At 44.6% G+C, this 121513-nt stretch overlaps 3 protein-coding genes across 7 annotated transcripts; 2 read left to right on the forward strand and 1 right to left on the reverse strand.

Annotated features, from left to right (window-relative positions):
* Positions 1-212: 212 nt before the first annotated feature.
* On the reverse strand, positions 213-45506 carry NMNAT1 (nicotinamide nucleotide adenylyltransferase 1). Its single transcript, XM_037828573.1, has 6 exons — positions 45354-45506; positions 44897-44979; positions 21918-22088; positions 17558-17741; positions 3880-4022; positions 213-3555 (listed from the first exon to the last, which is right to left on the reverse strand). Exons 3-6 carry the CDS (start codon positions 22030-22032, stop codon positions 3155-3157), a joined length of 843 nt encoding a protein of 280 aa, XP_037684501.1. The 5' UTR covers positions 22033-22088; positions 44897-44979; positions 45354-45506; the 3' UTR covers positions 213-3154.
* On the forward strand, positions 45395-60773 carry LZIC (leucine zipper and CTNNBIP1 domain containing). Of its 4 annotated transcripts, none has more exons than XM_037828572.1 (8): positions 45395-45534; positions 46086-46245; positions 48795-48903; positions 49976-50111; positions 50484-50582; positions 53405-53500; positions 53674-53755; positions 59584-60773. In XM_037828572.1, the coding sequence occupies exons 3-8, from the start codon at positions 48803-48805 to the stop codon at positions 59589-59591; spliced, it is 522 nt and encodes a 173-aa protein (XP_037684500.1). In that variant the 5' UTR covers positions 45395-45534; positions 46086-46245; positions 48795-48802; the 3' UTR covers positions 59592-60773. The 4 variants fall into 4 exon arrangements, with proteins under 4 accessions (XP_037684500.1, XP_037684497.1, XP_037684499.1 ...); XM_037828569.1 differs by lacking the exon at positions 59584-60773 and adding an exon at positions 54241-56183 and having other exon boundaries at positions 45396-45534; XM_037828571.1 differs by lacking the exons at positions 45395-45534; positions 59584-60773 and adding exons at positions 45701-45719; positions 54241-56183.
* A 9214-nt stretch (positions 60774-69987) lies between these two features.
* CTNNBIP1 (catenin beta interacting protein 1) lies at positions 69988-119982 on the forward strand. 2 transcript variants are annotated; one of them, XM_037828574.1, is made up of 5 exons: positions 69988-70189; positions 96321-96408; positions 100933-101051; positions 101667-101757; positions 117727-119982. In XM_037828574.1, exons 3-5 carry the CDS (start codon positions 100956-100958, stop codon positions 117783-117785), a joined length of 246 nt encoding a protein of 81 aa, XP_037684502.1. In that variant the 5' UTR covers positions 69988-70189; positions 96321-96408; positions 100933-100955; the 3' UTR covers positions 117786-119982. The 2 variants fall into 2 exon arrangements, with proteins under 2 accessions (XP_037684502.1, XP_037684503.1); XM_037828575.1 differs by lacking the exon at positions 69988-70189 and having other exon boundaries at positions 95396-96408.
* Positions 119983-121513: the final 1531 nt, after the last annotated feature.

Consider the following 121513-nt stretch of genomic DNA (forward strand, 5'->3'; position numbering starts at 1 on the left):
CAGTCTCAAAGGCAGTATTGCCACAGCGTTGCAATGTGAAAGCAATTTTTTTCTTTCTTTTTTTGCTGGTCAGAGTGAATTATGGTTCATATCACCTCCTCTTTCTGTTGGGCATTTGTTGTCCTAATTCCAAGGAATTGCTAATATTGGGCAAGTTCAAGTCCATCCTTCTGTATGGACTGAACACATCAGACACCACCATTAGACTATCATACTGCTGAAAGTTGTATTTATTTATATAGGGTGTTTTAATAAAAGAAAACTTGTAAAGCATTATTATTAGGGTGGAGGTCAAGATTTGGCTGAAACTTCACTGAAAAGAAGAATTTGACATAAGGAGTAGAGAGGTTAAGTGCACAGGTTCCAAAGACAAAATGCTTGCCTCCAGCTCTCAGCTCTGTCATTGACACCTGTCACCTATCCGTGCTCACTCTTCTTATCACATAAGGCACTAGTTAGCACACGCCAGCACACAGTGAGTGCTCAGAAAGTGACAGGCATTACTAAGTTCAAGTAGTACCACTAGTAAACTAAACTACAGATTTCAGAGATGGAGAGCATTTCATGACATAGCAATTTCTGAGCTCCCAGAGGAGTGAATCAGAGAGGCTGAGAAGGAAGATGCTTCCTTCCACTCTGTGGTTAGGTCTTCAGGAGGGCAGAAAAAGAAAGAGCATCCTATGATGCAAGGAAATAAACTTAAATTACTCATTTGGCTCAATCTCTACACCTTGGTCACCAAGGAGAACTCACTCCTTTTATTTAAAAGGCTCACACTTGTCCACTAAACAGGTAAACAACAATGATGACAAAAAGCTCTCATGCTAGGGGTGTCTGAATGAATCTGCCAGTAAAGAAAGGACTTTTACTGCAGGTTAGTTTACTGCATTCAAACAACATGAGGGGTGGAAGAGTACAACACCAGCGTCACACATTTCCCAGATTCTAAATAAATTAACATTATAAAAGCAAACTATAAAAAGGATGTGGTAGGGAATAAACAATGGCATATTCTGCCTCAGAGGAAGTGACAACAGTCATTAATTTTTATTCCCTTGTGAAGCTCATTGTTATAATTTCCATTATCCATTGTCCTCAAGGACAACCCAAACTACGCTATTATGTTGTGGCACTGGCAGCATGCTCGGTAGCGAGACAAAAAGTGAAGCGGCTCATTCTGTGTACAAAGCTCTGGATCCATAAACAGTACAAGAAGATCTTTCACCATTGCCGGGTCTCCTGGGAGGGTCCTCACATGCCTTTCCCAGTGAGTCCTGAGGTCAACACACACAGCTGAGTGGGGTCTGGGCACTATTAGCGTAGGAAGGCCCTAGACTGAGAGAAGTTTCCAGCATTAGAACCTTTCTGCAGGTCACACACTTCAGATGAACTTGATGGCTTTCTCTAGGGGGGAGGAATCAAAGTTAAATTCTGACAGCTTTATCTGTTATCGGTGCCGCTCCAGCTCTTAAACTCCAAAAGGCTAAGGAGAGGAAAAATGACTGTCATCTTTATGAGCTGAGAGTCTAAACTTTCTTTCATTCAGCAGATAAATCCTGAACCCTACTGGGTGCCAGGCTTTGCACCCCTCCCATGTTTGGGAAGTTGGCCTAGTGGCTTTAGTGAGAATAAGTTGGGAGCTGTAGAATACACTTTTGCCAACTTTAAGTAACATTTTCCTTTTTTTTAACTACAGATTCAGATCTGACACTCACATGTAAGTTTTTTGTTTGTTTTTTGTTTTTTTTGTCTCCTGCAGAATCAGAAACCCTTCATCTGGAGTGGTGTATATTTGAACTAGAAATTGCAAAAAGGTAATTAATTATTCTACTATTTTCATTAGAAATTTAACTTTAGCCCTGTTTCTATCACAGAGCTATTTTATAAAAAGCTATTTCTGGTCTCTTTGCTTTACCAATTAGTAAACCGCCACAAAATTTTAATCAGTAGCAAACCATAAAAGAAGCTTATGTTTTTAACATAAAGCTTTGACTTAATTATAATTTGAAAGTTCTACTTTGAATAAAATTGATACAAAAGAACAAAAGTGTAAGAAAACAGACACTTTTCCTGCTTAAATCCACAAACGACAGATTCACAGTGGATGAGAGTCAGGGCTCTTGAGAAACTCAAGTGAGTCTGAGACTGAGGTCACAGAGTGCTTCCACAAGACGTTCATCAGTACCCAAAATTCTGGGCTGGAGGAAGTGCTGGCTGACCCAGTGAGGCACTTCTCAGGTTCTTAGGGCATCCTGTTCATTTGTTTGTTTTATTATTAAGCTAACAATAAAGACTCAGATCATTCATACTTAATATCATCCTGAATGAGACCCCTCATTCTCTGTGGTTCTCGCTGTTCTAAAGAGCCTGATGTTGTCTCTGACGTTGTTCCTGAAGAGAAAAAGACTGCAGATGGCCAAGACCAGAACATGACTGATGACAAGGCTGCACTAAGAAAACATGTTAACCTGTGTAAGGCAGAGGTTCTCTGCTTCTGATGGGATCCAAACCACTTGTGCACCTTTCCAAACATTCAAGTCCCTGGACCCCACCTCCCACTGCTCCAGGCAGGTGTGTCTTGGCAAAGCTTAACTGGCCATTTGGTTGTGTGCCAGGCACATTCATAAACTTTCTTTGGCATAGCTGAAGACGGTGGATCAGTGTGCATTTCACAAGATCACCAATTTAGGAATTCCTTTCTTTGTTTACTCTGGGTGAAGACTGCCCAGCAGCAGGTATGCACGAAGGACAGTTCTCACATGACAGAGTTGGGATTTTAAATGAACTCTTGCTTTGCACACTTGGCTTCTCTTATGTGTGAAAGCTAGGATGTCCTTTTTTATTTCTTATTTGTAGTTAGTTTGAGCAACTATCTTCTGATTTTTAGTGCTGCTAATCTTGTTTTGAAGATAAAGGGATTCATAAATTCTAAAAAATAAAAGGACCATACCGAAAGCATTCATCTTAGTGACTTCAGATAAAAAAAAAAACCAAAAACAAAAAAAAAAGCTGATTTTCATTTACTCCTGATTTTTACCAAAATTTTAAGCTTTTGTGTATGAATCAGAATCACAACTCCTTTCCCCAGTTACTAACATGCAGATTGTTTCAAATTCCCACAAGGGAGGTCCAAAATATCATGCTGTAGAATTCCCTATGACTTAGCTTCTGCAGTGTTTTTCTGCAAAGGAGCCAGGACAATCCCAGCATTCCTGTCTTCACTCTCTGAGCTATACAAACTATGCTTTTCAATGTATTCTTGGACAAGGTCTGGTACCAAGTAGCGAATGCTCTGGCCCCTTCTGAGGGCTCGCCTGATTTTCGTGGAAGAGATGTCGTTGGTGATCCATTCGTTCACCAGGTGAATGTTGCTCCGATGTTTCCACAGCACATCAGATTCATAAATGAATTTCTGAGCATCATTTCCAGCCCGAGTAATACACACGAGCCCACAGCCCCCCACAATTTGGGAGATATCCTCAGTCTTCCACAAATTGGGAACACCAAAGGACTCCAATAAATCTGCTCCACAGAGTAACTTTACTTCTGGCACACCTGGGAAGAATAAAACAGAGCATCAGGGTTTGCTTTCTTAATAGCTCCCTGACTCAAACGGAATGGGGTCTTCTGGAAAGAAGGTCCAGAGCTTCAATCTGATTCAGATTCGCAAAAGAGCTCTAGGACATCTCAAAAGTTAAGAACTACTCTAGGAGAAGCAAGCTCAGAGTGCCTTTTACTCTCTCTTCCTGCATAAAACTAACAAGGGGCATTTTCCAGGCATCCATACGTATTGAATATGGAATGAAAAGGCAAAGGGGGTATAATCAGATCCAGTATTTTATAAACTCTCGTCTATAAATCCTGGTGAAGCATACAAACCTTTCGCTTTTGACTGCAAGGATTTATTTTGACTAAAATCTTGTCTTTGTTCAGTCCACTTCCTCTTGCGTCCAGGCTTTTCCAGAGTAGGTGACTCCCGCTGGTTGTCACAGTTACTAGCCTCCAGTTTCTCTTGATGATGTCTGCCAAACAACAAAACAACAGAACAATTCTCTTTCTCATGGTGCTCAGCTACAATAGCATCCCTCTGGAAATGCCTAAGAGCCTCTAACCCAAAATTAAAGGCAGGTGATATTCCAAATGCCTATCACTGGTACCTGTGGTGCCAGCTAGCACACTGTACCACTGGGTACTGGCCAATGGGAATGGAGCACAACAAATGGCAGCTGTTATTATCCTAAGTTTTATGAAGGGAGGGTCTGTGTCAGTGTTACATGCCAAGCACTACACTAAACCCTTTACCTGGATTATCTAACTCCTCGCAACATCCAGTGTCAGGAATATTATTATCATCTCCACAATGGAGGGAAAAATAGAAGCTTAGACTTGTTAACTCCAACTCCTACCATAGTTTCAGGAACCTAGTGCACATTCAATTCAAATGTGATTGAACGAATGTTTTCTTTATTACAAAGCAACTGTATTACTGCCACAATTATGTCAGAATTGTTTATTACCCCACACAGGAGGGCAAGGATTGGGTAAGGCTGGAAGCCAGGAGCCTGGTCTTTGAGGGGAGAATATTTGAACATTGACACGGGGAGATGCTCTTCCCCCTGCCAAGTGCAAAGACATGGTACTAGATCTTGTCTACTGGCTCAATATCCAATCCTGCCCTAAACATGTTTCCTGGAGGTCCGTACAGGAAGGTTTTGGATGTGACTGAGATTCTGACAATGAGATGTGATCACTCAACTGTGGGCGAGATCTTTCACTGGATAATTTCCATGGACGGGTGGCTCCGCCCATTCAGCATGGGCCTTGATTAGTTTACTGTAGCACTATATAAGCTCAGACAGAAGGAGCAAGCCTGCTGCAGCCAAGATGGACACTTTGAAAAATGCACAGAAGCTGAGAGTAGCTGCAGATAAGAAACAGTTTGAAGGCAGCTGTTGAAAGCAGACTGTTGCTCTGGAGAAGCTAAGAGAGGACAAACGCCCCAAGAGCAACTGAGAGTGACATTTTGAAGAGGAGCTGTGGCCTAGAGAGGAACATTCTGGGAGAAAGCCATTTTGAAACACAACCTGGGAGCAAGCAGATGCCAGGCACATGCCTTCCCAGCTAAGAGAGTATTTCCAGATGCCATTGGCCATCCTCCAGTGAAGGTATCCAATTGTCGATGCGTTACCTTGGACACTTTATGGCCTTAAGACTGTAACTGTGTAACCAAATAAACCCCCTTTTGTAAAAACCAATCCATTTCTGGTGTTTCGCAATCTGGCAGCATTAGCAACTAGAACACACCTCATCCCCAACTTCATGGCAGGCAGCAGTGGAGACTCCATCCTGGGCCCCTGGTGCAGCTTGCTGGTGCCAGGGTGAGCTTTAAAGACCCAGATATGCAAAATCTGGTGTGTGTGTTCTCGTTGATGATCACTGCTTTACATCAGTTACTTCAGATCACTGGGGGTCCGCTTTCAGGACAGCAATGTTCCAACCAACCTCAGGTAAGAGTGGTAGAGGAGTTTTAAAGTCTCCCCTCTTTTCTCTCTCCATTCTCCATTTGGGAACAAAAATAGTTTGGAAAAGTCACAAATTGATGCTCCAGCCCTCAAAGACAACAACAAAACAACCAAAAAACTAGCATCACAGAGGAGTGGGAAAACTAAGATATCCAGAGTTATAACAACATAATATATAGACTGTCTAGCGCCCAACAATAAATTACATAATATACAAAGAAATAGGAAAGTATGGCCCATTCATGGGAAAAAAACAATTTGCTAGAAACCATCCCTAAGGAAGCTCATATATTGGAACTGTTAGTCAAATACGTTAATTTAAATGTCTTGAATATGTTCAATCAGCTATAAGAATCCATACAGAAAGAACCAAAGGAAAGTAGGAAAATGTTACCTGAACAAAATAAAGAAGTAGAAATTATACAAGGAAACTAAACAAATTTTGGAGCTGTAAAATACAGTAATTGAAATGAAAAACTCATTAGACAGATTCAACAGAAGATTTGAACAGGCAGGAGAAAGGAACAGCAAACCTGAAGACAAGACAATTTAAATTATCCAATGTCAGTAGTAGAAATAAAAAGCAACAAAGAGAAATGAACGAAGTTGAGGGACCTGTGGAACACCACCAAGCATAAAAACATACATATCATTGGAGTCCCAGAAAGACAAGAGAGAGAGAAAGGTGCTGAAAAGCATTTGATGAAATAATGGCTGAAAACTTCCCAAATCTGTTGAAAGACATGAATATATACATCCAGGAAGCTCAAGGAACTCCAAGCAGATAGACTCTATGAGAGCTACACCAAATCACATTATAGTGAAATTGTCAAAATCCAAAGACAGATAAGATTTTGAAAGCAGCAAGAGAGAAATGACTTTTCACATACAAAGGACTCCAAGTCAGATTAACAAAGGATTTCTCATCAGAAGCCATGGAGGCTGAAGACAGTGGAATGGCATATGTAAAGTCCTTATAGACAAAAACTGTCAACCAAGAATTCTACATCCAGCAAAATCATCTTTCAAAAATGAAGAAGAAATTAAGATAGCTATAGACAAACAAAAGCTGAAAGAGTTCATTACCAGAAGACCTGCACAACAAAAAATGCTAAAGGGAATCTTTTAAGCTGAAATAAAAGGACACTAGACAGTAACTCAAAGCCATAAGAAGAAATAAAGAACCCTGGTAAAGGTAACTACATAGGTAAATATAAAATCCTATACAATTGTACTTCTGGTTTGTAACTGCTTTTTGTCCCCATATATGACTCAACAGGCAAATGTGTAAAGTGATATTTTAAATCAATGTTAATGGGCATACAGTATATAAAGACATAATCTGAGACAATAACAATATAAAGAGGGAGGGCCAGAGATATTTAAAAGTAGACAATTTGTATACTACTGAAACTAGTTTGGTACCGGTTGATATTAAGTTGTTATTAGTTTAAGATAGTAATTATAAAAGTAACCACTAAGAAAATAACTAAAAACTATAGAGGAAAGGAAAGAAGGGAATTGTGCCAGCTTGGATGTATTATGTCTCCCAAAAAGCCATGTTCTTTAGTAAAATATTGTGGGGACAGATGTATTAGTGTTGATTAGGTTGGAATTCTTTGATTGAGTGTTTCCATGGAGATGTGACACAATCAACTGTGAGTGAAATGTTTAATTGGATTTTTTCATGGAGCTATGGACCCCGCCCATTCACGGTGGGTCTTGATTTAATCACTGGAGTCCTATAAAAGAGCTCACAAACAGAAGGACCTAAGAGCAGTTGAGAGTGACATTTTGGAAAGCAGCTGAGAGTGACATTTGGAAAGCAGCTGACGGAGACATTTTGAAGACAGCCATTGAAAGCAGACTTTTACTGATGTTTTGGAAATGCTAGCCCAGAGTTTGCTCCAGAGAAGCTAAGAGAGGACAAAACACCCCAAGAGCAACATTTTGAAGAACGCACAGAAGCTGGAACACAACCTGGGATCAGCAGACACCAGCCATGTGCTTTCTCAGCTAACAGAGGTTTCCAGATGCATTGGCCTTCCTTCAGTGAAGGTATACTCATGTTGATGCCTTAATTTGGACATTTTCATGGCCTTTAGACAGTGAATTTGTAACCAAATAAACCCCCTTTATAAAAGCCAGTCCATTTCTGGTATTTTGCACGACGGCAGCATTAGCAAACCAGAACAGGAATCAAAATGGTACACTACAAAAAAGCAACTAAGTATTTTAAAAATCAGTAGTGGAGTGACTGAAGGAAAAAACACATACAAAACATACAGAAAAATAACTAAATGGAAGAAGTAAGTCATTCCTTCTCAGATATTACCTTAAATATCAATGGATTAAACTCCCCTATTAAAAGGCTGAGACTGGTAGAATGGATGAAAAAGCACGATCCTTCTACCTACAATCTACAAGAAAATCACTTTACATACAAAGACATAAAGATGTTGAAAATAAAAGGGTAGAAAAAGACATTCCATGCAAACAGGTATCAAAACAGGGTAAGACTGGCTATATTATTTGTGCCAGTTTGAATGTATTATGTCCCCTAAAATGCCATTATCTCTGATGCAATCTTGTGTGGGCAGATATAGTAACGTTCATTAGATGGTAATTTTTTGATTGAATGTTTCTATGGAGATGTGACCCACCCAACTGTAGGTGATGACTCTGATTAAATAATTTCCCTGGAAGTGTGGACCCCACCCATTCAGGGTGGCTCTTAATTAAATCACTGGAGTCCTATAAGAGAACGTACAGGAGCTTAGAGAGTAGCTGTAGCTGAGACAGACATTTTAAAGATAGCCCTTGGAAGCTGACGCTGACATTTTGGAGAACGCCATTTTGAAATGCAACCTGGGAGCAAGCAGACACCAGCCAAGTGTCTTCCCAGCTAACAGAGGTTTTCCGGATGCCAAAGGCCTGTCTCCAGTGAAAGGACCCTTTGTTGATGGACACTTTATGGCCTTAAGATCGTAACTGTGTAACCAAATAAACCCCCTTTTATAAAAGCCAATCCATTTCTGGCGTTTTGCATTCCAGCACCATTAGCAAACTAGGAACATTATTGTCAAACAAAATGGAGTTCAAGTCAAAAAAAAAGATTACAAGAGATGATGATACTACATATTGATAAAAAGTTTCAATCCAGCAAGATATAATGATTATAACACACATGTATCTCACAATAGAGCCCCCCAAATTGACAAAATTGAAGGGAGAAATAGACAGTTCTACAATAATAGTTGGAGATTTCAATACACCACTTTCAATAATTGACAGAGCATCTAAACAGAAGATAATTAAGGAAATAAAGGACTTGAACAACATCACTAACCAAGCAGACCTAATTGACATAGACAGAACACTCCACCCAACAACAGCAGAACCACATTCTTCTCTGGTGCATATGGAACATTTTCCAGGATAGATCATATGTTTGGCCACAAATGAAATCTTAATAAAGTTTAAAATATTGAAATCATACAAAGTATCTTCTTGGACTACAATGTAACAAAACTAGAAATCAATAACAGAAGGAAAATTGGGAAATTTACAAAAATGTGGAAATTAACAACACAATATAAAATAACCAATGGATCAAAGAAGAAATCAGAGGAGAAGTTAGGAAATATCCTGAGATGAATGAAAACAAAAACACAACATACCAAAACTTATGGGATGCAGAGAAGGCAATACTAAGTGGAAAATTTATAGCTCTAAATTCCTAAATTAAAAAAGAAGAAAGATCACAAATCAATAATCTAACTACTAACCTAAAGAAACTAAAAGAAGAGCAAACTAAACCCAAAGTTAATAGAAGGAAATAGTAAAGATTAGAGCAGAGATAATGAAATATAGAACAGAAAGACAACAGAGAGAATCAACAAAACCAAAAGTTGGTTTTTGAAAAGATCAATAAAATTGACAAAACTTTAGCCTGACTGACAAAGAAAAAGAGAGAAAGGACATCAGTAACTAAAATCAGAAACTGCAATAGGGGCATTACTACCAAACTTCTAGAAATAAAAAGGATTATAAGAAGATACTATGAACAATTATATGCCAACAAATTAGAAAAACCAGATGAAATGGACAAATTCCCTGAAACATACAAATTACCTAATCCAAAAGAAGAAGAAATAGAAAATCTCAGCATATCTATAACAAAGAGAGAATTGAGTCAGTAAGAAAAAATTTTCCAACAAAAGAGAGACCAGTATCGGATGGTTTCACTGTTGAATTCTACCAAATATTTAAAGATTTAATATCAATCCTTCTTAAACTCTTCAAAAAATGAGGCCAGCATTACCCTGATATTAAAGCCAGATGAAGGAGAACCTAAGATGGCGGCCAGGAGAGACAGGGCAAAAGAACACCTCCATGAAAAATACTAGATAAAAGCCAGAAAGTGCCCCAGAACACCAGTTCCAGAGATGCACCAGCTGGACAAGGTCTGCTAAATCCACAGGGACCGTGCACTGTGGGTTGGTGTCTGGAGGTGGACTAGCTCTCTTTTAAAAAACCCAAAAGCGGCTGCAGATACGGCAGCGAGAACCGCACAGTGAAGTACGGCAGGAACAGGCTGTGAGAACGCCTCAATATCTGGTGTGGAAGACAGCCTTTCGCACACCTGCTGCTAACTGTCTCGGAGCAAGGAAGGCAGAGGTGAGCCAAAAGGGGAAAATAACCACGTTCCTTGCAGCCATCTTCCCAGCGGGCTGGGAACGCTCCTGCCTGGCACCGGCGCCACAGCCCAGAGCCGCGCCAAAAAACCCAGTGTGACAGGAACTGTTTCCAGCAACACGCGCACATGCCACAATGTGCAGCAGAGACAAACTGTGGCGAGACTGAAATGAAGGTTTAGACTCTTGCAACAGCCTTAAATCTCCAGGAACACCTGGGAGGTTTGTTTATTAAAGCCGCCCTCCCTCCCTATCCACTCAGACACACGCCCCACATTCACAGCAGACAGCACCAACAACACACCCAAACTTGGTGCATGAATTGGACCCCACAAGAACCAGACCCCCACACACCACAAAGACAAAGTTGAAGAGAACTGAATTGAGGGAATAGGTGACTCGCGGACGCCACCTGCTGGTTAGTAAGAGAAAGTGTACACCACCAAGCTGTAGATCTGACAAATCAGAGATTAGTCTTTGAATGATCCTACATATCCTAAAAGAACCCTATCAAGTAAAGCAAATGCCAAGAGGCCAAAAACAACAGAAAATTTTAAAGCATATGAGAAAACCAGACGATATGGATAACCCAAACCCAAACACACAAATCAAAAGATCAGAGGGGACACAGTACTTGGAGCAATTAATCAAAGAACTAAAGACAAGCAACAAGAGCATGGCACAGGATATAAAGGACATGAAGAAGAGCATGGCACAGGATATAAAGGACAAGAAGAAGACCCTAGAAGAGCCTAAAGAAGAAATTGCAAGAATAAATAAAAAAATAGATAATCTTATGGAAATAAAAGAAACTGTTGCCCAAATTAGAAGATTCTGGATACTCATAGTACAAGACTAGAGGAAGCTGAACTACATAATCAGCGACCTCGAGGACCACAGAACAGAAAATGAAAGAACAAAAGAATGGGGAAAAAAATCAAAGAAATAGAAATGGACCTCAGGGATATGACAGATAAAATAAAACATCCAAATATGAGACTCATTGGTGTCCCAGAAGGGGAAGAGAAGGGTAAAGGTCTAGAAAGAGTATTCAGAGAAATTGCTGGGGAAAACTTCCCAAACCTTCTACACAATATAAATACACAAAGCATAAATGCCCAGCGAACTCCAAATAGAATAAATACAAATAAACCCACTCCAAGACATATTCTGATCAGACTGTCAAATACTGAAGAGAAGGAGCAAGTTCTGAAAGCAGCAAGAGAAAAGCAATTCACCACATACAAAGGAAACAACATAAGACTAAGTAGTGACTACTCAGCGGCCACCATGGAGGCGAGCAGGCAGTGGCATGACATATTTAAAATTCTGAGGGAGAAAAATTTCCAAACAAGAATACTTTATCCAGCAAAGCTCTCCTTCAAATTTGAGGGAGAGCTTAAATTTTTCACAGACAAACAAATGCTGAGAGATTTTGCTAATAAAAGACCTGCCCTACTTCAGATACTAAAGGGAGCCTACTGACAGAGAAACAAAGAAAGGAGAGAGAGATATAGAGAAAGGTTCAGTACTAAAGAGATTCAATATTGGTTCATTAAAGGACAATAAGAGAGAGGGGGAAAATATATCTGACAAACATAAACCAAAGGATAGGATGGCTGATTCAAGAAATGCCCTCACAGTAATAACGTTGAATGTAAATGGATTAAACTCCCCAATTGAAAGATATAGATTGGCAGAATGGATCAAAAAATATGAACCATCAACATGTTGCATGCAAGAGTCTCATCTTAGACACAGGGATACAAAGAAATTGAAAGTGAAAGGATGGAAAAAATATTTCATGCACGCTAAGCCAAAAGAAAGCAGGAGTAGCAATATTAATCTCAGATAAAATAGACTTTAAATGCAAAGATGTTATGAGAGACAAAGAAGGCCACTATATACTAATAAAAGGGGCAATTCAACAAGAAGAAATAACAATCATAAATGTTTATGCACCCAATCATGGTGCCACAAAATACATGAGACAAACACTGGCAAAACTAAAGGAAGCAATGGATGTTTCCACAACAATTGTGGGAGACTTCAACATATCACTCTCTCCTATAGACAGATCAACCAGACAGAAGACCAATAAGGAAACTGAAAACCTGAACCATCTGATAAATGAATTGGATTTAACAGACACATATAGAACATTACATCCCAAATCACCAGCATACACATACTTCTCTAATAATCACGGAACCTTCTCCAGAATAAACCATATGCTGGGACATAAAACAAGCCTCAATACATTTAAAAAAAAAAATTGGAATTATTCAAAGCACATTCTCTGACCACAATGGAATACAATTAGAAGTCAATAACCATCAGAAACTTAGAAAATTCACAAACACTGGGAGGTTAAACAACACACTCCTAAAATAAATGGCTTATAATGTAGAATGTAGGGGAAACTAGAGATAGAGAGCAATTAATGAAGGGGGAAGGATAACCCAATAAGAACAGATAAGCTATTGTGGGTAAATTTAATGTTCTGGGAATGCCCAGGAATGACTATGGTTTGTTAATTTCTGATGGGTATGGTAGGAACAAGTTCACAGAAACGTTGCTATATTAGGTTACTTTCTTGGGGTAGAGCAGGAACATGTTGGAAGTAAAGTAGTTATTTTAGGTTAGTTGTCTTTTTCTTACTCCCTTGTTATGGTTTGTTTGAAGTGTTTTTTTATTGCACATCTTTTTAAAAAAATTTTTTTTGATATAGTTAATTAAAAAAAAAAAAGAGTTAATTTAAAAAAAAAATGAAAAAAATATGCAGAGCCCCATTGAGGAGCTGGTGGAGAATGCAGAGGTGTTGGGCTTCCCCACCTTGATGGTTGCTGATGTGCTCACAGACACAGGTGACTGGTGGTTTGATGGGCTGAGCCCTCTACCATGGGACTTGCCCTTGGCAAGACTGTTGCTGCAAAGGAGAGGCTAGGCCTGACTATAATTCTGCTTAAGAGCCTCCTCCCAAATGCCTCTTTGTAGCTCAGATGTGGCCTTCTCTCCCTAGCTAAGCCAACTTGGCAGGTGAAATCACTGCCATCCCTGCTATGTGGGATTTGACACCCAGGGGTGTAAATCTCCCTGGCAACATGGATTATGACTCCTGGGGAGGAATCTAGACCCGGCATCATGGGATGGAGAACATCTTCTTGACCAAAAGGGGATGTGAAAGGAAATGAAATAAGCTGTAGTGGCAGAGAGATTCCAAAAGGAGCCAAGAGGTCACTCTGGTGGGCACTCTTACGCACAATATAGACAACCCTTTTTAGGTTCTAATGAATTGGAATAGCTAGCAGTAAATACCTGAAACTATCAAACTACAACCCAGAACCCATGAATCTTGTAGACAATTGTATAAAAATGTAGTATATGAGGGGTGACAGTGTGATTGGGAAAGCCATATGGACCACACTCCCCTTTGTCCAGTTTATGGATGGAGGAGTAGAAAAATGGGGGGGGGGGAGGCACCCAGTGTTCTTTTTTACTTTGGTTGTTCTTTTTCACTTTGGTTTTTCTTCTTATTGTTTTTGTGTGTGTGGTAATGAAAATGTCAAAAATTAATTTTGGTGATGAATGCACAACTATATAATGGTATTGTAAACAACTGAATATATGCTTTGTTTTGTATGACTGCATGGTATGTGAATATATCTCAATAAAAATGAACTAAAAAGAAAAAAGAAAAAAAAGAAAAAGCCAGATGAACACAGCATAAGAAAATTATAGACCAATACACATTATGAATATAGATGTAAAAATCTTCAACAAAATACTGGCAAACCAAATCAAAAAGTATATTAAAATGAGCAAGAGTAATTTATTCCAGGAATGAGAGGATGGTTCAACATAAGAAAATCAATCAATGTATTACACCACATTAATAGAATGAAGGAAAAAAAATGCATGACCATCTCAACTGAAACAGAAAAGACATTTGACAAAATCCAACATCCTTTCATAATAAAAACACTGAGAAAACCCGGAATAGCAAATATCATACTCAATGGTGAAAGACTGAAAGCTTCCCCCTAAGATCAGAAACAAGACCAGGATGAGACCAGGATGCCCAGTCCCCGCTGTTATCCACCACTGTGCTGGAAGTTCTAGCCGGAGCAATCAGGTGAGAGAAAAAAAGAAAAGGTGTGCAAATCAGAAAGGAAGAAGTCAATTAACCATATTCGCAGATGAGATGATCCTAGATATATGGAGAATTACAAGAATGCTACCATAACTAATAAACAAATTCTATAAAGTTTCAGGATACAAGATAAACATACAGAAGTCAGTTGGGTTTCTATACACCCATAATGAACAATCTGAAAAGGAAACCAAGAAAACAATTCCATTTATAATAGCACCTAAAAGAATAAAATGCCAGGAATAATTTGACCAAGGAGGTAAAAGACTTGTGCACCGAAAACTATAAAACACTGCTTAAAGAAATTAAAGGAGACCTAAATAAATGGAAAGATATCTGTGGTGGTTTGGAACTGTATGTACCCCCAGAAAAACACGTACTTAAACTTAACCTGTTCCTGTGGGTGTGAACTCATTGTAAGGAGGACTTTTTGATGAGGTTACTTCAGTCAAGATATGGCCCACTTCAATCAAGATGGGTCTTAATCCTATTACTGGAGTCCTTTGTAAGTGGAATGAAATTTAGTCAGGAAGAAAAAAAGCCACAGGAAGCAAAAAGCTGAAATTCAATCAGCTTTTGTACGAGAATGGAGAGGCCATGTGGCATCCTGCCATTTGACAGAGAAACCCAAGGCCAAGGATCACTGGCAGCCAGTCCCAGAAAGCCAGTCTTTGGGAAGAAAGCATCACCTCAATGACACCTTGATTTTGACTTTCTCTTGGCCTCAGAACTGTGAGCTAATAAATTCCCATTTAAGCCAATCAATTGCATGATATTTATCTGAGCAGCCAAGGAAACAAACATTCCATGTTCATGAACTGGAAGACTCAATATTATTAAGTTGTCAGTACTGCCTAAAATGATATATAAATTCAATGCAATTCCAATCAAAATTCTAGCAGCCTTTTCTGCATAAACGGAAAAAGCTAATCCTCAAATTCATAAGCAGTATAGATTGTTCTGAATAGCCAGAACAATCTTGGAAAAAAAGAACAAAGTTGGAGAACTCACATTTATTGATTTCAAAACTTACTACAAAGTTACAATAATTAAAATACTGTGGTACTGGAATAATCATAGACATACAGACCAATGGAATGAAGTTCAGAGTCCAGAGATAAATCCATACTTCTATGGCCAGTTGATTTTTGACAAGAGTGCCAACTCCATTCAATGGAGAAAGAATAGTCTTTTCAACAAATGGTTCTGGGACAACTGGAAATCCACATGCAAAAGAATGAATGTGGATCCCTACCTTTAACCATGTACAAAAATTTAATTCAAAATGGACCAATGACCTTAATATGAGGGCTAATACTATCAAACTCTTACAAGAAAACATAGGGAAATATCTTCAGGACCTTATAGTAGGCAATGGATTTTAAATTTTACACCAAAAGCATGAGCAACCAAAGAAAAAAATAGATAAAATTGACTCCATCAAAGTTAAAAATGTTTGTACATCAAAGGACATTTCAAGAAAGTGAAAAGATATCTTCCAAAATGGGAGAAAATATTTGGAAACCAAATATCTGATAAGGGATTAATATCCAGAATATAAAAAAGAACTCCTACAACTCAACAACAAAAAGCAAATGAACCCAATTAAAAAATGGACCAAGGATTTGAATAGACATTTCTGCAAAGAAGATATTCAAAGGGTCAATAGGTTACAAAAACATGTCTACATTATTAGCCATTAAATAAATGAAAATTAGTACTATAATGAGATACCACTTAACACTCATTAGGATGGCTATTAAGAAAAAAAACGAAAATAAAAGTGTTAGCAAGGAGGCAGAGAAATAGGAACCCTCTGTACATTGTTGGTGGGGATGTAAAATGGTGAGGCCACTTGGAAAACATTTTGGCAGTTCTTCAGAAAGTTAAACATAGAATTACTGTATGATCTGGCGATTCCAATCCCAAAACAACTGAAAGCAGGGACCCAGACAGATAATTGTACACCAATGTTCATCACAACATTATTCACGATAGCCAAAAGGTGGAAGCAAGCCTGTGTCCATCAACACATGAATGAATAAACAAAATGTAGTATATCCGTATATAATGGAAAATTTATTATTCAGCCATAAAAAGAAGTGAAGTGTTTGTACATGCTGTAACATGGATCAACCTTGAAGATATCATGTTGAGTGAAATAAGCCAGACACAAAGGACAAATATTATATGATTTCCCTCATATGAAATACTTAGAATAAATAAATTCTTAGATGTTGAAAGCAAAATTGTGGTTACCAGGGGGTGGGGAAAGGGAATAATGGGGAGTGTGTCGATTTGAATGTATTATGTCCCCCAGAAAAAGTCATATTCTTTGATGCAGTCTTGTGGGGCAGATGTTTTGGCGCTGATTAGATTTGCATGGAAATGCACCCCACCCAACTGTAGGTGACACCTCTGATGAGATATTTCCATGGAGGCATGGCCCCACCCATTTAGGGTAGGCCTTGATCAGTGGAGCCATATAAATGAGCTGATGGACAGAGGGAACTCAGTGCAGCTGCAGCTGTGAGTGACATTTTGAAGAGGAGGTGCAGCCAATAGGGACACTTTGAAGAAAGCACAGGAGCTACAGAAGAGAGACAGTTTGAAGACGGCCATTGAAAGCAGATTCTTGCTCCGGAGAAGCTGAGAGTGTGTTACCTTAGACACTTTATGGCCTTAAGACTGGTAACTGTGTAACCAAATAAACCCCCTTTATAAAAGCCAGTCCATTTCTGGTGTTTTGCATTCCAGCAGCATTAGCAAACTAGAACAGGGAGTTAATGCTAAATGAGTATGAGTTTTGGTTTGAGATGACGAAAATATTCTGGAAATAAGTAGTCGTGAAAGTTATACAGCATTGCCAATGTACTTAATGTAAACAATTGTCCACATAAAATGGTTAAAGCGATTTTTGTTATGTATATTTTATCACAATTAAAACTAAATTATTAAAACATGAAAAGGAAGGCATAAAGGCTTAGGCACACCCCACGCTCTACTACTGTGTTCGGCAGCCTTGTAATGACCTTACATTGGAACAGCCTAAGCCTTCCCAGTACTTGTGAAAGTTGTGCAAATCTGTATGTTTACAGATGCAGGTAGCATTGAAACATGGTAAAAGTCAAGAAAGACCCCAATCCACTTCCACAGAACTTACAAAGTCGATTCCCCATAAATACCTGAGCACTTTAGCAGTTTCTATCCACTCATTCTGAAGACTTTCCCACGTATCAACTTCCACCCATTTTGAATTCTTGGTAGCAAGCTCTGCCATAATAACTCGGTGATGGGCAGGGATCAGTCCTTTCTTCTTATATGCATCACCAACAGGGGAAATTATGCCTTTGATCACTCTATATTTTCCTGCATGAAGAGTTAAATTTGGGATTACGTATAACAAATTAGATTTTATGCACATTGAATATTACAATCAAGATTGTTTTTATAATCACAGATCCCCTTTCCTGACCTTTTAATACTCTAAAAGTAATTTCCATTACAGTTAAAAAGAACCAGTAATAAATCTGTTTGTTTTTCATAAATCTTAGTTCAAATAATATTAGAACGTATAAAATGATAAGTGAAATGATGATACTGCTAATATTGCTTCAAAACTACTGACACCACTCTCTCTGCTAATCTTGAGGTTTCCCCAAGTCTTCCTTTTTAAGTACAGTATTTTTGGTGCCATGAAGACCCTCGTAATCTCCCAGCGTGAATAGTGTATTGAAGATTTGTTTCCCACTCTGTGCTCCAAGAACAGGCATCTTGGCCAGGGGCATTCCTGCAATAACTATAATGGCAAGGACTTAGTTATCCAAAGGGAAGCTTCCCTCCAGGCCCTCTCCCTTGGTCTTTCATCCGGAAGCTCTAGGTGGGTTCTTAGGGCTAAGTCTTAATCACCCCCAAATGCCAGATATGCATGCAAATGAACACAGATATTCACTGTCCCTCACGTGTGCATTGACACAGAGCTCTATGCAACCTACACACCCAGTTATGCTGCAAAGACACACAGATGGCTACTTAAAACAGTGTCCACCCTCTAACAGAGTGTTACATGCTTTAGGATCTCCAGGTAAAGATCCTTTCTGCAAATGTCTGAGTTTCTACTCAAAGATAGGGAAACTTGGACTTGTAGTTCTTATCTATTTAAAGAGGTATTAATATTCTGGACTTGTAGGAACCCATAAGGAAAGTGCCAAGTGTTCAGGATGACAAACATTATACATACATTAATTCTTTGGCATGGCTAGAATATAAAGTAGGGGGCTGATATGAAAGATGAGATGAGAAGGTTAATTGAAGGATAATATGGTAAATTAAGTTACATGAATCAATCTTCCCACTGAAACCAACTAAAAAAGCCAATGAACTATAAGCATCATCTTATTAAGCAGTGAAGCATTGACAAGATAATAAGGAATTAACTGAAATACCTGGCCAAAATTTAAGAGACACTGGGAACTGAGAGAAGTAAGCAAATCACCAAATCTGCTTTTTCTTTAAAACTTCAATTTTATTGAGATATATTCACACACCTTACAGTCATCCAAAGTGTATAATTAATTGTTCACAGTACCATTATATAGTTGTGCATTCATCCCCACAATCAATTCTTGAACATTTTCATTACCCCTGCCAAAAATAAAAATAAGAATAAAAATTAAAGTTAAAAAGAACACCCAAAACATCCTATATATTCATTTACTTTATGTCCTCTTTTTTCTACTCATCTGTTCATACACTGGATAAAGGGAGTGTGAGTCACAAGGTTTTCTACAATCACACGGTCATGCTGTGTAAGCTATGTAGTTATATAACTCTCTTCAAGAATCAAGGCTACTGGCTTATAGTTCAACAGTTGCAGGTATTTCCTTCTAGCTATTCCAATACACTAGAAACTAGAAGAATATCCATATAATGCATAAGAATAACCTCCACAACATCCTCCCAACACCATTTGAAATCTCTCAGCCACTTAAAATGTATTTTCACCAAATCTGCTTTTGACCTAAGTTCATTTTCTGAACTCAGGAAGTTAGGCTTTGGTTTTGACTGCATTGTGAAACATGGGGAATTGAAAGCTCAAGACCCACCTAGGTAGGAGTCTAATAGGACAGCTGTCCTCATAAAACTAAAGCCCTAAAGGATAATATCCTGAGGGTAAGGGTAAACCAGAGGAATGGAGGGAAAGTTGCCTTGTTGCTAAGCAGAATAGGGAAAAACAAACCGAATAACCTGTTTCTGAGAATTTGTGGCCTTAGGCGGGCTCTAGCATGGATTTACGTCCAAAGTCACCTCATCTGGATGAACTCAAACCCTTGAGTCATAAGTTGACAGTGGTCCTAGACAAGTTGTCCCTAGGTGCCCAGCAGAGGCAAGTAATTTTCTAAGGAAAACAAGCTGCTCAAAATAAAAAATAAGTAAGCACGCAAGAAACAAGGCATCATAAGCAAGATTAAGAGGAAAAATAGGCAGCGGAATCAGACCACTAAGACATTAGATACTGAAATTATCATAGATTATAAAATAACTATGTTGAAAGAAATAAAACACAAGCTTGAAAATATCTACTAGTACAGGAAGCCATTAAAAATGACAAAGCCATGTTATGCTGAGCCCTCTGTCTTGGGGCTGGCCCCTGTGAAGCTTGTTGCTGCAAGGAGAGGCTAAACCTGCTTATAATTGTGCCTAAGAGTCTCTCCCTGAGTACCTCTTTGTTGCTCAGATGTGGCCCTTTCTCTCTAACTAAGCCACCTTGGCAGGTGATCTTGCTGCCCTCCCCCCTATGTGGGACCTGACCCCCAGGGGTGTAAATCTCCCTGGGAACGCAGAATATGACTCCCGGGGATGAATCTGGACCCAGCATCATGGGATTGAGAACATCTTCTTGACCAAAGGGATGAGAAATGAAATGAAATAAAGCTTCAGTGTTGAGAGATTTCAAATGGAGTTGAGAGGTCACTCTGGTGGACATTCTTACGCACTATATAGATAACACTTTTTAGGTTTTAATGTACTGGAATAGCTAGAAGTAAATACCTGAAACTACCAAACTCCAACCCAGTAGCCTTGACTCTTGAAGACGACTGTATAACAATGTAGCTTAAAAGAGTGACAGTGTGATTGTGAAAACCCTGTGGATTGCACTCCCTTTATCCAGTGTATGGATGGATGAGTAGAAAAATGGGGACAAAACCTAAATGAAAAATAGGGTGGAATGGGGGTGTATGTGATTTGGGTGTTCTTTTTTTATTTTTTATTCTGATTCTGATTCTTTCTGGTGTAAGGAAAACAGATTGGGGTGATGAATGCACAACTATAAGATGGTACTGTGAACAGTTGATTGTACACCATGAATGAGTATATGGTATATGAATATATCTCAATAAAACTGAATTAAAAAAAAATGACCAAGCCAAATAGAACCTCCAGAAATGAAAAATACAATAACTGAAATTAAAAACCAGGCAGTCAGAATTAATAACAGATTGGATCATATAGCATGATTCCATTTATGGAACAAAACAAAACCAATCTGTGAGTATATATAAAGATTTGCATTGTAAATCCATAGAAAAAGGACTGGAAGGATACATTTTAAGCTGTGAACAGTGACTGCCTCCAGTGTGAGGAATGAGAGGTGGGAATTTTATTGTATATAAATATTTACTTTTATACATAATTAATCTTTTATAATGAGCATATTGTCCATAAAGAGTGGAAATAATAGGTGAATATACATAATAAATTATTCATTGATATTATATTACAATACATGCAAAATACCATGCTTCCAAAATTTATGGCCACTCTTTATTCATGTAATGTTTATGAAGAACTAAAATTGCCATAAAGGTAATGCAGGCTGTGACCTGATCTGAAAGGTCTCATGTTTGCTCAACTAAAAGTTTTAGCTTTCTGCCTTAAGTAGTGGGAGGCTCCTGAAATAGTTTAATCATGGCAATGACAGAATCAAATTTCTATTTTAGAAAATTCATTCAGGAATAATGTGGAAGAAAACCTAGTGGACACAGGGCAGACAAGCAGGATACAGTTCCAACAGTCTAACTAGATATGGACTTACCACCAAGCAGCAAAATGCCTACTTTGTTCGGACTTCCCCTGAACAACTCACACCCTCTCGCTTCATATACACAAAGATGACTGAGAAAAAGAAACAGTATTTATTTAAATGCACACATATAAACCTGTCATATAAGAGAATCCTTGGATAAAGTGGAATTACATAAATGCAATGAAGACAAATCCTTGTGACACAAGACACTACAGAGTTTTGAAGATTCGAAAATCATTATTGTTCCTTCCACAGTACTCTAAATGTAAACCTAACACACCATAGGCCATTAGCCTGATGCTCAATTCCTCACTGGATGCATCTACCTTCTTTGTTGGCTAAGTCTGCACAAGAAAGTAGGACACCATGTTTTTGCCTGGTTTATCCAACATGAACACTGAAACAGGCCGACGATACTGGCTCTCTCGTCTTGGGTTGCTTTCGGTTACTCTGCTCACCTGTTCCATGCATGTAGTCCTTGGCCAGCTCAAACAACCTGAGGTGCATGTTGGTGATAGGATTAAAGGAACCACAAGCAAGCAGAACCACCTCTGTCTTCTCTGAAGTTTCCATTGTAAGAATTTGAAGTTGCTGATCTAAATGGAAAATGGCAGCACGTCCTTCATTGTCTATAAAAAAAGGAAAAAGAAAATAAGTCAGTCCCAGATTTTTTGATGTCCTTCTATGACCTCACTGCAAAGAGATGGGTAAAAATATTCGGCTTCAATGACTGTGCGAGAACAATCACAAAAATGCCCCCAATTCTCAATGTCAGTATTTTAGGTCTTTCCCCTCAGACTGGTCAGAGTCCACAAAAAAGTGTCGTCCAACTCCTTCCTGTAAAGCATAAGAGTTAAGAACGTGTATCTGAAATCACTCTGCCTGGGTTCAAATCACAGCATCAAAACGTACACGTGCTGGATGATCTTGGGCAAGTTACCTGACCTTCCTTTTATCCCAGTTTCCCTCAATCTTAAAACGGAGAATAACAGTACCTGCCTGTGCTGGTCTGTATCTATCGTGTCCCCCAGAAAAAGCCATATTCTTTAATGCAATCTTGTGGGGCAGACGTATTAGTGTGGATTAGGTTGGAACCTACTGGTTCAGTATTTCCATAGAGGTGTGGTCACACACATTCAGCGTGGGCCTTAATTAGTTTACTAGAGCCTTATATAAGCTCACACATAAGAAGCTCACTGCTGCAGCTGAGACAGACATTTTGAAAACAGCCGTTGGAAGCTGATGCAGACATTTTGGAGAATGCCATTTTGAAACGCGACCTGGGAGCAAGCAAGCGCCAGCCACGCGCCTCCCCAGCTAACAGGTTTTCCAGACACCATTGGCCATCCTCCAGTGAAGGTACCTGATTGTCAATGCATTACCTTGGACACTCTATGACCTTAAGACTGTAACTGTGTAACTAAATAAATCCCCTTTTATAAAGGCCAATCCATTTCTGGTGTTTTACATTCCAGCAGCATTAGCAAACTGGAACACTGCCTCACAGGACTGTTGTGAAGACTAAATGAGATGATACATGTACAGAACATAACACTGCTTTTGGCATGTGTGATGGTTAGGTTCATGTGTCAACTTGGCCAAGTGATGGCACCCAGCTGTCTGGTCAAGCAAGCACTGGCCTAACTGTTGCTGCGAGGACGTTTGTGGCTGGTTAATAAACCAACAGGCAGATTTATTAAATCATCAGTCAGTTGGCTGCAGCTGTGACTGATGACGTCAATGAAGGGAATGTCTTCCACAATGAGAGAATACAGTTGGCTGGATTTAATCCAATCAATCAGTTGAAGACTTTTAAGCGAGACAGATAGAGGACCTTCACTTCTTCAGCTGCCCAGTGAAGCGTTTCCTGAGGAGTTCGTCGAAGTTGCCAGTTCATTTCCTGAGGAGTTCATCAAACATCTCCATTGGAGTTGCTAGTTTGCTGCCTGCCCTATGGAATTTGGACTCATGCATACCGACAGTTGCAAGACACTTTTATAAATCTTATATTCACAGATATCTCTCATTGATTTTGTTTCCCTAGAGAACCCTAACTAATACAGCATGCAGTGCACCTGATGAATGCAACTATTATGAATGTTGCATATCATGATCCTACAATTCAGCTGTTTTTCAGCTATTTAAAAACAACAATTTCAAGTGGTTCAACTTATGATTATTACTATATTGAATCTGTTTTTACCTGGAGGGTTTTTTTCCTCCTGGAATGCTCTTTCTCTAATCTGAGCTGCAAATCTCTAATCCTTTTGTGCAGCTGTCATTCACACTTGTCAAATCAATTTTACCACTATCCTGAGTTTGATACCCTATTTCTTAGCTCTACACGCCTTGTTGCGTGTCTTGCTTTAGCTCCTCATTCTTCTGGAGCATTTCCTCAAGTTGTTTCATGATGAAGGGTACATGGGAGATAAGTTCTTGTATATCTGTTTTTATTCTTCCCTCAGTGACTGACAGCTTAACACAGATAACTCAAGGTTGAAATGACTGTACTTTCTTTTTAAATTATGAGGGCATTTCCCCATTGTTTTCTAGCAACTAGCACTGCTGTTGAATGTCTGAAGCCATCCTAGTTCTTGTTCCTTTGTATATAACCTGCTTTCTCTCTTTTGAAGATTTTTAGAATGTTCTATTCATCTCCAGAGCTCTGAAATGCCATAGTAATATTTCTTGATGGGGATACTTTTCATTCATTTCGCAGGCACTCACTGGGCCTTGCAATCTAACATTTGTATCACTCAGTTCTGAATTATTTATTTGATAAATGCTCCCTACTAGTAACTCAATAAATAAAACACTTGCTATTTTGAAGTTTTGTTAAACAAATATTCTTATATATCCAAATTATGTTTCAAAAGAATCATCCTGAGAGCCAGTAAATATAATTCCAATAATGCCATCATTGCTCAAAGCATTTTGGGAACTTTGGGGGAATTATCTATAGAGCTTGAAGCATTTTTATAATAAATATAGAAATATAACAAATGACAATAACAAAATCAACAGTCATTTAATACTTTTCAGCTTTAAAACACTTTCATATACATGACCATTTAACCCTCACCACAAGAAATAATTTGGCCAAAGCATTTAGCTTGTTCCAAATGATGATCTATTGTTAGATATTAATTTTTCCAATTAGTCTTTACCGACATTTAGGTTTTATGTAATTTTTCCCTAATACAAACATCTCAAAGAAGAAATAATTGGTTGCGAATAAATAGGGAATTAAGAAAAGAAAGGAGGAAAAACACTTAGAAAATGAAAAAAAGAATACTTGAGGACAGTGCATTAAGGCTATAAAATGCCTCACTGTGCACTTCTAAGAGATGCCAACACTCAAAAGACAAATGGCAGAGGTTTGTGCCCCATTTGTGCTCAGACTCAACTGCTGGGTTGACTAACTTGCTTTTATTTGGATTGTCAGCTCTCAGCCCCAAGGACCAAAGCCAATGAGTGGTAGTACCAGGGCTAGACTCAGTTTTCTGACTCCTAGGTTCTCTTCCTACAAGAAGAAAAATAGGAGAAAAGCTGGAGCAGCACAGATTGGAAGTGAGCCCTCATGGCTAAGGAGTTGAGGAATGTGAACTTTAATCCCTTAAGCAATGGGAACTTTTGAAGGTTTCTGAGCAATGGAGTGAAAATAGGATTCTAGAAAAATAGTGTTTTAGAAAAATAACATGATCTAGATATTCAAATCTCTTACTTGGCTGTGTGAGCTTGGCTAATCACTTAACTCTGTGCTTTTAGTTTCCTCATCTGTAAAATGGGGATAATGATAGAACCAACCTCAGTTATTTTGAGGATAATGCATGCAAAGTGCTTAGCATATTGCCTGGCACAGTGTAAGTACTACAATAAATGGTAAATGTTATTTATAAGAAAAGTGACAAAATGGATGATGGTGATGATTTGGATTGTTTGGAAGGCACAAAACAAGATCAGGAAGGCAGGTACAAAGCAATGAGGGCCTCAGTTTAAGTAGAGTCAGTGGGAATGGAAGTAAGAAACATTTACTTAGGGCCAGCAGCCCAGCTTCGTGAAGGTTCTCAGCATGCCATGGCCCTCAATACCAGGCACCTGCCTTACCTACTGCCAAGATGCCCAAAGGGACAGTCAGCTCCGCCGAAGGGACAGTGAAGGGGGAACCCAAAAGAGATTGGTGAGGTTGTCGGTTAAACCTGCTCCTGGAAAGCAGAAACAAAGCCAAAAAAGACAGCAGGAAAGGCTAAATCTTCAGACAAAAATGTGCAACAAGAGGGAAAAGGGGTGTAACGGAAAAACAGGTTGAAGTGCCTAACTAAGAAACTAAAGATTTACCTGCAGAAAATGGAGAAACTAAAAATGAGGAGAGTTCAGCCTCTGATGAAGCACAAGAGAAGGCAGCCGAGTCTGATTAATATCATATACCAGGTCTTATCAGTGGTCCTTTAATCTCCCTTCTTGTACAATCCGGAGGAATAGTTTTATCAACTACTGCAAGTTTTTTAGTAGCTCTAAAGGAAATATTTTAAAAGGAGACTGGAATCCCACCTCATCCCATTTTTTAAGTATAAATTTTTTAATAATGAAATCATTTGTTGGTTATTTATTTTTTTTTGTTATAAACAGAAAACAGTGGAATATGGGATTATGGAAGGCTTTGATTGTCTTTGATGTCAACTTAACATTCCATGGCGGGGAGGGGGATAGTTTTGAAATCCTTTAAAACAACATACCCTAAATGGCGATTTGGAATCCAAGTCACACATTTATATGTCTCAAAACTCTAACTCCCTGAAGATCGGGAAAGTGACTGAACTAGAGGAAGGGGCAGCAACAGACAAGATGGAATTTAACAAAGGATTATGAATACTGAATCTTTATACAATTTTCTTTTTCTTAGTTGCTAGGGTATTAAAATAGCTAGAAGGAAAGAATTGAAATAGTGGAACTGTAACCCACAGCATCCTTTGAAATTTGTTCTATAGCTACCTTTAAATGGTAATTTGAAATCTGTATCATTTTGTATATATGTTGTATTTCACAATAAGGAAATAACTGAAACTATGGTACTATAATGTATAACTTTGGAAATTTCCATTATATCTACTTGTTAAATCATACTTTGAAAGGTAATACCTTTTTGTATATTATATTCCATAATAAGGAAATAACTGAAACTGTGGAATTATAACCTATAATATTCTTTGAAATTTGCTCTCTAACTACTCGTTAAATTGTACTTGGAAAGTTGTCACTTTTATGTATATATATTATATTCTACAATAAAAAAGAAAAGAAAAAAACAACAAAAACCTCTTTAACTTATTTCCACTCCCATGCTGTTTTTTAGTAGAACTGTCTTCTAAAAAAAACTCTCCTGATATTGGTTCTCCCTGTCAGAACCCTGTGCACCCTGTAACATCTTTGCTCGTGGCAGTCTGGTTTTCCTAATAACTTTATGTGCTGTGAAAGATTGGAAATGTGAGTATGTAGTGTGGATGATGTGAATCAGTGGGACTTACAATGTAATAGCTTACGACATTTAAGGATATCAATACTTGATATCCTATTAAGGAAAATTTGCCTCCAAATTTTAAGCTAGAAAGTCATGGGAATAACTTTAGAAAAGAATTACAACCACATAACTTTTCAGATTTTCACATTAAGAATTGTGGACAAATTGAACATAATGTCTATGTGCTGATCTTCAAAACCACTGATAAAAATCTCAATCATGAGAAAAAAAAAAAAAAAGCATTTATTCAGTAAATATTGGGGCCTTCTCCAAACCAGGCATGGTGGTAGGATCCCAGGGCACTGCTAATTTCTGAAAGATTAGGGACAGAGGAATTGATAACACTTAACATGGCATTAAAAAAAATTACTTCACGGGTAAGAAAGATTCAAACATCATCCCATGGATGGTACCAGGGTTTCCTTGGGTCAGCCTCCACCTCTCCCATCCTTCTCCTCCTGCTCCCAATCAAAGTACCTGAGGTATTATGGGTTGTGGTGACTATTGGGCCTTACAGGGAAATCCTGCCAGCCACTGAGCACGCTCTCAAGGACTGCAGTGGAGGGCCCCGGCCCACTCCCGGGGGAGCTGCAAGCTCCCAGAAACAGAGCTCAGGGAAAGAATGGAACAAAGAGCTTCAAGCTCCAATCTTCCCCTGGGGATGAGCAGCGCCTCAGGTTTCCAGGCTCTTCCCAGGGACTGGGGGAAGTAGACCTCTCAGCATAAAGGAAGCCTTTCTCCCTTGTAACATTTATGACCTGTCTCAAATATCCAGCTCAGTCCCATTAATGCACTGTGAACACAGCCACCTTGTGCTCGGTCTAGACTCTAGACCCTTAAGGCTACAGGAGTTAAGCTGCAGGGCATTCCTATCTCAGGCCAGGGTGGATTTAAAAGAACAAGGGTCTGTCCCTCTCTAAGGGATGTGTGTGGAGGGAGGGGGGCATGGCAGGTGACACTTGGAAGCTCTAACGGGACTGTCGCCCTGCTTCAGGGTCTCAGGAAGGACCAGCTCAGCCATGATTCACTTTTGCTTGGCCCATTCCACCTACTGCCTGCGCTGCTGGCTGCCCAGATCTCTTTGGCTCAGGCTGTAAGTGTCTCACCCCAGCCTGGGGAAACAAAAAGGAGCTCATTTTTCCAGAGGTGGTTCTTGATGTTTAACTAAAATTTACTTTCAAAATCACTGAGCTTAATAGGTTTTAAAAACACTGAGATTTAAACATTAGTGTAACATTACGTAAACGTTAAGCCAGTTTTTAAAACACTGTTTTTCCAAGAGAAGAGTAATTCTGTTTGTTTGATGCTCAGTATAATTAAATTTGTGTTGGCTGCCTGTTGAATAATTTGACTGACTTGATCACCTCTCAGAATTGACACCTCCAAAAGGATGCTATTCCTTTCAAAATAGTAACTTTATCATTAAAGTTATTCTTACTCAAACAATGCTGCCATTGCTTTAAATACTTTGAGGGCATATTTTGAAATTGCCTATTCTTCTGAGTATCTTCACTGGGGAGAAATCTTTGTCTTTGGGTTTGCGTGCAAAACCCAATTAATAAAAGAAATAATCAAGGTGAATAATACAGTTCATGGTGGAAGAGATTTAAATATTAGTTACTAAGGAAGATTTTTTTATATGCCATGGAAACTCTCGACATGTATGTAATCTAAAAAGAACAATTTCGAAAATGTTTTGAGTGGTAACAGCAATCTTCATTTTGCCATGAAAGTTCGGGTAAGTGGATTAGCTCAGTTCACTGGTTATACTCAGTGTAAAGCACCTGACTGGAGGTACAACTAGCTCAGCCTGGGGCTTGGCTAAGAACCCTCAGACCTGGGTTCAAATTCTAGCTCTACCACCTATGAGGTGTTTGTCCGTGGACAAGACACTTAATCTTTCTGAATCTTTTTCCTCATTTATAAAATGTCTGACACATAATAGGAGCTCAATAAATGGCATCTATTACAATTATGTTATTGAAGATTATTAGACATAATAGGCTGGATCGCAATTTGTCTTCATAACTTTTAACTGCGGTTTAACGCAACATCATTGTGAAACAGAATCTGAATTTGGTCACTTTGAAGCTATTTTAACACTAAACAGGTAAGGTAAAATGAAACTCACTGTGTCCCCCACAGCCAGGTGACAGTGCTCCTGTTTGGGATCACCACTCTGGCTCTCCAGTTCTACGTTCTGCTGAGGTAGGTTCTCACTGCCAAGCCCAAGCCTGGCTGGCTGCGCGTATCTCACCTGGGGAGATGGTTTGCGTGCTCTCTGCGACTCCTGTTACCCGTTGAATTGCTGCCTGCCCCATTGCTTCTGCCTCCTGTTACCAACAGGAGCCTCCTGGTGCACTTCTTTGACAAGTCAAAAGTCTCAAAACAGTGGGAACAGCTCAGATTTGGGCAGATTGAATTTTAGCTTAATTTTAAATCCATATTTATTTCTTCCAGTGTAAGAAACCATTAAATGAGAGCCAGTGACGGCACCAGTGTTTCAATTTATGGGTTCCCTAGAGACCAGCCTGACAGCCTGGCATCAGCTGTCTGCGGGGCTGAGGGCAACAAGCACCTGACCAAATCATGCCTTGATAATTTATTTCAGATTCTATGTTGGAAATGAGTCCTGGGCCAGAAAAACCCAGTCAGTTAGTAACTTTGTCATTGAGCAAATGAAGCAAATGCAGTTTGATACATTCCAAATTAAAAATTGGAGTTCTAAAAAACTGGGAATTCTAAAATATCTGAACACAGACTGTGTCTAAAGTCGGATGGAGGGGGTAAGGATAAGGGTGGGGGTAGAGATCATCACTTTTATACTTAGGAGCTGTGCACTAATTATAATTTGCTTACCCCAAACATGCTGGCTTCTACTGTAGATGACCCGTGCAGTATTTCCTTAGGAATATATTTCCTTACTCCAGAAATTCCACAAAATATTTTTTCACCAAAATATCAAATTAACATGAATTTAAAAAATGGTAAACATTATATGTCCATCAATTACGACTATCACTAACTCTTCATATTACTTGTGGGCTGTCTGACAGCATTAATCAGTCAGCCACGGTAAAGAAAAGTAGTTGCCTGGAGCCAAGATGAATTAGGATTAGAGTTCAAGGGTTAGAGCCTTCTGGTGTTGTAGTGATACCACAGATTTCTTGTAACAAGTATAAAATAAGGTATTAATTTTTTCTTTTTTTTGTATTGACTTTTAGGCCCAAATCTTCTCTCTACTGCAGCCAGCCGCTGCTTACCAACTTGGTTGGTAATATCATCTTTACTTTCTTCACAATTGGTAAGTGTGCAGTTATTCTGTCAAAGGCATAATAAAGTCTACCATCTGCTAGATACTGCTAGAACAGAGAAGGACAAGATGGGGCTTCCTGTTCTTCAGGAACTCATGAGACTGGACCTTGAGAAAAAAATTCAAATTTAAAATTCAGGTTAAAGGACTTTTTTTAAGGTTTCCTAATAACCCTTTTAGTTGACCTATAATTTGAATATGAAACCAAATTAAATTGAATATAAATGCTTTATGTTTTAAAATTCTTTACAGTTATAGTATTAAAGTACCAAATTTATTCATTCATTCATTAAGTAGCTAACAAGCAGGAAATGATACTGGGTAGAAAAACAAGGACATTACATCCAAAAGTGACACAGAAGAGGTAGAGTCAGAAATTTGAAAACGTTTTTAGGAATATCTTAACTAATGCATTTTAACATTTTGATTGTATTTTCCTTTGTGTGTGCTTATAAGAATGATGCATGATTTAAATAATGACTGTATCTAAATTTTTAAACATGGAAAAATAGTTACTGAGTGCCTTAGCTACTATTCTAGGCCTAAGAAAGAGTCTCTCACTAAATCAGAAATGCACAAAGAGGCAAGATAGTGTAATAGTGAAGAGCTCTGGCTTTAGAGACAGGAGGAGACAGTTCAAATCTTCTTCCCATAACTGTGTGACCTCAGGTGAGTTATTTAACCCTTCTGAGCTTCCCTTTCCTCATTTATAAAATGGGGATTAAAAACACTTGCTTCACAGTTTTGCTGTAAGGTTCAAATGAGAGAATGTACAAGAAGTCCCTGGCATGTCGGAATCATTCAAAAAACAGTCACCACTGGGACCACCAGCACTGCCAACAGTAAAAACACGGCCTATGTTAAGGGAAAAACCGAGTTTGGATAGGGTTTAAGCATTGTTGTTCCATAAAAAGAAAGCCAGGAAACACACTGTGTTTAGGTTCATATCCAAGAATATATTTCTGTTAAAAAAAAAAAAGAAATATAAAGAATTTATTTCTGAGACAATTAACTGCAGTAACCTGATACTGTTCCCTGTCCTTTCAGGTTTTACTGTACTGCTTATTCAGATGGAACCGCTCCCACAGGCACTGAAGTGGATGTTTTCTGCATTTGGTGTGGGATCCTTCAGTGAGGGAGTCTGCACCGTGGGGTTAACAGTTTTGGCAACAGACTGTGTATGCTTTTAATATTGAATTTCTAAAGGCTCATTTTAATCTATACACTTGGCTGTATACAATATACCTTTAGTCTTCCATATGTATTTTCTATTTATATCAAAAATGGATATATTGAGAAGGAATTTCTAATTACACACGTCACAGCTAAAACATTTCACTGGGGAAAAGTTGAAGAAATTCCACAAAGAATTTTTCCTTTTTGTGGGTGTTACCACTTTACTCGAAAAAAAAAAAGTTATGATAATCAACAGTGGACCTGTTGGATTGGGTTTGGCACAGTAAGCAGCAAACCTTCCATTTCTTACAAAGTTAGTACCTTTGTTTAAATCCTTGCAGCAAAAGCATTTTTAATGTGTGTTCTAATTAAAGGGAAATGTATTCCTCATTATGCTTTTTCCTCCCAAATATAGCAAAAAACAACCCCTGAACTTTATTACTTGTCTGTGCTACTGTCACTGAGCAGCTTGGTTTCTACAGGTAAGCACAACACCTTCCCAGGTAACCTATTCTTGTTGAGGGGCCTCAAGTCCTTCAAAGAAAGCAAATGCTCAACTAGGATTGTTATATTGCAAGGTAAAGCCCTGGTTCCTCTTAAATCAAGAACTCCAAGAAGCTAAGGAGTGTGAAAAGAAAAGAAGGAGGAGGGAAGGTTCGAATATGCTCTAAAAAGCCATCCTTTTTACATTATTTCTACTCCATTTACCTAGATCCCATTTCTTCCCCCTGTAGTGCTGTTCTCAGTCCTGGGGCTGATTCGGCTGGGCAGTGTGGCCTGTCCAAGGCCAGATGCCAAACCAACAGTCTAAAGCCAGCATATGGGCCTGCTCGTCTCCTGCTGCAGACATATGTCTCTGGTAGGCTGAAGCGCCAAAGTCTCTGACAGCAAGCACACGACCACCTCTCACTAGATGACAAGGTTCAGCTGAACCTTAGGGTCACGACAACAGGAAGCATGTCAAAACCAGCTGTTTGGAAGAAACCTGTCTTTCTTGACTTCATAACCAAAGTCACTCTGAATAAGAACTTCTTATTAAATACTTTCAAGATCATTACTCTGACTTTCTGAACATCCTTTTTGGTTTCAATGAAGTTAGTAGCATCAGTTGGATGATTATAGGTATAAATGCTAAAAAGGAGGGAGGAAATATGTAAACCTTGGTAATGAACAAAAGTTTAGTATCAAAAGAATATGGTGATTCATATGGTATATTTGAAAAAGGCCAATTTATTCTTCTAAAAAAATACAGTAGGAAAAAAATGCAATGGGAAATACTGGAGTAAAAAGAATCACAATTTCCTCCATATGGGCTAAGACAATTGTTTGCATCATGGCAGACTGTTGTCTAATCATGTTTTGTCAAGTCATGTTTTGTTTTACACTCTATCATCTGTGTGTTCACAGATTCTGAGGTATTAAGTAGGAGCTAGTTACTCACAGATGCTTTCAATGGCTTTAGGAACTGGAGACAACTCCATTTCTTGAGGAAAAGAATACTATCTATCGGCAAAAGGAACACATTTAGTATAAACATATCCCACTACATCTATGATGCGTGCAGCACCTGAAAGGTGGAAACAATTGTTGTCCATCTGTTTCACTGTTCAGGTGGTTTCTGAGCACGGCCCCAGCACAGACACAGCACTAAAAGTTAGGAATTAGAAACCTGAGTAATGGATCCATTAAAAATGAAATCCCCTGACATAATTTCATGAGGATGATTAACAAAGGATTACGAATACTGAATCTTTATATACATATTTTTAGATGCTCGAATATTAGAACTGAAGGAAATAACAACTGAAGGAAATAAATATGGAACTGTAACCCATAACATTCTTTGAAATTTGCTCTATAGCTACTTATTAAACTGTACTTTGAAAGTTATCACCTTTCTGTATATATATTTCACAATAAGGAAATAACTGAAACTGTGGAACTATAACCCATAACATTCTTTGAAATTACCTACATTACTATTTGTTAAAGTGTACTTTGAAACTTATTACCTTTCTGTATATATTTTTCACAATAAGGAAACAACTGAAATTGTGGAACTGTAACTCATAGCATTCTTTGAAATTTGCTCTCTACTTGTTAAATTGTACTTTGAAAGTTATCACTGTTATGTATATAGGTTAAATTTCACAATAAAAAATGTATTTTAAAAAGTTAATACAACAATAAATTTTTCAAGAAAATTATTTCCCCATTTCTTTAGTCAGACTGGAGTGAAGGGTCTGGGTAGGAAAGCATTAGGAGACAAAGTGGGTCAGATGGAGTGAGGCCCAATCATGGAGGCTTCATATGTCATATTTGAGAATTTGGATTTTATCCTGTAGGGAATGGGAAGATGTTGGAGAGTTTAAACAGGGAGTGATGTCACTAGAGCACCTTAGAAACATTTGTTTGTTCATTATCATTTGGTAAATATTTCCTGAGTAATTACTGTTTTATAGATGCTGGGAATAAAGCAGTAAGCAAAACTGTCAAAACTCATGTGTGGTATATCCATACAAAATAAAACTATTCAGCAACTAAAAATGAGAAGAAACTACTAATACAAACAACATGGATGAATCTCACAGACATTATTCTGAGTGAAAGAAGCCAGGTGCAAAAGGATACATACTCTAGGATTCCATTTATATGAAACTATAGAAAGGTAATCTAATCTACAATGACATAAGGCAGATCAGTGGTTGCCTGTGGATGCAAGTGGGGGTACAGAATTGAAATAGAGGGCAGAAGGCTTCAGGGTTCCTGTTTGTGGAATCCTCATTTTATTTCATGGGCCCTTGGCTGAATGGCAATCCATGCTCTGGCTGGGCCTTTTTTGCAAAAATATATCCAACTTTGTTTATTTTACAATAATGATAGTAGTAATAATGGCAACATTCACTGAGTTCTTCCTATTACCAAGTTGTATGCTAAATACTCATATAATACTTACCAGAACCCAGTGAGGTAGGGACTATTATTATCCCTTTTGTAAAGATGAGGACACTGAGTTAGGGAGGTTGAAGAACTTGCTCCTGTTAGAACTTGCAGCTAGTGTAAGATACTTATTTGACTCTAAAAGTTCATGCTTATAACCAATAGGCAAGATTTGCAGTGGCACAAACTACATACCTTTAAAAGAGGTCCAGAAGTTCAGAGAGCCTTCGGTTCATGATACCTCTGGTTAGTCACTCAAGTCTCATGCTCCCAGCATTTTCCCTACCTACCTGGAGCAACTGTATTCTCTGGGGCTCCCATCCCAATTACAAGCTAAAGGGTCCTAAACTGCTCCAGTGGCCAAGCAACATCTATCTGGCTTCCAAGTTATGACTTCCACTACCAAGGTCTTTCCCCAATGTTCTCTCCTGTGACTATCCACCTACGATGTCGTTCCTCTTTATCTAAATTCTTTTCTGTCTCCCATCTGAAGGCTTGGATTCTATTTTTGTTTGAAAATTGAAATCCACACCAATTTCTCTTACTTATATACTAGGAATACGTTTTCTTTATCCATTATCTCTAAACAAGAACCCAAGGGTACATAAGAAATCCCTCAGCACAGAACCACTGAGTCAGATGACAAATAAAAGTGTGCACTGAGAAGTCTTTCCTCCAGAGCTTCTAAGGTTGCATACACAAAACCCAGCACAACTGCCTGAATGGAACACTGTAACATCATCATCAAAATTAGGGGAAGTACAATGAAAAGATGAACATCCCAATTAAAAAATGGGCAAAGGACTTGAACAGACATTTCTCCAAAGAAGATATACAACTGGCCAATAAGCATGTGAAAAGACACTCAACATCACTAGCCATTTGGGAAATGCCAATCAAAACCACAATGAGATACTACTCACATCCACTAGAATGGATATTATTTTAAATAAATATATAATAAGGAAAATAACAAGTACTGGCAAGATGTAGAGATAGGAACCCTTGTGTCTTTTTGGTGACAATGTAAAATGGGCAGCTGCTGTGGAAAACAGTTTGGTGGTTCCTCAAAAAGCTAAACATAGAGCTACCATGTGACTCAGCAATCCCACTTCTAGGTATATACCCGAAATAATTAAAAACAGGGACTTGAACAGATACTTGTACACCAATGTTCACAGCAGCATTATTCACAATAGTCAAAAGGTGGGAGCAACCCAAATGTCCACCAACAGATGAATGGATAAAAAAATGTGTATATACACACAATGGAGTATTACTCAGCCTTAAAAAGGAATGAAGTTCTGATATATGCCATTAACATGGATAAACCTTGAAGACATCATGTTGAGTGAAATAAGTCAGACAAAAAGGGACAGACACTGTATAATACCACTAATATGAAATAGCTAGAATATGAAAACACATGAGGACAAAAAGTAGAGTATAGGTTACCAGGGGCAGGCGACCAGGGTGGAGAGGAGGGAGAATGGACAGTTAATGCATAATGGGTGTAGGGTTTCTGTTTAGGGTGATGGGAAAGTTCTGGTAATGGATGGTGGTAAGGCTACTGAAATATTATGAATATGATTAATCCCATGCGTAGGGGTGGCTAAGATTGGAAATTTTATGTTGCATATACATTTCCACAATTAAAAAACAGCTATTAAAGAGACAATGACGAGAGGCGGGGCAAGATGGCGGACTGGTGAGCTGTATGTTTTAGTTACTCCTCCAGGAAAGTAGGTAGAAAGCCAGGAACTGCGTGGACTGGACACCACAGAGCAATCTGACTTTGGGCATACTTCATACAACACTCATGAAAACGTGGAACTGCTGAGATCAGCGAAATCTGTAAGTTTTTGTGGCCAGGGGACCCACACCCTTCCCTGCCAGGTTCAGTCCCGTGGAACGAGGAGCTGGCAGCTCCGGAAAGGAGAAGGGAGAACTGCAGTGGCAGCCCTTATCGGAAACTCATTCTACTGATCCAAACTCCAACCATAGATAGACTGAGACCAGACACCAGAGAATCTGAGAGCAGCCAGCCCAGCAGAGAGGAGACAGGCATAGAAAAAACAACACGAAAAACTCCAAAATAAAAGCGGAGGATTTTTGGAGTTCTGGTGAACATAGAAAGGGGAAGGGCAGAGCTCAGGCCCTGAGGCTCATATGCAAATCCTGAAGAAAAGCTGATCTCTCTGCCCTGTGGACCTTTCCTTAATGGCCCTAATTGCTTTGTCTCTTAGCATTTCAATAGCCCATTAGATCTCTGAGGAGGGCCCTTTTTTTTTCTTTAATCCTTTTTTCTTTTTCTAAAACAATTACTCTAAGAAGCCCAATACAGAAAGCTTCAAAGACTTGCAATTTGGGCAGGTCAAGACAAGAGCAGAAGTAAGAGAGCTCTGAGACAAAAGGCAATAATCCAGTGGCTGAGAAAATTCACTAAACACCACAACTTCCCAAGAAAAGGGGGGTGTCCGCTCACAGCCATCATCCTGGTGGACAGGAAACACTCCTGCCCATCGCCAGCCCCATAGCCCAGAGCTGCCCCAGACAACCAAGTGTGACGGAAGTGTTTCAAATAACAGGCACACACTACAAAACTGGGCATGGACATTAGCCTTCCCTGCAACCTCAGCTGATTGTCCCAGAGTTGCGAAGGCAGAGCAGTGTAAATTAACAAAGCCGCATTCAGTCATCATTTCAGCAGACTGGGAGCCTCCCTACACAGCCCAGCAGCCCAGAACTGCCCTGAGGGGACTGCACTCACCTGTGACATAGTACACTCATCCCTCAACAGAGGACCTGGGGTGCACGGCCTGGAAGAGGGGCCCACTTGCAAGTCTCAGGAGCCATATGCCAATACCAAGCACTTGTGGGTCAGGGGCAGAGACAAACTGTGGCAGGACTGAACTGAAGGATTAGACTATTGCAGCAGCTTTAAACTCTAGGATAACCAGGGAGATTTGATTGTTAGAGCCACCCCCCTCCCTGACTGCCCAGAAACACGCCCCATATATAGGGCGGGCAACACCAACTACACACGCAAGCTTGGTACACCAATTGGACCCCACAAGACTCACTCCCCCACTCACCAAAAAGGCTAAGCAGGGGAGAACTGCCTTGTGGAGAACAGGTGGCTCGTGGACGCCACCTGCTGGTTAGTTAGAGAAAGTGTACTCCACGAAGCTGTAGATCTGATAAATTAGAGATAAGGACTTCAATTGGTCTACAAATCCTAAAAGAACCCTATCAAGTTCAGCAAATGCCAAGAGGCCAAAAACAACAGAAAATTATAAAGCATATGAAAAAACCAGACGATATGGATAACCCAAGCCCAAGCACCCAAATCAAAAGATCAGAAGAGACACAGCACCTAGAGCAGCTACTCAAAGAACTAAAGATGAACAATGAGACCATAGTACGGGATACAAAGGAGATCAAGAAGACCCTAGAAGAGCATAAAGAAGACATTGCAAGACTAAATAAAAAAATGGATGATCTTATGGAAATTAAAGAAACTGTTGACCAAATTAAAAAGATTCTGGACACTCACAGTACAAGACTAGAGGAAGTTGAACAACGAATCAGTGACCTGGAAGATGACAGAATGGAAAATGAAAGCATAAAAGAAAGAATGGGGAAAAAAACTGAAAAAATCGAAATGGACCTCAGGGATATGATAGATAATATGAAACGTCCAAATATAAGACTCATTGGTGTTCCAGAAGGGGAAGAAAAGGGTAAAGGTCTAGGAAGAGTATTCAAAGAAATTGTTGGGGAAAACTTCCCAAATCTTCTAAACAACATAAATACACAAATCATAAATGCTCAGCGAACTCCAAATAGAATAAATCCAAATAAACCCACTCCGAGACATATTCTGATCACACTGTCAAACACGGAAGACAAGGAGCAAGTTCTGAAAGCAGCAAGAGAAAAGCAATTCACCACATACAAAGGAAACAGCATAAGACTAAGTAGTGACTACTCAGCAGCCACCATGGAGGCCAGAAGGCAGTGGCACGATATATTTAAAATTCTGAGTGAGAAAAATTTCCAGCCAAGAATACTTTATCCAGCAAAGCTCTCCTTCAAATTTGAGGGAGAGCTTAAATTTTTCACAGACAAACAAATGCTGAGAGAATTTGCTAACAAGAGACCTGCCCTACTGGAGATACTAAAGGGAGCCCTACAGACAGAGAAACAAAGAACGGACAGAGAGACTTGGAGAAAGGTTCAGTACTAAAGAGATTCAGTATGGGTACAATAAAGGATATTAATAGAGAGAGGGGAAAAATATGACAAACATAAACCAAAGGATAAGATGGCTGATTCAAGAAATGCCTTCACGGTTATAACATTGAATGTAAATGGATTAAACTCCCCAATTAAAAGATATAGATTTGCAGAATGGATCAAAAAAAAATGAACCATCAATATGTTGCATACAAGAGACTCATCTTAGACACAGGGACACAAAGAAACTGAAAGTGAAAGGATGGAAAAAAATATTTCATGCAAGCTACAGCCAAAAGAAAGCAGGTGTAGCAATATTAATCTCAGATAAAATAGACTTTAAATGCAGGGATGTTTTGAGAGACAAAGAAGGCCACTACATACTAATAAAAGGGGCAATTCAACAAGAAGAAATAACAATCATAAATGTCTATGCACCCAATCAAGGTGCCACAAAATACATGAGAGAAACACTGGCAAAACTAAAGGAAGCAATTGATGTTTCCACAATAATTGTGGGAGACTTCAACACATTACTCTCTCCTATAGATAGATCAACCAGACAGAGAACCAATAAGGAAACTGAAAACCTAAACAATCTGATAAATGAATTAGATTTAACAGACATATACAGGACATTACATCCCAAATCACCAGGATACACATACTTTTCTAGCACTCATGGAACTTTCTCCAGAATAGATCATATGCTGGGACATAAAACAAGCCTCAATAAATTTAAAAAGATTGAAATTATTCAAAGCACATTCTCTGACCACAATGGAAGACAATTAGAAGTCAATAACCATCAGAGACTTAGAAAATTCACAAATACCTGGAGGTTAAACAACACACTCCTAAACAATCAGTGGGTTAATGAAGAAATAGCAAGAGAAATTGCTAAATACATAGAGATGAATGAAAATGAGAACACAACATACCAAAACCTATGGGATGCAGCAAAAGCAGTGCTAAGGGGGAAATTTATAGCACTAAACGCATATATTAAAAAGGAAGAAAGAGCCAAAATCAAAGAACTAATGGATCAACTGAAGAAGCTAGAAAATGAACAGCAAACCAATCCTAAACCAAGTAGAAGAAAAGAAATAACAAGGATTAAAGCAGAAATAAATGATATAGAGAACAAAAAAACAATAGAGAGGATAAATATCACCAAAAGTTGGTTCTTTGAGAAGATCAACAAGATTGACAAGCCCCTAGCTAGACTGACAAAATCAAAAAGAGAGAAGACCCATATAAACAAAATAATGAATGAAAAAGGTGACATAACTGCAGATCTTGAAGAAATTAAAAAAATTATAAGAGGATATTATGAACAACTGTATGGCAACAAACTGGACAATGTCGAAGAAATGGACAATTTCCTGGAAACATATGAACAACCTAGACTGACCAGAGAAGAAATAGAAGACCTCAACCAACCCATCACAAGCAAAGAGATCCAATCAGTCATCAAAAATCTTCCCACAAATAAATGCCCAGGGCCAGATGGCTTCACAGGGGAATTCTACCAAACTTTCCAGAAAGAACTGACACCAATCTTACTCAAACTCTTTCAAAACATTGAAGAAAATGGAACACTACCTAACTCATTTTATGAAGCTAACATCAATCTAATACCCAAACCAGGCAAAGATGCTACAAAAAAGGAAAACTACCGGCCAATCTCCCTAATGAATATAGATGCAAAAATCCTCAACAAAATACTTGCAAATCGAATCCAAAGACACATTAAAAAAATCATACACCATGACCAAGTGGGGTTCATTCCAGGCATGCAAGGATGGTTCAACATAAGAAAAACAATCAATGTATTACAACACATTAACAAGTCAAAAGGGAAAAATCAATTGATCATCTCAATAGATGCTGAAAAAGCATTTGACAAAATCCAACATCCCTTTTTGATAAAAACACTTCAAAAGGTAGGAATTGAAGGAAACTTCCTCAACATGATAAAGAGCATATATGAAAAACCCACAGACAGCATAGTACTCAATGGTGAGAGACTGAAAGCCTTCCCTCTAAGATCAGGAACAAGACAAGGATGCCCGCTGTCACCACTGTTATTCAACATTGTGCTGGAAGTGCTAGCCAGGGCAATCTGGCAAGACAAAGAAATAAAAGGCATCCAAATTGGAAAAGAAGAAGTAAAACTGTCATTGTTTGCAGATGATATGATCTTATATCTAGAAAACCCTGAGAAATCGACGATACAGCTACTAGAGCTAATAAACAAATTTAGCAAAGTAGTGGGATACAAGATTAATGCACATAAGTCAGTAATGTTTTTATATGCTAGAAATGAACAAACTGAAGAGACACTCAAGAAAAAGATACCATTTTCAATAGCAACTAAAAAAATCAAGTACCTAGGAATAAACTTAACCAAAGATGTAAAAGACCTATACAAAGAAAACTACGTAACTCTACTAAAAGAAATAGAAGGGGACCTTAAAAGATGGAAAAATATTCCATGTTCATGGATAGGAAGGCTAAATGTCATTAAGATGTCAATTCTACCCAAACTCATCTACAGATTCAATGCAATCCCAATCAAAATTCCAACAACCTACTTTGCAGACTTGGAAAAGCTAGTTATCAAATTTATTTGGAAAGGGAAGATGCCTCGAATTGCTAAAGACACTCTAAAAAAGAAAAACGAAGTGGGAGGACTTACACTCCCTGACTTTGAAGCTTATTATAAAGCCGCAGCTGCCAAAACAGCATGGTACTGGCACAAACATAGACATATAGATCAATGGAATAGAATTGAGAATTCAGAGATAGACCCTCAGATCTATGGCCGACTGATCTTTGATAAGGCCCCCAAAGTCACTGAACTGAGTCATAATGGTCTTTTCAACAAATGGGGCTGGGAGAGTTGGATATCCATATCCAAAGAATGAAAGAGGACCCCTACCTCACCCCCTACACGAAAATTAACTCAAAATGGACCAAAGATCTCAATATAAAAGAAAGTACCATAAAACTCCTAGAAGATAATGTAGGAAAACATCTTCAAGACCTTGTATTAGGCGGCCACTTCCTAGACTTTACACCTAAAGCACAAGCAACAAAAGAGAAAATAGATAAAAACTCCTCAAGCTTAGAAGTTTCTGCACCTCAAAGGAATTTCTCAAAAAGGTAAAGAGGCAGCCAACTCAATGGGAAAAAATTTTTGGAAACCATGTATCTGACAAAAGACTGATATCTTGCATATATAAAGAAATCCTACAACTCAATGACAATAGTACAGACAGCCCAATTATAAAATGGGCAAAAGATATGAAAAGACAGTTCTCTGAAGAGGAAATACAAATGGCCAAGAAACACATGAAAAAATGTTCAGCTTCACTAGCTATTAGAGAGATGCAAATTAAGACCACAATGAGATACCATCTAACACCAATTAGAATGGCTGCCATTAAACAAACAGGAAACTACAAATGCTGGAGGGGATGTGGAGAAATTGGAACTCTTATTCATTGTTGGTGGGACTGTATAATGGTTCAGCCACTCTGGAAGTCAGTCTGGCAGTTCCTTAGAAAACGAGATATAGAGTTACCATTCGATCCAGCGATTGCACTTCTCGGTATATACCCGGAAGGTCGGAAAGCAGTGACACGAACAGATATCTGCACGCCAATGTTCATAGCAGCATTATTCACAATTGCCAAGAGATGGAAACAACCCAAATGTCCTTCAACAGATGAGTGGATAAATAAAATGTGGTATATACACACGATGGAATACTACGCGGCAGTAAGAAGGAACGATCTCGTGAAACATATGACAACATGGATGAACCTTGAAGACATAATGCTGAGCGAAATAAGCCAGGCACAAAAAGAGAAATATTATATGCTACCACTAATGTGAACTTTGAAAAATGTAAAACAAATGGTTTATAATGTAGAATGTAGGGGAACTAGCAGTAGAGAGCAATTAAGGAAAGGGGAACAATAATCCAAGAAGAACAAATAAGCTATTTAACGTTCTGGGGATGCCCAGGAATGACTATGGTCTGTTAATTTCTGATGGATATAGTAGGAGCAAGCTCACAGAAATGTTGCTATATTAGGTAACTTTCTTGGGGTAAAGTAGGAACATGTTGGAAGTTAAGCAGTTATCTTAGGTTGTCTTTTTCTTACTCCCTTGTTATGGTCTCTTTGAAATGTTCTTTTATTGTATGTTTGTTTTCTTTTTAACTTTTTTTCATACAGTTGATTTAAAAAAGAAGGGAAAGGTAAAAAAAGAAAAGAAAAACAAGGAAAAAAAGATGTAGTGCCCCCTTGAGGAGCCTGTTGAGAATGCAGGGGTATTCGCCTACCCCACCTCGATGGTTGCTAACATGACCACAGACATAGGGGACTGGTGGTTTGATGGGTTGAGCCCTCTACCATAGGTTTACCCTTGGGAAGACGGTTGCTGCAAAGGAGAGGCTAGGCCTCCCTATGGTTGTGCCTAAGAGCCTCCTCCCGAATGCCTCTTTGTTGCTCAGATGTGGCCCTCTCTCTCTGGCTAAGCCAACTTGAAAGGTGAAATCACTGCCCTCCCCCCTACGTGGGATCAGACACCCAGGGGAGTGAATCTCCCTGGCAATGTGGAATATGACTCCCGGGGAGGAATGTAGACCCGGCATTGTGGGACGGAGAACATCTTCTCGACCAAAAGGGGGATGTGAAAGGAAATGAAATAAGCTTCAGTAGGAGAGAGATTCAAAAAGGAGCCGAGAGGTCACTCTGGTGGGCAGTCTTACGCACAATTTAGACAACCCTTTTTAGGTTCTAAAGAATTGGGGTAGCTGGTGGTGGATACCTGAAACTATCAAACTACAACCCAGAACCCATGAATCTCGAAGACAGTTGTATAAAAATGTAGCTTATGAGGGGTGACAATGGGATTGGGAAAGCCATAAGGACCACACTCCACTTTGTCTAGTTTATGGATGGATGAGTAGAAAAATAGGGGAAGGAAACAAACAGACAAAGGTACCCAGTGTTCTTTTTTACTTCAATTGCTCTTTTTCACTCTAATTATTATTCTTGTTATTTTTGTGTGTGTGCTAATGAAGGTGTCAGGGATTGATTTAGGTGATGAATGTACAACTATGTAACGGTACTGTGAACAATCGAAAGTACGATTTGTTTTGTATGACTGCGTGGTATGTGAATATATCTCAATAAAATGAAGATAAAAAAAAAGAGACAATGACAATTAAAAACTATCCATGATCTGGACTAGATTTAATAATGAAGGAGAAAAGGCTCAAAAGGACATTATTAGGACATATGAAAAAGTTGAAATATAGACTGTAACCTTTATATCAATGTTAAATTTCTTAAGCTTGATAACTATACTTAAGGTGGGATACATAAGCAAACATTCTTGTTCTTAGGAAATGTACGTGGAAGTATTGTGTTTGAGGAGCATGAAGGATACAACCTAATCTCAAATGTTTCAGAAAACAGATAGATAGATGATTGATAGACGGATGGATAGATAGAATGATGCAGTAAATGTTACAGAATGTTAAAATCGTTAGATCTGGGTATCTGGGGAGCGGGCATGTTGGAGTTCTCTGTATAGGTTTTGTATTATTTTTGCAATTGTCCGGTAAGTATGAAAGTATTTCAAAATAAGTTTAAGGAAAAAGGTTGGGGGAAGTACACTGTGTTCATTCAGAAAGTTCTTCAAATGGTTAAAAAAGGAAGTATATATGTCAGTTATGTTTTTGTTTGGCACTGACCGTATTTGTCAATGACAGTTTGATTTTACTCAAAACGTTGACATTTCCAAACATATCCACCATGAAAAATTAAAAGTAATTGCATCAACATAAATCATTTCTTTTTACCAAAAAAAAGAAAAAAAAATCTCTGAAACTAAAGCATTTTGCAAGGTAGGCTATTCCAACCTATTCAGGCAGTGTATCTAGTCTTCTCTGAGGTGGAGCTGGAAATGTGATTCATACCCAAATTTTAACTCTGAGAAACGATTTATGGTAGTAAGGAATTCTACGCTCAGAACCGACAGAAACAATCCATTCTGAGAGTTCGATGGTAATCTTAGTTGGAAGTCTGTCCGGAGGCTGAAATATAACTCACTTTAAAGACAACACCTCTGAAACAATTTTGCTCATGTCCTGTGGACTACTGACTGTTCGGGGAGACGGGCTGAGGACCCCAGAAAATGGTTTCTGCCCAATTTCTTTTTAAAAAGCCTACCTTTTAAAGTGATGCCCAGCAGAAAGCTGCCTCCTCCTCGAGATGCGTGAGAGTCGACCCGCCTCCAGGAAGGTGGATCCAGCCTTTACAGATTTGGATAGATTTAGGAAGAAAGAAAAGTCGTTCAGAACAGAGCACTTATCCCCTACTCCTCCTCAAGCCAGAGGCGTGACATCCTCAAGGAGCCTCTCGAAAGGGATTTTTTTAGTCCTCTACTTAAGCACAGGGTGGATTCAGAACCAAGTTTACGTTTTCGATTCCACAGCGAGATCTTAGGAATTACGGAGAAAGAGCCCTTAGCCCAAACGCGAATATGACCTTGCCTCGGGGACCGTTGTGTTCGACCCTCAAAGACCCCCACTAGCTTGGTCTCCCCTGGGCCTGCGACAAAAAGGAATCCCGGGACGATTCCCCCAGGAACCCGGTTTCTCCGCGGCTCCCCGGGTGGGGGGCTTACCACGCCCTCACAGCGAACGGGCCCGAGCGCTCCCGGAGACGTCCCGCGGCGGGGACAGCAGCTCCGGGAACACCAGCTCCGGGAACCGCCGCAGCCACACCCCCATTGGTTCGAGGAGACCGGAAGTTCACGCGTCCGGAAGTGCTCCTCCCGCCTGCGTCCTCCAGGCCCGAATCCGCAGGTAGGCGGGGCCCTGGCTCCGAACCCTGGGACCGAGGGGCGGGCGGAGGAGGAGAGGGGTCTGGGGGCTTTGAGGAGATTGTCTGGGCTCTAGCCAGGGAGGACAGCGAGGAGTTTGGGGGGCCGCGGGTTCACGGCGACGACTGGCGGCAAACGAGGCCTAGTTGAGCCCGGCCGCCGCGGGATGTGAGTGCAGGAACTTCAGGTTCTCCCGTGGAGATGGGATTTGGGACCCTGGCCGGAGTTGCTCCCTGACCCCAAGCAGACGGTTGTGATCCAAAACGCTGCTAGATAATAGCCTGGAGAAGGTGTGCTCCCCACCCTTCCCTTTTCTGCGCTCCTGGTTGTAACAGCTACCCTCGAGGCCCCTCCGGGTGCGGGATTTTCCTTAGTGACTTCTGTGGCCTTACTACGAAAAACCTGAGAAAAGCTTTCGGAGGGAAGGAGAGGGGTATAGTTCAACTGCAGGCTGCTCAAGTGGAAATTATCTGCTTTAAGCCAAGTTTGTGTCTGATAAATAAAACTGCTTGTTAATGGTTTCCCTTCTCCCAGCCAACTTCACCCCCAGGTGGTTTGAACCTTGAGCCTGCTGTAGTCCTGATGAACAATTTCGTTTTCCTCAAGTTCATGACAGTCGGAACTTCAGGAATTGAAGGTTTATCCAATTTGAGACTGGTCATCAGTGTGCAGAGTTCAGAGTACTAAGAAGCAGGTGAGCCATTCAAATTACCCATTCCTGCAGCTTGGGTAAAAGTTGCACCATCTTTATTGAATACTAGGTGGTGCCAGCGAGTTAATCTTTGCGGGATAAATCTCCCCAGGTTGTGTTCAAGTGCCCACATCTTTGCTAAATTTTATTCAGAATAGCTTTAACCCCTCAAAATATGTTGAGCCTTTACATGCTTCATCTAATTATCAAACGCCTATTCTGTATTAGATACTGAGGAGGCTAAGAGGGAAATCAGACTCATTTTCTGTTTTCAAAGAGTTTACAGTCTGGAAGGGTCAAGCAAACAACTTGCTATAGTGAGATCCGCCTATAATCCAAGGCAGAAATAAGTGCTAAATAAAGTAAGATATGGAATGCAGAGGACAAACAATTAATTCTCATTGTTCTTTTACCAGTTATTTATTTAGTACTTTTTATCTGCCCAGCATTGTGCTAGATGCTGAATGAAAAAGAAAAGGCAAATTCTCAATTCTCAAATAACTCACAATCTAATAATTGGCAGGGCATCAAGGAAAGCATTGTGGAGAAGGTGACTTGAGCTAGACCAGAAAGAATGCATGGTCTGGGCTTGAGAGGTAGAAAAACACAGGCTCAAAAGGAAGAGACAAAAATACGTGGCATGTTTTGGAACAATAAGTAGTCCCAAGGAAATTCAGCCTGAAAAGACACTTTAACTTTTATCTTGGGTTTGCCTTGACTTTTACTGGAAAATTCAACAGATTTCAAATAAATATTTAAATATGTATTTCCAGGAGAAACCCACTAACCTATTAATGAATGAAATATAGCTATGATAAATTATACTTAGCTCATTTGTATTTACATATCATTTATGATCTTAGATTGTTTAAGTCAATTTTAAAAGAAAGACTAGTAAGAATAGGTTTTTACAGATTGCATTTTATTTTGAATATAATGTAAGGAAGCCTGTTCATTGAAGTTTACATATAAAATCATCTGGTAATGACTACTTTAAGTGTAGGAAATATAAAATGCTTTAATAAGTTTCCTAGAATTTAGGTTTTGATGAGTGGTTATACCTAATGTTATATAAACTGTGTTTCCTGAAATGAATCTAAATTTAATATTTGTAAATAGAAAAACTTAATTCTATAAGGTTAAGTGGATTCAATATCAATACACTAAAATCAGTAGCTTTCCTCTACAGCAGCAATAATTGGTTGGAAATTTTAATAACAAAAAACCCTGATCCTGATATTAACAAAAAATACAAAATATCTAGGAATAGCCAATGTTCATGTTTATGTAAATAAAAAATACTTCTTTTTAAAACTAAGGGTCATAAAAGAGAACCTTGATATGAAGGTTGATATTGCAGAGATACAGATTTTCTCCATATTAGTGTCTAAATTCAATATAATCCTTGTAAAATTTCAATTGGATTTTTAGTGGAATTTGACAAGCTGATTCTCAGATACATCTGAAAGAGAAAAATGTGCAAGAATAGCTGAGATTTTCTGAAAAAGAACAATAATTAAAGACAAGCCCTTTCAATTAATGTACACTACCCATAAAGCTGTAATAATTAAAAATAGGACCAGAAAATGGTCAATGAAACATTTGCATCTGGGAGTTTGGTTTACAATAAAGGTGGCATTTTAGAACAATGAATTAAATGATGTTGGTGGTTGGCTATCCATTTGAAAGAAAAAGTTAGACCCCTTCATAGCATAAGCAAAAAAAATTGCAAATAGCTTAAAGAGTTAAATGTTAAAAAATTTATAAAACGATTAGAATACAAAGAAATATATTTTTATAAATCTTAGGATAAGTTTCATGAGACACAAAACTCAGAAAACCTAAAAAGGGAGCTAGATTTGGCATTTAAAAAAATAATAAATTTATCAGTGACAAAAAAAAATACCGTAAGTGAAACTTAAAATCAGAAGTCAAGAGATAATATTTACAGCATAATTATAAAGGCTTCATATTTTCTAATTCAGTGAGAGAAAGATAATCCAATAGAAAAATGATCACCTTTCCAAAAACACATATCAAAGGATGTTTATTCTCACAAATCGTTAAGTAAATGCATGTGAGAAAAATAAGGTAACACTAGGAGTGTTCTGAGCCCTGGAGTTGCTCCAGTATTTTCAGTTTGTGAAAATTTATTTGTACATCTATGTATACTTTTCTATAAATGTTATACTTCAATAAAGCATTTTTAAAAAGTGGTACTTATTAAAAACAAAAAAGACTGCTATAATGAATCTTTTTATAAATCAGAGTCACACAATCTATTTCTTTATGTGTCTGCATTTTCATCTATCAAGTCTGTTTAAAGTAAAATAGACCAATAGCGAAGTCCTGTAAGAAGACTATCAAGCATTTTTATGGGGTGTTACTATATGAGTTTAAACTTCTATATGGATATTGAAATTTTCTTTGCATAACTATCTGTCCCTCACCTGTAGCTCAGAGTATAACCTATTTTAACTCGCGTTAATATGTTGAATTACTTCAAATAATCAAATATGATATACTATAAATAGTTTTATTGTTCTACACAGAGATTAAAATGGCTTCCAGAGGAAAGACAGAGACAAGCAAATTAAAGCAGAATTTAGAAGAACAATTGGATAGACTAATGCAGCAATTACAAGATCTGGAGGAATGCAGGTAATAGTATAATTGTACATTGTTATGCCGTAAAATAGCTTTTTTTCTGCAACTAGATTACAAGCTCCAAGGGTGCATGCCCAGTGTGATTTTGGTTTCCCCTGGGGTGTTCTTCACAGTGCTTTGTCTGTTGGAGGAATAAACTTACTACAGCCTTAGTCATAAAGGCTGGGATGTGAAAGTCTCAATTACTAACTGCGTGTGAACTTGTGCAAAATACTTAACCTCTTTAAGTTTCCATTTCGTCACTTGAAGTGGAAATAATAACACCTAACTTGCCTTTATTTAAAACAACGCAGACCAGTATCACCTATGGAGGTACTACTTGACCTTCTGGCAATGGCTTTCAGCCTTAACTATTCAGAGCATCAAGACTGTTAATTGCAGTTTTTAACAACCTTGCAAGGTTGTTTTCAATATTACAAGCAACACAACACTTCACCCGGAGTAGGTGCCCAATAAATGGTAGCTATTGTTATTTGCAGTAAATGTTTAATAAATAGCTTATTAGACTAGTGAATGAAAATATCCTCTTCTTCAGATGACAGATAAGTGCTGCATGCTGTTGTATTTCAGGGTACACAAAATTTTTCCTTCCATTAATAGTGGTGATAAAAAATAACAGCTATTCATCAAGAACCTGTTATGTGACAAGCACTTTCCATATCTCACTTAATGCTCATAACAACCCTCTAAGATAGGTACTCTCGTTATCCACAGCTTGAAGATAAAGAAACTGAGGTTTGACTATGTTGATTATCTTTCCCAAGGTTATACTGTTGGTTCATAGATTGCTTAAATGAAATATTTATGTGGTTTGTTAAACACGCTTCATTTTGGTAAAATGAAAATCTTTATGTTAATTAAAGTAACCACATTGCTGGAACTACCACTATTACTACTACGATGACCTGCACACATCTGTCATTAGCATTTTGAGATTTCCCTCAACTTTTCCACCCAAGATATTTTTTATAAATATGTATATCTGTAGTCTTAGTGTCCAAATACTAAGTTTGCATTTTTCACTTGGAACTTTGTGTTTTTCTATATTCTGTTCAATGTGCTTCAGAGAGGAACTTGATACAGAGGAATATGAAGAAACCAAAAAGGAAACTCTGGAGCAGCTAAGTGAATTTCATGACTCATTGAAGAAAATTATGTCTGGAAATATGACTTTGGTAGATGAACTAAGTGGCATGCAACTGGTAAAGCATACTTTACTTACATTGGTGACAGATTTTGTTAATTTTTTCTCTTTCTTTTTTTGTCAGTATATTTAAGATTAAAAAAAGTACCCCTTTTCTTCAGAATAACTCCTGATGTGTGTCTACTTATGCCTAAAACAGCATATGCTCCTAGATCTTCATTTAGTTGTGTATTTGGCTCCAGTGGGACAAGCACAGAAATAGCAAATGGGAACTAAAATTGTAACATGATCAAATGTTTCATGATCAAATACCTATCAATAACTGAGTAAATAAATAAATGGTCTCAGTGGTTTTCATTATATGGAAACTCCCTATTACATGCAATTCATTGGAATGTTTTGGTTAGTTTTTGCCTTCTTGTATTTCTAGGCTATTCAGGCAGCTATCAGCCAGGCCTTTAAAACTCCAGAGGTCATCAGATTGTTTGCAAAGAAACAACCTGGTCAACTTCGGACAAGATTAGCAGAGGTAAAGTTTCTTGAAATTGATCTGATTGCTTGTGTGTTTCTTTTCCCAACCCTAGAGTTTGCTCAATATGATATTCCAAGGTTTGAAATTTTTAGTTGATTTTTTAGAGCCACAAATCCACAATTCTCAGACTAAATTAGTCCTTTGAGCAATTATGATTGAAAACTAATGTAGCAGTTTAAGCAACTTTGTGGCAGCTTAAATTCCCACTGATCACTTCTACTTGGACCCTACTTTTAAGGTTTTACCATTTACTTCTGGAGCTCCAAGTTTAAAGCCCATTTAGAATTCATTAGCAGCATTGCTTTTTGCTTTTGAGACATCTCATGTAGGACCTCTGTAAACCTGTAAAGACCTTTATAAACCTGATACTTCAGGAATTCTCCTTATAGACTTGAATATAATTGAGGCAGTAATAAGTTATTTGCAACTACAGGTAATTCAGTAGCAGTGTGGTTAAGAGCATAGACTTGGGTCATATTGGTTGGATTTGAATCTGCTCTGCTACTGAAATATGTAACCTTGGGCAAGTTATTCAACTTCTTTGTACCTCCGTTTTCCCATCTGTAAAATGGTGATAATAGTAGACCCTATCCCATTATGACCATTATAAGGATTAAATGAATTAACACATGTAAAGCACTTATAAGCATAGTACACACTATCATGTTTGTGGTGGTAAAGATACTTAACATGGATTCCAAGAGATCTGATACCGCTTGTCCCATTCAAGCCTACAGACCATATATCGGTTTAATGAAATGAGTTCTTAGGGGAGAGCTCCTCTCTAAAGACACTATTAACCTACTTTTTCCTCAGTAGAGTTTATAACTAAAATAATGGTTGTCATTGGCATTAAAACTTTTAGAATCACGTGAAAGCATTTCTTAATGTTTGCCTTGAGATTTTTTTTCTATTTTTTTACATTTCTTGTTGTGAAATATGACATACATACAGAAAAGTGATACCTTTCAAAATATGATTTAGCAAGTAGTTATAGAGCAAATTTCAGAGAATGTTGTCAGTTACAGTTCCACCATTTCAGTTATTTCCTTCTAGCTGTTCTAATACTCTAGAGACTAAAAAAATATATATTTATATAAAGATTCAGTATTTGTAATCCTTTGTTAAATCCCATTTTGTCTGTTGCTACTCCTCCCTCTCGTTTGATCACTGTCTCATTCTTCAGGGATATCTGGGCAGTGACCACCCTAACTTATTCATATTGAAAAGGGTTGTTGACATTATGGGGAATGGGGATGCATCTGGTTGATGTTCTTGAAGAGGCTCTTGCCTCTGGGTTTTGGGACTTATGTGGCATAGGAACACTCTGGAGGATTTAAGTTTCTGAAAAATAAACTTAGTGAGTGAAAACATTATAGAGTCTCAGATAGGGACCTGAGTATTCTTTAGGATTTTTTGGGACTATTATTGATTTGGGCTTGGCATACTGAGACCATTTGGAATATCTAGCTGAAGCTTGCATAAGAGTAACCTCCAGGATAGCCTCCCTACTCTATTTGAAATCTCTTAGCCACTGAAACCTTGTTTGTTACCTGTCTTTTCCCCTTTTTGGTCAAGAAGACATTCTCAATCCCCCAGTGCCCGGGCCAGGCTCATTCCTGGGAGTCATGTCCATGTAGCCAGGGAGACTCACTCTCCCATGTCCCACATAGGGGAGAGGGTAATGAATTTGTTTGCAGAGTTGGGCTTAGAGAGAGAAAGGCCACATCTAAGCAAAAAAGAGGTTCTCTGGAAGTGACTCTTAGGCGTAATTATAGGTAGGCTTAGACTCCCATTTACAGCCCTAATTTCACAAGAGCAAGCCTCAAGATCAAGGGCTTGACTTATTAAGTAGGGTGTTCCTAATTTCACTTAATATATTTTCTATCCCAAGATAAATGGTCAGTTTATAGCTTATATTCTGTCCAAGATAAACAATCATTGTTTCACATTATCTTCGCTTATTTGCACCGTCACCATCACTCTCAATTTTAAACAATTATCATAAACCAGAACACCCCAACGCTCTTATCAGCCCCTAATTATTTATCCCTAGTGTTATTGTGGTACTAGTAAGGTATTCCTATTAAGTATAGTCCATAGTATGCAATAGGTAGTTTCTCCCATATACCACTGTGTTGTTAACTCTTTGTATTAGTGTCATACCTTAGAAGTAGATCATGCAAGCACTTGTTTATATCTGTGGGATACATGCCTTTAAACAACCCCTTTCAATCATATTCGCCTTCAATACAGCACTGATATTTATAATCCTGTTAATGAACTATCATCACCTCTGTCCATTCCCATACCTGTAAGTTCAACCTCGTTAACAAGTCTGTACGTATTATCATTCCCCCTTCTCTAGCGTATGTCCTTCTCTAGGTCTCCTATATTCTACATTTTAAGACACTGATTTTACATTGTTTAGGGAGTTCATACTCGTGATAACATACAATATCTCTTCTTTTGGGTCTGACTTATTTCACTCAGCATTATGTCCTCAAGGTTCATCCATGTTGTCACATGTTTCAGGACCTCATTCCTTCTTACTAGTGCATTCTTTGGTTGATGGACACTTGGATTGTTTTTGTCTTTTGGCAATAATAATGCTTCTATGAACATCGGTGTGCAAATGTCCATTCATATCACTGCTTTCAGATCTTCTGGGTATAGATTTGAATTTTTCTGTAGTTCTTCATAAAGTTAATCAGCTCGAGGATTTTTTTTCTTTGTAAGAACTAGGTTTGAAAAGCTGGATTTTATGCCCATAATTTTTTTCACTCAAATTCTGTATGCTTTGCATTCGTCCATTATAGATGGATAGAGATCTGATGGTAGGAAAGCTGGAAAGAGACCTATACACACAGCAGAAAGTGGAGATACTAACAGCTCTCAGGAAACTTGGAGAGAAGGTACCAGTATTTTATTTAATATATTAGGTATAAAGAAAAAAGATGAAGTATTTGGTACAGAACTTCTTGATGTGTGATCTAGTTTGTGGTCCTAAGACATTCTTAACCGTGGTTCCCAGAACCACTTGTAACATTTGAACCCAACAGACCGGGGTTTGTTTTGTTTTGTTTAGCTGACTGCAGATGATGAGGCCTTCTTGTCAACAAATGCAGGTGCTATCCTTAGCCAGTTTGAGAAAGTCTCTACAGACCTTGGTGAGTACTTTCATATTTCTAAAACCTGGTGCATGTATTACTGCTTCAGATAGAAGGGCTGAGACAAAATAAATAGTGTTTTCTTGGGGTTAACAGTAAAAGCAGAATTATTTTCTTTATAAAACCATTTTATTGATTTTATTTACCAATACTTTTTAATTAAAAATAATTAAATTAATACAGCTTAATTTTTTTAAATATTTATCAGCTAAGTGAAACTATAAAATTAAACTAAAATTTTGCGTATTTTTTTCCATACCTCGAGCTAGAGTAAGGATTTGTGACTGATTTCACCAGATGTAGCTGGGTTGTTTGTGCAGAGAGGAGTTTGGACTGGTAGCTGGAAGGTGTAGGGATTAATACCCTGATAATGGAACTAATTCTATTTTCTGTTTCAATATCTATATGATAGATTTTTCCTTCTTTACCTGGACCTATGAATGCATATGAAATAACCTTTCTGTATTGTGTATCTTCCTCCTTAGGCTCTGGAGACAAAGTCCTTGCTTTGGCAAGTTTTGAGGTTGAAAAAACAAAAAAATGACATGGTGTGGAATCTTGTGATGTTGATCACATTGTTGTATAAATGGCATTTTTCTTCTGGGGATTTTGAGTCATTGCAAAGAAATCAGGAGATTCTCAGAATGCATTAATAACCTAACAAGAGATGACCTAGAAACATACTAGTGGCTTCTTTTTATTCTGTTCATCGTTGTACTTTGTGAAGGGTGACCTGTTTGAGTAATCCTGGCCTTGTTGGGTGGCAGGGAGTCACAGGACCTTATTCATCATGATTTGTCTGTTTTGTCTATTTAAGAGAAAAAGAAGAAAATGGAGTTTCTCTGCCTGTTCTTATTAAGGCTCTGTGTATGTAAGTGCCGATAGTGAATGAAGACATGTGAACTAATGATTCTTTTCTGCTCATTATTTGTCTCTACTCGTAATGAATAGTGTATGCAATGTCAATAGATGTCTTATGTGTTCAAAGAATTTTAGAGTTCTAAATGACCTTAGAAATAATTTTCATTTTACAAACAAGGAATCTGAGGCTCAGAAAGAACAAGTGACTTGCCTCAAGTCACATTAGAGACAGCTTGGGAGGTAAGACTAAGGTGCCTTGACTTCCAATTTAGTGACTTTCTTAGTTTGCCAGGTCTGCTATGACAAATACCAGAGAACTGATTGACTTAAATAGCAGGAATTTATTGGCTCACAGTTTTGGAGATCAGAAGTCCAAAATCAAGTTACCGGCAGGCCACACCTTCTCTGAAGTGCGTAGCTTTCTTGTGGTGGCTTGCTGACAACCCGTCCAGCCTCTGTTACATGGCAATCTGTCTCTGACAGTCTCCTTCTGTGGCTTCTACTCCTTCTCCTCAGTTGTCTCTGTCTATGTCTAGATTTCCCCACCTTATAAGGTTTACAGTCATGTGGATTAAGGCCCTCCCTGATTCAATTTGACATCATCTAATTCAAAGATCCTATTCACAAATGGGTCCACACCCACAGGACAGGGGTTACAACTTGAAGATCCCATTTACAAATGAGTTCATACCCACAGAACTTGCACATGCCTTTGTGGGGGACATAATTCAATCTTCCACTGTGCCCATTGAGTTTTATTTCTTTATTCTGGACTGTTTAAAAAAAATAACATTTATTTGTGTAAGTCAGTGTTTATGACAAGTCAGTGTCCCAACAAAAAGTTAACTCCACACTTAGGCCATTCCCTAGCCTGTATGCTCTCTGTGGGAATGAGGCCCATTGTGTCTCTGAATTTGGAGCTTGAATAATGGGGGCCCTGTTGAGAGTCTCCTGAAGTAAGATAACACCCTGCATTGTCTCGCCAGGGAAGCAATAGGAAATGGCAGCTAGACACCCTTTCTGTGTGGGACCTCCTGCTGAAGCCCATAGGATGGTGACTGTAAGCTACTGTTTACTCTTCTGTTTTTGGAGAAACATTAAATAAGTTGTGAGTCAAAGCAACTCTCTCCTGAGTGCTTATGTCTGTTTCCATGCTCAGATGTAGACATGTACATGTGCGTGTGCATGTGGCGTACTACCTGGGCTCTGACCATTTGATATTCTTTCATGTGTTTCTCAATATTCTTTTTATTTGCACTTTTTGAAAATTAAAAACATTTTTAAAGCTTCCTGTATACTGTGAACTATACTCGGTGCTCTGCCAACCGGACAAATTGGCACACAATAATGCCTCAACCACAATAATGCCTTATTTGGAACTTTTTTTCCTTTTTTAATGCAATTTTATTGAGATATATTCACACACCATAAATCTATCCAAAGCATACGATCAGTGGCGCACAGTATCATCACATAGTTGTGCATGCATCACAACAATCAATTTTAGAACAGTTTCATTACTCCAAAAAAAAAAAAGAGAGAAAAAAAAACCTAAAACATCCCATACCCTTTATCCTCCCCATCCTTGATCCCTAGGATTGGTGTGGTACATTTGTTACTGTTGATGAAAGAATATTAAGATATTAGTGTTAACTATAGTCCATAGTTTGCAATAGGTGTGTTCTTTCCCATATACCACTCTATTCTTATTTGGAACTTTTAATGGGTAATTTTTTATATATTGGTTTATGACACTCAAAAACTTAACTCATTGAAATTGACAAAACCAAGAAAAAGCAAATTACCTGCTGTTAATCTAGGGCTTTATGGTCAATCATCGTTTTTCTGTGTGTATGGTTTTTTAAAAATTGAGGTGAAATTTATGTAACATAAAACTCACCCTTTTAAAGTGTATAATCCAGTGGAATTTATTACATCTCAATGTTGATGTGCAACTATCACCTCTGTCCAGTTCCAAAACATTTTTGTCAGACCCGAAGGAAATCCTCAACCCATTAAGCAGTCACTCCACATTCTCCTTTCCCCACAGTCCTTGGCAACCGCTAATCTATTTTCTGTCTCTGTGGATTTACCTAGTCTGGGTACTCCATATAAATGGAATCATATGTGACCTTTTGTGTCTGATTTTTTCACTTTGCATAATGTTTCCAAGGTTCATCTACATTGTAGCACATATCAGAACTTCATTCCATTCTATGGCTGAATAATATTCCATTGTATGGATAGACCAGTTTTGTTTATCCGTTCATCAGTTGATGGACATTTGGGTTTGTTCCACCTTTTGGTTATTGTGATTGTGCTGCTGTGAACATTTGTGTACAAGTATTTGTTTAAATATCTGTTTTCAGTTCTTTGGGGTATATACCTAGGAGTGGAATTGCTGTGTTTTTTTTTAAGCTGTAGCAAGCCCCACCCCTCCAACCCCCCAGTAGTAGATCAGGAAAATTAGGAATATTTTGTATTTGAAAAGGGCCTGTATGTATCCAGAGTCATTAGTCCTGATTTCACTTAAACTTCATTAAGATTGACATCAGTGAAATATTTTGTCGTTAATCATATTAATGTATTCATTTTGTACGTATTGATAAATACTCAATTTAAAGTTATCTTCCTTTGAAAGTAGCCAAGTTTTCAGTGGCTAGCAAGACTGTCAGTTATGGCCGTGTGACCTTTGGTAGGTTACTTAATCTTTTTGAGCCTCATTTCCCTAGTATTGTGATAATAAGACCTACCTCATAGGATTTTTGTTCATTCCCCTCTCTTCCTTAATGGAGAAAGGAAGTTTGTCATTGGAGCTAATCCACCATTTAACAACTTTCAGGTGTCATATGATAGATTTTGTTTCACAAATTTGGTATTTCATTGAGAAAAATAATTTGAAAAATGAGTTAATTCTATGCAACTGTAGTTATTAAATGACTTGCAAACTATGTTTCCATTGTTTCCATAGTTTTCCAGTTCATATTTTGCTACATTTAATCTCTTGGGAGGTTGCAGACTACAATAATACTAAGGAAAATAATTTTTTGACGTTCTTGGGTCAGGCTAATATTTAGTGAAAAGAATTCCTACATTTTTCAAAGAACCGGGGCTGATGCAGGCATAAATTCCAATGAGCAATGTCCAAATTGGCTATGTTTAATGAAATCTAATAATTTTAAGCAATTCCTTCATTTCGTTGTTTTGGATTTTTTTTTATCCTGTGACGTAAGATAAGTTTTCGAGGTGGGTGGTGAAGGAAGAAACTGAGCAATAGTATGAGGAGTTGTTCCTAGGAAAGAGTTGGAGTTGGGACAGATAGGTGGTTAACTTTGATTGTTAGACCTTTTATTGAAGACACTCAGCCAAGGAATGGTCATCTTATTTTTATTTTAGTAACTTACGTACAAGCTTAAATTCCCCCCTTTAACCATGTTCAGGAATGGTTATCTTTACAAAATAAAAGTGTACAACTCCACCATTGACACAGTATCTTATTACAGTGAATGATAAGTAATTTGAAATTATTTCAGAAATAATAAACCAATTTGCTTAGAGACTTGCAACCACCTTACTCTCCATTTTTTTTCTCATTCTATTCATTACTGAGACCAAAGAATACTCTTCTTTGCCTCTCAAAATGTTTTCCAGCATTAATATGTAAATTAAAACTGTCAGCATGCCCACAGATCCCCGTGAACAAGCTGTAAATAATTGCTTCCAGTCTGTCTGGCGCTGAAATGAAAAAGATTTTAGAAACTAGAGAAACTAGTATTTAATGTTTTCATCAGGTTGCAAAAAGCAAGGTTAAAAATACAGCTCTTCTAGATATTCTCCTAAAATATGGCCTTTTGATTTCCTAACTCACTTTATTTTTGAAATTCCTCTCCCTGCTCACACTGATATCAAAGCAGAAAGATTATAAGGTTGAAAGGGCCTCAAACACAGGAGGTCAGTGATGTTCTCAAGAGTTCACAATGGAGAGCTGATGCTGTTCCAAGCTGAGAGCCAGAAAAGTTGAGAGGTTTGAGACTGTCAGTTGGAAGCTTCAGAATGCTGGGTTGTTTTCCTTTGAGAAGACTACATTCCTTACAGCCTCAGACGTTTGACTACAATTAAAAGTAACTACAAGCAAAAATTATTTTCTATAAAGGAGGTCAAGGAGAGCCACAGATGTTCTTTTGAGTTAAAGAAAAAGAAGATAATTTTGGCAAGGGTTATTTCTAAGATTACGTGTCAGCCACAGATCCTCTGCCTGAACCTCTGGCCACTATGATCATGAACTTTTGAAGCCTTTCTGCAAAAAAAACTCTGATGGGACTGTGTTACTGTTATAATTTCAATTCATGGTTCATAGCTTAAGTTATTTTAATTATGTCTGTTTACTCTGAAGAGCTTTAGCAGGTCAGTGTTACTGTTTAATTGTCATATTACATGGGAGCTATTATTTCCTATAAGAAGAATCTGCTTTAATGATTTTTTGTTTTGTTTTTTTTTTGCTCATATGAGAAAACTGACATTTGTTCCTTTAGGCCTGTCATTATTCCTCCAGTACTCATAAACCAGGCCAAGTTGAAAACTGAGGCAGTTACCCTCAATGATAATCAAAGAGACAGGTAATTTAGGTAAAAGCGAATGTTTGGCCTGACTTAGATTGTAGCTGATTGCCTTCACTCCCTCATTTGGCCATGATCTTAGAAAATTTAGTGCTTTTATTACTTCATCTTAAAAAAAAAACAAAAAACATAACTTTGTTAACATCTCAAATTTTACATCAAGTTTATTCTATCTAAACCAAATTATACTTTAGATTTGGTTTATAAAGCTTTGAACTTATACTAATATATTTAAATATTTTGTTTCATATTTACTCATGAAAGCAGCCTTTGTACTTTTGGGGCAAACATAATAAAATCTCAGTTGCTCTGCCACAGCTCTGCAGCATTTCTTTTCTTACTGTCTTTCAGAAATGTGAGTGGTTTGTTCCTCCGCAAGAAGATTCCATGACCAATACTCCACGTAAAGGGGTACAAGTAGACATACCTAAATTTACTTGCTAACTTAGAAGGAAAAATGTGGACTCTGTCCTTAATTTGTGAGAGTGGAGAAAATATGAGCGTGTGTTCATCCACTTATATACAGGGTCCTTTTGGGAGTCTGACTGAACCAGTGACATGCCTGCCACCCACAAGGCACTTTTGACCTCACAAGGTGCTGCTTTGCCAGAGTGGAGGTTAGTTGTACCAGGTTAACTTTGTTACAAGGCAAAGCACTGGATAAATTGTATATGCTGTCCCCTTTGGTTTGAAAGTCTCAAAAGTGTGTGTTTCTCCCAGTGGGTGTTAAATCTTGAAATTGAAAAATATAGATGTTTTGGGAAAATATTATATTAATCACTATGGTGGGAGGAGTTGTATCCACCTCCTCCTCTGATTGTGATGTCATTTATTCTTTCATCAGACATTTACTGAGTGTTGATATATGCCAGACATTTTCCTTGGCTCCTTTTTTTGCCTTTTGGTATTCTAAAATGGATATTGGATACTATTGTTTTAAGTTTTTAAGTGCTTTATAATTAATACAGATTTAGATATCCAGCTGAATCACCATTACAGATTTACTTCATAGTGACAGAATTTGGTTTTAAATAGACCTAACAATAATAATAATAATAATAAAAGATAGCTAGACTCTATCATAGTTAGCCAGCTCCTTAGAAACATTATTTCTGTATATTACAGCATACCCATATATTGTAAAGAATAGTATTACCCTTGGAAATAATCATAATCTATACAACTTGATCTAAATAAACTGTTTCATCTTTAATTTTTTATTTCATCTTTAATCAACTTTGGAAAGTACGTATCTCATTAAAAACACTTGTTTTATTAAGTTATTTTGGAGAATATTAAATGGAGAAAAAATTGGAATACTGCATTCCCAATTCTAATTCTGCCACTCTTTTATACCTAATTTGTGTCCTACTTTCTCAGGTGGCCTTCCACTTATCCGTATAATATTATGTGAAGAATAGTTAATGTATAAATTGCTAAATTACAGTATAAGGGACTATATAAAAATTAATGCCATTTTCATTAAAATATTTAAAATCTTAAAATGTATATCTTAAGAAGGAACTATTAAAAATTCCAAATAAAATGGAGGCATTGTTTTCATTTTTGTTTTGTTTTTTGACTTAGGGAAACTTGTGTGTTCATAATGCAGATACTGGAAATAATGGGGAAGGAAGATAAAATAAAATTAACTGGGAGAACTTAATGTGGGGAAGGGCTTACAATTCTGTTTCTCCTGTCTTTTCCTTTTGTGGAGGTGTTCCAGTTTGTTAATGCTGCCATTTTGCAATACACAAGAAATGGATTGGCTTTTATAAAAGGGGGTTTATTTGGTTACAAAGTTACAGTCTTAAGGCCATAAAGTGTCCAAGGTAAGGCATCAACAATGGAGTACCATCACAGAAGGACGCCAATGGCGTCTGGAAAACCTCTGTTACCTGGGAAGGCATGTAGCTGGCATCTGCTCTGGAGTTCTGGTTTCAAAATGGCTTCCTCCAAAATGTGAGTGTCCACTTCCAATGGCCATCTTCAAAATGTGTTTCTCAGCTGCAGCTCCTCCAAAATGTCATTCACAGCTGCTCTGCATCTGGGCCTGTGCAGCTCTTTTTAAAGTACTCGAGTGATCCAGTAAAAACCCACCCTGAATGGGTGGGGCAACACCTCCACAGAGATAATCCAATGAAAGGTCTTACCCACAGTTGATTGAGTCACATCTCCATGGAAACACTGAACCAATAGGTTCTAACCCAGTCAACACCAGTACCTTTGCCCCCACAAGATTGCATCAAAGAACATAGAGTTTTGGGGGATATAATACATCCAAACCAGCACAGGAGGTGAGATAAGTTACTTTTTCTGTTATGTTTCCTTTTAGTGATATGAGTTGTGCTAAAGAGATCTTGTAATAGCTTAACCTAACTGAAAGAATGTTACAGGGTTTGTGGGGATTTGTGTGTTAATGTTATAGTCTGTCTCAGCAGGATGTCATTAGCAGCAGCAATGGAAGCCAAATTAAAAGTGGTCCTTTTATTTTTCCCAGACACTGCAGCCCCTTTAGCATACTGCTTCTATATGTCTCCTACTCTGAAAAGAAATTAAATGGGAATTGCCCACTCAAAGTTGTTTTAAAAAGTCACAAGTGTCACCTGGATGCTTGCTTGAGGACTCCCTGCCTCCTCATCTCTGTAAGCCTGTCTTCCTCTCTCCTAAGAAAGCTTTTCTGCTTATTAGTGAAATAAATGCCTTTTTCTGTTCTCTCTGTACTTAGCCACCAATTAGTAAGATGAGCAGAAGTGCTCCCATGCTGAGCACTGTGCTAGGGGCCTGGAAGAAGCTGACACTACTTCATGGTGCAAGCTATGTAAGTGCCTTTTTATCTCCCAGGAGAGGCCCTCAATAGGTTTGGCTACCCCCTGGAGCCTGTAGCTATTTGAGCCTAACTTCTCATTAAATCCAATCTAAGATATTGCTAAAGACTTCGGATTATTTAAGTGAATTGCCTCCACTTGAATTCAGCTAAAAATAGTTCACTTTCACTCCCGAATGTTGCCCCCAAATTACATGAACTCTCCTCTTAGCCTCATGCCTCAGCAAAAAGATGTCCCCAGCAAAACTAGCTGTTTATTAAAGACCCATGATTATTAGTGTGAATATAGTCCTATCTGCAAGAATGGAAGCACAAGATGGACCCAACGTAAAGCTGAGCCCAAGAATGTGAGACAGGAAATCAGGACTTCGGGAAAAGGCAGAGATTTTCTTTTCCCTCCAAATATTAATCTATGTATAAAAATTAATGAGCGCACATACCCCTGTGCCAGAACTATAGTGGGTTCATCATAAATTGGGTTCCCATTACACCTTCCTCTTCTTACGGTTTGGAAACCATTGTGGAATTGGTAGCTGTGGAGCAACTGGCAGAAGAGTGAGCATTCCTGGGCAAGGTGCAGCCAGCCCATAACAGGAAGAAACTCACCTCAAGTTTACATAGAAATAAGTGAAAATAGGGGACAATTTGTTTCTGAAAAATATGGTAACATCATTTCATTGTTACAGCAAGTGCTTCTGGCCATCTAGAAATCATACACATACTACATCCTTAGACAAAATGAAAAGATTGGGCGCTCAGAGTTTCCTAAGCTGTTTCGTAAATGATTACAGTAATCCTAAACTGACAGTATTATACTGATTTTACCCTGTAAGTTAAAGTCTTTGGGAAAAGTTAAAGCAGGTTGTTTGGGAGTGAAAGCAAGGTAGCTTAGGATGAGGAGAACAATAGTCTCCACCATTTACTTGGTGTCCATCAGGACAGAAAATGCCTTGATCATAGCTTCTTTGATATATTGGAATATAGCTCAGCAAATATTTACTCACACTTCTTTCCCTTGGGGTGGCGTGTATTTTCTTGCCCCACGCTTTGGGCTTCACCTTGAGACTTGATATGGCCAATAGAATGTTACTGGCTTTGACTCCAGGGGAGGCCTTAAATACACTTCCGATGAGCCTCACACCCCAGGAGCCCTCGCTCTTCTGCCATTCATTTTAGGAGTATGTGCACAGCAGCCCAAGAGTATGCGCAGGGCAGTCCAAGAAGAATGAGGAGACAGGGAACCGACTTCATCTGATCTGCAGCTAAGCCCTGCTGATCCCAGCTCAACCCGGCAGAGGTATAGCCAGCCCACAGCCCCAGGCAGACCCCCACCAGGCAGTTCACAATCCCAGGAGCCAAAAAAACAAAATGTTTGTTTAAGCCTCTTGAGTTTTGAGTTGGTTTACTATGCAGCATTATTGCAGCATTAGCCGACTAATATACTATTTCCTTCCATTTTAGTCTGTTCTCCTTGCTATGGCCATTTAAATGCAAATTTGACTGTCATGTTCTTGTTTAAACCTTTCAGTAGTTCTCATTACTCTTGGAATAAATACCAAAATGTTTAGCATGACCTGTGAAGTCCTGTATGATCTGGCCTCTTGTGCCAACCTCACTGGGGTCTCTTTCCCCACCATTCTGCACTCCAGCCACTTCAGCCTTCCCAGTTGCTTGATCTCACCATCTACTGTTATCTCCTCTTGGCCTTTTATGGACTGGTCTCACTATGCTCTCTGCATCTTTGCTTCGTTAATTCCTGCTTAACCTCAAATGTTAGCTTAAATATCACTTTACCAAGGAATCTCTCCTTGACCATGTGACAAAGTTAGATTTCCAATGACATTGGTTTCACAGCCCCTTGTAGTTTAACTTTGTAACACTTAACTATAGTTGCTATGACTTATTCAGTTGTTTGACTCACTGGTGTCTGTATTACCTACTATAATGTAAGTTCCGAGAGGCAAGGACAATAGTTTGATTTGCTGCTTTATCCCCTGGCTAATAATATAGAGCTGTTCACCTGGGAAGCAGTCAATAGCTATTCTTGAATGAATCGTTACTGGATATGCTTAAACAAAAGCCAGGTGATACATAATAGGTTATATGTTAATAAAGAATAGGAACTAGTGCATTTGAAAAGCACTGTAAGAACTTTAGTGTAAGGTAGTATGAATATTGGAACAAGGCCAAAAAAAGACACCTGCAGGGGAAACACAGACTCTTGTTAGTCACAGACTCTACTCTAATTAGTCTGCTTACTAATAGCACCAATGAGATTTAGATTTCTAAATGCTGCTGAAATGGAAGTAAAAACAGATAACATGAGGAAATGTTACTAGCTGCAGAGGGTTTGACTGTGTGGAAAAGCTGGGCCAGAAATGAGTTTCAAACAAGTGAAGATGGCCCCAGAATTTGAAAATAAGATCAAAACTGACTTTTTTGGGTTCTTAACTTTTTAAATAGCATCACAGATTAATAGAAGTTGTTCTAGGAATCATGATACCAAGTAAAAAGGTAAATCCTAGCAAGAATGACACAGGGGTTGGGATTTGAAGTGAAAAATCTCATTAAGATTTCAATTCAAAGTGCAAAAAATAGAAAATCAAGGTGGAGGGAGCTGCAACTTTGGCTTTCAACATCCTTATCACATACAAACAAGAAAGACATCTCGTGGGGAGACGGGATTCACAGCCTCAGGATTCACTAGAACCTATGAAAATCTGATTAAGCCTCCTTCTGTCACCCTATTTCTTTGATATGGTATCACAGAAGGGAGTCTATGGAAGCATTTCATTTTCAAATTCCATTTTGGCAGCAGGCATACAAATAAAACCTCTCTCTCTCTCTCTCTCTCTCTCTTTTTTAAAGGAATAAAGTACTAGAGAATTTTAAAAAAAAATATTTTGCTATTAAGTATCTTGGGTTATTTCCCTTGGCTCCATAGTTTGCGCTAATTAAAATTATTTCAATAGAAAGATCCTGGAGAGCAGCTTCCTTTTCTTTTTCTGCTGCCTGTGTTGGTGCTCATGTTCTTTGCTTAAATAATTAATAAACATTACTGTGTTATGCAGTGGGTGGGAGAAGAGTGAGTAAGCTTGGATCCCAGGGTATTTTCACCATGCTTGTCTCCCTTTGCATAAGCTTTCATGTCAGGCTCCTCATTAGCTGGCATCAGGGTGTAGATTGGCCGCCCTCAGCCTTTAGTGTTTATTAACTATAAAAAAGAACCCCCTTTGATTCACCAGCTGGGGGCAAATACTGCTGATGGAAGTAATTTCCCTGAAGAACGAAGAACGGTAACGAAGAAAGTGAGATGGTGGTACGGCGGTGTGGAGGAAACAAAACCACCAAGTTCATTTGGATTGCACAATCTTTGCCAGACTGAAAGGCAAAATTGAAGTGTCACGTTGCAACAAAGTCAGATCTCAGTCTTAAAGGTAGCAAAGGATTGATTTAAAAAATGAACAACAAAAAACCTAGTATAGGTATAAATGTGAAACAGGAGCATTTATATTCTCATGTAGGTTTGAAAATTGCTACTATCTTACAATGGTGATGAGTAGGAGTAAAGTAAAATAAAACAAGTAGTTTGCAACTGGACAGACTGCACCTCAGGAAGGTGAGGAAGGTATTGCTTGTCAGGAACAATCTTTCTCAGTCTCACCTGAATACACTGATAACATTGCAACATCTACAGGTATGAAATGCAATGATACGTGGTTGGGGAAAAGCCAATTGTTTAATCACTTCTTCCCAGAAAATACAGGCTATTTGCTTTTAAGGATGGTAATTTTTTTGTACTTAATTGGACAATAACCAGCAGGAAAAAAAGGTGATAAACAGAACTACTGTGCTTAAAGCATAATAGGCTGAGTATCTGAATACAAATTGAGGTCCTCTATTGCTCTGTCTTTACTAGGTGATTAGAATGTTGGAGGCTGCACAGACAAAATACACTTACAAGAAACGCTGGTCTATCAAAACAGTCAGCCAAAGAGAATAATAATTATTTCTTTATACTGTTTCCATGCACAGTGCAAGCAGGGTTCTGTGATATAGGAAGGAGCCACCTATCACGTGCTGCTGAGACCAACACCCTGGGGACAGGTTGGCAGAGATCCAGATGTTCACAGCTGCGTATCTCCCACGCAGGACACAAAATACTTGTATTCACTGATTGACAAAATGCTTTCATCGTTGTGTTTAATAATTCTTTATTATCTCCAAAGTAACATTAGATCACAAGTATTTGCCAAGGCAAAACACTGGAGAATGGAACACTGCTGCGGCCCTCTTTGCTGTGCACTCAGCCTCCCGCTCACGGCCTGTCCTTGGAGAAGTTAGAACTGTACCAAATGCAAACAGGATGACAAACATATGAACCAAAGCAAGAGATAATTTCTTTCTTTTTATATTACTGGAAAATTATTAATTAGTGTTTAAAAATTTGGTTCTCATTCTTCGCTAAAAAAAAAAAAAACTTTTTTTTATTTAGTACACAGTCTTTTCCTTTCTCACCCATTTTCACCTTGTACTTGCTCTACTTGTATGCAGAAATGCCCTTTTATGGGGTAAAAAATTTGAGGACCACTGTTGCCATAAGGCAGTAACTGCTTCAAAATAGCTCTCTTTTCCTGCTACCTGCTGTGGTGTCTCTGTTGCTTCATTCTTGGCCCGGAAATTTTACTGTTATAGCCATCCTGTTGGTGTAGGCAATAAAAATTTTTGCTCCAGAAAGCGGCTAATTAAAGACATAGATAGATAGCGTGTGTTTGTGTGTGTATGTGTGTGTGTGTGTATTTATATAAATGTTCTGGGACCACAGAATGCTGAAGGGAGAAAGTACAGAATCATAAATTTAGTAAGAGAAGAGGAAAGAGAAAGACAGGGTTGCTAGCCAGTGCATGACTGGCCAATGGAAGAAAAAGTCCTGGGTGGGGTATTTACATATTTATTTATTCATGCAATAACATTTGTTGAGCATCTTCCATATGTCAGGCACTGCGCTAGATGGGAGTGGACCACAGTGACATGGTCCTTGCCCTCCCAGAATTTATGGGCTATGCTGAGACTGGGGCATGTACAGGTTTAGGAAAGTCTCCTTGAAGAAGACCAATGAAGACCAACTATTCAGCCAGATAAGGTGGAAAGTGGGGGAAGAGTCACAGAGGCAAAGGGAACTGCACACTCAGAAGTCCTGGACCTCAAAAAAGCACCATGAGTAAGGACTAAGGAGAAGGCCTGTATGTGGCTGGAACCCAGTCAGCAAAAGTGTTCAAGATCAGGCTTCATAGTGGAAACAGAGAGAAATCATTGACTAACAGAGGCCTGACATAATCAGAGCATTTTACAAAATTCCCTCTAGTTGCCCTTTGGGCAATGGATTGGGGGTGGAAGGGAGAGCCTGGATAAACCCAAATGAGAAGCCTGTTGGAAGATTCCTGGGGTCAAGGTGAGAGATGGTGGATTGAACTGGGAGAGGGGAATAGGGATGGAAGTGAGGAGATTTGAGATACAGTTTGGGCTGGATATGAGGAAAGAGCAGCATCAAAGATGCTCTTTAAGTTTCTAGCGTAAGCAACTGGGTAGATGGTGGTGCCAGTTACTGAATGGGGGAGCACCGGAGGAGAGACAGATTTGGGGACCCAGTGTCAGATGGTGTGAGCAGAGCTGGTGCAAGGTCCCCTTGGGAGCCAGGGAGACCACATACTATGGAAACATGGGAAACCAGGGGACACATGCTGTGCTAGGACAGTGCTATCTCCCTGTCTCTCTCTCTCTCCCCTCCTCTTTCTTTCCCTCCAAGCCTCTTCTCTGTTTTTGTCATCAGAATTGCCTCATTCTCTCAGGATTTTCCATGGGGTGGGGGAAAAACGAGGCTAAGAAATTTTTTGAGGTCACACCCTTATGGTTCTTAAAATTTAAGAGTTTCCCTTCCATTTTCAATTCAGAAAGTTTCAGATTGGCCCAGCTTGGGTCACTTCCCTACTTAACCAACAGTCAAGAGAATGCAGCACTTGAATTGGTTCAGCTTGGGTACATCCTCCCCTTTGTGTTGTTTTCTAGGGAGGGGGGATAGGATACTGTAATATCTCTTCAGCACCTCTTGGGGCATGATGAAGCACAGTTTCCCCAAGGGAGAGGTGGTGCTGGGCTGTCAGAAGTAACAGATGTTTGCTACCTCCTAAGCAAATAGGAAAAGTCTTCAAATGTCTTATTCTAAGAAGACCATACAGATGGATGGAGCCTGAGTTAATCCTGAAGTAATGAGGATACCTGGAAATGCAGAATTTTCCAAATCTGAGCTGATGGGGCAGATGGGGGACTGGTAAGATGATTCACTCAGTGTTTTGAACTATAAAAACTATATAGTATTTATGAAATGTTTGCAGAAGGAAAGCTCCCATTATTTTACAATGACATTCTCATTTTATCATTCCTTTTCCACCCTCACCCTTGAGCATATGTTTTTAAACACTGTCTGTACATTGTGTTGTATCAAGTGAAATGTTCGGTTTCAACTTACTTGTTTTATGTAAAATTATTTACATAAAAAATTTGAATGTGTAGTTTATCTTATTGTGCTCACTCTGGGAAACCTGAAGGACCAGCTGGCCCATTCTTGGTAAATATTTACAGAGCTCTTGCTGTGGGCACGGCAGTGTTCTGGACACTGTGGGGTGGGGGTGTGACACTAGTAAGCCACATTCCTGGCTTTTAAGAGTTCACAATCATGACTGGTGATAAAAAATTAATCAAATTGTAACCAATTGTAACCTCAATTGTAAACTCAATTGTAGCCAAGTAAAATACATTTGTTAAAGTAGTAGAGAGTAATATGGACCTTACAGAATATAAACACAGTCAAGTTAAAAAAAAAAAGTATTCCGTATTCTTCCTACATATGGAAGGGGAAAAAATGTAGAGGCAAGTGGAAAAGAAAGGGGGGAATGGGACAGAAAAGGAGTAAAAAAAAGTTGGGGAACGAGAGGCAGGAGGGCTTCTGATTGGGGTTAGTGTCACACCACGTAACCAGTAAGTTAATGTTGAAAAAGAGACCATATTTAAAGATTTGTTTCTCTTTAAAAGGAAGGTGGGTGCCAAAGCAATTCGCTGTTTGCCTAAAATGGGCTGTTTGTCCCAGTTCTTTTTTTTCCAGATAGAGCCAAACTCTAGAAAGGACTCCTGCTCAGAAAAATGTATGCACAACAAATACGCAAATAATCCCTGCGGTCCATCGACTCCAGGTTAAGAACCCTTAGAGAGGAAGGCCTCAAATTCAGAAGTGGGCCCAATGCTTGAAAGGTAGCACTGTTCCCACCCAGTGACGCCGGAGACCACGCCTCTAGATGTTTGGCAGCACGGTCCGTCTCAGATTTTTCAGGGATCGTGGGTAAACCGGCCCCGCCGAGGATTCTGCCCCGTCTGGCCTTTCCCGTTTTTAAAGGCAGACCGGTGTGTGGGAGAGGCCATTATTCTTACGGGATCACTCTGCTCCCGAAACAGCTAGGGACAGGCAGAGTCGCTTCACCGCAGCGCCAGCTCCATCCTTGCCGCGGCCCCTCCCTCAGGCCGCCGCCTCCCCGGGCCCCGCCCCGCTGACCCCGCCCCACCTTGGGCCTCACTCCTCCTGCTCTGACCCAGTTCCTTCCGCCTATCGCGTGGCCCCGCCCCCAAGCCTCTGGCCCCGCCCACAGCCTGAGGCGCCCAATGCGCGTCCCGCAGGCCCCGCCCCGCAGCAGGCAGCCCCGCCCCACACCGGATTGACCCAATGCGTGCCCCCGCGCGCCCCTCGGGCTCCGCCCCGTCCCGCAGGCCCCGCCCCTTCCCCCCACCCCCGCGGCCTCCTCCAGGGGGCGTTGCGGTCGCCTGACTCCGCCGCCCGCGCGGAGCCCGATGCCGCCCCCTCGGCGGGTCCCTCCCCCGGCGGCCTGGCGCCTCCCTCGCTCCCGGCCGCGGTGACTCACGGAGCGGGAGGCGGAGGCTGCGGCCGCTCCCGCCGCCGCTGCTGCTGCTGCTGCCGCCGCCGCCGCCGCGGCTGCTCGGGCTGAGCGCGCCCCGGAACAGGCCGCCGCGCCGCCGCGCTCCGGACCCGCAGCCCCTCCGGCCCGGCCGGGTCGGGCGGCCCAGGTAAGCGCCAGGCCGGCCGGAGCCCGCAGCGCCAGGGCCCGCGCCGCACCGGGGCTCGGGGGAGCCGCCGGCCCTTTGTCTCCCGGGGAGGGGCCGCGGAGGGGGGCGCCCCCGGCCCGCCTCGGACCCCCGGCCACGCCCGGCCCGGCGGCGCTGCGCCCTGGCCTGGGCCGGGCCTCCTCCCCGCCGGGCCGCCACCCTCCTGCCGTCCTCACCTTCGCCCGAGGGTCGCCGCCACAGGTGGCCGAGCCTCCCACCCTGTTGCTCGCGCCACCGCGTCGCCGGGGGTTGTCATCGCCCGGCAGCCCTTCCGGTGCCCATGCCCCGTCCCTTCCTCACCTGCGCTCCGCTCTCGACATCCTGACCCTTTACTTACCCTCTGGGTAGGGCCCCTCCGTACTTCCCCAAGCTACACCCTCTGGGTAAGGCCCCTTCGTACTTCCCCAAACTAACTGCATTCAAGGACTTGCCGCCGAATCACCCTTCCTTTCTCCCTAGTTCGATTGAGCTGCTGCTTTACTATGGTCTCCCCAATTCCACCTCAATCTGGTGAGTGTTCTTGGAAGGTACACACCAGAGGCACATGTCTCACCAGTGCGTGTGTGTGTGAGCCTGCAACATCAACCACTCTAGCTCTCACCCCCATTTCATCACCCCCACCCTCCAACCACCTTGCTTTTTTCTTGAACTTGATAACCAAGACACTTGGTTCTGGACACACAGCCCTGATAGGCCCTTCTCCTAGTACCTGCTGCCAGGTAGGCTCTTAGGAAGGCCGAGGGGCCTGGATTGGCAGCAAGTCAAGAGTTTTATGAATAATGAGATGCATGGCTTGCAGCACCTCCTCTCTGAAGATCAAAAGTATACTCCAGATGTTAATTACTCTGTCTCCTGTCACTCACAGGACTCAGGGACGTGTGCCTGGCCCACTTTGGATAAATTGAGGTTTGGGGTTTGTTGGTAAGGGTCCTGGCGGTAAGTCAGAGTTTGTGCTGAAGTTCTGTTCTTGGCTCTCAGCTCCCGGCTACAACCACGGGCTTGAGTTCCTGGTCTGAAACCCTAAGTGATACTGATCTCCTGTGCCATTAAAGCGTCCAGTGATACCAGTGATTCTCTGATTTAAAGCAGGATTTTGAATCACAAATAGGAGTGATTGCTGTTAAATACCAGTGTGTCATTCATGATTTCCTGGTGAAGTTGGTGGTCTCTGTAACTACAGGCCACCTCTGGGATGGACATTCATTCATTCAATAACAGTGAGTTCTTGCTATGTGCCAGGCATCAGTCCAAGTACTGGGGATACAGAGGTGAGAAGACAGACACAGTCCTGGCCTTTGTGGAGCTGATATTCTAAAGGGGAGGGGAGACAGACAATAAACAAGTAAACAGATAAGCAAACAGAGTAAGTTCAGTAGTGATAAGTGCTCTGGAGGTGCGTAGGAGCCATGTAAGAATTTGTAGGTCATTATGAAGAGTTTGGATTTTATTCCGATGCACTTAGAATCCATTGGGGGATTTTAAGCAGGGAGGTGATGAGATCTAGTTTCATTTTAAAAAGATTGCTCTGGCTGCTGTACAGAGACTGGATTATACAGAGCAGAGGTAGAAGCAGATACCCCAGTTGGGAGATAGACTGTTGCAGCCACTTGGCAAGAGATGATGATGGTGAGTTGGGGTCAGGGTGGTAGCAGTAGGAGTGGGGAGAAGACACCAAGAGCCATAAAGCAAAGCTTGGGGAGAGCACAGTAGAGAATTTCTAAACCCGACCATGCTCAGGTTTAGTTCAGCAACTATTGTACTAGATTCTAGGAATGCAGATGTGAATAGGGTCAGTTGCCTGCCTTTGAGCTTATAGTCTGGTGGACCTTGTGGTTTAACTCAGGGCTGGTTCCATGTTATCAACCATGTGCTCCCAGCACAGGTCACCCCCTCCTTGATGGAAGAAGGCTCGTGGGTTTAAAAACCAGTTGTAAGTGCAGGAGAGCAGAACACTGGGCTTCGTTCCCGCATCTGGCCCCGTTATTTAAATGGGAACATCATTGCCCTGCCTCTGTTGTAAAATGTTGCACTGTAAAATTGGGACTGTTCTCATGGTGGTTGGGAAAAACAACTCAGTGGCCATGACCTTGAACCATGAACCAGAGTAAAGCTTGGTCTCCCTGCCCCTTCAAATTGTACTGTCAGAACGTGACAGAGTAAGAGGACCTTGGGGATTACAGGCTAGCCCCTCTCCTTTTATGGTTGGGAACCTGTAGCCCTGAGAGTCACTGTAACTCCTTTCCACTCCCATGGTTGTACATTTTTTTATGGCACCTGTCACTTTCAACCTCTATTTCAGCTCCACGTGTGTGTGCATGAGTCTAAACTTTCTGAGGCCACAATAATCTATTGGATTCATCTTTGTATCCCTCACAACAGCATCTACCCTGGGGCCTGCACAAAGTGTAAATCATCAAATATTGGTTGACTTGCCTGGGTGTCTTAGTTCTACAACTAGAACCCAGAAATCCTGACCCAGTCCCTGTCTTTTTCATCAGCCCGTGCTTCTTTGTGGATTCCTCACCAGGCAACCACACAGAGGTAAACCCAGCAGCCCCCTGTCTCCCTATGCTCATGGAACAGGCCAGCCCTTCCTTCAGGGGTCTGTTCTCTCTCCACCCCTATTGAGGGTGGTGACCAAGTGGCTATTCGACACTCAGCAAATATGGAGCTTAGATCTTAACCAGAGCATGGACTTTGTACCAAGACTGTCTGTGTTTGGATCTTGGTTCTGTCATTAGGAGCTGTGTGACCTTCAGCAAGTAACTTAACTTCTCCGTTTCCCCATCAATAAAAGATAACATAGGACCAAAGGAGATACCAGGAAAATAAAACAGGGCAGTGCAACGGAGAGTGACGGGGATGAGGGTTGGGGTCATAACTAGCTAGCTCTGAGGGAGGTGCCTTTTGACAGAAGACATGGATGATGAAAAGGAGCCAACAGTGAAGACCCCTAGGGACAGCTCCGCCCACAGAGAGGGCAGCAGGAGCAGGAGCAGTAAGCCCAGGGTGGCTGGAGCGTGGCAGGCCGGGGGTCGGAACAGGGAACTTTTCCTGGGAGTCGTAGGGAATATTGAGTGCAGACTAGGAGGGAGAGCAGAGTCCTGGGAAAAGCAGGTGGAGTGGGCCGTGCTTGTCCTGAGAAGGCTTTTGGAGGCCAGCAGGCCACCAGTGTTGAGTTAATTCCCACCTTGGTGGTTAATCTGAGGTTCCATGTTTCTCTGGCCTGGATACCAGGAGAGGTGGGCATTGTAAATTAGATGGACGAAGACACAGATGCATGGGTGTCTGTGTGTCCTGCAAATTCCATTGAGCTGTTTTTCCCTCCCTGTATATATATATATATATAAATAATCAGCAAACCTTTCTTAAGTTGGATGAATGGCTGTTGTCAGCTCTTAGCATCTCATCTTCAACAGCAGGATATTCTGCATTCTCTCCCGGCTCTGCATGAGTTAAGGGCTTTGCTGGACAGTGACTGTGCAGTGACCTTGGAGTTTTGCTACTGCTGTTCTTTCTACGTGCATCAAGGACACACACATATCAGTTTCTTTGTTGGGGAGGGGTATACGAAGATTGAGCAGACAGCTTTCCTACCCCCACCAACTCCCTCTTCTCTTCCAGTCTCCCTCTGAATATCCCCACGCCCTCCACAGCGGGTCAGGGCCCAGTCACCTCTGGAACTCCCTGTTTGCTCACTTGATTGGGAACATGGTGGTACCTAGAAAGCATCGGCTCTCCTTGGTCTGGGCTGAGCAGACTTGGGAAGCTCAGCAGAACACACTGAGGGTTGGCATTTCAGATCCAGCGCTGCAGCTCACCAGGACCCAGGGCTGGCCTCTTTCGGCTGGGTGTCACTAACGGGCCTTCCATCCTCGGGTGGGCACCCGTTGTCAGGTGGGGTCCATGGGCAACAGAGTTAATGGCAACCAAATAGGACTTTCATGTTGCAGGTTACTTCCCGGGTCCTGGCTCATTTCCTTGACAGAAGCAGAAATGCCTGTTAGTCCCATGTCATCTGTAGCCTCGTAAAAACTAAATCCAGAGTGGGTGCAACCTTTTTTCTCATGTAACTAGCTTTCTTGTTATGAGAATGATACGTGTTCATTTAGAAAATGAGAAACGAACAGTCTCATTACCCTCACTGTAGTTCTGAGGTAGGTGGCATTATCATCACCATTTTACACGTTACGAAGCTGAGGTCTGGAAAGGCTAAGCGCCCTGTTTGGGGTCAAGCCAGTCAGGGGCAGAGTGCAAGCCCTGAGCAGTGTGTTATAGCAGCTTCTCAGCAGAAACTTTAGAGAAGTAAACAAAACCCTGCCTAAAGCCTGAGGTGGGTGAAGTTCTTACGATGGCCAGGGTTAGCTTACTGGCTGCTGCAGAGTTTGAATCGTAGGCCCTTTCCCTGTCGTGTTTGACCTTGGGCAAAGCAATTAACCTCCCTTTGCCTTACTTTCCCCAGCTGTAAATGGGAATAAACGATAGTTGAACCTTCGTAGCTCCCAGGGGCGTAACGATGTTTGAGCCAAAATGCTTTTGAACTTCTTTTATGAAAGGGAACTGAGCACCAACTGTTGTTATACTCAGTTATTAAAGGTTTATTATGCCCTTATCCTCCCCTAAGCCTTATAAAAAAGGAAAAGACAACCGTCTGCAGAGAGGGTGTCCTTCCGTGGTGGGCGCAGGTGGGGGGAGTAGACGGGACACTGTCTCCCTCCAGCAGTTCCTGATGGACTGAGTGTCGTGCGTGTGTCCTGGATCAACTTCCCTAGGCAGGCGAGCGCCCTGCCCAGGGAAACACGACTGAGGCCGAGGGATGGCAGGACCGAGGTGGGGGGAGGCTCAGCTGTGAGGTACCAAGACGGGATGGTTGTCCTCCCCTCCTCCCTTCCTCACTTCCGCCCTTCCTCCCCTCCTTTCTGATTATTCATTCATTCACTTACTACCTATGTACTGATCCTTCGTTATGATCCGGGCACCAACATAGGTGCTGGGAATACTCTGGAAAGCAGGATAGTTCTTCCCCGTGCAGAGCTTAGAGTCTAGGCCCGAGAGGCTCACCCAGTTGGGATCGCGTGAATAGACAGAACGCATTGGCAAGAGGGTTTTGAACTCTCAGGAGGAGAGGCAGGATATAATTTCCGGGTGTAGCTGTCAGCCCCGTTTGTGACCTGCCCTGGGTGGGCTTAGGAGAGCAAGGGAAGAACCGGTGGACTGAAGCCCTTCCGCGTCACACTTGACAAAAGCTGCGCTTAGGTGGGCACCTTTCGAAACACGGCAGCCGTGAAGTGGGAGCTGTGTTTCCCTGAAGCCTTAACCCCTTGGCTGTTACTTACGTGCAGGTGGGGGAGGAAGGATCACGGTGCTGGGCCCTTTCCTGGAGTTTGGAATTATGTCACAACCTTGTGCTTTCCTTATGTAACGGCTGCCAGACCTCGTCTCTCCAGAATCCTTTTCCTGCCAACTTTGGAAAGCAGACATATGGGGCCGGCGGACTGTGGGGCTAGCTGCTCGGTATTCTCTCCCCGACATGACCCTGGGGGTCCTGAAGGAACTGATGCGTGCAGACAGCTATGTCCTTGAGCCCATTTTGGGTCCGTGTCTGCACAGTGGGTGGGGCAGAGTTTTCTCTTCACCAAGTCTGCCCAGCACCAGGCCCCAGGTCTTAACCAAGGCCGGGGCGGCCCAGCGACTGAAGCGCAAAGCACACGGTATCCTTGCTCTCCGCCGCTGGCCAGGCCGGGGTGGAATGGGCAGAGGGCCAGCGGAGGCTTCTGCCCACGTTCAGAGGGAGAGGCAGGTGCCAGGACTGCGCGGCTTATCCCTGGACAAAGCCATCTTCAACCATGACCTGTCACCCTGCACGGCACCCCGGGTGCTTGTCAGTGCCCCTCAGTCTAGGCCCCAGAGACCTTCAGCATCTGATTTGGAGGAAACGGCTGGTGTGGCCCCCAGGACACCAGTCACTCGTGCGCCTGGACTTCTGAGAGTAAGGTTGGAGCCTGGCAGGGACGCCTGTTCCAATTAGGAGAATGTGACCCACTTCTACATCCTCTCCTGCATGGTGAGCTGGGTGGGAGGCTTTTAGAAACCAGCTCCAGTTAAGGTTGCTCAGGCCTGAGGAACCAGCCCACATGCTTCCGCTACTGGGGTCCCTGACCCAGCCCACAGCAGGCAAGCTGCTTGTCCTTCTGCACTCCTGGTCTTGCAGGTGGGGCTTCCTGCAGGGATCAGGGCCCCCGGGGATTCAGACCCCACCCCTTTTCTTCCTGCCAAACCACCAGGCTAGCCTTGGCCTGGGTTTCCAGGGAGATGGTCATCCTGGACCTCCCTACCCGGACAAGGCCTCGGGCCTCCTGCCCCAGGCAACCCCAGCTTCCCAGAGACACTTTCTGGCCTGTGGACTCTCATCGAATGTTCTTCTACTGCAGGAACAGGATATAAAACCTGTTTTCGGCCTGTTGATTTTTTTCTATTTTTTCCAGATAGAGGACATTTTAATAATTTCTCATTTGTAATATATCGTGTTTTGCTTTTGCGGGGGCGGTGAGCGGTGGGGAGCTGGTTTGAATATGTGAAGCCACGAGCACTGCCAGGATGACGTGATGATGTTAAGCTGGTAAAGCTGCATTTCTGAGCTGGTGAAGCAGCATGTCTGAGCCATGGATTCATCCAACCTTATTTACAAAGGAGGGGCCAAGGGTTCAGGACACTGCCAAGGTCACTGCGCGAGGCCTGTGTCCTGCGTCTGGCCGGGGCCATGGGGCATTCTGCAGGGGACCCTGGTGCTGTGAGGAGATGGGGTGTGGTGGTTCTTGGGGGTCATGGAGAGGCTTACAGCAAGCAAGCCAGCTGTGGGTGCACCTCAGCCGGGCCCAGGGTTCTGTCTGCCGGCCTGGGGCAGCCCCAGGGCTTCTGCTGGGCACGATGGAGCAGGGTCAGCTGGAAGGAGCGCAGAGACCCAGGCTTTGCCCTCACTGCCAGGGTGCCACAGCCCCTGCTGCCCACCTGCCTGGACGTTTGCCTGAAGTGTCCTGCTGGCCTCCCACCCTGCTTCTGGGCCTCGCACGAGAAGAGGTGCCCCAGACTCATGAGCCGTGATGGCGAGGATCGAAGTCTCGACAGCAGACGCTGCCCTGGACCAGAGGGACCACCCAGAGCAGGGTTTTTCTTTTATTCTGATCTTCCAGCTGCTTTCCTCTTCCTTAAACAAACAAACAAAAAGACCATTCAGTTTTTTTTGTTTTTTTTTTGTTTTTTTTTAATTGAGATTGTTCACATACCATATAATTATCCAAAGATCCAAAGTGTGCAGTCAGTTGCCCCAGCACCATCATACAGCTGTGCATGCTTCACCACAATTAATTTTTTTTTCAATTTTTAGAACATTTTCATTGCTCCAGAAAAGAAGTAAAGACTCATAGTATTGGTATAGTACATTTGTTACTGTTGATGAAAGAGTGTTAAAATACTACTAACTGTAGTATATAGTTTACAATAGAGGTATATTTTTTTCCTGTATGCCCCTCTATTATTAACTTCTGGTTATAGTGTCATATATTTGTTCTAGTTCATGAGAGAGATTTCTAATATTTGTACAGTTAATCACAGACCTTGCCCAACACAGGATTCACTGTTTTATACATTTCCATCTTTTAACCTCCAGCTTTCCTTCTGGGGATGTACATGAGTCTGAGCTTCCTCTTTCCACCACATTCACACACCTTTCACCAATGTTAGTTATTCTCACAACGTGCTACCGTCACCTCTGTCCATTTCCAAACATTTAAGTTCAACCTAGTTGAGCATTCTGCTCATAATAAGCAACTGCTCCCCGTTCTTTAGCCTCGTTCTATATCCTAGTACCTTATTTTTCATGTCTGTGAGTTTACATATTATAATTAGTTCCTATCAGTGAGACCCTGCAATGTTTGTCCTTATTTGTCTGTCTTATTTCACTCCGTATAGTGCCCTCAAGGTTTCTTCATCAGCCCCCCTTTTTTTTTTTTAAGGAATGTTTTGTTCACACACCATACATTCTGTCCTAAGTAAACAATCGATGGTTCCCTGTATACTTACGTATTTATGTATTCACCACCATCACCACTATCTATATAAGGACATCTCCATTTCTTCCACAAAGAAAGAGGAAGAGTCAAAGAAGGTAGAGAGACAAAAGAAAAAGAAAGAGAAAACAAAACAAAACAAAACAAAACATGACAGCTAGGAAGCAACAAAAGGAAAGGTAACATTAAACAAAAGTAGAATAAAGAGTCAGACAATGTTACCAATGCCAAGAGTCCTATACCCCTCCCTTATGCTCCCCTCTTGTATGCATTTAGCCTTGGTATATTGCTTTTGTTACATTAAAGGAAGTATAATAAAATGTTTCTGTTGATTATAGTCTCTAGTTTACATTGACTGTATTTTTCCCCCAATACCTCTCTATTTTTAACACCTTGCAAGGTTCACATTCATTTGTTCTCCCTCTTGAAAAAACATATTTGTGCATTTTATCACAATTGTTGAACATTCTAGGTTTCACTGAGCTATACAGTCCCGGTCTTCATGTTTCCTCTTTCTTTCTGTGTCCCACAGGCTCCTAATCTTCCTTTCAGCCATATTCATAGTTATCTTTGTTCAGTGTACTTACATTGCTGTGCTACCATCACCCAAAATTGTGTTCCAAACCTCTCATTCTTGTCTTTTCCTGTCTGTCTGTAGTGTTTCCTTTAGTATTTCCTTTAGAGCAGGTATCTTGCTCACAAACTCTGTCACTATCTCTTTGTCAGAGAATATTTTGAACTCTCCCTCATATTTGAAGGACAGTTTTGCTGGATATAGGATTCTTGGTTGGTGGTTTTTCTCTTTCAGTATCTTGAATGTATCACACCACTTCCTTCTTGCCTCCATGGTTTCCACTGAGAAATCTGCACATAGTCTTATCAAGCTTCCTTTGTATGTGATGGATCGCTTTTCTCTTGCTGCTTTCAGGATTCTCTCTTTGTCTTTGACATTTGATAATCTCATTATTAAGTGTCTTGCATAGGCCTATTCAGATCTATTCTGTTTGGGGTCTGCTCTTCTTGGATCTGTAATTTTATGTCTTTGATAAGAGATAGGAAATTTTCATTGATTATTTCCTGTATTATTGCTTCTGCCCCTTTTCCCATCTCTTCTCCTTCTGGGACACCCATGACACATACATTCTGCGTTTCATGTCATCATTCAGTTGCCTGAGATGTTGCTCATATTTTTCCATTCTTTTCCCTATCTGTTCTTTTGTGTAGGCTTTGAGGTGTCTTGTTCTCCAGTTTCTGAGTGTTTTCTTCTGCCTCTTGAGATCTGCTGTTGTATGTCTCCATTGGTGTCTTTCCTCTCTTGTGTTGTGCCTTTCATTTCCATTGATTCTGCCAGTTTTTTTTTTTTTGAACTTTCAATTTCTACCTTATGTACACCAGTGTTTTTTCTTTATAGCCTCCATCTCTTTTGCCATGTCTTCCCTAAACTTTTTGAATTGATTTAGCATTAGTTGTTTCAATTCCTGTATCTCAGTTGAAGTGTAAGTTTGTTCCTTTGGGCCATAACTTCATTTTTCTTAGTGTAGGTTGTACTTTTCTGTTGTCTAGGCATCTGGCTTCCTTGGTTACCCCAATCAGGTTTTCCCAGACCAGAACAGGCTCAGGTCCCAGAAGGAAGAAATATTCAGTATCTGGTTTCCCTGAGGGTATGTCTTAGAGGATTGGCACACCCTTGAGGCCTCAAGGTGCTGTGCTTTTCTGCCCAGCAGGTGGTGCCTGTCAGCCTGTAGCTCCTGACTGGTGTAAAGCGGTGTGGCCCCCTTAGTCCTTAGTTTCTGTTTTGCCTGTTTTCCCCCAGGCTCTAGGGTCTGGTTCTGAAGGGTAGGTGGGTAGTAGATCTGGGCACCACCTCCTTCCTCTTAGGGAAGATATGCCCCCTAGGGAGTTTTCATTTGTATATAAATAGGTTTTTTGTGTCACTTACATTGGTATCTCCACTCTTGTCTGGGTCAGAACACTGGGAGCTGAAATTGGCTGAGGCTTTCTCCACTGAGCCGCTGAGGTTGAGAGAGAGAAAAAGGGACAGAAAGCCCCCTTTCAGGGTCAGTCCACGGTTCCCAGTTTCAACTGTCGGCCAGAGATAGCACCCCGTGGTCTGGGCTCCCCCTGCTGAGACAGAGAGGTCCTCTGATCCTCCAAAGTCCGTCATCACTAAAAGCCTCTGTCTTCTTGTTTGGGATGTGCAGCTTGTATTGAGCAGTCCACGTTTGCCAGTTAAAACCGCATTTGGAGCAGGACTGAGGTATATTTGTTTGTTCAGAGAGTGCTGCTCTCTAGCACAGTGAAGCTTTGCAGTTTGTATTGCTGCAGAGGGGGCTCCCAGCTCGGATACACAGTTTCTACTCACAGATTCCGTGCTGCTATCTCAGGCTTTCTTCCCAATCCCTGTTGGTGTACGATATGTGGACAGTCACGCTTGTCCCCCAGCAGTTGTTCCAGATCATTTACTAGTTGTTCCTGGTTGTTTATTAGTTGCTCCAGGGGGACTAACTAACTTCCACTCCTCTCTATGCCGCTATCTTCTTCCATCCCATTCAAAGTTTTGAGTAGGTAATATACGTAGTACAGAATTCAAACAATTTGTGTTAAAAACCGAGTCTCCCTCCCTCCCTGGATGTCCAGCCACCCAGTCCCCTCCCCCAAAGTGACCTCTGTGGAGCAACGCCTTGTTTGTATACCGGGGACACTCGAAATGTGGGTGTGTGTCCACGCACAGGCAGCCAAGTGCTTGTGCACATCCCCCAACCCTGTGATACACGGTGCTGTGCACCTCACCGTTTTCACGTAACAGTAACAACCCTTCCGTACCTTCACCACCATCCACCTCCTCCTCATCGTCTTTGTGAACATTTGCCTAATGCCTCTTGAGCTCTTGCTGTTTGCTAAATATTATTATAAGTGCTTTACTTACATTAACTCATTTACCCCTCACGACAATCCTGTGAATTAAGTACCGTTACTATTCCCATTTTACAATGAGTAAACTGAGGCAAAGAGACACTGAGTCACTTGTCTAGGTAATTTAGAACCAACTCACTCTTTTTAATGGTTCCATGGCATTCTGTTGATTGGTTACACTTTAATTTTTTAACCACTCCCCTCTTGGTGAGCACTAAGGCTTTCAGTCTTTTATTACTATAAAGAATATTCCTCTATTAACATTAGTGCGTTTGCATGTGTCTGTGTCAGTTAGGGTTCTCCAGAGAAACAGAACCAACAGGTTATGTATATGTATGTATGTGTATGTGTGTGTGTGTGTATATATATATATATTTTTTTAAAGGATATTTATATCTTGTATACAGTATATGTGTGTGTATACATAGATTTATTATTATAAGGAACTGGCTTTCACAATTTTGAGGGCCGGCAAGTCCCAACTCCATGGAGCATGCCAGAGCTGGAAGTTCCAGTAGGAGTGATATTCAATTTTCCTTAGGCTGGAAGCTCAGGGAGGAGTGGAGGGCGTGGTCTTGAGTCAGAATTCCTTCTTCCCGGAACCCTCAGGTCTTTGCATTTAAGGTCTCCAACTGATTGGATGAGACCCGCCCACATTATCAAGGGCAATCTCTTTTATTAAAGTCAACTGACTGTAGGTGCTAGTCCCATCTACAAAATATCTCCACAGCAACTTCTAGGCCAGCGTTGAAACAACTGGACACCATAGCCTAGCCAAGTTGACACATAAATTAAGCATCTCAGTTGTCTATTAGATACATTCCTACCGGTTGATTTTTGGTGATGTTAAATTTGACATCTTGGTTAAAGTGATCTCAAAAATAAAGATACGTTTTCTCTTTTGTAATTAACGAGTAATCTGTAGGGTGATACTTTCATTCACATGATGATTCTTTACATTATTTTCTAAAATGAACAAGGTAGCTCAAGGCAGGGCCAGAGGAGCAGCCTTTCTAGCAGGGCGAGGACTGGGGTGAGATAAGTGCGGGGTCCCAGGCGCAAATCGTAAGGAGGTGCTCGTTCTCAGGGTTGCCCTCAGGACGTCCCTCTCCTGCTCCTAGTCCCAGCCCCAGCGCTGCTCTTTAGTTTTCTTTCTGTCCCAAGTGCTTCAGACACACGTAAACTTTGCTCAGATACCACTGGCCGAATCATTCCTAATTTTCTCTGAATACATCATTCTTGCTAACTGTGTTGTGGCTTACTAATCTGGATAATATAAAATGTTTCTCCTTGGTTTTCTTAGATCCTTAAATAAATTAACACTTTGTTTAAAAACACAATTTGAAAAACTAGATGGAATATGTTTGTAGGTTTGAGGAATTGGGTAAATTCTTTTTGAAGTATTTTTAAAGGTGTTTTAAATGGGAGTTTCAAAATCATAATAAAAATTTAGAAATTAAAAAAAAAAACTGCTAGGGCAAAAGGTGGATGTATAGGTTTAAAATTTTAGTATTGCCAGTTGCCCTCCATGGAGATAGTAACATTTTATATACCCACTAACATTGTACAAGAATACCTGTTTCCCCCATACCTTGGCTGAAAGTTGTCAGACTTTTTGTTGATTGCTAATCTTCTAGGTGAGAAGTTGTATATCATTATGGTTTTATTTTGCATTTTTCTGATGAAGAAATAGAGCATCTTTTCATATACTTAAGAGCCATTTATGAACAGACAGTTATATCCTTTGCCCATTTCTTAGGTTGGCAATCTTGTTCTTATTGATCTGTGGGTGTTCCTTATCTACTAAGGAAATTTGCCCAATGGCTGTGATATATGTTGCAAATATTTTCCCCAATTTTTCATTGTTATTTTGACTATGTTATTTTTTTCCATTCAGAGAGTTTTGAATTTTATGTAATAAGATTTTCTAATATTTTCTTTCGTGACTTCTGGGTTTTGTTTCATATTATTTTTTTCTCTCACTGTTTTCTTGTGTTTTCATCTAATACATTACTTTCTACTTAAAACTTTGATCAAACCTGTCATCAAACCTGTCATCACCAGAAATGGGGCACACCGGCATTATGTGCCTCCAGTGGGACACTTCCAGCTACAGTAGTTTCTTGCCAGAAATGTTTAAGCTCGGTCTAATTCTGAGGAAACAATTGGACAAATCTAGATTGTAGGACATCCTAAAGACAGTGGTCCTGGACCCTTAAAAAATGTTAATGTGCTAAACAAAGAAAAGCTGGCAAGCCATTTTGGACCAAAGGAGGCTAAGAGCATGGCAACCAAATGCAGTTGGCATCTTGATTGAACCTGGATTAAACACCAGATGCAGTCGGGACCCTTGATCAGATCCTGGATTAAACACCAAATGATTAAACTTGAATTAAAAATCCATAATGGCCAAATTGGAGGGGATGGTGAATTGGAGAGATTTAAATATGGGTTGTGTGTCAGAGGATATTATTGAGTCAATAATTCCTTGGTGTTGTGATTCCTTCATATTGTGATTATGTAGGGGAATGTCTTTAAGAGAGAGATGATGTCTGCAACTTACTGTCAGATGTTTCAGGAAGAAAACAGTACCTCCCCATAAACCCACACAGAGAAGCATAAAGCGAATGCGGCCAAGATTACCCCTTGGTGACTCCAGGGGCAGGGCATTTGGATGTCCATCGTGCTAGCCTTTCAAGTTTTCTGTGGCTTTGAAAATGTTCAACATAAAAAAGGTAGGAGGAAATAAAACCACCTTTGTTCCATCTGGAGTTTATTTTGGTTGCGATTCCCTTGGCTTTGCCTGGCTTTCCTGGGTTATTGTCCTGGATTTCTGGCTTCTTTCCCTTTCTTATACAGCATGTTCGGCCTTCTCTCTCCTTGAGTTATTCTTTTCTGGACTTGAAAGTTTTTATGGATAATGTATCTTTCTGGTAGACTTATATGATTACTTTTCTGGAGCAGGTTTCTCCTGTGTGTTGATACCTGTATATGTGTGTGTATGTGTGTGTATTTAACATTGCATTATGTGCTGCAAGTAAATTTGCAAAAAAGTTTAGTTCTCTGGGATTTGAACAAAGTCTTAATCCTCATGAGTGCTTCGGAACCAACGTGTGGTGTAATCACCCTCAGCATACCTCGACATAAGCTTTCCTTTTCAGCTGAGAGGTTTTGCAGAGGACAGGTCCTGCTGCGTTCTGTGCATGCAGGCTTGTAAAGAGGCTCCTGGGTTCTCTTTCTAGAAATGCGACCGTCTTGGGTGAGTGGCTGGCCTGTAAAACCAGGCGTCTTCTTGTCAGCGGAGCCCTAGCAGGCCCACTCTGCCTCAGCTTCTGCTCCCTTCCAGTGGTTTGGTGACTAATGGTTTGTGTCTTTGGGAATGGGGGTTGTAATTACAAATGGGTGATGGGGATTTGGCTTCTGAACTGGTTCATCAGGGTGGGTGTGGTTCTGGGTGTTCATGCCCGCACCCACTGGAAATGGGGACAGTCTTTTTCTTGGGCCACGGCCCCGGCAGCCTCCAAGCCCGCTTCCAGCAGCCGTCCTGAGCATTTCCAAGGTGGCCCTGGCCTTAGGCAAACCCACCAGGTGACTTTGGGTGGATTCCCTCCGTGTCCGGCCGCATCCTCCTCCCCTCAGCTCCAGCCTCCAAGGTTCTTGATCCATCAGGAATTTTCATCCTGACACTACATGCCCCCCACCCCGAGTTAACTGAATAAACACATGGGAGAACCTGAAGTTGTCTTTCTTTAAGACATTTTAATTACCAGCTTTTCAGACATTTGGGGAGGAAGGAAACTGAGTCCTCAGCAGCCTCCTAGGGGGAGGTTTCCGCCTTCTTGGGGTTATTTTCTGCTGGGGGCGAGCTGGAGGGGAAAGGAGAGGGAAGGTCACGCCTGTGTGTAACAGGGCAGAAGCAGTTCTCCAAACAAACAAGCCACCCGTCACCTGGTCTGTAATGAGTCCTTGCCATTTGTAGCAGGGATGAGTCTTTTTCAGAGGCAAACAGATCCACCTGTATTTTTATGCAGATTAGCAGTATTTAAATGCAGAGAAGCTATAGGAAAGAGGCCCCAGAACTTATGTTCTTAGAGCCTGATGGGAAGATTTTTTACCAAGGAGTTGTCAGCTGGGTCCTGGGGACGGTGGCCCAGGGCTGGGCCTTGAGCAGGACGCGGGCTCTCGAGGCCGCCACCGCTGCAGGCTCGTCCTGCAGGAGACTCGCTGATGGAATGTTCTGATCCCTGAGGCAGGAAGCCGGAGGCTTTCCGGGCCCTGGGATCCGGAGGGACCCAGGGAACCTGGCTCAGGAAGCTTGCTTATCTGCAGCCATTATAGGAAACTTCTGCGGAGAAACGGCGATGGATGAGGGGATAGGCAGAGGGAGAGGAGCGGAGTGGGCAGGGGGTCCCCGAGCAGGACCAGGGCTGCCTCTGAGCATGAGGGTGTGTGAGTGTGCGGATGCGGTTCTGACTGAAAGGACCTCTATTCAGTCGCAGGGAAATGTGATAAATGAATCGCACAGCAGAGAATCAGACATTAGCACACAGGTTACCGGGGCGGGGTGGGGTGGAGGCGGTAAGGCTAATGGGTGCAGAGTTTCTCTTTGGGGTGATGGAAAAGTTTTAGTAATAGATGGTGGTGATGGTAGCACAGCATGTGAATATAATTAATACCATTGAGTTGTATACTTGAAAGTGGTTAAAATGGAAAGTCTTATCTGTATAAATGTAACCACAATAAAAAATTTTTAAAAAAGCTACCATAGAACTGTGCAACACAAAGAATGAATCCTAATGGAAATTATATTGGTCCATCAATTGTATCAAATGTACCACATTAATGCAAAATGTTAATAATGGGGAAAACTCTAAGGGGACATATGAGACCTGTACTCCCTGCATGATTTTTGTATGATTTTTCTATAAACCAACAACTGCTCTAAAAATTAAAAATAAATAAATAGCACAGCATAGGTCCCCCTCCCTTTAAAAAAATAAACACATTTAAATGTCCTGATTTAATTAAAATGTTAAATTGTGACTCCCCAAGGCAAAGCGGTTGGCATAGCCATGGGCAGCCATTCTGGCCTCGGTCTCTGCTGGTGACTGAGGTCTGTGAATCCTCCTGGCCAGGCCTGTCCCTGGGACGATTAGGCTTGGAACTGGTCCTTCCAGCCTGATGTTGACCTCAGCTTGGGCTCTAAAAAGATGAGCCAGAAGTGCAAATGGCGTTTTCCCTTGGATGCTTCACAAGCACGCAGTGGTGTTAATCCAAGCCCGTGGAGAGGAAAGCCGGCCTTCTGCCACCACTGCTCACCCACGCTGCTCTGGCCCGGGGCTCGCCAAGTTCCTGCCAGGTGCGCAGCCACCCGGGAGCCTCGTTCCCCGGGGAAGGGGTGGGGGCTGCCCCTGGGAGAGCCGGACTCCAGCCCTTCCGTGCAGTTGCGCACAGATGAGGGCTCTGCGCCCCACATCCTCCATCCTGGAACTTGCCAGAGACTGACGGTCACGGGTCAGATGAATTAGAGGAAAATCTGCAGCCAGGTTGTGTGGGTGCCCCGGTTCCTGACTTTGGGTTTCGGGCTCTGACTTGGCAGCTTTTGGGGCTCCAGCTGTTCTCTGGGAAGAAAAAAGAACCTCTTTTTAAATTAGGCCGAAAGCACCTTTCTTTCTTTCTGCCCTTATTTATTCTCCTACTGTGCAGAGATAAAACCACTGCCCATCTCCTCGGTCAGAATGACACCAGGATTGGGAGATCCTGGTGCAGCCAGCCGGGACCATCTGAGAGCTCCACGTTCCCTCCTGCTGGCCTTGTTCTCAGCTGAACCGAGAGAGCTGTTAGGTGGGCCAGAAGGACCAGAAGGTCTAAACGGGTGCCTCACACCAATCCAGTTACATAAAAGATATGGATAGATAAATATGCACACAAGCTCCTTACGTTCTTTGATGTCTTAGAATTATCCCAGGGGAGAACACCCCAAGGCTGAGAGGCTTCCTTGGTGGTTCGGAAGTGAACCCAACACTGGCTTCTCATCTATTCACTCAGGAAAATTTTATTGAGCCCTAGCTGTGTCTGGTTGTTTTATTAAGGTCCACAAAATATTGGATACCTGAAAAAGAAGTATCAGCTCCCTCTACTCTTAATACAATATATTAGAATCATATTTAATGCGAGATGTGGGGAATTTTAATATGTCTCTGAGAATAAGGCTGCCTGTGGCCTATGAAGTTCTTAAAACCACCCTGTGGTCTGCCGCCAAGGAGCTCCCAGCCTGGCCGTGGAAGCAGGTGGGCAGACACGCAGACACCCAGGTGCGGTGCCGTGGGCAGTGCTGCAGATGGGGAGGTTCAGGTAGATGTGAAGAGACAGGTCTTGAGGTAATGACTGGGTGGAGGTGAGTGAGTGGGGCTTGTCCTCATGACTGAGGGTACAAAGGGCTTTCCAGGCAGGAGGCCCAGCATGTGCAGAGGCCCAGGGGTGCTTGAGATGGCCACAGAACAGAGTCTCCCAGCCTCGGCTCCATGGACATCTGGGACTGATATTCTTTGTGACAGGGGCTGACCTGGGCATTGGTGGATGTTTAGCCACCTCCCAGCCCCTACCTGGTAGCCTCCCACTTGTGGCAACCAAAAATGTCCCCTGTTGGGCAGGTCGCCTTGAGGACCACCACCACAGAGAGAACGTGTTGCAGAGCTGGGGTCTACTGCCGGGCCTGTGCTGGGCCTTGGGGAAGCATCTTCAGGCAGGCTTGTGCTTTGCCATTTCCTCTCAACTGCCTGTCCTAGAGCCCATTGGTTTGTGCAACATGTCTATGGGTCTCTGGAGCAAGAGCGGCTTGTGGGGCTTGCTTTATGGGGCAGGTGTGCATTGTCCAGGCACCAGCGTCAGGCAAGGGAAGGAGGATGCAGACCCAAGGTCCCCCGCAGGACCTGGCGGGCACTTGTCCCGCTCTGACCGTGCTGCTTGGTGCCGGTGCGTTTGCCCTGGTGGGCAGGACAGTGGGGTGGGGGTGAGGGCCAGCTGGCTCTGGTTGTCCTGGGGGCCTTTTTTTTTTTTTAAATGCAATTTTATTGAGATATTTTCACACACCATATAATCCATCCAAAGTATACAATCACAGTATCATCATATAGTCATGTGTTCATCATCACAATCAATTGTAGAACATTTTCATTACTCCAAAATAAAAACAAAAACAAAAAAGAACATCTAAAACATCTCATACCCCTTATCCCCCTTATTATTTATATATTTTTAATCTTTATTTCATTACTTATCTGCCCATACACTGGATAAAGGAAATGTCAGTCACAAGGTTTTCACAATCACAATCACACAATAAAAGCTATATAGTTATACAATCATCATCAAGAGTCAAGTCTTCTGAATTACAGTTCAACAGATTCAGGTATTTCCTTCCAGCTTTTCTAGTACCCTAGAAACTAAAAAGGAATATCTATGTAATGCATACGAATAACTTCCAGAATGACCTCTGGACTCTATTTGAAATCTCTGAGCCACTGAAACTTAATATTTTGTTTCATTTCTTTCCCTCCCTTTTGGTCAAGAAAGCTTTCTCAATCCCACAATGCCAGGGCCAGGCTCATCCCCAGGAGTCATATCCTGCGTTGCCAGGGAGATTTACTCCCCTGGGAGTCATGTCCCATGGAGAAGGGAGGGCAGTGAGTTTACCTGCAGACTGGGCTTAGAGAGAGGGGCCACATCTGAGCAACAAGAGGTTCTCCAGGGGTGACTGTTAGACATAAGTAGGCTTATCTTGTCCTTTGCAGGAAAAAGTTTCATAAGGGCAAGCCCCAAGATCGAGGGCTTGAGTTATTAAATTTGGAGTCCCTAATGCTTGTGAGACTATCAGGAATTCCCCAGGTGGGGAAGTTTAATATTTCCACACTTTTCCCCAGTCCCTTGAGGGGATTTTGCATATGTATTTTTTTAATTTTCTCTCCAAAATACTCGGGGATATATCGGGGTATTACATTAACGGGGTATTGTACAGAATAACAAGATCTCATTCCCAATTCTAGGTTCCATGTAATTACATTGTTTAAATACACTGACCAGACAGGTTAAATTAGATACTGTGCTACAGAGACTATAAATTTTGTGCCAAATAAACATCTCTTAAATAACAGTTAAAACTCAGGAACAGATGTGACTGTTGTTAAGAGCGCACAATCTAGGGACCTTTACAACAATCCTTGTTGAGCATTCTGTACTCCTGCGTCCTTGATTGCCCTGTCTGCCCACCTTCTATCCCAGCCCTTTGCTCTTGAATTCAGTTCTCAGCATTTGCTCGTATCGACAGGCCTTTGCGGGGGGGCGGGGGGCGATGGACTGCGGGCCTCTGCCCGTTGCCTACGTAACCATTTCCAAGCGGCTTAATTTTGATCTCACATTTACAGAAAAGTTGGAAGAATAGTATGGTGAACACCCATACTTACCTGGATTCACCAGTTAAAATTTTGCCATATTTGCTCACCTGTTCCCTCTCTCTGTCTCTGTGCACACACGAACACATACTTCTATCTGAATCAGTTGAGAGTAAGTTGAAAGCACTGAAACACTTCACCCTTAAATACTTCAGCCTGTATCTCTTAAGAACAAAGATATTTTCCAGTGTAACACAATATAATTTAATTACCACCCTCAACAAATGTAACACTGATATACTACTATTCTCTAATAAATACTTACTATTAAATTTTCCCCAGTTGCCCAACAATGGCCTTTATGGCCTATGTCCCCCCACCTGGATCCCATCTGGGACCGTGCACTGTGTTTAGTTGTCGGCTGCCTTATCTTCATTTCTTATGGCTCTTTGCTTGGTCATCATGTGGGGCTCTGGCTCTTTCTTTCTGTGAGGCAGATTTCATTTTAAATGCAGTGAAAATGGTAATGCTTCTATAAGCTTCTGAGCTGGAGGGGACAGTACCATGTAGGGAAAGCATGGATTCAAATTTGGGCTCCACCCTTAAACATGGCCTTTGGCAGGCCCCTTCCCCTTTCGGGGCCTCAGTCTCCTCACCTGTAAGATGGGGATAATTCCTGCCTTGCAGGCTTGTCACAAGGACTAAAATTAAATGAGCCACATCTTTGGCGTGCCTGGCGTGTACCCTCAGAAAATGCCCCAGCAGCAGCAGTCACCTTCGCGTCCTGCCCGCGCAGAGCAGGAAGGTGCTTCGGAGCAGGTTTGGATTGGACATGTCTCAGCCTCATCCCGGAGCTGCGTAATGCAAGCCCCCGGCTGGCCAGGCTGTTGTGGGGGCCTGCTGGGACCGAGCCGGGAGCTGTGCGTCGCTGAGGCCAGGCCCTGGGTTGGGGAGCTGCAGTGTGGAGCGTGTTAGCTATGGCCGACGGCCCGAGGGGCCCGAGAGGACGAGAGCTGCCTTCATTACTGCAGTGGAGCTGGTGGCAGTTGTTGGCGCCCCAACTGTGACGCGGTGCCACGTGGCACGGAACTCCCCGCAGACCTCGATCTGGCCCTGAGCCTGAGCCTGTTCACTCGCTTGTAGGCCGGGGAGCACGGGGCGTCGTGTGAGAGCCGTGACCTGGGTTTGAATCCCGTCCTAGCACAGGCTGGCTGAGGGAGCACGGCACATTGTCTCCTACCCTCCTTGCCTCCGTGTCCTCATTGGTAAAACCGCATAGGCTGGTTTGTGGTGAAGGCTGGACGTTACTCTGCCGGAAGGGCTGAGAGCAGTGCGGGACAAACAGTAAGCCAGAGACCTGTCAGCTGTCTCCTTAAAGCAGCGCTTCCCAATCAGGGGAGTCTTTTGCCCACCCCCCACCCCCTCCGGGACAATGTGACAATGCTGGGAAAGAGTTTTGACTGTCACTGCTTGGGTGGGGTGCTACCTGCATCTAGTGGGTCGAGTCAGAGACGTTGCTCAACAGCCTGCAGTGAATGGGACCCCCGCCCCCCAGCAAAGAATCATCTGGTTCCCAACGTCCATAGCACCGAGGTCGGGAAGCCCTGCTTTAGAGCAAGTGAGGGTCTGCCCACCCAGCAGCTCTTCACCCCAGCCCTTCCTTCCAGCCACGAGGGCAGTGATGGGTGAACGGGGAGGGGAAAGGGGGCAAAGGAAGCAGGTGGTGTTTTAAACCTTTGATTTCATGGTGTTTACTTAACCTTACTATCCGCTCCCCCCTCCCCTTCCTGTAATGTAAGATATCAGTTACATTGTCTGTGTTGTCTTCTCAGTCTTACCATTAGGAATAGTATGACCACTGTGGAGCACTTACTGTGTCCCAGGCACTGTGCCAAGTGCTTGATATGTTTCATTTTCACAGTCAGCCCTTGAGGCAGGTACCATTATCACCCCCATTTTACCAGTGGGGAAACTGACACTTGGAGATGGGAAAGGCTCTCTAAACTGTCCAAAACTCAAGTCCTAACTGGGCTCCGAAGCCACTCCACTAGCAGCTGCCCCATCTTGGTTGATGGGAATGCCGGCCTTTAGTTGCTCAGCCTGAAAACCTGGGGTCACCGACTGCCCCCGCCACTCACACTCCACCTGGGGCCACTGGCAAGGCTGTGTCCTGCCTGCACCCGGCCACTGCGCCCCGTCTGCTGCCGCCTCCCTCACGGGGGCACTGGCATCTCCTGCCTGGATCCCCTCCCAGCCCTTGTGTCCCACAGCCCCTCTCAGGCTCGGCAGTCAGGTGGGCCCTGCTGAGACCAGGTCAGACCCAGACCCCTGCCCATGGCCCTGCAGTCACTCCACTCCTCTCCAGGTCAATGTCAGGGATCTCACGGGGGCCCCCACCCTTGCTTGCTCTGTCCACACTCATGGGCTTTCATGCTGTTTCCCAGGTAGCCCAGCACTCGAGCATCTCCCACACAGGCCCCAGTCCGTGCTCTTCTCTGGGGGTTCCGTGCCCCTGCCCCCCACCCTCACCCCCCTATTGACAGGTGTGCCCCTTGCCTGCTCCCCTTACCCTGCCCGGTTTCCCACAGACCCGCCACCCTCTTTCATGCTGTATTATCTACCTGTTGATTACCTGTTGACTACTGTTGGTTCTCCCCTCTCACTTGTGTATGTAGGATTTGTGACCCTTTGTGACTCTTTTTCTCTGATGTCTCCCGGGACATGGTAGGCGCTCAAGGAATATGCTGGATGAATGAACACAGCCCCCCAGGCTGCCCGGCCAGCAAGTGGCCGAGCCAGGACACTGTCTCAGGAGCCTGCACGAAAGGACCATTGTCTAGTGCCCGTCCATATCGAGTATCCACCCCCCTGGAAGACCCCTGTCCTTTTGGGGGCTTGCAGTTGCCTCCTGACGAGGGCTCAATGCTCCCACTTGGTGGGTGGCACCTCCCACAGGGTGGAAACGTTCAGAACGGATGCTGGGAACTTTCTCTCCTGTGCTTTCTGCTCTGGCCGCAGGCACTGTCTGTTACCTGAATGCGCCGCGCGTCCCAGGTAACGCCTCCTTTCTGGTCAGCCCGCCTCACTCACCCTTCCCCTTCCCTCATGTCTTCCCTTCATCCCAAGGCCCCCCTCCCCCAGCTTCCAGGCCTTGGTTCCCCCAGAAGACCCTTGATGGTTCCCAGCTCTGGCTGGTTACCACGTCTTGAGTCTGTCCCCAGAACCTTTGCAGATGCTCCCTGTAGTTCACAACTTTATCCAAAAGACCTCCCTGCCTGTGACATTCCTCTGCTTTCCAAGCCCCTGCCCCAGCCATTGCCCGCTCTCCGGGCCTCCACCCACCGCTCACAGCCCCAGCTGCCAATGGGCTCTTACCTGCCTTCTCACCTGCCATTCTGCCTGTTGAGGTGTCCCCAGCCCTCCCACCCTCACCGTCTGTGCTGGTTTGGATGTATTATGTCCCCCAAACACCATATCCTTTGATGCAGTCTTGTGGGGGCAGATGCATTAGTGTTGATTAGATTGGAATTCTCTGACTGTTTCCATGGAGATGTGACTCAATCAACTGTGAGTGAAACGTTTGCTTGGATAATTTTCATGGAGGTGTTACCCCGCCCAATGAGGGTGGGTGTTAATTGGATCCCGGGAGTCATATAAAGGAGTTCACAGACAGAAGGACCTCAGAGCAGCTGTGAGTGACATTTTGGAGAGAGCTGCAGCTAAGAGAGGACAAAACACCCCAAGAGCAATATTTTGGAGAATGCCATTTTGAAACACAACCTGGAAGCAAGCGGATGCCAGCCACATGCCTTCCGAGCTAACGGGTTTTCTGGACACCCATGGCCATCCTACAGTGAAGGTACCCTATTGTTGATGTCTTACCTTGGACACTTTATGGCCTTAAGACTATAATTTTGTAACCAGATAAACCCCCTTTATAAAAGCCAATCCATTTCTGGTGTTTTGCATAATGGCAGCATTAGCAAACCGAAACACCCTCCTTCCCTGTCACCCCCAGCCCAGGCCTTGCTCCCACCAGGTCCAATGGAGCTCCTTCCTCCCTGCTCCTCTGGCCCCCATCCCTGCTCCGTTCAGCTCCGGCCTCTTCTCCAGGCTGCAGCCACACTGATCACCTTGGCTTAAATGCCTCATCACATCCGCAGTGGTCCCGCTCCCCACTCATCCCACCCCCGAACACAGAAGCCAGCTTCAACCCAACTCCTCATCTTTCAGATCCCAGCTCTGCGGATGCTGTCCAGCCCCCAGGGCCACGTGAGGCTCCCACTGCAACCCTTGGGCCTTGTGCTTATCTTCCATATCGTTTATCACATGTCTGAGGATGGATTTACCTGGGGGATGACTGATCAGTGTCTCTCTCCCCAACTCACTGGAGGCCCCTCTCCACACGCGGGCCAGGTCTGCTTTGCTCACCTGTGTATCTCAATGCCGAGCACAAGGCCTGGCAGATAACAGATATAGTGGGCACTCAGCAGGTATTTGTTCAGTGCAAGAATGACTTTTGTGCCTTCTGAAGAGCGACTCCCTGTGCCGGCAATACTTTTCCCCTTCCTTCCTGCCCCACAAACTTCTATTTATCCTTCAAGACCCAGCTCCAGTGCCTTCTCCCTGGTGCCCTCAGTGGCCTCCCTCCCTCCTCTGCTTTTGCCAAGCTTTGCATACACCCTCACTCGGCCACTCCACCCTGGGCTCAGGCATGTGTCTGGCACGCAGGAAGTGCTCGTGTCTCCACCCGGCATCACTTTTTGGGCTGTCATCATGTGTCGTTGGTTTTTTCCTGCCTGGCGCAGTGCACTTTCCTCAGCCATTCGGTTGACTCCTGGCAGGACGGCTCAGTGTTGTGTCTGGCCTGGGCGCTACCTGCTCCCCAGGCCTGGCCCAGGGCTCTGCACCCCTGGAAAGGCCACGTAGTGTCCACTCAGGGTCGCAGGGCCCTTGACGGCTTAAGACGCTCCTTGACCTTCCTGTCTTATTCCAGACCAGCTGCAACCTGCGGGACCAGTGCAGAGCCCCTTGTTCGAACAGATTAAGCCTTTCAGAACAGTGATGATGGTGGAGACCTAAGCCGAGTGTGGGGCCCTTGTGGGCCGGCTCTAGTCTCATCGAATCCACCAAGGGCCAGAGCGGCAGAGGCTGTGATCGCCTTTTCACAGAGGGAAAAACGCAGCACAGGGAAGGGGACCCACCTTGGGGTTCATGGATGGTCGGCGACACACAGAACCGGACACAGAATCCAGCCTCTGGAGCCGGCCAAATTCCCCCAAGGGGTGGGAGCCTCCTTTCTTCCTGTGTATATTGGGAACATTGATGATTATAAAAGGGCCGTGAATCCCTGGAGAGTCCCCCTCTGGGAACATTACGGCATCCCCTTGCCCCTTTCCCCTAAGGTCATGGATGCAAAAGTTCCTGGCAGGTTCTTGGAGCATCTGAGCCCTGCAGATAACTGGCTCTTGGGCTAAGTGAAGAAATTGAAACCCTTCAGAAGCCAGAGAAGGCTGGTTCTTCTCACCTCTCTTTGAAGGAATGTAGGGACTTGGGTGGAATGTTCCCCAGGGTTCCTCGGTATTTCAGTGCTTTGATATTGAGAAGAATAAAAAGAGCAATTAATTGCTATAAATGGCCTATTCCTGTAGGGGTGATTTGGTGGGGGGGTGGCGGTGATGGGTGACAGCTCCCAAAGCATCCGCTGGCGGAAGGGACATAGAGCACAGAGACTCAGAGCTTTGGAGTGGCATCTGCCTTTAGGGGAGGCTTTTAAAATCTCACTTTCTCTGGAAAACATGTTTTCCTCAGCCTGTTGTGTGAGTGAGCAGCTTTCTTTGCAGAAGTCATTAAAGACAGTAGAAAGGCCTTTCAGAAAAGGTTCTCAAAATGTTGTCCACAGACCTCCAGCCCCAGAGTTCCCTGAGGCTGGGTGTTTAAAATGCACATTCCAAGGCCTGCCTGGGACCTCTGTCCTCCTTGAGGGACTGAGAACTGGGCACCCTGGGGGGTGCAGGCTGGAGCAGAGCTGGGGGGCAAGACTCCCTGGCTGCCCCGAGCCAGCCTCGCCCTGCACTTTTCCCTGAGGAAGCCAAGGGCAGCCGCGGCCACTCCACACCCCTGTTAGAAGAAGCTGCACATGTAAATAACGAGATCGTGTTCTTTGGTTTCTGGAGGAGGTGTGTTTGGGGCTAGCAGACATGTGGCCAGGCTAATAGGCTAGTAAATTAGCTGCAACTGTGTTGTGTATGTGTGTGTGTGTTTTGGAATGTGTCTGTGTTACTTCATGTGTACACGTACAGCTGCAGATGTTCACTAAGCACACACACACAAAGGAGGCAGCCTGCCAACATACCTGGGCTTCACCCATTGTGTTATGTTTGGCGGGGTGGAAGACCGTCTTGGGGTGATTCATTCTGGTCCCCAGTATCTCAGAGTGCAGGCTGTCAATTAGCCCTGGTGACTAAACCAGGGGGAGAAGAGGGTGCGGTGACCTCCTTTGGCCGGAAATGACAGGTGAGCAGAGCTGCAGTCAGCACCTTGCCCCAGAGCTGTTGGTGCAGGTTCCCGGGCTGGCCAGACACACAGGTATTTCTGGGCCATGGCAGGCCCGTTGCCGCGAGCCCTCCTGGGTCCCTCCCGTGGGGCGTGTGCTCCGGGTCCGACTCTGGCCGCCATGGGGCCCTCCCAGCACCTCATGTGACTGCTGCTCTGTCTCCACAGGACGACACCCTCCTATTTCTCCCTGGCCACAGCCCTGCCTGTGTCACAGCTGAGCACCTGTTTGCGTGAAGGCAATTTCCAGAAGCAGGTAAGGACCCTGGGGATAGTGCTGTTCATGCAGCCGCAGAACAGGTTGGGGGGGGGGGGTCTTGAGGCCTCGGGAGCCCCAGAATGCCCAAGGGCTGACCCTTTCTCCATCACTCCCAAGAATGCTCATTCCTCAGAAGTGTGGGTTCTTATGGTAAATGTTGGGGTACTCCTGATTTGTTTTGACTTAGGTGCAGACTCTGAATTAGTATTAGGTATAAACTCTGTGAATCATGATATTATAGGATGTTCTGTTTTTTTACACTGCAAACATTATACAACAGGTAAATGCACATTTTTAAATGAAAACAGTCAAAATGTATCACAATTTGTTTTAAAATGAAGTGCTGAGACCACAGCCCGGGGGCACTGAAGGACCTCTGTCTGCTGTCAGCCCAGCTGGTCTCTCGGTATTTTCCTCACAGGAGCAGGACCACACTGGGCATCAGTACATGTTCAGAGTTGTATAAATATGGGTGTTCAGACAGCATTAACTTCAAGTTTATAAATAAAAATGAGTGCAGGTGGCTGTGTTTGTATGCAGGGCCACTTGTGCCCGTCAGAGGGAGGCCAGCTTTCAAAGCTGTTTATCGGAACATGTTGCATTTCCCTGACGGAGAGACCCATGCGGGCGACAGGCGCACAGACTCTGCCTGCTGCATGCAGTCTTCAGCAGCCGTGTTCTCCACATTCCTCCTGCACGCCTCCTAATTTTTCTACAGGGGGGTCAGTTGCTTGAAAGCTAGAGACCCCGTGTTGGTAGAGATGAGGTCACCTGGAGGCTGGCCGGAGAGTTGCAGGCAAGGGCACCTCCCACAAATGCCCTTGCATCTCCCAGAGAGCATCACGCCGACAGGGAGCCACTTGTGTCACTTTGTTTGGGTCCTTCACTGCGGTTGGGAGCCACTTCCTCGCTCCCCTTTCCTCCAACGGAGTCGTGGGCTCAGAGCTGACAGGAAAGTGCACAGGTGGGGGCCTTGTGTGGATCGAGTGTTCACCCCTGTCTTTCAACTGCGTTTACCCCGAGCAGATATAATTTTCTGGGATCGCACCCATGTTTTACGTAACGCACAGGCATCTATGGCGGACTGTTTAGCCACCGACCGCGCTGCTCACCATCCATGTGGATAGTTGATAGTTGCCTCTTTCTTTTGTTCTGTTTTTCATTTTTTGGCCTACGTGAGTCTCTCCCTATCACCTTGCAGAATGCGGTGTCTTAAGAGAGAGAGAACAGTTCTGTCCCTGACCGGGGCAGCTGACACTGAGGGACTCTCTTAGGACTGAAAATGGAAGCACTGCCGCTTTTTAGGAGCTGGGATGTTTATTGGGGGATAATCATTTAGAAGCACCAGCTTTTGGATCTTACGTCCGAGGTCCAGGTGAATGACAAATGTGTCTACGTTACTTGCAGTTTGAGCTTATGTAATTTAAACACATTTAATGAAGCCCAGTTCTTGATTCCTACAGGGGAGAATAAGAACCCTCAAGTGTAGTTAACCTGATGCTCTTCAGAACTGTGAGGATTTAATAGCAGGTTTGCTGGGACAGGCAGCAACCCCAAACACACGTTGATGTACCTGGGGCACACCAGGTTCTGAAATGTCTGAGTTTTTTGTGCTGATTATGATTGATTCTTTTCCATTATTACTTCTCCCAGTGATAATCCTTAGGTTCTGTGTAGGATGGAATTATGTAAACCAGCCATGTTTCTAGTCCATTTGGATTGGAGGGTGAGGGTTAGGGGCTCATGCCTGTGGGCTCCATTCTGCCCCAGATCCAGCCCAGGGTGTGTCCTCTCTGTTAGGCAACAGGGTGGAATCAGCTCTTAGGTAGAGCTAGAATTCCAGACAACCAGTTTCAGAAATGACAGTATTCCCTGAAGCAAGAAGACTCAGATTAAGGAATGGGCTCTGCGAGGGAGGAGGGTGGAAGTGAGTAACCTGGCCCCATCCCCCAACCCGTGCATCTGACTGCACCCCAGGCCCCCAAAAGCCCCCCGAGTAATCACGGTGTGAGGTGTCAGACACCCGGGGAGACAGGGTGGCAGAAAATGAGGGGCTGGCACAGATCTCTGCAGGGGGATGCCCAGGGGATGGTGTTCCCAGGCTGGGGATTGTCGGACAAAGCAGAATTCTGCTCTAAAAGAGGTCCTGGGTAGGACAGTGCTGTGGTGTGGACAGCTGTTCCTTCAGTGAGTGCCTGCTGTATACCAGGACCCCTAGGTGCTGCCGCGGTGCACTGAGGAACAGACCCAGATCCTTGCCCTGAAGAGCTGGCCTGGGAGTGGGGCATGGCAGCAGCGGATCTGAGCAGGTGTGGGGGGCTTCCCACCCGTGCCGGAGGCCCACCTGCCCTCCGGGAGCCTGGGGGTGGGGAGGGGGCACTCGCCTCCGGTTCTTTAGTGTGTGGCGACACCTCGTGGCTGGTTCCTAGCATTGCACAAGATGAGCCGTGGGAAGTCCAGCTCTCGGGCGCCACATGGAGTGGAAAGCCCAGCTCCCGGCTCGAAGGCTTTAGGGAGCCTTGCAGTTGTCCTTTGACTGCTGCAGCTGTGCAGGCACAACATGTACCCAGGAGGCAGAGCCCTGTGAAAAAGCGAAATCTGAAATTTGGTTATGGGAGGGTGGGTTGGGTACTGGAGTCTCTCACGTGATGACACTCGGCCCTGAACAGATGTGGACGTTACCAGAAGAGGACGCAGAGGCTCAGGCTGTGTCCGTCTTCCGTCTTGAGGCGGGAGAGAGATGGCGCACGAGCATTCAAACCAGATCCTTCCAGAGAATCAGCACAGTGAGACAGACAGGGGAGTACAGAACCTGCTTCAGAGAGGAAGCTGTCTTTACGCGGAGGCCTGGAGGAGGCAAAGGAGCCCGTTCTGGGACAGGGGCTTCTAGGGAAGGAGTTCTAGAAATGGACTGGGGCAGGGGAGGAAGGCAGAAGGGCAGGGCAAGTGCACAGCAGCCAGGCTAGTGGGAAGCAGCCTGGCAGGGGCCTGGCAAGGATGGTGACATTTACTCCATGCAGGGGAGGATGCCGTCTGTCCTGTTTGTAAGATTCCTCTGGCCGCTGTGTGGGGAAAAGGATGAGAAAGGAAGTGGGGGGGTCAGGAGGAGGTGGAGGCTGTGGGAGAGGGCAGGAAGCAGCTCCCAGTGCCGGCCACGCTGTCTGTGCCCTGTGCTGTGGTGGGGATCATGGGTGTGAAAGAGGCACGTGCAGCCCCAGACACCAGGGCTGGGTGGGGGGATGGAAGGAGGAGGTGAGAAATGGGGTGAGGATGGGTCAGCACAGAATGCACCCCAGCCCTTCCGGGAGAGACTGTTCTTGAGGGGGTTAACTCTGTTTCCCAGTCACCAGCTGTTCGTTGGGCCCTTTTCTGAGCCCAGGTAGAGGTGAGAGGAGCAGACAGAAGCATAAGGGGGGCCTAGGGCTTTAGTGGTGAAAAAGAAGGCACCGAAAGGAGCCCCGGCCACTTCCAGTACACAGCCATTACTTAAGTGCCAACTCACCAGGTTTTTAGCTTATCATGCAGGATTTTCAGGAGAGGGTCCCCATTAGCTTATGAGGAACAAGCAGTTGACAGGTACCCACAGGGCTGCTGCTACATGGGGCACTCCACATTTTGGCATCTGCCCTTTGCAAGAAGAGCTGCCCACCTGGGAGAGCCCACCAGTCCCAGGCTTGCGGGCCCCTGGGGGATGAATGGGTGTGAGGCGCCTCGAAGTGCAGCTCCTTGGCAGCAGGGCCCATAGAGCTCCACCCCCACCAGCTGCTGTGTTATTTCTGACTCATCCAGGAGCTGCAAGTGTGTAACCCAAACCCCTCCACACTGGCCCACTGCTCAGGCTCCTCCTGGAGGGAAGACGCTCCAGGACTTCTCTCCTGGGGCCTTTTGGAGAGCCAGCCCCCAGTGCACCTGGAACCCCGCTGCAGGAGCCACCCTCAGACAGGTGGGCTGTGCTCATGCGGACAACGCAGCGAGCCGGCGGGTTGCGCCTGCAGTCAGGCTGGCCGCTCCCATCGAGGGACTCCTTGGAGCCCAGCCTGGGCGCTGGCCTGTGGAATGTGTCAAGGGCCCCTGCTGAGAGGAGCTGCACGGTGTTGGGGGGCTGGGTCCTGATCTCATGGTTCCTACAGCCTAAAGCTGCAACCAGCTGCCTTTGATCCTATCACTGTAGCTCCTGTGGAAGTTGTTTGCCGTGAAAACCTGGACACTTTGGGATTCCTGCACTACATGCCCTAACTGGGAGGAGTGGCTTACAGGCAGGAGCCTTGGTGAGGGGTATCTGGAAGGAGAGTCGGGCCCCCTCAGTCTTCCTGGCCTGGCAGCTCCATGCACAGAAGTGGCAGGCAGGCTCCCCCTGTCCGCCTGTCCCGAGCCCTCAACGCCGAAGCATCGCTGACTGCCTGCTGGATCCTAGCAAGGCCCCCTGGCCTCTGGAGAGAGGCATGGGGGTCATCCCGCAGGTGTCCGCATCTCGTGTGCCCCGTCCTCACCCCACCCCTAATGCTGTTCCTTGCTCCACAGGAACCCAGAGCTGGGCCAGGGGGATGAACCGCGAGGGAACTCCCGGAAAGAGTGCGGAGGAGATGTACGTTCAGCAGAAGGTCCGAGTCCTGCTCATGCTGAGGAAGATGGGGTCAAATGTGAGTGCCTTCGGGGCATCCAGCAACAGGCCCCCCAGGGGGAAGTCCCACTGGGAACAGAGCCCAGGACCCTCACTCAGCCTTGAGGTCAGCGTGCGCTGCTCCGCGGCACTGCTGGGGAGTTTTCTCACCCCCACGCTGTGTTCGGGTTGCAGGGCCCTGGACTTCTTCCCCCAACCACCGAGAGTGTTGTCCCCCAGGGAGGCGTCCGAGGGGCAGCTGGGCAGGAGAGGCCCTGAGAACCCAACAAGGAACAGCAGACGTCCAGGGCCTTCCCCAGAACTGCCCGTCAGCTGTCCAGGCCAGGCCCTGCGTCTTCCTGCTGGCCCTGTGCTCGACTAGAATCTGACCTCACTGGCTCAGAGTGGCAAGGCCTGCGGCCCCTGGGGCCCAGGTGTGGGGAGTGGGCGTGGCTGTGAGGGGTGCCACGCTGGAGCGGTGGCTCCTGAGGCCCTTGGCCAGGACTTGCTGTGATGCTGCTCCCAGCTGCCAGGGTGAGGGGTCAGCTCTCAGGAGAAGAGCCCTGGGAGCAGGCAGGCCCAGATCCCAGGGTGGGTGGTGCCTTGGGGAGCAAGTGCTGCAGCCCCTCACCCTGCGGCTCTGTCTCCCTCGCAGCTGACGGCCAGTGAGGAGGAGTTCCTGCGCACCTATGCAGGCGTGGCCAGCAGCCAGCTCAGCCAGCTGCCCCAGCACTCCATGGAGCAGGGTGAGTGAGGGCCGGGCAGCACGGCCAGCTGAGCTCTGCCAGGGGCGTCATGCTGCAGTTCTTCCAGAAAGTGGGGCTCAGCCCCCTTGGATGGGCGATCCACGAGAGAGAACAGTCTGGGTAGACAAAGGGGGCTGTGGCTCCCTCCTACCCACAGCACCGAGCCCCAGGTGCTGAGACCCAGGCAGGGGCAGCCATGTCCAGACGCAGAGCCTCTAGATCCTCCCATCTGGCCCATCTCTATCCCCAGGTGGAAGCCCAGGACCCAGTCAGGTGTCAGATCCCTTTTACCAGGAACTCCCATAACCACAGAGGCGCTGGGTACCGCATTTGCTCCCCCTTGGCCTCGGGAGTGTCCTGGCCCCTGCTCACCCAGCACCTGTCCAGGGGAGGGAGACTCCCTGTGCGCCAGCACAGAGCCATCCCTGCTGGCCTGGGGAGTGAGGCCACCCCTGGGTGCGAGGATAGAGCTGTCCCTGCCAGCCTGGATGTGGCCACACTAGCCAGTGGGCCTTCACTGTGGCCAGGAGGGATACCCTAAAAGCCCCAGAGGTCTCCATGCACTCACAGGAGTTGTATCTTTTTTGGGTGACTGCAAGTAATGGTAGTAACGAAAATAGGTGGCATCTGCTGAGTGTTCACTATCTAGCAGGAACTGTGCTAGCTGCTATTTGTATTGCTTCTGCTTAATAGATAAGGAAACTGGGGTTCAGAAGCAATAAGTCACTGCCCTTGGCCACACGGCCAGTTACTGGCAGGCCCCAGGGCCTAGGCCTGCAGCCCCACTACCCAGCTGTGGCCGCTGGCCACCCTCTGCCGTTCCGCCCATGACCCGTGGGACTCGGCCTGCTGGGCCTCTTGTGCTCCTTGGCAGCTTCTCAGGACTCTGCCTCCCTGGAGGGCTTATCCTGACACTGCAGCCCAATGGGGCTGTCCTTTTTTATTCTTTTTATTCTTAGTTGAAATTATTGGCCGTAAAAATCTTGCTGCCTTGTGGCATATCCAGACACAAGCTGGTTCCCAGAAAGAGAGTGCTGATAGACGCGTCTGCTCATCCGGGAGGTCGGCAGGGAGGCAAGCGGGCCTGGCACACAGGGCTTGTCTTCAGCTGACCTAGATCCCCAGGCAGCCCTCCTTCTCTGTATGTCGCGGGCTCTGGTGCCGGGTGTGGCCCATCCTGTGCACCCAACTCAGCAGAAACCCCACGGGGTGCTCCAGTGGCCCAGGCCTCAGCTAGTCACTCCCCTTGCAGCACCTGCCCGGGCACGCTTGCCCCAGTGTGCCGCCTGTGCTGATGCAGCAGCCTGCTCCAGAAAGCACTGACGTGCTGGCGCCTTCAAGGGGGAGGGCATTAAGAGGTGTGGTGTCTACCCCCACCCTTCTCCCAGGTGTCTCAGGAAAGGTCTCTTCCCTTCCAAGGCTGGTCTAGGTTTCCAGCACGGAGCCCACAGGCTTCCGAGCCCCCAGGCATCCCCAGTCCTCCCCACCTGGTCTTGTGTAGGGGCGTTAGCCTGGATTTGAGCTGTGGTGTAAGAATACCTCCAGCAGAAGCTTTTAGTTGAAAAAAATCAAAATAAGTTGTAGAACAGTGGGTCAGTATTGAGGAAAAAACAACACATACACACCCAAAAATATATGTATAGAGGAAAAAAGCTGAAAGAATAGGTACCAGGTTGTTAATAGAAATTTTTAGAGGGGTAAGTCTATAAAGTTTTCATTTTCCAAGCCACACTTTTGTAAAGCTAAGTTTTAACATTGCACATGTAATTATATTATAATAAGGGGAAGATTTTTTAAAAATTATTTTTAAGAGAACTCTTATCTCACTTGGCTAAACCAATGATTGAGAATAAGAATGAGCTCTGTGGTGACCTCACCTGGCCGTTGTCCTGGCCCCGGAACTGCTGCGTAGTCAGGAGGGAGCCATGGGCCGTGCCGTGTGACTGCCGGTGTGGCCGGGTGGGCCTCGGAACCCTGGTTCCGCTTGGCGTGGGCATCCACGGGATGGTCGGGCCACACGCAGACACTCCCCTTTCCAGGGAGGAGGTTCCTTGAGCTGAACCTGGAGCCAGGGAGGAGTTGCTAGGAGTCGGGTGGGGCCGGCGCAGCTCTCTTCTGCTGGGGTGCAGGGCGCTGGCGTTAGAGGCTGCCAAAGCTGGGCAGACACGTGATGCGAGAAGCCCTGAGAATTCCCGGGGACTGTAAGTTGGAGAGGGACAGGAGGCGGCTGTGTTTGCAAGAGTTTTACCAGCATACCTTTATTTTCTTTTTGTGCCTAAAGACATGAAAAAGAAGCACACAAAATAAAAAACAATCAAACAGCGATCAGTTCCGTCTCCCCCACTGGTGGTGTACGTCTGGGAGCAAGCCTCTGCATTTCTGTTTGAGTCACGGGGCCAAATCCGTCTCTGCTAAAATTCTGGTTTGTTCGCCTTCTGCACGGGCTAAACCCACCTGCAGGAGACACCGGGTGTTGTCCCGGCTGCAGCTGCGGGGCGTGTTGACGTCAGGGCTCAGGTGCTGTGCAGGTGGATGAAGCCCTGGATTCTTCCAGTGTTCAGGGAGGTGGGCGGGGCCCAGCCTGGAAGGCCCCCGAGGCGCAGGCGCAGGCGCGGCCCCGGCGGTCGGGCGAAGCCTGGCCCGGCGCCTCCTGCCCACCAGGTGGCGCAGTCCCGCCGCGGGTGCGCGTCCTCTCCGTCCCGCGGGGCCGGCGCGCTTCTCCAGGGCGGGCGTCCCCCAGGTTCCCCTGGCTTCCGAGCACATTTCCCCTCCGGGTTGGGGGCTCGGGGACCTGCAGCCAGCTCCTGCATGGACCTTACCTGCTGAGTACCCGTTCCCCAGAGGTCCGGGGCTCCCGACTCATTCTCAATGACAGCCTCTTCCTAGAAGCTTCTAGAATCCCTCCTTTCCTTCCCTCAGTCTCTGTGCCCAATAATTCCCCCCTCCTTTCCCCTTTCCGTTTTCTCTGCCTATGCCAGTCTCCTGGTGAGCGCCCTTTGACCCTAACACATGCTGTGGCCCCCCAGATCCTGTCCTCTGCTTTCCTCCCTTGGTCTCCTGCACTGTCTGGGAGAGAGTCCTGTGCCTTCAGCAGCAAGCCCTGGCCGATGCCTGCTAAATGCAGGTCCTTGGCCCAGACCCCTCTGCTGACCGCAGATCTTTATGTGCAGCTGCTTGCCAGACATCTTCTGCAGACACCCCACAGACACACCAAACTCAGCAGGTCCAGACCCACAGCCTCCGGCCTGGACTCTTCCGCCTGGCTTCATCATGGTGAATGGACCACCAAACACCCAGGGTCCTGGGGGCTTACCCCCGTGGCTCCCTTCCCAAAGAACCAATAAGTTACCAGGTCCTTTTGATTCTGCTGCCTCAGTGCTTCTCGCATCTGCTTCCACTTCTCTATCTCGGTTTGAACCCCATTTTGGTCTGAGCCCCTGTTAACTCTTGCCTGGATTGCTGCAAATAGCTCCTAACTGCTGCCTGGGTTCCCGTCTCACCCCCTCCTGCCCACCCTCCACCCGTAGCTGGAGTGACTTTTGAAGGCTCCATCAGCAGGCTCTCCCCACTGGGGGTAAAACCTAGCCCCTTTAGCATGGTGGAAGACGCCCTCATTCTGACACCATGACCTCCTGTACATATTAAGCAGCCACAGTGAGGGGCTTTGGGGGCCTGTCTCAGGCCAGGAGTGTGCACATCCTTCTGCCTCTGCATTTGCCTCTCCACTTCCAGAACCCTGCCCCTTACCACCCCCTCCCACTCTCCTGCCCCCATCCCTGTCTCGCATTAGGTGGCCTCCTGCGGCTTCCCAATGCTGGCTCCTGATCTGTCTCTTGAGCAGCTTCCGGGCTCCTTGAGCTTGGGGCTCTGGCTCCAATCTTGGTATTTACAGGGCCAGGCTTAGATGCACGAATGGACCAACTGTGGGTCCAGGAGCTTGCAGGTGCACAGAAGGGTTTAACTAGGAGTGGATTTTCTGACCTGACATTCAGGCAGCCTTGGCTTTGAACTGCAGGAAACCAATGCTTCTCTGGGGAGGTGGCCTTGCCAAGCAAGCCCATCTGCAGGCGTGGGTGGGGTGGGGGCCTTCCTAGAGCGGGCTGGGCAGAACGCTGAGTCCGTTCCTCTGGTATCACCAGCGTCACTCTGTCCTTATCGTATATTGATTGTTTTTCTGGTTATCAAATAACAGGTAGTCATTGCAGGAGATTAGAGAAAAGAAGAAACAGCAGGGAAGTTTAAAGAATTGAGTAAAAAACTCTACTACATGGCTGTAATCACCATTACCTTTTGTTACATTTCCTGCCAGCCTTTTAGAAAATATGCTTTATGTCTGTATCATAAAATTTGGATTATGTGTTTTAATATATATTTTAATATATATTTTTCACTTATGATAACTGTATTGTGATTTTAAGCAATTCCCAAGAAAACATTCTAGTGATAACAGAGTATGCGGCCATGCAGTAATGATCTTATCATTGGTCATTTCCTTCTCGATTTTGCTGTTAATTATAGTAACAGCAAACGTTTATTGAGTTCCTCCCCTCCCAAGTTGCCTGGTCAGTGTGTCTTCATGATCTCTCCATGAGGGAGGGGCCATCCCAGGCCCCACTTTTAAGATGAGGAAAGAGGCTCACAAAGGTACAAGGTTGAGTAATGTGTTCAAGGTCACGTCACATAAAAATCTTCACATGTATTTCTGATTGTTTATTGTATGATAAATTGTAGAAGTGGCTTAAAGGCTATGTGCATTTTTAATCAGGACAGGCTTTGATTTAGGCACAAAGGTCACAGCTAATGTTCTTTTGGGACAGGGCAGAAAAAGTCGGGAAGTGCTTCCTGCTTTCTTGGCTTTCTGGGCCCTTCACCTGCAGGCACCTTTGGGTGTGCTACATTCCTGCATCAGCACTGCACAGGGATGGAGTGTGAGGATGGGTGTGGGGTGCTGGGATGGGGCACAAGGGACATGGAGATGGGCATGGGACAGCGGACATGGGGATGGGGTGCAAGGACAGGGTGCAGGGGATGTGTGATGGGGCACACGGGTGAGGCATTGGGTATGGGCATTGGGCACCCAGTGAGAACCAGTTCCAGCTGGGCTTTCCCTGGCTCTGCCGGCTTTCCCCAAGGCTGCACCCCCTCACACCTCCCCTCCCTCCCCCAGGCTGCTGGGACCAGAGGACCCAAAATAGGCCACTCAGTTTCAGGGCTCCGCTGGGAGCCATGTTGAAGCACCAGGGAGCCGGGGGCTCCGAGGAAATGGCCAGGCAGGCCTGACTGGCAGGGCCACGCTTTTCTGCTCGTCAGGTCAGTGTGGAAAGTTCTTTCTGGAAATCTTCCACCCCCTCTGGCGACCTTCATGCCTGTTCTTTCACTTCCTCCAGGAAGCACCCCCTGACTTGCTCCCCAGAATCCTCCTGCCTCGGTAGCCTCTAGTGCCCAGTGTTCACAGTCACACCCCCCTGCTCCCAGCCTCGGCCACTGTGGGTGTTTGTGGGGTCACTGCATGCGTTTCTAGGGCCAATGTGCAGGCTGGGCCTCTGGTAGGTGGCCCTCCCTGCGGGCAGCTGCCGGCTCGGGTTTCTGGCCCTCTCTCCTGCTGTGGGGAGAGCTTCGTGTCTTCTCCCGGAGGCTCCAGGCTGTAACAAACTGGGCTGAATTGCAGTCAGGCCCTGGGAGAATTGCAGTCCGTGGTTGGGAAGCTAATCTTTTCTAACTTTAATCAACACTTACGGGAGAATTACCTGTAACCTAGTAACAACACAAATGAACAAAAAGTCACGTAGACATTGACTCAAAGTGAAGAATCAGGCAGGAGGATTTGGTATGTGATAACTTGTGTCACAAAAAAGGGAAAAATGTAAAAAATCAGTCCCCAGAGAGGGCCCGGACTGGGCTGCAGAGCAGGGCCAGTCGAGCAGTTCTGCCTCGGGCTCTTGGGGGGCCATTTGGGCCCCTCGTTAACCAGCATAGGGGTTTTGGCATTTAGAACTGAGAGCAGGTGCTCAAAAGGCCCCTCCTGGGAACACACTACCCTCCCCACACCCCAGTCAGAGGCAGGCCCTGTGCGGCCGGACGGGGCGGCTCACCTTGGACCGTTCCCTCCTGAGTTGCCACGCACTGCCGTGGTGCCATCATGGTCCTGCGCTCGAGCTGCCGGTAAAGCAGGGCAGACACATGCATGAACACGCATGGGATGACCTGGGCGCACAGGGCCAGGTGGGACCCATCCTGGGGGGCAGGAAGGGACACCCACCTGGAAGCCCCCAAGGCTGCTTGAACTGGGCTGGTGAGGACTCCTGGTGACATGATGGGGAGGCTGTTGCAGGCCGAGGTGGCCCTGGGGCCCGGGTCCGGCTGAGTGCCACCGCGTGGACACTGAGTGGCCAGAAAGCCAGGGGGCTCTGGACCGAGTCTACTCTGAAGGCAGCAGGGTCACCACCGGCTATTGGGGAGCACGGCCAGGGCAGATGGATGATTGGCGCGAAGGTTACGGTGAGGTCCAGGCGAGAGGGGACAGGGTCACAGCTCAGAGGAGGGTTGTGCCGGGATGTTTAGGACCGAGGCCCACTGGGGGCTGGACAGGTGGCTTTGGGCCACGTGGAGGAGACATGTGGTGCCCACTCAGAGTGGGAAGTCAGGGGAGGAAGCTGGGGCTTCTGCGTGGAAGGGGCCTGTGGGGTCCAGGCAGGTGGAAGTTCCTGAGCTCAGGTGCAGGGTAGGGAGCAGACAGAGGGAGGGGGGCAAGGGGTAGAGGCTGTCCAGGGAACGCAGGCAGGGTGGGGGAGGGCCACGAGCCCTTGTGAGGACTGGAAATGGGGGCCCTAAAGGAGAGGAAGGTCAGCAGGGTCGCCACGTTGGTCCTCTGGGATTGGCAACTGAGAAGTCACGGTGACCTTTACCCAGCAGTTTCTGCAGAGCTGTGGCTGGAAGCCAGATTGCCGCAGGCCGGGGAGTGACTGGGCGGGGAGGACATGGAGGCCGCAGACACTTCTTTCCAGGATATTGGCGGAGAAGGGACAACAGCAGGGCGCAGGGGGTAGAGCAAGGGACAGTCTGTAGCAACAAGTTCTCTGAGTGTGCCCCACCCTCAGGGTACTTGTCAGACATGCGGGCTCCCAGGCCCTGCCCCAGCCCTACTGAATCAGGATGCCTGCCTCCGGAGCCTGGGAATCTTCATTTTAAACACGCGCCCAAGATGATGAGAATAGACAGGACTGTAGGTGGCCTGACCCCAGCCGCTCCCCCCAGATTCTGCCCCTTCTCCCACAGTCAAGCTCTCTGGTCTAGGAGAGCTTCCATTTGGGGGAACCAAAGAATTTGAATGAAGAGAATGAGTTCATCCCCCAGAAACCAACCACACAAAGGTGCTGTGTGTCATGCTTGGTGGGGTGTGTGGGGACTATCCTGGGGTCACACAGGTCATCAGGGTCAGGTCAGGGTCCCAGCTGCTAGGTCTTGGCACTGGGGTATACCGGTGTGAGCACACGCTGATGTCCCTGCCCTCCCTCAGCCCTAAGAGGGTACTGGGTCTCAGCCAGCACCAGCTGCCGCAGCCCCACACCCCACTTCAAGCACCAGCAGCCTCTCGTCTTGGCGATGGTGGTTGTCAGCCTGGAGCCCGGCAGGCGCCGCCAAGCCTGGGACCTGCTCTGCTGCTGAGACCTCGGCGGATCGGTGGCTGCTGTCCCCATGGCAGCCAGAGCATCTGTCTCTGGGTAAGAGCCATCCCCGGGGGGTCACGGGGCTTCAGAGGGGAGAGGTATGGAACCCCCGGGCTCCGCACCTGAGGCGGCTAAGGGCAGTGCTCCCCACGCCGTGGTCTGGGTCTGTCTGGGAGGAGGCCCCATCCTTGTGGGTGCCCGAGCCTCGTCCCTGGGGATGCTTTTCCAGTGGAGGAGAATCTGTGACTGGTGCTCCACAGCCTGCTGCTGGCTTGTTTCCTCACAGCTGGTGGCCAGGCTATTGTAGTGTTAGGTCGCCAAGCAGCTGGCGCTAGTTGATGTTGAACTGTGGGGGAAGAGGGGGTACCGGGACCCCAAGCCACAGGGTCCCACGGGCACAGTGTCCAGAATGGGAGTCGTCCTGGCCCGTGATGCACTCATGTTTCCACTCTGGCCTGGACAGCGGGAGCACCTCGGGCCCTGGATGGTTTGGAGGCCCTTGGCCAACGTTAACTCCCTGTGCCAGTGGCAACCTGGAAAAGTGGGTTTTCCCCCACCAGCCGTGGGCAGCTGGAGTTCTGGCACTCTGGAATTATTCTGTGTGGAGGCCCCATTCGTTTCCTCTCACAGGGAAAGCGTAAGGTGTTCAGGAGGTGTAGGGGGCCTGAGCCAGGACCGTCCTGGAGGCGAGGAAGGGGTGTCGGGCACTGGAATAGCTCTGGATGCCCCACGCAGTGGGGGTGCAGGGACTGCAGTGGTGCTTCAGGGGCTGTCGGAGGCTCCCCGAGCCCTGAGCACCGCAGTCCAGGGTCTGGGTTTGGAGGAGCCTTGGGTCCAAGTCAGTTGACGTGGGTGCCCTTGCCCATGGCAGCTGCTCCCGTGGAGCCCCCCATTTTCTGTACAGGTTGTGCTCTGGTGTGTGGGGCCCCTGCCTGCAGCCTTTGGGAGCTGGACTGGGTTTGTTTTTCATAAGATGCCCCCATTTCTTGGGTAGGTTTGACCTCAGAGCTACTTCCACCTCCTCCCAGGCCACCTTTGAGCACCAGCTCTGAGCTGAACTTCGCAGTCCCCAGCCCCACCCTGTGACGGGCCACTGTTGTGAGCTGGGGTTCTAGATGGGACCGTGTCAGTTCCCCTCAGAAAGCCACGAAACCGGGGCCCTTGGCGAGTGCTGGGCTAACTGAGCCTGCGCCGGGCACTGCGGGTGGTGTGTGAATTCCTCCCGCGCCTGCAAACAGGCCAGTGACCCCGTTGTCTGTCTCCCGCCCCGGCCAGGGGCCAGCTTCCCTTTCCTAAGCTCCTGCGTGTTTGTCATTTTTCTCTCCCCAACCACTTGACTGGACTCTGTTAAAGGGGCAAAGCTCAGATTGGGCATGGGACTGAGAGCCACTGGGCAGCGTGCCCAGGTTCAGAGAGGGTGCCCTCACCAGTGCCTGGGTCCTGCTTCCCACTGTGCCAGGCCCAGGGTAGGGGCAGGGAGGGCTGGGGGACAGGGCACCAGGCCAGGGCTGGGGCGGTGGGTGGAGGAGCCCTTGGGCAGGGAGCAGGAGGCTGGGAGGGGAGTGCTCCTCTCAGCTCGGTGCTGGATTTTCTTGAAGGCAGCCAGGGCTGTGGTGTGTTGTTTGTTTTGATCCTGGTCGTGGTTCCATTCTGACAGGAATGCGTGTTTTGGTGCGGTCTCCACCAGGAAGCTGAGCAGCATCAATGCCCTGGGGGACTGGGAGGAAAGGCAGAGAGTAGCCCGGGTGAAGGCCGGGGCCCCCTCTGCTCCAGATTCACTCTCTGAGCTTCACGTTCCTCGTCCTAAAACAAGGAGTCATCCATTCACTTATCCTGCAGTATTTATGAGTCCCACTAAGTTCCAGGAACTTTTCTAGGTGCTATGAATATGTCAGCAAGTAAGACCAAGTCTTGACCTCACAAAACGTAAGTTCCAGTGGGGCAAACAGAACAAGGTGAGGTCAATATGTAACTGTAGGTGACGATGAGGGCTTTGAAGAAGGCTGAAGCTGCCCAAGGGATCGAGGCACGAGGGCATTATCTTAGAAACCGTGGTTAGGGAGGGCCTCCCGAGGGAGGTGATGTTTGCACAGAGACCAGGGTGAAGTGCAAGGCAGCTGTAAGAAGAACTTGGGGGTGAGCTCTGGGGCAGAGGAGATGGCATGTGCAAGGGTTCAGGTTGCTTGTGCTTGAAAGCTCGTCAGGAGGCCCATGCGGCTGGGGCCAAGTTGGGGAGGGCAGGGGGGCGTTGAAGGGGGCAGCGGGTTCAGCCAGAGGCCTGATGGTGCCAGAGCTTGTGGGTCATGGTGTAGAGCTCGGAGTTTGATGTGATGAGAAAGCTTGTAATAAGAAGCCCTCAGAGGGTTTTGAGCAAAGGAGTGGTGGGATCGGACTTACATTTTTAAAACGTTCTCTCTCTCTGGCTGCAATGTGGAGAATGGACCATTGGGGCCCGAGTGGGGACACCAGGGAGGAGGCTGCTGCCCAATCCACTGTGAGGCCATGTCAGGCTGGACCAGGGAGCCAGGAAAATGGCCACATGCTCAGGAAATATTCATAAGTAGATTTGCCCCAACGGGTTGTTTGTGGACTCTGTGTGTCTGTGTATGAGGTGGGGGTGGTGGTTAATGCCAGGATTTTTGGTCTGAGCAACCAGAGATGGAGCTGCCACTGGCTGAGATGGGGAGCTGGGGGTGGGGAGGAGCTGGCTTGAGATGGGGGTGTCGGGGAGAATCAGGCTTTTGTCCTGGATGTGCTGAGTCTGGGGTGCTTGTTGGGCATCCTGGCACAGATGTCAGCTGGGTGGTTGGATATTCAGGTCTGGAATTCAGGGGACAGATTTGTGTGGGAAACACAGATTGGGGAGTGGTCAGCCTGTGGATGGTTTTGAAGCCAGGGAACTAGATGAGATTACCCGGAGAGAGAGTGTAGAATCTATACTGTAGATGAAAAAGAGAAGAGACTTTAGGATTTAGCCCTGGGGCCTCCAACACTCCGAGGCTGGGAAAGGAAGGGGGTCCATCAGAGGAGACCCAGAAGGAGCAGCCAGGGTGGTTGGAGGGGCCAGGAGAGCAGCATCTGGGACACCTGCTGCCTGTTGCCCAGGGGCCTGAACAGGATGACCTCTGGCTCCCACGGACCTGAGACGAGGTAGAGACCTGGAGGCTCCTTGCTGGAGAAGAGAACTTTGTGACCGGTGGAGGGGACAGGGGCTGGAGGCAGGCTGCCCTGCCTGTCACACCCTCAGGCCCTGTTCCCCAAGAGTTTAGTGGGGACATCTCTGGAGGCCTCACCTCCAGTTCCTCAGCCAAGCGGCCCCAGGAGACATCCTTAGGGGTTTAGACAGATTTGGACAAGAGTGGCCTAACATCAAGTTAGAGCAGCCTAATTTGAGAATCTACTACCTCCACCCTCAAAACTCAAAAAGAAGGAGGGGTTGCTGCAGGCTAAAATCTCAAGCCATTTGTTCACAACTCACGATTAAATCAATCTGCAGTAAATGCCGTAGGTGTTGGTGAGTGACGGTAAAGAACTGTCAGGTGACCAGCTGCCCTTATCTTTCCTCCCTGGAAAAAAAAATCATCATTTTCCCCCAATTTAAATTGTACAATTTAGCAGTATTTTAGTATATTCACAAAGTTGTGCAACCATCATCACAATCCATTTTAGAACATCTTCATCACCCCAAAAAGAAACCCTGTACCCATTAGCAGTCATTCCCCATTTTCCCTGCCCCCAGGCCCTGGCAACCATTAATCTACTTTCTGTCTCTATGGATTTGCCTATTCTGGACATTTCATATAAAGAGTTTCATAAAATACATGCCCTTTTGTAACTGGCTTCTTAGCACAGTGTTTTCCAGGGGCTTCCACATTGTAGCATATACCAGCACTTCATTCCTTTTTATGACCAAATAATATTACATTGTATGGAGATTCATCCATCAGTTGATAAACATTTTGGGTTGTTTCCACTTTGAGGCTGTTATTATAATGCTGCTGTGGACGTTTGTGTGTACCTCAGAGAACTGAAAGCACACGTCCACACAAAAACTTTCACACAAATGTCTATGGCAGCATGTACCTAGGAGTGAAATTGCCAGGTCATATGTTTAACTTTTAGGGGAACCGTCCAACTGTCTTCCAAAGCAGATGCAACGAATGAGGGTTCCATTTTCTCCACATTCGCACTATTGCCTGTCTTTTTGATTATAGCCATCCTAGTGGGCATGAAGTGGAATGTCGTGGTTTTGATTTTCATTTCCCTAATGACTAATGATGTTGAGCATCTTTCCATGTGCTGATTGGCCATTTGTGTATGTTCTTTGGAGAAATGTCTATCCAGATCATTTCACTGTTTTTCAATTGAGTTATTTACTTTTTATCAGTGGGTTGTAAGAGTTCTTTATCTGAATACAAGTCCCTTATCAGATGTGTGATTTGCAAATATTTTCTCCCATTTTGTGGGTGGTCTTTTCACTTTCTTGTTGGTGTTCTTTGAAGCAAAAAGTTTTAAATTTTGATGATATCCAATATATCTACTTTTTCTTTGGTTGCTTGTGCTTTTGGTTGACGTACTAAGAAACCATTTCCTAACCAAAGTTCATAAAATTTTACTCCTGTGTTTTCTTCTAAGAGTTTTGTAGTTTTTGCTCTTATATTAGGTTTTGGTCGATTTTGAGTTATTTTCTGGGCATCTTTTGCATGAGGGAGTCCAGATGTCCAAGCACTATTTGTTGAAAAGGCTCTTCTTTTCCTCTTGAATCATCTTGGCACCTTGTCGAAAATCAGTCGACCATAAGGGTGAAGGTTTATGTCTGAACTCGTCATTCTAGTCCATTTATTGCTTTTATACAGTAGGTTTTGAAACCAGGAAGTTTGCCCTCCTACTTTGTTCTCTCTTTTTTTTTTTTAAGATTGTTTTGGCCATTCTGGGTCCCTGGCATTTCCTTTTTATTTTGAAATTACCCTTATCTTTTACTGTGTCCGAGTGTGTGAAACAGGAGAGACTGATCAGCTTCTCTCTAACTGTGCTCACCTGAGCAGGAGGGAACAACTAAAAGCCCTGAGCCCAAGTCCCAGCGTGTTGGTGTTCCAGTTTGCTAATGTTGCCAGTATGCGAAACACCAGAGATGGATTGGCTTTTATAAAAGGGGGTTTATTTGGTTACACAGTTATAGTCTTAAGGCCATAAAGTGTCCAAGGTAACACATCAGCAATCGGGTACCTTCACTGGAGGATGGCCAATGGTGTCCGGAAAACCTCTGTTAGCTGGGAAGGCACGTTGCTGGTGTCTGTTCCAAAGTTCTAGTTTCAAAATGGCTTTCTGCCAGGACGTTCCTCTCTAGGCTGCAGTTCCTCAAAAATGTCACTCTTATTTGCACTTGGAATATTTGTCCTCTCTCAGCTTCTCCCGAGCAAGAGTTCTGCTTTCAATGGCCATCTTCAAACTGTCTCTCATCTACAGCTCCTGTGCTTTCTTCAAAGTGTCCCTCTTGGCTGTAGCAGCTTGCTCCTTCTGTCTGATCTTATATAGTGCTCCAGTAACTTAATTCAGACCCATCCAATGGGCGGCCCAACGCCTCCATGGAAATTATCCAATCAGAGACATCACCCACAGTTGGGTGGGGTGCATCTCCATGGAAACACTCAAAGAATTAGAATCTAATTAACACTGATAGGTCCACCCACACAACATTACATCAAAGATAATGGCATTTGGGGGGACATAATACATTCAAACTGACACAGTTGGCAAAGGTACCAATGAGGAGAATGAATCTTATCTGTGATATGGGATGGGAAACTGATCTGACGGGAGCCAGCGGGCCTGCTGGCTTCTTTACAGAGTCCCTGTGCTAGCAGGAGGGTGTGAGTTCCCAAGGGAGCCACTTGTGTTGGCCTTTCTAGAGGAGGGGCATGGGAATCAACTCCCAAGTTCCCTCCCAGCTCCAGAATTCCAACTCTAAGGAACTGGATTATGATAACCAATCGAGCCGCTCACTCTCCCTGTTAGGTAACTGGCCCATATTGCATAGAAAAAAGAAGAGAGAAAATCAGCTCCTCAGCCGGAGGCCTGCCAGTTCATGGCCAGGCTCTCATCGAGTGGCACCCTGAGGACAGGGATTGGTCAGAGAGTATTCTGGAAGCATCTGCTCCCTCTTTGTCCCCAGAGGAAAGCAGATCCCTGTTGGAAGACCCAGAAAACAACATGGTCCTTTAGATGCAGAATGGGCAGTGGCTCAGCATGCCCTTTCCACACCGGCACCCCAGCAGTAGAGTGGGTGTCTCTATAAATGACAGCCCTGGATCCCCAGCCTTCCCCCCCGACCAACCAGGGAGGTGGTGGCCAGCTGGCAGCGTGGGAAGATGGGACTTTTGAAATTCCTTTTCTTCGGTGTCTTGTTAAAGAGTCGTCAGAGTCCCCGCGTGACCTTGAGAAGTTTCTACCTTCTTCACCTTTAGATCTCTGCACAAGTTCACTCTCGGAGCAGACTGTCCCCTGGGAGCCCTGGTCCCTGGGTCTGGGCAGCAGCCTCCAAGGAGGGGCTGGCAAGCACCCTCCCTCTGCCCACTGCCGTTCCCGACAGGCGGCCAGTGCTATTTTTATGCCCGCAGCTCACTACGGAGGCCCAAGGTCCCCGTGAGAGAGCCCACGAGACAGACAAGGAGAAAGGCGAGTGGGCAGCTGCAGTTCCCTGCCACCCAGGCGTCCTTTGCTGACAACTCCCATTCACACAGCCTCCCTCCAGCCACCCCCCACCCCCCACCCCGATTAGGGAGCAGGGAGGAGCCCGCGGGAGAAGTCGGCATCTGTTAGGGAACCGGGCTCGGCTGCCATGCAGGGCTGATGTAATACTGGATTCTGCGGTTGCTAGGAAAATTCTGCCTGCAGTGATATTGCGTGGTCCAAGGAATGAAGAAAGAACAGAATGTTCTGGAAAGGAGAGGAGAAGGGTTATAGGACTTCCCTAGTGAAGGAGACCCGTCCGGAGGAGCCAGCCCATTTGAGTTCGTTGCTGCGAACTGGTTTCCCTTTTCAGGGATAGAAGAGGCTGCAGAACCCCGTGAGGGCAGGTGGGCAAGGAGATGGCAGGCACCGAGGTTAGCTTCCTCAGCAGCTCCTTGGCATGCTCGTGCCTCCTTGAAGACATGTCGTTATGCTGTGACATCAGGTCGTTGGCCCCTCACCCCAGCACCCGGTGGCTGGGGGCCGCCTCTGCTCCACTGCCTGGCAGAGCAGTTAGGACGGAGGGGAGACCCCCGTGGTGTGGACAAAGCCAGCCAGCACTGTGCTCGTGGGGAGTAGAATCCCACCCTCCACTGCACAGGCCAGGGGCCCTGCTGTGCCCCTCCCACTCTGGCCCCCTTGGTCGCCTTTCCTGGCTCTGCTGCTCTGATTCCCCCCTCCCGGGAAGAATTCCTCCAGGAGCACAGGAGAGTGTCAGAGAGACCCCGGGCAGCCAGCTCTGGTTGTTCAGGGCACGTGAGGAACTGCCCTTTAAAAGGGGGGAGTGAGCAGGACGACCCCCGAGGGCCGAGGTGAGGAGGTGAGGCAGGCTGGCATCCTGCAGGCCCCTTGCATTGCCCTGTGGGCTCTGCTGGCCACAGGAACTCTCTCCCCAGGAGCTCTGGTGGGGGTGGGCCGGTTGGCAGTTGGAGCTCTCCCTTCCTCCCTCCTGCCTCTTTGGTTGCCTGTCGAGCCTGTCTTATGGAAAACAAGACAAAGGAAGTGATTTCTTGAGTGCCTGGACCAGAATCTCGAACTCAGGATTAAAAAAATAATAAACATCGGGGACATTATCTGTCTCTGCGAGAACCAGGCAGACAGCCCAGCTGGAAGTGGGCCCGGCCTCCCTCCTTTGAACAGGTGTTGGGTTTGGGCAAAGGATAAGCTGTTCCAAAGAGGAATGGCTATTAAAAATCAGAATGAGCAAGAGCCTCCAAAGGGATCAAGGCAAGAGTCTTGAGAAGAAAAAGATCCCCAAGGCCCCCCACCCTGGCTTTGGTAACCTTAGAGTAAGAGATCCAAGAAAAGTCAGGCTCTGGGATCAGAAAACCCGCGTCCTTGCCCGGGCTCACCTCTTAGCTGTGGAGCCTCGAGCCTGCCTCCTACAGCCCTGCACCCCAGTAGCCCGACAGCGAGTGGGATTGCTGGCCGTAGGCCCCTGGCCTGCCTGGGAACACCCATGCCTGTGGTGGCCCAGTGCTCCACCCCGGGGCTCACAGCCTCCTTGCCTGGTCCCCGATTCTAGCCAGATGCCAGAAGCACCATTCAGCAGTTCTTTCCCCCCGCCCCGCAGGTGCAGAGGACGTGGTGATGGCGTTTTCCAGGTCGGAGACGGAGGACCGGAGGCAGTAGCCGCAAACCCCGCAGAACACCCCAGAAGGTGGCAAGGGCCCCGAGTTCTGTGTGGATCAGAGGCCCCCCCTGCCCTCCTCACCCCCCATCTCACTGTCACCAGCTGGGCCTGTTTCGGGGAGACTCCAGTGATGCAGTTAGGATTGGCTTAAAGGGATGGACTCCGTGATTGGCTACTGGAAGAAACCTTTTTATTTTTAAATCTTGACCAACAGAAACCTTTTATTTTTATTTCCAACTCATTTTTTTTTAAAACCTTTGCGCTTCGGTATATGGCTTCCCAGGAAGCTCTCTGAGCGCTGGTGCTCTATTTAGGTCATTTTTTAGGAATGTGAAGAGGTCTGATTGGCTGCTTAAACTGGAAATGGCTTTTAATTGGCTGGTTAATGGGAAACATTTTTTTTTTTCTTTGATTGGCCGCAGGTGTCCTGCTGACATCAACAGCTTCTCTATTTTGAAGGCAGAAAACAGGGTTTGGGACATTGGTTGTTATATTTGACTCGGGAAAAAAAGAAAGAACAAAACCAAGTGTGCTTTGCAATATTTATTACACAAAGAGCTTGCTGCTGCTTTTACATTTTTTTGTCTGTGTTTGAATTCGGTTGGCTATTGATACATGTGTTTGGTTTCCCATTGGCTCGCCCACCACTCCCGTTGCCATGGCTTCACCCCGACTCTGCTGCTTGCAGCCCCTCTCTGGGGCCTGGGGTCCACCTGGAGAGTGCATTCACCGTGATGAGCACACCTGAGTCCGCAGCTGGAAAATGGCCCCCTGGAGCTCAGTGTCATCCTGATCGAGCAGCCCAGCACAGAGAGGGGCCCGTTAGCCAGGATCTCTGGCACCCCTTCCATGCAGGGGCAAACAGCCAGCTCCCGTGGCGAGATGAAGTGGCCCTGCTGTTGCAGAGGGGCACTGCACTGGGCAGCGCTGCCCTGACATCTGACCCCTGTATCCCCCAGGCCTCCAAAGGGGGTGCCTCCTTTAAAGGGAAGGAGCTGCGAGACCCCCCAGTGCAGCTGAGGTCTCTGCCTGGGACCTGGGAACACACATAAAAGCTCAAGCTTGGCTTGCAAGGCCCCAGAGGCCCCCGAAACCCCAACCCCTGGCCTGCCCCAGCCAGGCTCCCACAGCATCTACTGGGGGTAGCAGGGTCCCACCACACCTGGGCTCCTTGAGGTCCGTCCCCCTCGCTGCACTGCCTGTGCAAGAGTGTCTCCATGTCAGCCGGTAAAGGGTGGAGTCATCACTGATCTATGGTGTGTCCCCTGGAACAGCTGGCTGGGCCCTCCCTGAGCAACCCCCCACCACCACCACCTCTGCCTGGCCCCCAGAAACACATTTCAGAGCAGTGGTCTTGAGGAGGTGGGGCCAGGCCTGGAAGATAGTGTTAGTGTGGGACTGCAACCCTTCCCACCTGCCCTCGCTCCCCTGCAGGAACATCGCTCACAGGAGTGGGGGAGATGCCACGAACTTAGGGAAGGGAGAGCGTCCACCTGCCCCAGCCACAGTAGATGCAGAGGCCCCTTCCTTGCCCCAGGCACCTGGCCAGAGAAGACTCTCCGGCCCAGATCTTTCTGCCTCCTCAGGGCTCTGGGCTGACAGGCTGCTGCACATCCCAGAGCATGCGGGAGCCAAACGCCAGCACATCCTGGGTCCGAGCCCCGGTGAGTCCCAGTGGGGTTCAGGCTGTGCTCCGAGTGTCACCTGAGCCCAGCCCAGGACTCAAGTGCCACTGCTGAGGCACTCTGTCCCCGCCGCACACTGGTGCCTGGCACGGTAAAGGCTGTGGGTCTCCACGGGATGAGGACAGAGGAACAGCAGGGCCCTGGTAGCACCTCCCTCCAGAAGGGGCAGGCGTGTGTGCAAGTGCAAGTGTGCACACACACACACACCCCATGTCCAGTGGCCTGCAGCTCCGACCGAGCCCCTGGGGAAAAGTGGATTTTTCCGTTTCCCTTCCTTGGTGGGTAACATCGAGGCTCGTGTGGCTGCTGCCCCCCTTCCATGTCTGGCCCTTGGGAGGGGTCCCAGTCCGGGGCGCCTGTGTGCCCTCTTCCCAGCCTGGCCTCCCAAGGTCACTGATCTGTCTCGTCTTCCGAACAGGAAAAGTGAGAGTGCTGCTGTGGCTTCATATTTCAACTAAAAGTGTATCTATCTGTTGGAGAAAGAAATTAACAATAAAGATCTTTAATAGCCTAGTGTGTGAGCTGAGTGGTTTCTCCCACGGCGCTGGGGGGGCTCCCTCCTCTCTCCCCACCATCAGGATCTGTGGCTGGACCCTCCTCCCCGAGGAGGTGCAGCAGGGAGGGTGAGAACACCCAGTTAGATAAACCTCTGGGATCTGGGGAGGAGCTAGGCGTTGGGAAGAACTTCCACATCTACCGAGCCCACCTAGTGGCGATTTAGGACAGTTGGGCCCCCCATTTTGTCCTGGAGATACCAGGTATCCCAGCCGAGACTGAGGTTAGTAAACTTCAGAGGCACCCTCACCCCTGCAGAGACGCTAAGAACCCACGGAGCTGTGGGGACCCGACCACCACAGACACCCCAACATCCTTATCCTTATGCGACGGCAGTGGTCTTAGAGTGCGTGTTAGAAAAGTCCAAACAAAATACCTGTCCCATCTGGAGGCGGAAAGTATATCGGCGTCGAGCGATATGCGTGTGTGTGGGTGTGTGTGTGTGTGTGTGTGTGTGTGTGTGTATATATATATATATATATATATATATATATATATGCAAGTTTGGAAGCTGAAATCATTTCTACTTTAGGAATTTTTGCCTTGGGGGCATTTTCTAGAACTTTTTATTTCCACCCTTCATAATCTCATTTGAGGTCTTACTTTTTGCTGTTCACGTGGACTCATTGCTTCTCTGCCTTCTTCGAAGAGTTTCACCGAGTGCTGGTTCCAGTGGAGTTTACAGAATGTGGACACGGCACAGTGAACATTATTGGCTCTAGGTGTTAGGGGAGGTGCTGAAGGCCATCTAGCACCCCATCCAAGGGCAGGTGTGAGGCCCTCTGGAACGTCTCTGAAAAGGGCTTGTCTAGCCTTTGCTTGAATACCCCTCGAGTGCTGGGGAACTCAGTACACACAAGTCAGCCCATTCCATCTCCAGTAATGTACTGTTCATCCTTATATGGAGTTGGTCTGCCTTTGTAAGTTCCCTGTCAGAAAAGTTTGCAATCTGAAAGACTAAAAAGATAGCTATGTTAGCCAAAAATGTCACGAACATACATGTTCAAGGGCCCCCAGTGTTGCTGTAGTTAGTGGTCTCCCCTAGGCGAGGCCGAGGGCCCTGGTCCCGCCTGTCCAGTCCCCAGCAGAGAGCATGGAACCAGCCCCGGGAGGAAGCCCCCAGAGCTGGGCAACCCCTCGTTCTCCATGGGAATTAGGCCATACCACAGGCCAAGGTGAAGGGGGAACATTTGGGGGCAGCAAGCCGGGTCTTGAGGGTCCCTCAGCCCACGCAGAAGGTAGCCTTTGGGAGCCCTCTTCCTGGGAGACGGGGGCACGCATCCGGGAACGACCCCAGCAGGTGGCCCTGGGGTGGAGGGGGCCAGGGATAGCTGGGGAGGAGGCAGAGGCCCATCTCCTCAGAGGTTCTCCGGCCTGGGGGAGGCGCTTGAGAGTGAACAAAGCGCTTCTCCCTTCCCCGCAGGTGAGGGCCGCACCCAGGAGCCTTAAACAGGTCCCTTCGTGGCAGGGAAAACAATCCCCTTCCA

Source organism: Choloepus didactylus, chromosome 2, assembly GCF_015220235.1.
Source record: "Choloepus didactylus isolate mChoDid1 chromosome 2, mChoDid1.pri, whole genome shotgun sequence".
NCBI classification, from domain to species: domain Eukaryota; kingdom Metazoa; phylum Chordata; class Mammalia; order Pilosa; family Megalonychidae; genus Choloepus; species Choloepus didactylus.

Coding starts and splice junctions, on each gene's coding strand:
- NMNAT1 (XM_037828573.1), bottom strand. CDS start 22,032: ATGGAAACTTCAGAGAAGACAGAGGTGGTTCTGCTTGCTTGTGGTTCC. Junction 17,742..21,917: donor GGACTACATGCATGGAACAG/GTGAGCAGAGTA, acceptor CTCTTCATGCAG/GAAAATATAGAGTGATCAAA. Junction 3,556..3,879: donor CTTGCAGTCAAAAGCGAAAG/GTTTGTATGCTT, acceptor TATTCTTCCCAG/GTGTGCCAGAAGTAAAGTTA.
- LZIC (XM_037828569.1), top strand. CDS start 48,803: ATGGCTTCCAGAGGAAAGACAGAGACAAGCAAATTAAAGCAGAATTTA. Junction 48,904..49,975: donor CAAGATCTGGAGGAATGCAG/GTAATAGTATAA, acceptor AATGTGCTTCAG/AGAGGAACTTGATACAGAGG. Junction 53,501..53,673: donor TCAGGAAACTTGGAGAGAAG/GTACCAGTATTT, acceptor TGTTTTGTTTAG/CTGACTGCAGATGATGAGGC.
- CTNNBIP1 (XM_037828574.1), top strand. CDS start 100,956: ATGAACCGCGAGGGAACTCCCGGAAAGAGTGCGGAGGAGATGTACGTT. Junction 101,052..101,666: donor TGAGGAAGATGGGGTCAAAT/GTGAGTGCCTTC, acceptor TCTCCCTCGCAG/CTGACGGCCAGTGAGGAGGA. Junction 101,758..117,726: donor CCAGCACTCCATGGAGCAGG/GTGAGTGAGGGC, acceptor CCCGCCCCGCAG/GTGCAGAGGACGTGGTGATG.